The sequence below is a fragment of the Pungitius pungitius genome, chromosome 20, assembly GCF_949316345.1.
Source record: "Pungitius pungitius chromosome 20, fPunPun2.1, whole genome shotgun sequence".
NCBI lineage: Eukaryota > Metazoa > Chordata > Actinopteri > Perciformes > Gasterosteidae > Pungitius > Pungitius pungitius.
Genome location: NC_084919.1, coordinates 10,832,987 through 10,974,236, shown reverse-complemented (window position 1 = coordinate 10,974,236; position 141,250 = coordinate 10,832,987). Strand labels below are relative to the sequence as shown.

At 43.1% G+C, this 141,250-nt stretch overlaps 9 protein-coding genes across 16 annotated transcripts; 2 read left to right on the top strand and 7 right to left on the bottom strand.

Moving 5' to 3' along the window:
* Positions 1–9,919: 9,919 nt before the first annotated feature.
* hlx1 (H2.0-like homeo box 1 (Drosophila)) lies at positions 9,920–13,926 on the bottom strand. Of its 2 annotated transcripts, XM_037449132.2 has the most exons (4): positions 13,288–13,926; positions 12,570–12,752; positions 12,242–12,426; positions 9,921–10,892 (listed from the first exon to the last, which is right to left on the bottom strand). In XM_037449132.2, the coding sequence occupies exons 1-4, from the start codon at positions 13,757–13,759 to the stop codon at positions 10,575–10,577; spliced, it is 1,158 nt and encodes a 385-aa protein (XP_037305029.2). In that variant the 5' UTR covers positions 13,760–13,926; the 3' UTR covers positions 9,921–10,574. The 2 variants fall into 2 exon arrangements, with proteins under 2 accessions (XP_037305030.2, XP_037305029.2); XM_037449133.2 differs by lacking the exon at positions 12,570–12,752 and having other exon boundaries at positions 9,920–10,892.
* A 6,210-nt stretch (positions 13,927–20,136) lies between these two features.
* slc35f6 (solute carrier family 35 member F6) lies at positions 20,137–25,282 on the bottom strand. The gene is made up of 6 exons (XM_037449134.2): positions 25,032–25,282; positions 23,045–23,117; positions 22,573–22,744; positions 22,165–22,380; positions 21,969–22,079; positions 20,137–21,686 (listed from the first exon to the last, which is right to left on the bottom strand). Exons 1-6 carry the CDS (start codon positions 25,106–25,108, stop codon positions 21,196–21,198), a joined length of 1,140 nt encoding a protein of 379 aa, XP_037305031.1. The 5' UTR covers positions 25,109–25,282; the 3' UTR covers positions 20,137–21,195.
* Positions 25,283–33,127: 7,845 nt separating this feature from the next.
* kcnk3a (potassium channel, subfamily K, member 3a) lies at positions 33,128–56,648 on the bottom strand. Its single transcript, XM_037449131.2, has 2 exons — positions 56,209–56,648; positions 33,128–35,633 (listed from the first exon to the last, which is right to left on the bottom strand). Exons 1-2 carry the CDS (start codon positions 56,489–56,491, stop codon positions 34,690–34,692), a joined length of 1,227 nt encoding a protein of 408 aa, XP_037305028.2. The 5' UTR covers positions 56,492–56,648; the 3' UTR covers positions 33,128–34,689.
* A 6,240-nt stretch (positions 56,649–62,888) lies between these two features.
* On the top strand, positions 62,889–78,573 carry enpp1 (ectonucleotide pyrophosphatase/phosphodiesterase 1). 2 transcript variants are annotated; one of them, XM_037449076.2, is made up of 23 exons: positions 62,889–63,259; positions 65,917–65,989; positions 67,676–67,733; positions 68,818–68,915; positions 68,998–69,077; positions 69,276–69,395; positions 69,992–70,101; positions 70,232–70,297; positions 70,388–70,460; positions 70,736–70,844; positions 71,186–71,317; positions 71,430–71,461; positions 71,599–71,726; positions 72,566–72,635; positions 73,099–73,186; positions 73,841–74,019; positions 74,647–74,686; positions 74,776–74,927; positions 75,834–75,969; positions 76,577–76,651; positions 77,265–77,397; positions 77,671–77,815; positions 77,979–78,573. In XM_037449076.2, exons 1-23 carry the CDS (start codon positions 63,125–63,127, stop codon positions 78,138–78,140), a joined length of 2,394 nt encoding a protein of 797 aa, XP_037304973.2. In that variant the 5' UTR covers positions 62,889–63,124; the 3' UTR covers positions 78,141–78,573. The 2 variants fall into 2 exon arrangements, with proteins under 2 accessions (XP_037304973.2, XP_037304972.2); XM_037449075.2 differs by having other exon boundaries at positions 67,673–67,733.
* Positions 78,574–79,175: 602 nt separating this feature from the next.
* On the top strand, positions 79,176–87,231 carry sytl3 (synaptotagmin-like 3). Its single transcript, XM_062559596.1, has 13 exons — positions 79,176–79,413; positions 81,391–81,651; positions 82,111–82,326; positions 82,809–82,876; positions 83,023–83,074; positions 83,160–83,226; positions 83,314–83,386; positions 83,794–83,921; positions 84,169–84,291; positions 84,944–85,134; positions 85,240–85,336; positions 85,445–85,615; positions 86,214–87,231. Exons 2-13 carry the CDS (start codon positions 81,554–81,556, stop codon positions 86,343–86,345), a joined length of 1,416 nt encoding a protein of 471 aa, XP_062415580.1. The 5' UTR covers positions 79,176–79,413; positions 81,391–81,553; the 3' UTR covers positions 86,346–87,231.
* Positions 87,232–89,348: 2,117 nt separating this feature from the next.
* On the bottom strand, positions 89,349–110,442 carry ezrb (ezrin b). Of its 3 annotated transcripts, XM_037449095.2 has the most exons (14): positions 110,219–110,442; positions 108,732–108,843; positions 103,942–104,025; positions 99,734–99,829; positions 98,309–98,583; positions 97,490–97,573; positions 97,258–97,404; positions 94,257–94,353; positions 93,658–93,821; positions 92,702–92,832; positions 91,880–92,040; positions 91,181–91,273; positions 90,729–90,983; positions 89,349–90,268 (listed from the first exon to the last, which is right to left on the bottom strand). In XM_037449095.2, the coding sequence occupies exons 2-14, from the start codon at positions 108,741–108,743 to the stop codon at positions 90,104–90,106; spliced, it is 1,764 nt and encodes a 587-aa protein (XP_037304992.2). In that variant the 5' UTR covers positions 108,744–108,843; positions 110,219–110,442; the 3' UTR covers positions 89,349–90,103. The 3 variants fall into 3 exon arrangements, with proteins under 3 accessions (XP_037304992.2, XP_037304993.1, XP_037304994.1); XM_037449096.2 differs by lacking the exon at positions 110,219–110,442 and having other exon boundaries at positions 108,732–108,942; XM_037449097.2 differs by lacking the exons at positions 98,309–98,583; positions 99,734–99,829; positions 108,732–108,843; positions 110,219–110,442 and having other exon boundaries at positions 103,942–104,000.
* Positions 110,443–111,792: 1,350 nt separating this feature from the next.
* Positions 111,793–115,179, bottom strand: rsph3 (radial spoke head 3). Of its 3 annotated transcripts, XM_037449145.2 has the most exons (9): positions 114,980–115,179; positions 114,233–114,314; positions 113,983–114,124; positions 113,711–113,856; positions 113,287–113,490; positions 112,854–113,016; positions 112,584–112,670; positions 112,020–112,077; positions 111,793–111,932 (listed from the first exon to the last, which is right to left on the bottom strand). In XM_037449145.2, the coding sequence occupies exons 1-8, from the start codon at positions 115,087–115,089 to the stop codon at positions 112,022–112,024; spliced, it is 990 nt and encodes a 329-aa protein (XP_037305042.2). In that variant the 5' UTR covers positions 115,090–115,179; the 3' UTR covers positions 111,793–111,932; positions 112,020–112,021. The 3 variants fall into 3 exon arrangements, with proteins under 3 accessions (XP_037305042.2, XP_037305041.2, XP_062415530.1); XM_037449144.2 differs by having other exon boundaries at positions 111,793–112,077; XM_062559546.1 differs by lacking the exon at positions 114,233–114,314 and having other exon boundaries at positions 111,793–112,077; positions 114,980–115,042.
* Positions 115,180–116,698: 1,519 nt separating this feature from the next.
* tagapb (T cell activation RhoGTPase activating protein b) lies at positions 116,699–134,017 on the bottom strand. Of its 2 annotated transcripts, none has more exons than XM_037449061.2 (14): positions 133,760–134,017; positions 131,106–131,191; positions 127,452–127,622; positions 125,117–125,281; positions 123,157–123,198; positions 122,631–122,715; positions 122,497–122,550; positions 122,071–122,134; positions 121,620–121,771; positions 121,171–121,332; positions 120,432–120,541; positions 119,948–120,134; positions 119,613–119,694; positions 116,699–119,337 (listed from the first exon to the last, which is right to left on the bottom strand). In XM_037449061.2, exons 1-14 carry the CDS (start codon positions 133,832–133,834, stop codon positions 118,226–118,228), a joined length of 2,547 nt encoding a protein of 848 aa, XP_037304958.2. In that variant the 5' UTR covers positions 133,835–134,017; the 3' UTR covers positions 116,699–118,225. The 2 variants fall into 2 exon arrangements, with proteins under 2 accessions (XP_037304958.2, XP_037304960.2); XM_037449063.2 differs by having other exon boundaries at positions 116,699–119,334.
* A 3,327-nt stretch (positions 134,018–137,344) lies between these two features.
* opn8c (opsin 8, group member c) lies at positions 137,345–141,046 on the bottom strand. The gene is made up of 4 exons (XM_037449121.2): positions 140,782–141,046; positions 139,630–139,923; positions 139,207–139,538; positions 137,345–138,711 (listed from the first exon to the last, which is right to left on the bottom strand). Exons 1-4 carry the CDS (start codon positions 140,978–140,980, stop codon positions 138,247–138,249), a joined length of 1,290 nt encoding a protein of 429 aa, XP_037305018.2. The 5' UTR covers positions 140,981–141,046; the 3' UTR covers positions 137,345–138,246.
* Between the last annotated feature and the right edge of the window lie 204 nt (positions 141,047–141,250).

Here is a 141,250-nt window from a genome sequence, read left to right as displayed (position 1 = left end):
TACTTCTCTTTGGCAGTTTGAGTTTTCTTATAGTAAAAACATCAGTGGGACCATGTGTTCTGTGTAATTAACCCTGAGGGGAAAATACCCTTGAAAGTACATTGCGGCAAATTGCGTTTTATGGTCACAGCAGACAACGTCAGGATTACCAAGTGGTTGTATGTCTGCAAAAATGTAAACTCTGTGTTGCAAGAGGAGTGCAACGGAGCAACCTAATGGCTGTTACTAAACAGAATGCAGACACTTTGGTTGAGTACACAATCGTGGTTAATGAGCACTAAAAGGGAAGTATTTCTACAAATACTTCACTCTTGGCCACAAGGGCCACGTGAAGAGACCCGTTAGAGATGTTTACTGCTTTTTTTTAAAAGGTTAACTAATCAAAATATAGACATGAATATTGAAATGACCACGAAGAGACCTGAGCACATTTATAATGAAGAAGAAGTCGGCTTTTGAACTTTTTACTGTGAATTCATTGTAAAATTAAAAACATTTTTGGATAAAGCCTGGCACATTCAATAAACACACCGAACCATAAACAAGAGATACCACCGGCAAAAGTCAGCTTCAGGGTCGTAGACGTGATTTTCTATTACCGAGGTCAAGAGTCCAAAGTCCCCCTGTGTAACCCTGCCCTCCCTAAGAGATTTTAGATCTATTTTACACACAGTTTTTACGGCTACATATTTTTCCAAAATAAATAAAAGCAGTTTTTGCATTATTTTGCAGAGAATTGAACTGTAATAAAATAAAACTATAATTGATTAATCGTTTGTAATAACCCCATAAATTATCTGCTTCACAAATGTCATTATTTCCTCATATAATTCATGATTTTGCACCATTCGTGACGTGAGCAGGGACGTTTGTTACTTTATTTTGACATTTTACCTGCCCACTATTTGATTTAAATAGGTCATTGATGAAAATACATTTTACTTATGGTCCAGCTCAAACATTTCACAGCCGTGTGTCAGAAACAACTTCACCAGCTGGACAGGTAAAGGTAAACTGAAGCAGCAAGTTCTTATGAATGATGGAAAATCCACACAAACCCCGTTTCAGGTTTAGGGACCATCCCGGTAATCACAGGCCACGTCGCATGTGTCTGTAAAGTCGTGCGGCCCGTGCTGCCGATGGCCGAGGATCCCTGGACCCCATCACGGGCCGCAATGGGAGCCAGATGCCTCGCTGGCTCTTAATCAATGGCCTCACTTAGAGCGGCTCTGACTTTCTCCCTCTCCTCTTCGACGGGGCATCTGTGAGGGAACGCCACAAGCAAGTGGAAGTGTGTCGAGAGTGACATCAACTTATTGGATCCCCCACATGAGTTTTTGTATGGAAGAGGAAGGAGGGGGGGGGGGGGGGGGGTCTCAATCCAAGATCTGGTGCCGAGGACACACTTTGGAGAGCATGACGTTGTGAACACAGCACGGGGTTACAGCAGGAAGAGGCAGGGGTGTGGTGACCGGAGTGTGCGGGTCGCGACCGCCAACTCTGTAATGACCACCTGATGGATGTTGTGAGCCTGAAGACGAGGGGAGAGGAACTGAGGAGGGGGGGGGAGGGAAGTAGAGAGCTGGTCAGTGACGTGTGGTCCGGTTATCTGCTCAGTACAGTTTCAACAAAACTGTATTTGCTGACTCATGTGACACCACCAAGGTTCATTTTATATGCACAAGTTTGTATGTTCTCTATTTTATCTGATATTTGTTTAAACCACGTAATAAGAACTAACGGGATGTACATCATCATTACCAAAAACCTAATGTCACCACAAGATACATGATGTACATGATGTAAAAGAGTTTGGTCTCTGTTGAAGGCTGATATGAGAGTATCTTAATTCAGATATTTTAGATATATTACCACTAGCATACATTTCCTTTTTTTTGCTTCCAGCTCAGTTTGGCTAAACAGGGTTTGTTATAAAAAAATGTCAAAGATCACCAAATGATCTTAATCAATCTTATCTGTCGTGTGAGTATGTCGTTGTTCTTTCTGTGGGAGCAAAGCTGTGAAAGCTTTTTACATTCATTCAATTTGCAAGACGAAAGCAGACATGCATTTTTAATATGATTCTATGTAATGCAACAGATGTCACACACATCATACATATCCTAAAACTGAGGCGAAACATTTTCGAGCCTCTCAATTGCCTATCAAAAATGTAAAACGTATATATATATTCTTGGCTAGAGTGAGTGCAGTTGAATTGAAGTGACCCTTTGTGCGTTTGTCCAGGGCCGGGTCCCTGACGAGGGCCTCCGGGAGGACGGGAGGCAGAACGCTGGGCTGAGGGCCGGAGTGGGAATAACTCCATTTCCACTGATAAAGGCAGCTGGCTCTGGTGACGCTCGGTAAAGTTTTATAGTCAGATATGCACAGATGATTAGGCCAGCTGTGCAGTGTCATATATTCCTAAACAACCCCCTCCCCCCCCCCCCCCCCGGCAGGAACTGAACTCTCACCCCTCGCACACACACGGGTTACAGGGCTCGCGCTCACACCCTTGTTTCACAAAGCTTACAACATGCGACCCCTGTGAAAGCGGCGTGAATCCTATTCTGTTAAAAAAAAAGCGTGTCTCTCTCCAAACACATGGATGTAAACGAGGAGCGTTGTTACGGTCTCTCGGGCCGCATCCGAATCTGTCTGCGACGTCACTTCACAGGACGCGGGAAGGATGTGACACTGAGCAGAGTTTTTGTTACAAATCACCTGTTCTCTCGCGTGTCTCCCCCTCCGGTTGCTGTGTCGATGAGTGTGTGCTGCGGCTTTCTCCATCCACATTGTTTTGATCAAAGGGACTGCATAACGCTCGGCGGCCCTTTCCAAAGCCCCCGCTGCGCTCTCTCTCCGACGCAGCTCTGTTTGTTTTGGAACAAGAACAAGATAAACCCAAGTGACGTCTTATTTATTTTCCCGCTGTTGCCCTCTCCTACCCTTAACAAGCTAAGTCGCGAAGAAGAATTCCCCCATAATCCATCAGCATCAGTCCGAAGTGTGTGTTCTCTGGAGTGTTGACACTACACACACACATGGATACATAATGGAGTGTGACCAGGTCTAATGGTACACCACAGAGTCAGATAATAAGTGGCACTATCAGATAAAGGGGGCATGAGCAATGAGCCAAGTGACATGCTTGATTGTGATTGGTCCCTCGGGGTGGTCCCGTGCAAACGTGTAGCCTCGCTCACACCAAACGGAAACAATCGTGCCTTAAATGTGGCATTTTGAAGAATTTTAATGATAAAAACAAAAGTTTTGTAGCCTGGTTTTAAAAATAAAGGTCATGGGGCATTAGTTTGTTTGTTTGCTATTTAGGAGTTTAAAAGGAAACATCTGAGCAATGTTTTTTTTTTTAATGGTGACTTTTCATTTACTGAATGAAAAGGTCTTTTGACAGCGAATGTTTCGTTTTAGCTGTTCTCGGCAAAACAGCATCTGTGAGCCACGATAAGCACCGAAAAAGGGGAAATGAGGAAACCTCAGACTATACTCGGCACACTTAAAAATGTATCTTACTTCAGAAAGGCCACACAGGTGACCCGGGTTGTTTCATGTGTCTGGTTCTGTGTGACTGTAACAGTTTGTTTTGTGATTTATCACCGTGAAAAACATCGGGCAGAATTTTAGTGGCATCCACTCATCTTTTACTATTCACTTAAGGCAAATATATACAACTTGCACCATAAAGTCTCAAGAATGGGTTCTATGAATATGACATGAAAGGTAGAAAAGAACGTTTTATTTTTGTGTTAATACGTCTCCATTAAGTCATGATTATGAGGAGAAACGGTGCGAACTAAAATAAAAACTAAACGTTGAATTGAAACCCTGCCACTCAAAATATTTATGTTAAAGGGGACATATCATGAAAGATGTCTTCCTTGCTTGTGCACATACTGTACATGTGGGTATCGGGAGTGTCTTCTCAAACCCCAAACTATAGAATATGTCAAAACCAAGAAGCTTAAGGACTGGAGCCTTCAGACAGAGAATGCAGATAACCAGACGGACCCAATGAGAAAAATAAAGTCTTCTTTGAACATAAAAGTATGTAAACATGTTCTACTGGAAACTCTAAAGACAGGCATCAAGCTGAAGGACATTTATGCAACTCATGGGAACGATTTGGCCAAGTTGTTTAATCTGAGATCATTTAACTCACATTTGTTTTAGTTGAACCAGCTTAAAACAATTCAGGCTAACCCCCACTTTGAAACTCATCCATAAATCCTCACATCTAACCTCACAACATGATGTTCTAATCACTGAGAGAAATAATAATAATGTCCTGCTCCTGAAGGCCAAGCGCTGAAGTTATAGAGGCAACTCTTATTAGCACGCACGTAAAGTCCCCTCCGTTGGATGCCCGGGCTCCAACACACGCTTACTTACAGAGCAGCTCGCCCCGGCTCCTCAGAGCAGAGTGAAAATTTGCTGCTGATGGCAGATCATCTGAAATGAAAGTGCTTTCCCTCTCGTGAGCTTTCTGCATCTCAGCGGGCGGCCCCACCCCACCCCACCCCCTCCGAGCCCGGGCCATAATCCCCCTCCCGGTGTGTGCATCACTCACTGAATCCGGCCTCTGCGGAAACGGGGCGGGCGGTCGGAGCGCTGCCATTTCACAGCCCTAATTAATACCAAACTCTGCACCCTTCACAAATTACAGCGCGCACCACACAGGGTTGGCTCGAGACGAGTCTGCAGGCACCAATAAAAAAGGCCACATTCATGGCCACATTAAAAAACAGGGCGGTAGGTCAGAGGACGTTTAGGTCGTAAATTGATTACTGTTGGCCATCGGCTCCGGGTGTGTGAGCAGTGTATTATTTGTATTAAAGGTCGGGAAGGAGAGCTCGGGATGATCCAAGGAGAATTCAGGAGAGCTTTTTGGGTGGAGGTTTGAAGTGGGGTGAGGAGGGGAGGGCACCTCCCCCCCCCCCCGGTTCCCCCCCGCTGGCTGCGGTGCGCAGCCAGTGCAGCCGTAGGTAACTCTGGAGCCAAGGTGGAGTGAGAAAGGAAGGGAGGAAACTCGGAGAGAAACCATGAAAAATGTGGAGCATGAAAATGTCTCCCTTGGTTTATGGCAGCGCAGCTTGGCTTCCAAGAGAAACACATCTTTAAATTTAACTTGAGATGTCTCTTTTTTTTCTCTCTCTCTCTCTCTCTCCTTCCACTCCCAACTGCTGGCAAGGGCCCGGTTCAGAAAGTGAGGCCAAGGCGCTTGGAAACTGCAGCCACGTTAAAAAAACACTCAATAATGTGGCTTTTTGGAAATGTGGCGACAGCTTCTGTACGAGAGGCTCAGTTTTCAACGTTGGTGAACATGTTTGGTTCATGTGCAGCTTCTGAACAGTCCTCAGTGTGAAGGCTCAGAAGAAAGCACTTACACGCTGAAGGTATTGAAGGTACTGGAGGGTTTATATGAAGCATACAGATTGTTTTGCTGCAGTACATTAAACGTGACCCCTGTTGGCACTGACGGTTTCTCCATTCCCGACTTCAGACCCACTCTCTTTGCAGGGAGAAACTCTTTTGAATAAAAGGCCATAAATAAAAGACTCGATACTGGTAATTCCAGGGAATGGGATTAAAATGATGGGGCGGATGGAACCAGCTATCAAATTAAAGCTTTGTACCATGTAATAATATTTTTGCGAGCCTCGGGAGGAAGTCCCCTCTCATGCCGATGATTCAGGGGTCATTTAGGAAAAGAGCATCCAGCCGATCTCATAAATCAGCATTTGATGGAACAAACATGCCTCCGAAGGAAACAGAGCTATCCGTGGAGTAACAAGGAAAGAGTAAAACGCTCCATTGATGACGGACGCAGTGTAAAGTGAGGTTAACACCTTTCAGGAGGTGCCGTGAAACATGGATCTGTGTTGGCAAACATCGCTGGGCGTGAGACGGAAATGTTTAAAAAAGACTAAGTGCATTCACTAAAAGAAAACATTTGGTCGGTGCTTGTACTGGATTTTTCGATTCGCTGCTACTTCACGCTACATTTCAGGGTACTTAAGGATAACGTTTAGTAAATGTCCTGTGAGGAATTTCAGGAGCAACATGATATTCATTGTTTTGGGTTCATGTGATCATCAGAAAGTAGATGTTGTTATGATACGTCTTAGTTTATATCTACAGAGGGAACGGCTCCTCGTTGCACCGCCATGTTTCTACAGTAGCTCGCAATGGACAAACCAAACCCTGGTCCTGGCATTGGTTTAATAGCTGAAGGCTACCGCAGTGCTCTGACATGCTTGATAAAGTACCGTATCATTAGCCCAAAAGGTTCCAAATCTTGCTGACACTAAGCTGCATCAATGGCCTCCCAGTTCGGTGGAAGGCGTTTCTACGGTTTTGTACCTGGAGGTGTGAGACAAAGAGGGGCTTCAGTTGGGTTGCAATCTACAAACCAGAGAGAATGACACAAATTCTTAAAGACTGTCCCTTAGGGACAATCGTTTTGCACTTTTACAGAAGTATTTTGTTAGCGTGACTTTTACCTCTAACTGACTATTTCTACATAATGTTAAAGTTACTTAAGTAAATGATACGCACTTTCTCCTCTGCATGAAAGTGAACTCACAATAATAGTCTTGCAATGCTCTTCACTATCGGCATCATCATGACAATTACTGGCGTTATCACCGCCGTCATCTTCCAAAAGAGGAAGGAGCAGAATTTCTTAACTCAACTTCCATCTTTTTGCACACCGCAGTTTCTCAAGCACTGGTTGAGTTATCTTGTAGCTGTCTCCCCCCCCCCCCCCCCCTGCCCCTTTTTTTTCTCCAGCGGGGCTGCAGACTCAAAGGTCTTTCCTCTGATGCATAATGCCAACGGCGGGGAGATCTCCATCAGCCTATCAAACAACCCGAGACGATGGCTCAAAGCGCTCAGTCCCGTTAATCCCTGCACCGCCGCAGGCAGGAACCCCCCCTCTGGGGCTCTCACAAGAGCTAATTTGTTTAACACAGTTACTTTTTCAAAGCGTTAAGCATTGGCCGAATCTGCGAGGCTGGTTTGTTTTATGGGTTGCCCGGTCCTGGGTTGCCAAGAGGGACATACAGGACAGCTTTTAAATGGAGGGGGGGGAAAGCTGACATTAAATACAGGCCAGATGGACTTTCTCCTATCCTGCCCATAAAGTTCTCAGGACAGTTCACAAATCAAGGCCTCAGTATTATGTTAAGCGCTTGGACTGTTATTGTTATTGTACATTTGCAAATACTAATGTAATTTATAGCTTTTCAAGCATAATTTGAGACTCGACCCACCCAGACCTTCAATACGTGAGCGTTAAACACTTAATATTGCGTTGATAAAGTGCCCAGTGCTTTTACTGCCTTCCATGGAAACTGGCTAATCGTAACTCTGACCACTTTTCATCTCATCCAGCGTGAACTAAAATTGAAGATTAAGACGAGTGCCCTCCACTTCATAACCGTCATGAGCTAGTTTATGAGAGGACTGTGATTGAGCGGGGAGGTAAAATAACTAAAAAAAAATAAAAAATAGGGAGCAGCCTCTTACCAGCAGGTATTACAGTACAGCCGGCAGAATGGGGAATATGAAAAGTGAAATTCAAGATGCGGAGCTAAAACGGAAAACTGGGGCTCTCTGGGGTCCGTCCTCTTTCCGGAGGAGAGGAAAGTGGACCCCATGGAGGAGAGGGTTCGTTGTGTTCCAGGTTTTTGGGTCACTCACTATGATGTTGCTGCTAACATGACAACAAGAAGGCTTTGGGTTTCCCGACGGAGATGAAATGCAATGAAAAGGAGCGGGGTTTTATGCATCGTCGTATTAAACTTGTTGTCAAGTTTCTTTCACGTCATTTAGCAGAAAGGTAAAGAGGAGAAATTACATTATTTCATAGTTGAATACCATTGTGTGCTGTATTCAAGTACAAGTTTGAGGCACTTATTTTGGGGTGGTAATGTTACCTATACAACAATGTTTAAGTAAAAGTACTTAAGTCAATCGATGATAATAATTACGATTTTATTAACTGTTTTTAAAATGATTATCTGAATATGCAGACAAACATTAAAATATAAAATAATTGCTGTTCTTTAAAAATACAAGTTTAGTGGAGTAAAACTAAAAGTAAAATGTACTTTGATGTACTGTGAAAAGTCAATTCAAATGATGTAAAAGTACTGCTTACCCAACGATTGAACACTTAAAGTCAGAACCGTAATTACCATCAACGAAGATAAAGTCACTTTATAGGTTTTTGTGCATCCGGCTTGGAGATCATTTTATATCAAAAACCTATCATATTTATTGACTCACATTTGTGCCAATTGTTTTTGGAGAATAACTCTTTGATCAGAACATTTGAAAGGTAAAGCACTTGAATTTTACTCCAAGTACAATTACATTAAATTAAACAACTTAAATAAAAAGGATTTAGTCAAAAATCTAATGATGCATTTTTGTCAGTTTGTGTTAGATATATTGTGACTTTTTATAAACCTTTGCCGACCCAATCAGCTCTGCATGATTGATTTCACTTTTAATCACATTTTGTTGCTTATTACACATAAAGTAAACATTTGAATGCAGCACCATCGCTTGTAAAAGTTCTCACGCTATATTTTATCTCTACTTTTAGTGAATCTGCAGACATCTTCACTGTGGTGTTTAAGATAGATTTTTGGTTGTTTATTTTAGGTCAACCCAATAAAACTTGAGTTAAAGCTGCACCCTATTTTTCTACAATAAACCTAATTTCTCCAAAGGCAGACTACAGATTGACCTGGAAACGATGCATAATATTCTCTAGAAGTTGTTGAAACTCTCAAATGACACACCTCTTATCTTACACAAACGTTATGTTGTCACTTCACTGCCGTGTTTGGAAATCACTCATTCAGGAGGTTCTTAAATGAAATGATCACACTATTGCAACAGAAATGCTACATTGGGACCTTTTTATAAGAATTCAAGAACATTGATCTAACATTAACATTAATCTCTGACGTCAGTAAGTCAGCTTTAAAACGCAGGCCTTAAAAAATGGTTTTAGTCTGACAGGTAGACTTTAATAGACACGTAAAGGGAGGCAGTGTGTCATGACATCACGCCATTAAAACATCGTTAAACGGGTCTGATTGAGCTGCGCATGTGCGAGGTTTGGACCTCTGTTGCGCCAGCAATGGGGATTTTCTCCTTATCTTATAGATCTCGACATTCACGATAAGACTGATCGGGAAATTAAATTTCCACACTAGACTGTCCTTCCACGTCAGTCTTTAGTGGTTCGTCACAATAAAAAGAAGCAGGTCGGAGGTGGACTCTGGTCAGTAGAAAGAGGGGGTTATGAGCAGCACTATAAATGGAGGAGATGTTTATCTGCGTCTGGATACATAAAATATTCTCACCCGGGTCGCCGCTGCTATCTGGAGCCAGTCAATGTATACAAACTGTAAATTATTCTCTCCTTCTGCCCTCGCTTTCTGTGCCGTCGCAGCAGCAACAAGCTCACAAGGAATTTAGTTCATTGAGTTAATGTGTTTATACAAGGAGAAGATGTTTACATTTATCATGGCAGAATGATTTGGTCCCCTCAACCTTTTAGAGTGTTTATCCGTTGGAACACTCCGGTTTTTCACGATTTAATTGTAATCAATTAACTGTTGGGATGGTCATTATTCCGTTGTTTTTATGTGTTTTTAATGTTATTAGACTCGTGTTTTTTTTTCTGGATTTATACACCACATGCTACAAGTATCCAGTTTTTTAAATGTATTTTGTTGCATATTGACGTGCATGCAACGGTGTTTTATTTTTCTTAGGCTTTGGATTTACCCAAAAAGCAAACAATAATTTAATCAATTAAACCAAAGGAAAACATTCTTAAGAATCCAAATTAAACTTAAAAGTCGGCTGAGAACAAATCATGATCTGTCCTCCGTTAATTCCCTCATCTAAATACTACAAATAAAACTAATAATTCGTAATCCGATTTTTAAAGTAAGAAACATTTTATTTACAATATTTTCAGTGCAAAATATTATTAACAAAATAGCACAACTATATATCCAGACAAAATAAGTAATACATGAACACTGCTGTTGGGTCCTGACATTTGATCTATCACGTGAAACGAGTGGTTCATAAGCTAAAAAAAAAAGTAATTCACAACCGCATTCTTTCCTTCGGATGAGGAAACATGACGCACACAAAGCTCCTGACAGGATAACGACAGCAAGGAGGCACCGGAGGTGGCCAGAAGTCCCAATTAGTATTTTTAAATAACTTGTCTTTTAATTGTTAGAACACTAGAATCCTTATAAAATGAACGTATTTATTTTGACCATCTTTTTTGTGTCTGAGTTTAAATAAACCCTACTGAGCAAATAGCTGGGCCTGCTGTCTGGTTGCTCCACTTGTTCCCAGGAATTAGACAGGTGCGGGACTGGTTCAACGTTGCAAACGTCGCATATTGTTACTTAATTGACGCTCCGGGTTGCATTTAAAACATCACCGTCGTTCTTCTATCAAAAAAAAGACTGAAAATAAACCCCCCCGCATTAGTTCTTTTCGTCCAGCCCTCATATCGCGACCGGAGGGGCCTCCGGGGCCGCGGCCGCCTCCTCCGCGCTGCTCCCGCCGCTCATGATCACGCTGGTTTGGTTTGTTTGCTCGCCGGTGTCCACGTGTCCGTCGGAGTGGTCCTCGGGAGCGTCGTCGGAGTCGCACTCGCTGCGTCCCTCGCTCTCACACTCGGACTCCTCCGCCGGCTCTTGGGGCTCCCTGCTGCCGGACTCCGGCGCGCTCTTGTCCGGCTGCTCCTTGTCCTTGTCCTTCTGAGCCTGCGCCTCTTTGGAGTGTCTCCACTTCATGCGTCTGTTCTGGAACCACACTTTCACCTGAAAACACACACGGACACACACACGGACACGTTGGGCCAGACTGTTCCAGTGTGCAGTTCGGTGATACACAACTGCAGTATGTTTGCACAGTACAATTATTTGCTTTCCTAATATTTTCCTTGAATTACCAGATTAAACTCGAAAAAAGGAGTCATTGTGGGGGATATATCATTTATGAAGTATACATTCATAAACACATTATTTTAAATATAGTATAAATAAACTATTTTCCAACTTCTTCCACTCCTTGCTGAGGAAAAATAAACCACATTTCCCCAATATGTGGCAGCATACAAAGTATAAAATATACAATGTATATTGTATGTGTCAAATGTTTCTACCCTGCGTATAATAATATATTTCAAATAAAATAATAAGCGCATCCAGTTTTCATTAAGGATAACATGTTGCTGGGTGAGTTTAAGTGTGATGAAATCCAAACACCAACTGTTTTAATCCAGATGACATTTCTCTGGCAAATTACTCTGCCAATCAAATTGCCAACTGTCTTTTGTCAATCATTTCTTAATTCCTTTTTAGATTGTAACATTATTTTGTGCTGAGTGGAACGTAAATTGCAAACATCACAATTTTCTTTCAATCCTTCAAGTTGATGCGTGACTGACTGTGACGCCGTCGCCCCGTCAAATATGGAAGCACGTATACATTTTAATTGGTTTGTCAGTGTCAGAGCCACAGGACACACAAGCCATTGTTCACCACAGTTTCTTGGGGAATTTGTAGCTTCGGCAACCTGTGGCTAACCTCACACATGGTGGGTGTGTTATGGGCCCTGCCAAGTATTTTTAAAACCTGTAAAAGTTGACACGGCAACATTTACATCTGGCATGTCGTGTGGGCAATTAAGAGTATGAAGAAAATATAGTTTATAAACAAAGGAATATTAAATACACCGCTCATATTTTACCACGGGGGGGGACTGATGGGGATCAAGACCTTTGCAGAAATGAATTAAACGAGTCAGACTTTGGCCATGTGGTCTCATTGTTTTACCCACAACTGCTTTTCGGGAAGAGCAAAGAAAATGCACGTAATCAAAATGTAGCGCTATCATACAGTAAAAAAACAGCAACAACATACGAAACCTTAAAATATACAAAACCTTAATTGAGTCCACAGGTAAAATGAAATAAAGATGTTGTATTATTTAATTTAAAGGGTGCTAAGTTATTTTGAAGGCCTATCTTCACCAACCTCTTTAGCGGTTTCTAGACACTTTTTTTTGTCTTGATTGTGCCAAAGATAGTAAACCTTGAATAAATCCTTAATAATAATCCAAACATAACCCAGGCCATAAACCTCCTCCTTGGTCAGCGGCTTCTTACCTGAGCGTCGGTCAGCCCAAGCATTGCAGCCAGTTGCTTTCTGTCCGGCTTGGTGACGTATTTCTGTATCTCAAATCTCTTCTCCAGTCCTTTCCTCTGCAAGTTTGAAAACACTGCCCTCGACCACGACCTTTTCCTCTTGTACGTCTGTGGCATCGTGTCTTTAGTGAGGACGGCATACGGCCCTATAAGACACAGCAGGGAGGACACCAGGTTGAAGACACCACAAACCGGCGGAGCGCTCGCTGCAGGTTGTTTCAACGCCTTCAAACACAAGAGCTGGACCATGTGTTGCCGTCTGTTACACGGTCCTACATGTGGTGGCTACCTGGGAAGGTGTCCTGAAACTGATGCTGGCCTGAATGCCTGCTGCTGCTGCTGCCTAGTGAACTCATCATGGAGGACGCGTCGCTCATCCCAGGGTCTACGCAGGAGAAGTACTGGCTGGCCGGAGGCTGATTGGGGACGTGGATCCCTGACTGACGGTTCGAGCTAACGATGGATGTGAGATCTGTTACAGAAGCGAGAGATGAGGGGCTTTCAGTCAGGAAAACAATGAGTCACACTGGCAACTTGGGGTGAGGGGGCAAGTATGGTCTAGTATTGAGAGAGACCATCGGACAAAGTGCAAGCGTCGGGTTCAGGTGTGACCGCTAAAGTGTTTGTGAGCAAACCTCTGCTTGTTTGTAGCTGATCGTGACCTCTGACCTCTCTGGCGAGGGGGCAGGAGAGAGCAGAGGGATCTCCCCACTGGGCTCTTAAAGTGCATGTTATGAGGCTATTTGGGCTCTAACTACTCCGTGAACAAGTCTGCCATTAAGTGGTTCTGGCTTTACAATGTGTGCTTCCAGTTGGCTGTTTCTACAGTGTGTTCATGATTTTGTCTCGTGGTACTTTAACGTGTCGTAGAAAACAAAACAAGAACAAAAACATTAAGGCCATGAAACAATCTCATTGTTTTCTTTAGCTGACATGACAGACATCATCGCTATAAATCCACATGAATATTCTGAATGTCGGCGCGTACTAAAAATCTCCCTCCTCACCTCTTAATGACGACTTCTCTTTTCCTCTCTGGTCAAAGTCTGTCGACAATATCCGATCGATTCCGAATTTGAGGTCCTTGCTTGCAGGCGGAGGGGCTGGCTGGGAGTTGAACGCGGTTCTGCCCACTGATGTTAGCTGTAGTCCGTGTCTGTTGTAAGGAGACGCCGGACTCAGCCTCGCGCCGTACGGCTCGGGCGCCACGGGAGAAGGGCGCAGTGGCGAGTTGCCGGAGTGGCCGTGCTGCGCGCGGTGCTGTTGGTGTTGGTGGTGTTGGTGTTGGTGGTGGTGGTGCCCCATGTGCACCATGAGCGCGGACGATCCCGGGACGTTCTCCGCATCCCCTGCTTGCAAAATGTCTGCGATGCAAAACGAGGGTTTCTTCATCGTATCCACAGCGAAGCCCCCCGCGCAGTACGCAGACCACAGGCTGAAGTTGGACGCGTAAAACGGGTTGAGCCCGGCCGTGTACATCCCGTAGCCTCTGGTGCGCCTTATTGTTTCTCACAAGAGGTTACAAACGGACAGGCATGTATAACAAAAATAAACAAACAAAAAAAGAAGAGAGAAAGAAAAAGAGGCAGGTACGGCGTTTTGGAGGTATATAGACGAAGGTCTTCGTTGTGTCAGTGTCAAAATTGCTTTCCCGACTCTGAAATCCAAACACTGCAGCTCCACGCTGTGAAGTTCCTCCGCCGATGCTGATTGGTCGCTTTCTGAGCCAATGGGTGCATGCAGCGGCTCACATCACGCCCTTCCAAACGAGAACGAACCAACACACACACACACACACACACACACACACACACACACACACACACACACTAGACCGGGGACAATTTTTTGTTTTGAAATCCTGAGATGATGGATTGATCACTTAAAAAGAGCCCCCACCCATCACCGCACCCCAAAACATTATACCGATTACCTCTCGTGTTCATTATATTTTCTCTTTTTTTCTTTGTGGAAATATATTTAACATTTCTCCCCGGAGCCAATGAACCCAGAGGGATGGAACTATTTTTAAGAAACGTTTTTTTATACACAAATCTTTTACTCTTCCCCTGAAAAATAGGACGAATGAATCCAATGGAGAGAAAAAAACATTCCACACGATTATAAATAATAATAATAATAATAATAATGGACTGCGTAAAGAAAAAAGGCGCAGTCGTTTGACCCCGAGTCCAGGAGAGGCTCTATTAGCGCCACGCATCCTGTTGTTGATGGGCTGTGATTCGTGTTAAATGAGCGGATATTCCTGCTAGATTTGCCCCCAAAATAGAACCTGTTTTAGTATTTTAGGATACAGCCGAAATCCTTATTTCTTCCGGAGCAGAGGAGAGGGGGGGGAGTACTTTTATATAACGACTGTTAGAACTTCCCCTTTTCAATATTTGTGCAACTTTATCTCGACCCGCAAGTTGCACGGTGACGCAAATCCGCCCCCATGCTCATAATAAACAGAGGAAACCGATTCTCCTCTAAAACCAAAACACAATTAACTTCAGAGGCGATACTTCATCCGCGAGGCCCCCTCAAGATTCACACGTTGGGTCCTGGCCAATGACGTGTTAGAAACTCAAATGGGATCGATGCTGTTTAATGATTTCCTCAACGTCAATTCATTTCTCCAAATAGGTCTCCCGTTTGCCGGTGACGACAATTTTAATAATAAAATACGTAATCCCAAAAATGTCTCAACACCTGTCGATTGAACTCTCCCTCGCTTTCTCCCCTCTGTGTGTACTGTCGTGCCTTGATCCCCCCCCCCCCTCCCCTCTTCCCCCCACCCCTCCTCCTCCTCTCCCCTCCATCCAAAATAACTCTGCGGCCGTCTGTTTCTCGTGCAAGTGTTGAAACAATGGCTTCTGAAGCCCCGCGTTCATTCAAGCCTCGGTTCGTGCGGGCGGAAGCGCCGATGACCCCGGCTGCCTCCTATCATGCTGTTTTCGAGTGACACTTTTCCGGGGTAAAATTAGAAAATAGAGATTTAACGCTTGCCCTCCATCATGCAGTCAAAACAATCCAGGGAAGAGGATGTAGCGGGCGCAGCACGCCTGCAGTTATTTCAGGTGCCGATGAGCTCTTCAGTGGGAAGCGTTCAAAAACGCCGGCCCCCAGATCAGCCTTCACGCTCGGGACCCAACGCATGGAGCCCTTCTGCTGCAGAGAGACAGGATTCATGCGAGGAGTGGAAATGATGAGCAGAAGACAAATATGCGGACATGTAATATTACTGTAATGAATTGTGAAAAGTTTGCCTTTTTTTTACAGAAAAGAACGACATGCACAGTAAAAAAAAAAAAAATAGGTGTTATATAACATCTTGGAAACAGCAGAGGAGCCCCTATGTTTTCCTTACACACTTCACCTTTTAGTGCAAAAAAGGGAAAGAAATACTTAAATACTTTTTGTATATCCATTCACACACACACACACACACCAATATGTATCTCCAAGAGGAGAGAGTCCAGACACAAAGGACTTGTGTAACGCACAAAAATGTGACATCTCAACGATTTGTAAGAAACACAACGTCTCTTAAGGCTGAGCCCGGCTGGATTCTATTATTCACCTTTATTTCCCTTTTCCAAGCCGGTCCTCAGTGCAGCTGTTTGAATGATGGCAGGTGGGATGCTGCCAGTGGCAGCGGCTCCTGACACAGGCCCTCCAGACCTGAATCATCAACAACATGACAACCCGGGTGGAAAAACCCAAATAAATAAATAATTGACTTTTCCCATAAAAGTAGTAGTTTCTTAAATAAATTGTTGTTCAGCTCATATTGCCATGTGTCTTTGCAGCCCTAAACACGGCCTCACACATATTACTAATTACGATACTATGATCCGTGAATCCAGGACTAAACAACCTGCAGTAAGTGTTATGAAAGAAGTCCACCTCAACAAGATCTATGAACCATGTCAAATATAATAATGTGAAAGAGGCCATTTTCCTGTAGAATTACCCATTTTACTTAGCTGATAATACATCTATACTTTTGAATGAAGTACTGTTATGTTGCCTTTCAATGCAAAAAAAACACTGTTTAATAGAGGGCACAACATATTTTTTGAGAAGATGTGAGCGACAGCTTCGCCTCGTTGTTAAAACACGAAGACAGCGAGCACAAATTCAGCTAAACGACTGATGGTTGATGTTAAGCTCTACGACTCACACAGACATCATGAGAATGAAGAGCCTAAGCTTTTAGGGGTCCCGACCCCCCTTCCCCCCCCCCGCGGTGTAAAACACAAAGCCGTGCCGCTGTGCACCGACGACTACCTGAAGTTCAGAGCCTCCCACGGAGCCCATTGTTGTCGGCTGATTGGTCGCCGTGTGTTTTTCAGGAAGCCTTCATCAGGAGGAGGAAGACTGAATGAGCAGCTCGGACCGAGGCCCCCGCTGGATCACAGGCCCGCAGGACGGAATGAAACGATCTCCATTATTACGCTGAGAATTATTGCTCCCCCTTCGTAAGACTCCAGCTCCAAGCCAAGATTACTATTTCTGGCAATGTTTGCCTCAGGAAGGAACTTTCGCAGATTTAATGGGACCTGGGCCATTGTACACAGCCTTCTGTATGGCAGCCTGCCATCTTCTCCACAGAGGAGGGAAAAAAGAAGTCAGGGATGTGTATCAAGTCAAAACAAGACTGTCCCCGTTTATGCCATCTCAAACACAGACATCATATTTCAGACAGTGAACTCTTTCTCAGGTGTAGAGGAACTCTAAATGATTTGAAATTAGCATGTACTGTGCAAGGGCATTTGACCGGTGTTATTTGGGTCTTTTGTATGAAACATATCTTCATGTTCTCATCAGTAAAATCCTATTAAAGCAGCAACATACTGTACTTTGTTCCTTTATCTCATATTCGCTCAGGAACAAGTATCTTCTTTCTCGAAGATGTAATGAAAATATTTAATCAGAAATTATAATACATTAGTGAGGTGACACTGAAAAAGCTGTATTGCAGTAAATACTATAATATATCAGTATGCAAATATCTGTTCAAAGTAAGTTCAGTCTTAGTATACAACAACTCTAAAAATAAACTAAAGCTGTGATATAGTGTGTTAAAAAGTACAATTTCCATCTGAAATGAGTATAAAGCCAGCTCTTGTTTCAGCTTCTGCCGTTTTAAATGCATGTTTTTCTCTCCATATATTGTGGATGTGAGTGATCCAGATCATAAAACACTAAAGGTGGCGTGAAGGCAGCACAGGCAGCTCCCCCCAGTGACAACGCGCTTCTTCTCGGCTTATTCCTTCTGATCGCAACAGACCACCTAATTTGATCTACAATTAACCAAAAAGTGATTTAATGTAATTTAACATGTGAAATTAAAACATATTTTGTGAGTTTGAAACTGTGACGTAGAGTTAAAAAGATAAATACACTTAATATTAGCTTCCAATCTGCAGAGACACAGACATGGATCACAGTATTTTACTGATTTCTCTCATTTTGGCTGTTTTATATGAAATGTGGGATGATTTTACACTCAAATTGTTCAATTTAAAAAATGTGAAAAGTCAAAGAGGCACACGTCAAAACAATAAAGCACTGCTTAAATCTTGAATTACAGACCTTACAAGATTTTATGTTTTAAAATGGGAGAATAAAAGCTCACAACTGTTACTTATATTTCCCCATTACTTTTGTTTCAGTTCATGTTGAATGACAGAAAAATACTCACAGCAGACGTTGAACAAATGCTTTTGTTTCAATATATGTCTTTATAACACATTGTTCAATTAAAGGTTTTAATTTGTGTTGTATTATTAAAATGACCTCGATTGGTGCTCATCAGTCTCCTGTAAATGAGATTCACTCATTGTGGATTTATAAAAACACAGGAGAGGATTTGAAACAGCTCAGTGGCACATTAGTGACCTTTAAGGACAATTTTAGGCGAGTATTGTGTGTATTTTCAGTGCGTCCGTTTCATTTTACTTCTACCCCAATGCAGTTTTTGGTGCAGTTACTCTGTATATTCAGATTAATATTACAACATATAATCAAATAATACATTAGTAACACGTAATCAAGGACTATTTGAACAAAAAATGGCCCATTCTGTGAAATGAGTACGGTTTGGCAGTCCCCTTTAAGCAACTCGACTACACAAATAGGTCCACTGAATAGACATATTGAAGAGATGACTGGGTTTCCTTTTGTGGTAGCGTGCTTTGGACTCTCATCTGTGCACAGTCGGCGTTTAAAGCATTAAGTGGTCATTAGCCGGACACTGGAGTGGTAGACTAATCACACTCACCCCGGCCTGCCCCCTGCCGTAAACAACCCCAAGCAGTGGCTTTAATGGAGGCTTTTAAATACCATGGTGACTCAGTGCCTTTGAGCAAACACCAGGTGTTTACATAAAAGCAGATTAAAATCACCTCTCTTATTTTTATAGAAGAAATATAATATATATATATATATATATATATATATACACACGTGAAAACAGACAGGCAGTGGAGGAGGAGAGAATGGAAACACAAAAGGTCAGAATAATATTAAACCATTAGTCCTGCATAAACCACTGCAACAACAAATAACGTGTATTTTGTCTAATAATGTTGATTTGAAACAATTTTCTAAATCAGAATAACGTTGAATGGAAATGTTTCAGGCGATGAATTAAGGATCCTCAGAGCTTCACATCTCGGGACAGATCAATCCGAGATATATATAAATATATATAAATATAAAATGTATGCATATTTCCTACAACAAAATGATTTTTCTATAAACACAAGTTTTCTCCGGTAACATAAAATTAAATGAAATGATTCATAGAAAAGGTTTTCTAAACATCTGCCGTGTCGTCGCAGACATTAAACTCACCAGTTATATACAAATTATTTCACATACTCACAGACCGTCTCAGACCAACGTGTGATGGCTTTACTGTGAAGTTCATTCAGAATGGCAAATGCTGCCATCTAGCGGCCACGTCATGTGCTGCTGTGCCAAACGATATGCGTGCGTTGCAGCACGCACGTTGATTATAAAGCGGAGTAAAAAAAACACAAAAAAACAATAAATATAAAATGAATCAACATTGACCCACAGCGGTTCTCTTCTATACAGCCAACAACCCACTCACAGTTCATTTTAAATGATTATTTGAACGTGCCACATGTATAAGACTTTGTAAAACCATTTCTTTTATTTTCATTCTAACCTTGTTGTTAATGTAGACAACTTGTACAAACATACAATATAAGAAAAGATTCATCTATTGTTAAGAGTAAAGTCACGTTATTTTCAGTTGCGTTTAGTTTTTCTGCAATGACATTACCTTCTAAATGCTGTGTTTGGTCAATTAACACATTTTCTTTCACTCTGCTCCGGGAGCTGGACAGAAGTTGTGTTTTTAGATCTCAGGGGATTCTTGTTTTCAACCTTTGACCTCCATTAAAGCACAAGACCGGTCTTCGGGGAGGAAGTTGGGTTGACTCAGGAAGTGAAGGCAGGTGTCAGCTGCTGGTGTTGGACTACTGACACTTGACCCTAAACTGGCTGCTCAAAACTGAACAACTGAAATCCTTCTTTTTATCAGAAGGCTGCTAAGAAAAGGAACCGGGTTATTTCAAGTTAGGAATAATGCATGTTTAACATGTGTACATTTAAAAAAAAAAAAGTTTCATTACTTTGTAGTGTCAAATAAAAGCAAAGAAAATCAGGAATTTGTCCCATTACAGAAGCTGGAAACCAAGAATATTAGCTTATATTTGCTTTGGGGCGACAACACATCATTCATTTCATTACTTAAAATCATTTATTTTCAGTGGATCAAATAATCCAGAAACTCAATATCGTAGCTAATTCTGCAGCACAAAAAAAAAATCTTTAGTCTTTGTGGCTTGTATTTTTTTAATCCCTCTTTTTGTCATTACATCCCATCCATCACGTCAGTGTAGTATTCTGAAGGCCAAAAACCGTAAAAATGCTAATGCACCATTTAATGTCATACATGTCATTTCATGACTTTCCCTTTTTTCTTAGTGCGCATGACAGCCCTAAACTACCAAAAAGAAAAGGATAATCAGCATTTACAGTAGCAGGTGTAAAATCACTTGGTTTAGGAGCTTTGATAAAGTCCGTCAGTAAAAACAAAAAAACTTTAAGATCAGCAAATATACACAAGTTCCTTTTTAAAAATGCATTTCTGTACACATTCTGTTTAACCACACTCAGATTGAGGAGATGACTCTGAAGCTTGATTAGAACGCATTAACTACTGCAAGACCGGTTTCTGTTGGCAAATACATCAACATTAGAATACCCATTGTTAAAAAAAAGCATCCCAAACAATGTGCCTTATCGATTCATGAAAATCAGAATAAATCTTCAAAAAAGGTGTCGTCAACTTGCAGTCATTTGCTTAAGTGAGTAAAAAGAAAAGTTCAAGGATAAACTGATTGAAGAGAGTATGAACTCTGCATAGATCAATGTGTGCGGATATCAATTTTGATCGGTTTAAAACTTTTTGATACGGTAACGTCCAGCACCCGAGGAAAGATCAAGCCGCGCTGGTTCTTCTGCATCGTGTTAAGGATTAAAAAGTAGAAGAGAGGGTCGGAAGCCTATTATAAAACAGACTCAAATTTCACTTGAATTAACTAAATAGAGAACCTGTATTATAATACGGAAGCTCCGTCAGACTGGCCTCTCTGTTCCTCCGAAAGAACATTTCAACAATTATGAGACTTTTTAGTCAAATATACATACAAGATACTACTGGTGTGCCAAACCATTCCTTTAAAAGAGCTTGCACACTCCCAAATATTAAAGTTTTGAGTGCGATGTGACCGTATTTAAAAAGAGACACACAATCCTTATGAAAGGCTCATTGTCTTTGTCGGCCTACCGGTCCCCGTCTTTCGGGCCCTTCAGCCCTCGTCGGTGCTCTGCACCCTGCCGTCGCCCAGCAGCCTCTCCCTTTCACCGGGGCCGTCCTCCGGCTCCTCGGCGCCCACCATCGCGGCGCACCACGGCACCCTGGCCAGCAGGGGGCGGTGCAGTCCGTTGTAGAGCGCCGTGCCCACCAGCAGCACCAGGAAGCCCAGCACCTGCAGGCCCTGGAACTGCTCCCAACCCAGCGCCAGGCTCACGGCCCAGATGACCAGCGTGCGCAGGCTGTCCAGCACCATGCGCGTGGTGGCGCTGATCTCTTTGGTGACGCTGATGCCGGCGAAGTTGAAGAAGGCGATGCTGACCGTGTTCCCCAGCAGCGCCAACAGGATGAGGGGCTCGTGCCCGATCTGGCAAAACGCGTCGAGCGCGTCCTCCAGCACCTGCCGCGGGTTCCCGCTGAAGGCGCCGGCGTGGATGAAGTACATCGGGATGAGAAGCAGCGACAGGACGAAGAACCCAAAGAAGCCTGGGAAGGAGAGGAGAGCGCCAAATGAAAACAAAGTCTGGCCCTTCACCTGCGCGTGGGACCAGTTGATTAACCTTTCAATATTCGAACATTTGAGCTGAAGAAATTTGTTTTTTTACTTTCTGCTCCTGTTTACATTGTTGCAATTACCAAAGATGTATTGCCGCTCCCCTTTGTTTGGGTCACAATCCAAAAACAACACACCAAGTGTGGCAAAAGCTGCAGACTTTAGGTGCTTCTAAAATAATGTTGCATGTAAATGCGGATGAAAAGCTTCTGTACCTTCTGTACCAACAGCCCGGAGAGGATGGACATCATGTTTGTAGACAAACTTTTCCTCCAGGACCATCTGCACTGAAACAATGACCTGAGCCAGGATGATCAGAAGGTCTCCTGCAGGGCACAGTGTAAAACAGTCAAAACACCCAACCCAGTGAGTCTGCTTTGCCGTTATCTTGAAGCCCAAAGTCCTCCTCGCCTGTGACGATGTCGCTGAGTTTGTGGGTGTCTTGACTGTGGCCGCTGAAGAAGTCGGCCAGGCCCACTATCACCAGGCCCAGGATGGTGGTGAGGATGCCGACCCACTGGCTGGGCGTCAGACGGCGTCCCAGGAACGCCACGGACAGCAGACCGGTGAAGATGATGACGGCGCCGCGCAGCATCTGGAAGCTGGACGCACTCGTCATGTTGAGGGCTGCGAACAAATAGGAGACGACGCGGGTTAATTCTCTCTTCGCAGACGCGCCGCCTCTTTTCGCGAAGGAGCGAAGCTGAAAGTTGCGGCAAGGCGACATCATCTTTTTAACTTTGACCTTTTGAATTAAGAGCGTGAATCAGGAATCGGAACGAATAAGCCTAAGAGGCAAAAAAAGTAAAAGTCACCCACCAACATACATGATGGAGGTGGCCGTCATGTCACACATGGCGGGGGGGAAGAAGAGGAGCGGGTTGAAGCTCTGGCCGGGGTTCATCCGGGGCTCGGGGCGTCGTCTGTCGTGGCACAGCAAGAGGTAGAAGACCGCGATACAGCTGAACTCGCCCAGAAACATGCCCACCGCCTGCGGGATGCAGGATGGGATCATTGGTTACTTTTTGGAAATATTTTACGGGGTTTATTTGAGACAACTGAACAATTCCAAATGAGTCATTTTAAAAGGAGGCAAACACATGCATGTGTGGTTAATGAGGACATTTTCTCCATACTTTCACTTGAGAATAATATGTTCATTTTTGCACTAAATTACTAAATAAAAAAACAATCAATGTTTTTTTTAGTTCACGGGCTTCACCATGTGGTTATTCCATAAAGACTACACATCCACAGGATAACCATGAAAACACACAGTTTATTACTTTACCTGTACGAACGGGTGAGTGAACGGATGGTCCGGGTCGTCGCGGCAACCCTTCGCAGAGAACATGTCGGCCCATCTGTCGAACAAGAAACCGCCATTGCAACTTCATTATTGATATTCTACACAACCGCATACAGTAGGAAACGGTTACAGCTGCAAAGACTAAAGTACAAGTCGATTCATCTGTGTCTATGTTCTTAAAGCTTCTCAAATGTGATGACTCTCTCTCGGTCATATGTAATATTACACTCTGACAAAAACAAGAATTTCTGAAAAAATCAGCTTAGTCTGTAGAACATTTCACCAATAACCTTCTGCCAACTTTGGATTTTTTTTTTTTATGTAACTGCTGCCTTTGACCGACAACCAACTCATAAAAAACGAGTGTGAACCAGAGTTCTGCAGAGAGAGAACATTTAGTTTCACATATTGCATATTGGACAGTGGTTGTAAAGTTAATGGGTGACTAAACCTACGCAACCCCCCCCCCTCCCCTCCCATGACTTCTGCAATCAGACCAGCAGAGGAAGTATGACCAGCGCGTGAGCGTCTGATTTAAAAAACGCAAGCCGTAGGAATACGCCGATGACGCAATTTCTTCAAACGGTTCATCTGCAACCACCGTGTTTGAGTCAGGTGTCTTAAGTGTGGTGCACATCAAAAGGAGACGGGGGAAATCTGCACCAAAACTATCAATCTAGGCGAGGTGCTTGAAACGCAGCGAGGCGACCAGGCCGGAGTCGGGTGACTGTAGTGAAACTCAAAACAGATAGTGGCCGATTCCCCTCAGAGCAACATGACTCGGCTTGCTTTCTCTGGCTGGTTGGAACTCAGACGGTGATTTTGTTTAGCTGGCCGAAAGCCCACAGAAGGACAGAGAAGTGTGTCAGAGAGGAGCTGACTTCACAGATTAATGGGGAAGTTAAAAAAAAAAAAAAAAAAAAAAGGTGTCTAGTTTGACTAAAATAGAAAATCTCTCCTTATCGTGACCATAACGGGAGAGGACTTGCGTGTATTAGCCATTAATCTTTCAAGCTATTTTTTGAAGAATAAATGTCAAATCTTCTCTACAGCTTCTCAAATGTGAAGATTTTTACAATTTAGCTTTAAACTGTAAATTGAACAGATTATGAGTAGTTGGAAAAAACATGTAATGCAAAGACGATAAATTGTCTCTCTCACTTTTATTCTGATGTTTTGATCAAAGGGTTATGAATCAGCTATAAGAAAATCTGCAACTTAATTGATAATTAAAGTATTTCTGAGCTGCAGGCTCATAAACATATGAGGAGTCCTTCTGGGACTGATCTGGTGGATTGAGTTCCCGCAGTCGAACAATCACTAGTATTGAGCATCAATTAGTTGTTATAAATCATCGTTAAATCCACTTTAAGCCTTTCAAGATCTAACTTAATTAGCACGTTTTCTTTTCAGCATTATCTGCCGTTGTGTCTGTCCAAATGAAAAACGAAAGGAAGGGTCAGTTGCAGCTAAATATATCCTCATTTGTCTTTACCTGTGTCCCACAAAGAAGCCCGAAGGAGGCCCCTGTGCAAGCTCCCAAAACACGAGTGCACGAGTCAGCAGGTCTCCGTTGAACACACACAGCTAATGAAAGATAGTAATGAAAGATGGGAATGTAAGACCGTAATGTAATGTGTAACAATCAGAGGTAATTTCCCTTTACTGCCACGCGTCACGAGCGGCCTCAAATCTTATTGCGACAAGAGTAGATTCAACTATCTCCGTCCTCTCGTCCACACTTTGGCTCCTTAACTCTCGATAAGGGTTTGTTTGTTTGTGTTAGCTGGTAGATGCTAACGTGTTGTTAGCATCTACCAGCTAAACTAAGAGTGGGAAACATGCGGACTATACTCGGCATTCAAACTAAACAAGCTAACCTGATTAATGAGCTAATTAGTGCTTTGTTTAATGTCGTGAAAACGACTTTAACTTATAAACACAAGGAAATACACGTAACGTTACTCACTTTGCGGACAGTGTGTTGAGGGAGCCGGTCGTGAGCATGAGTGCCGCCAGGAACAGCTGGTATTTAGTCCACGCCATGTCGGGACACGCTAACCCGGGACAGCCGAGTGGCTCTTTACCTGAAGACACACGCGGAATATTATTCCCACAAATGCGTTCTGTGGGATCTCCTCCGCCCGTGTGGGTCACGTGACAACTCGGAGTCAGCTGACCGCTCAGTGTCCCACGCGCTGCTTCCGAGTGCTGCCGGAAATGGCCCAATAGACCCAGAACGATAAAAGAATTCCCACTGATTGATCTAGTTAATGATTAATCAAACAGACACGCCTAACTAATGATACTCAATGATCAATTCCTCCTAAACAAACAATTAATGTATTTAACAACTCTCTACAACTTGCTGTATTTGTACTGTCATGCAATTTTGATATTGATGATAAAATAAACTATATATATATATATAAAAACTAATATATTGAAATTATATTGTATATATATATATATATATACAATTGTACAACAATTGTAAATATATATATACAATTGTAAAACAACATGTGGAATTGTTTGTTTTTGTTGTATGTAAAAAAAGCTCCAGTCAGTCCTATGTTCTTCCTAGTCCTATGTGTAGACTACATATTAAAAACAATGAGCTCTATTAAATGTTGTTGCTATGTGTAACATTGTTGTCATTATTTCCACTCTAATGTAGATCTACTTAAACACCCGTCTTACGAGAGCAATAAAATAAGAGTTTTACATAAAGGGGAGTGTTAAAGGATCCCAGGATGAACAGCAGAGGGCGTTAAAGACCGGACAGAACATCTAGATCCCAGAAAGTTGGACCAGAGTCCATTCTCCCTTACGTGGCCTCATAGTGCTTAAAATTAGAATATGCACTCCTTTTTCCACTAGAATGCATAGTGCATAGATGTCAATATTCAGCATTTCGAAACCTGCAATTTAAAATGGAAAAATGTGAATCACTAAATAGAATATAATAATTGACAATCATATTAAATAAATAGATAAATTGCTCAATACAAGTAAATGAAGAACTAGAGTCGTGTTGTATTCAGTAACTGATCTCAATAATTTAAAGAAGGGCTGGTGTCTGAGTTTTTGAATCTTATGACTTTAGTTCATTATTCATTCATTTAGTGCTGACTGTCCTCTTTTGCTGCAGACAGCTTTGGGAAAATAAGAAAGGAAGCCAGCAGAAACCAGATGTTGGTTCTGCTATAAACGCTGGGTCAATTTTCTGCAGCAGGGCAGAGGCTAACTCTATATCTACTTCATGTGTATACAATAAACTGTATATAAAGTTTGTATAAAGTATTAAGATTGTGACCTCTTCTGTGTGCAAAGTGGACATTTGTGACATGATGTTAGTGTAATTGCACAATTATCAACAATAAATGTCACGGCCATGTGTTCAGGAGATTATTTTTTTTAAAGACAAAAGGTACCCGTATCGGTGGGCAGCTTAATACAACTTTACATTGTTAAGTATTCATGCTAGTGTCAATAGGGCCGATACATCTCACGTTCAGGGTTTCCTTTGTTGCATACCATTAAAACTGTTCTAAAACTGTGTTTACATGTGTGATTGACAGAGAATGAGAAAAAGAAAAGCCACATTTTTGGCAATTAATTGTGTGGTAATGAAATTGTAATCAGATGTTTTCAGAATGTTTATGATGCAAGCATCACTATGTTTGTCTTTTATAGTTTTATTATTTTATTGTATTATTCATCCGGAATTTCAGCTACTCAATGCAAGAGTAATCACCACATCTGTGGCAGTCATGGAAAACATTGTGCCCATAAGCATTATCATTTTACGCTGAATGGCCCAGAAACACTTGATTGACAGCCAACCTCCAGAGGTGCGATGTTGGACCTGCGGGACTTTGTATGTACACGCAGCTCCTCTGAGGCCACTGGGACGTCACATGGGAGGGTCTGCTGAGGAGACGGAAGCTGCTCACGGCTTGTTGAAAAGCGTCATGGGGGAACTGTTCACCTCTCTGAACGCATAATAATTCATGATCACCACTCAGAAATGCTCACCTGTGCATGATTTGCATGGATATCACTAGAAAACCTGTGACATTGTGCTGTTACATGACATGTGCATAAGAGCACCAGCACAACTCTTCACCTGAAGACAAACGTAAGCTGCAATATGTTCACTGTGAGGCTTTAGATGATCTGCCATTGTCTATTTACCTTGTATTACTTCTAGTTCATTTAAAGTTGAGAGTATTTAGATATTTGTTCTTTATGGTAAGAAATGGTGTGACATAGTATCTGACTTGCAAGAGATCACGGTTGATGATGACCCGTCTTCTGTCTGTGTCTCGGCCCCAGGCATCATGGTGGACTGCCACAGAGTGGGAAATGACCATCAGTTACCTTCCCATAAGCTTCCTGTACCCGCTGATAAAGCTATTTGTTCTACTTTTTAGAGTGACTTTAAATATCCGCAGGTCAGTCACACCTGTCATACAAGAAAAAGAATATGTTCAGTACAGTTAAAAAATTAGGAATCACCTTTTGTGTACGTATTTCAAATACCACCTGATGAGACTCAGCTCAAGAAAAAAACTAAAATCTTTAAAGTTTAACAAAAAGCTTAAACTGAAGATAGGATTTATGAAATTGCAGCATGCACATAATCACTTTAATTTATCAATTTATTCACCTCAAATTGATATGTACCAGTTTCACCTGAAACTGTGGAGATTAATGCACCTGAAAGCATGAAGATGATCCATTAAAACAACCTAATAACAGCCTGCCCACTAAAACACTGAAGACATTGCAAAGTAATAAGAAAAAGAACCACCTGGGGGCTCACATGGACTTACTGGTTGTTTGTTTAGTTTGGTTAGAGATTTTGGAAATTCTTAAATGCAAGAAAAAGGGAAAAAATTAGGACTGCAAGTCTCAATCCAAACTATACATTGAAAAACATAGAATGTTAATATTCCAATAATTGAGATATTATCCATCCCATTTCCATGACAGATTGGAGCTCACAGCAACACAAGGTCAAGAGCTAGAGTTCATATTTGCCCAGAGTAGCACAAGGACAGATTCTCCCTGTGTAAGGGAGAGGTTTAACTGTGACAGCTGGACTGTGGATGCGCCGGGCCTTCCGAAAACCAAGTCCGGTTAGATTTAAATGCTCTTTTATTGACATGCAAGGATGGGCAACTTCTTCAATCTTCAACAACAACAAATCTTGAAGAGAAACTAGAATTAAAAGAAAACGAGATGAGATGAGAATCATTGTCAGTCTCCTTGGTAAGAAAACAAATTACACCTCTTATTTGCACAAAGAGATCTCCTCATGGGCCCATGTTTTAACTACAACTTTACTGTTTGCTTTGCAAAAGAAAAATTCATTCATTTAAATTTGCTGTGTACGTAAAAATCTGACAAATACTCTGACGTAAACACGCCTGACCTGCGACCCGCTGTCCCCCCTGTCCACTCGTCCTCCCTGTATTATCCACTGTATCAGCAACACGCCATGACAGTAATTGCCGCTGTCGTGATTCTGCATCAGCCTCCGAGGGCTGTCATTGGTTACGCAATCGCTCTCCAGCGGTGCCCAATGTTCTCGTGGCCAGAACCTGTTTGCTTAAATCCTTACTTGGCGAGTAGAAGCCATCAAACACACAGGGCTTTTGAGGAATTATTTAAAAGTTGTATTTATTTATTTGTATATATGCAGTAAAAACTTGTACCTCTAGTGAAAATAATTTGAGTGTCTATCCATCTCTCTCTCTCTCTCTCTGCCACATGCTCATGAATCAAACAGCAGCTTACCGAGAGCAGCAATCTCTCCTCTCATACATGAAGATCACGTTCTCCCAAAATGTTAATGTTGTAACAATGAATGTCGCATTAATAAGTCCATCATGTAAATGTGGTTGATTTATTTGTCTATTTTTGGTTGAGCTGGAACTATACCAGTAAATCTGCCATTGAGCTCATTTAATAATCACATTCATCTTTCAAAATGTCATTGTTGACTCATACACATGCCTCCTGTAAGTAAACAACACACTTAGAATAAATCTAATGTGTTAATGTATTGTTTTGAGGGAGGAGCGTGACTTTTGCAATTTGAGGCTGCTTTATTAAGGCTATTTTGAGATCGTATTAATGGAGCCTATAACACTTTATAATATTGTTTGGCTAAGACATTTGTGATTGTGTGTCTAAAAAAAAGAAGATGATTAGTAATAATAGCGTGATTAATGTGTCTACACTACATGGTGCAGACTGCCTCTTTGGTTTCTGGGTGAGGATTTCACAACATTTACTCCAGCTCTTATCTCATATAGCATTATCTAACCATTGAGGAGCTTAGCGACATTACAGGGTTGTGCGGGGCCACCGAGATCCTGGCACATTTTCCCGCAGATCTTCTTCTAGGACACCTAATCAAAAGTGACACAGGAGCAGTCCTGCAGATTTGACGCTAATCCATGTTGAAGTCAGAAACATTTATAAAGCTCTCGGCGGTTCTTCCTAGATAAAAGGGCCAATTGTGCCAAGGCGGCTGCGATGTGATGACTATTTCCATGATTTACTCACACCTTGGGCTGGGAGCAAGGAGCCAGAAACCTAGACAATGTGCTCCCAAGTGATTCAATGTCTAAGCTCTGAGATCTGCCACAACACACAGCAGACTGTATCTGTGGCTCAATGGATATCGCATTAATATCAATGTCACATCGTGCACTCTTCTGAATTTTCGAAAGTTGTATGCAAACAATGAAAACAAAAAAAAAGAATGCATCTCAAAAGCTATGACTTTATTTGGTCTTTATTTGGCTGTCAAAGGAGAGTTGAGCCTACGTGGTTAACGACGCATGAGGGAATCTTGACTACCTGTGATAGTGACCTCTGAACTCACACTTCACTCTGCAGGTGGTGCTACTGCGGGACGTGCAGGTGTTTTGATGTCTGAAGGCAGTGATGCTCTCTTTTGATGCTCCCTCTGCAGTGCAGCTCAATCGAATCAGCCTGGCCCAACGTCCTCATTAGTCGTCTATCGCTTCTGATCAGAGACAGACCCTCAGACCCAGCCGATCAAACACCAGACGAGCAGAGGCTTCACTTGATGACCTGTATGTGTGTTTTCCCAAAGCTTTTCTTTTGTACTGCCGAGGCAAATTATGTCCCAAATGGTAGAACATTTACAGATGGAAAAAGTAACAGCTTATAGATGAATGAGGAGGACTGAGGGCAGCAGCACACGCACTACTTTAACTATTAATTGGTTGTTGACGGGTAAGTACCCAGTCTTTGAAGATTTTTTAATAATTTGAAGTTGCACTCATATTGCAAAAAAAATCCGGGACTGCCTCGCTGACAATGTAGGCCGAGAATCTACCAAAAACAAAGTCATAAAAATATAGTTTAGATGAAGCGTTGCTGCGTTAAAACATTTGAGGCCAGATCTTTCTACAAAATATATATTGAATAAACTGCAGAAGGATATGTTTTTTTTTTTTGTAAGTAAAATGTGATTTTTTAAATTATCTGGTTCAGAGAAACTGACACTCATGAATTAAACAACAAAATGTACCACGCAGTACGTGGACCAACATCCGAAAACGGAAATCCTTCTAAACGACACCATCTTTGATGGTAGCCGGCGATCATTGCTCTCACAGCTTTCTCCGCAGTGAGTGCAGTGAAATCAACAACACGGCTTCTGACTCTGTGACTCTGCAGGATCTCGCCCGTGTTCCCGTTTGCCCTCGTGTGAGCTGACGGCATCGGGCGCTCAGAAGAACATCTCGCCGAGTGCCGACAGCCTGTTTGGCCACGGAGCCGGGTTTGTGTCTGGAGCCATGGAAGCAGAATAATTGTAGAGGAGATGGGAGGAGGTGGTGGTGTGTGGTGTGTGGGGGAGAGTTTTTGGCTGCAAAGACTGAGGTCACAGTTATGTAACAACACTAATGTCGCACGATGACATAAGACCCTCCCCAGTATCCCTGCTGCTTGATGCCTTTTTCTCTTTGCATTAGTTAAAATAATGAAGGACAGCCCATCTGAAACGTGGAGGCCACATCTCTGAAAAATAGATGTCCCGTCGATTCAGGTGTAAAATGATCCAGCACTTATTTCTGAATGATTGAAGCACGTGAAGCATCGGCATGCATTTATGTATCTTGTTACATTTTTTCTATTGATTGCCAATCATTTATTTTCCATTTACACAAACAGTTTTATTGACGACAGTCTGACGAGACGAGAAAGCGTAATTTATACATAGTGGTTGGTAATGCCCACTATCTTTTGACTAAAGAGAGTGGAGCAGTGTGAGATTGTGAGCTAGAGCTCCAGGCAGTATTTTCCGTATTGTTTGAATAATGAGTTGGCTTATAGCAAAGCAATGGGATTGAGGTGTCACAGGAACCGAATACTGGACGTTCGGAGAGGAAGGCTCTGGAAAGATTAGAGACCCATCATCCACTCAGCAACAACCATCATCCTCTCCCCTTTCATTTAATCCTGTTAAATATGGCCTGCTGACTCTGGGAATAATGACTGCATGTTCCACCAGTTGGGGAGACACAAGAGGGAAAGCTTGAAGGAAATGAAGGAGGAGGTGAACGATTGTTTCAAAACGTTGAAGCAAGAATGACGAAGGGGGATTTGCACATTTTCATAGATCTTTTGTCAGAAGAGTACTGTTTATTTTCAGTTGTTAAGTTACAAGCATTTGTGTGTCTTCTTCTCTCAAAAACAGCCTTGATTTGACAGCATCGTCATTACTCTGTTCTACAGGTAAACCTGGTTTCTTTGTGAAATGTTGCTATTTAGCAGCCATTGGGTTGCAGAAACTGCTCTATTATCTATACTTATTTTGTTTCTACTCATCTGTCATCTCGAGGGATCTTAACTTTGATGTGAAATACCTCTCATGAGAAAGGCAATATGTACATCTATTTTTAGAATGGATATATCTATGCATCTCTTGGAGCTCTAAAGTTGCTTACCTTAAGCACGACTTTAGAGAGAAACAATTCTCTGTTTACTTTGGAATGCTTGGTTGACCAAGCATGAGATACTGGTGCCTGTCAGAGGACATTTGTGTCCCAAAACTCATAGATCCATGCATCTGTACACAGCTCTAAAAACATGCTGAATAAACTCAGGACTGATTAAACAAAAACATGCATTCTAATGTTTTCAGTAAGGTTTTGGGGAATTTGATACAGACAAAGAAGCTTCCATTGAAATACACAAATCTATACGCATCATTAGTAATTTAGGACTAAATCTGTTTCCCTAGAATTCTGTGATGATTATTATGGTTATTTGTTAGCTATTAAAACGTATATATGGCTGCACTTAGGGACTTAAACCCTTTGACTTCTTAACCTCTTAAAGTATTTAGAAAACACCGAGAACTCTCCGCTTGATATGATCGATAAGAGAAATATCTCATACTGCAAAGTGCAGCCCTGTGACAACATACCACAACGTTGGGACTGATATCGAATAATGAACGCTATTACTAGATGACCTTTAGAAGGTGTCATGTATTTAGGTTTGATATCATAACATTTAAATCCCTCAAATCTTTGCTCATCAATCTGCAAATATTTCTTCTAATTTTACATTCCTCAGCAGAATTTGAAAAAGTTATGACCCCTTTCAATTAAGTATTTACTGTTTCAAATAAATGATTATCTTCTTCTGTAATTGATCATGTTGCCATCAGCAGACAGCTGTCGCTTAATGCTTTATCGTGTAGAGACAGAACACAACTGAGTCGTACCTCTACCTGACGGGAGAACTGGACAAGTCTAAAAGAATTACTTTTTTTACTTGATATACTTTTAAATAGGCATTGACTATCTCTACACTTATTGCTGTCAATCTCTCAACAAAGTGAATAATTGAACAATTAACAGCCCTTTACTAAGCCATGATGTGATAATTAGCACTAATGATATCAAATAACAATGATATCAATACCTCGCCGACAACAACAAAATAGGAGTAATTAGATCAGTAGACACCCAAATAAATAAACTGTTGTTTTAATTTAAACCATATTTTATTATGACTGAAGAAAAAAACAGATTAATGTATAACAACACAAAAAGCCAGCTGCAATATCTCTTGCAGTTCATAAGGGATGAATAACAATAACCATGTTGATAAGACTAAGAAAAGCTGAACATGTGACTGAAATGAATGTGATGTGAATTAAAATATTGAGACATTATTAAGTTAAGATACAAAATAATATTTATAATAATAATAACAATAGCCATGATAATGATAATGGTAATAATAAGGAAAATGATTATGCAAGAAATGGATAATAAAAGGACAAAAAGTATCACTGCATAAAGACCTCATTTGGCTGAATGAAGTTTCTGGAGCAAAGACATCCTAAGTGCATGAGACGCAAACTCGGAGGCCATTTATCAGTGAGGTTAACTGCTATTATTCTCAATCGCTAATAACACAGAATCCAGTCAAACATTGCAGACTGATAAGACACCTAAAGACTGAATTCTAGCGCATCATTTACATGACAAAACACAATGTCATTCCATTAAAAATCAAACGGAATAGTGCGCTAAATGCCCAAAAGCATATGCAACTGTCTTCTAAGGTGCAGCAGTGAATAAGATATGACTCCCTAAAAGTGAGCTTACATTATCTAAGTCAAGCTATCATAATATATTTGTGCTATATAAAACATGTGATGTGCAACAAGTACATTAAAACGGTCTTATGTGCAGGAAGAAACTATGAAAAAGCGATTCATAGTGAATGGGTCGGCGGGGGGGAGGCCAAAGTGGTAAAAGACATTGTCACAGGTTTGATTCCCACAACAGCTCCAATCCTCGCGCAAGACATGTAAGCCAAACGTGATCCATCCGTCTCCTTCAAACCGATCATTTAAATGTCCTCGAAAACCGTTTTCTCGTAGACGAAAAAAAACCAAGACAGAAGATAAAGTTGGGCTTGAACCTGAAATCAGTTATGGACACAGAGGATGTTTTTTTTATTTTTTATCTTTCACTGAAAAAATAAGCTTTGCCTTAATAACACCTACAGAACTTGTGAAGTTTCCAAACATATACATTATTTATTTTCACTGCAGTGAGCACAATACTTACAACCAAAGACTACATTCGGAAAAAGTGTATTGGATGGATGAAGCTATAAACTAGTTCCTCATTTCAGGCCATAACGCACGATCCCTCGTTAAAACATGTCTCACAGTGTTATTTGTCCCCTTTACAAGAAATTCTATCTAATGAACAAAGAAATGACAGAATTCAATAATATGATAGTATGAGAATTCTGAGCTGCAGAGTAAGCTGCACTTTGTTCCCCTGGCTCCACCGTTTGTGCAACGAATGCTTCTCCATCAACCATTAGCGTTATTTCTCTGTAACATCCGTAGGGATGTTAGTCCTAAATGGTTTGTGCTGGAGGTTAAACACACACATGGGGGGCCAGAAAGAAGAAACCATCTCTTTTTGGTACTGAAGTCCCTCCCCCCCTCCCCCCTGATGTCCGCAGCTAATTCATCACCACGGTAGAAGGAGGGCGCCTCAGAGTTAGTGCTTGACCTTAAAGCATGAAATCCTCCAGGTTCAGATGGAGCTCCTGCGTTTATTGAGTCTTCTGTAGTTCATGCTGTGCAGACCAGTGGAAACCGAGCTGATGCCCGAGTTGCGCTGCATGCTGCACACGCAGCCGTTGGAGTGCAGCGGGTTAGAAAACGCCTCCCCCTGCTCCATGTAGGTGTCGGAGCTGGAGAGGTCACGCGGGATGATCATGGGTATGGAGTACTGCAGCTTCTCTCGACTCTTGTACCAGAGGCACGAGCACATGGACTGGAAGTGCAGCACTTCGGCGTAAACGTTGCGCAGACCTCGGCTGGCCGCTCCTCCCCCGCTGCCTCCGACCGCACTTCCTCCTCCTCCTCCCCCTCCTCCTCCTCTTCCGCCGCACGCCGACGGCGTGGAGGAGCAGGAGGCCCGGTCCGCCGAGCAGTGGACGTGTCCGCCCGCCTGGCCGTTGTGGCCGAGGAGGGCCCGCTGCTCGGCGTCCCGCTTCTCGTCCTCCGAGTTCATGGTCATGAACCGCAGCACGGCCAGGTTGAGGAAGGCTCCGATCACCGCCAGGCCCGTCAGGATGTAGATGAAGCTGAAGGCCACGTACTCAGGCTTGTTCTGCAGCGCTTGCTCGCTCTGCAGCGCCACGTAGTCCCCGAAGCCGATGGTGGTGAGCGTGATGAAGCAGTAGTAGTAAGCGTGAAAGAAGCTCCAGCCCTCGAAGTGCGAGAAGGCCAGCGCCCCGACGCACAGCGTGCTCATGCAGGATATGGAGCCGATGATCACCATGTTGACCATGGAGACCTCGGTGCGCCTCATGCCGAGGCACTTCTTCAGCCGGTGGAGCAGGTACCTGACGAAGGTGTTGATCCTCTCGCCAACGCTTTGGAACATGACCAAGGTGAGAGGGATGCCCAGGAGGGCATAAAGCATGCAGAACACCTTCCCGCCATCTGTGCTGGGGGCTGCATGGCCGTATCCTGAGGGGGAGAAGGAGGAAGGAGCAGGGTTACCAGGGCAAAACTAATTAAATCTGGAGAGCAGCGGAGAGGGGTCGGAACGAGGAAGGCTGGAGGCTTGGAAAGCCAAACCCCGGGTGGACGGATACAAACCATTTGTATTCTTTGAGCCCTGCGTCTCATAAATTGTAAGACTCTTCATTTCACAGAGGCCGGACGCAACTGAAGATGAGAATGAACAGCAGCGCGGCGGGAAGTATTGATGTCTCGTATGCGAGTGAGGGCCTGAATAATTTATTCACAATTGGTCTCTGCAGAGTGACTTCAGCTAATGACTACATTTGCAACTAATTAGGCCTCCATATTTTTCCAGATCAAAAAAACAAAAAAGGACATTATTATTATTATTATTATTAGGACAATTATTGGATGCCCTTTTGTTTGTAAGATGACTCTTTGTCCTGACTCTGTGGATTATAACGGCCCTGTGGCGGAGTAGAATGAGTCATCAGTGTGGTGTGTGTGCGCTCCACTGAGTCTTCAGACCCCCCCCCCCAAAAAAACACCTTCAAATTCAGAGTTAGTTAAGCAGCTTTATGGAGACCATGCCGAAGTTTGAAGAAGGAGCTTTTCAGTTTCCCATTAAACCGTGACTGGCTAACAAACCATTTATTATATCTCCGTCTATTGTGCTGTCGGGGACTGAAATGGCCGGGTGGAGAATAATGTCGAGTGCTCCACCGCCAGCCAGTTTCCGCCACGGAGTGACTCACTGACTGAGTGATCCTCCTTGAACTCAAACTGCAGAGCTCATGAATTTCCGGATGGATTCGTGCTTCCTTCTGGCACATTTCGGGTGAACCGCCAACCTTTTGTCTCATGGCGCCATTGTCTCACTCCTACTGTTCGACGGGACACGTAATCCTTGCATGCAACGTCTCCCCCCCCCACCACAGGTGGACCTGTTGCACACAGGAGCCGACAGGTGATGTCCCTGATAACAATGGGATGAGCAAATGGAAAAGGTTGAGCAGCAGTTTGAATGTAATTACTCCAGGGGTTGATTTAATTCTTTGGGCTCTGGTGTTATTGTCACGCTGATCCATGCGAGCTGAGCCATCCGTCCGCCTGGTTCCAAATCGGTTTAAAGCTGTCCCAGTCGGGCCACCGAATGAAGTCATTACAGCTGATGTGTGTCCGTATGGAAAGACAAACCTGAACCGAGCAAAAAGACCATTTGCTTCTTACAAGCATTTCTCAGTTAAACTTCTTTCTGTTCGTATAAGTAGTTGCAGATTTGGTTGGAGACATTTTACGAAGGAGCCTAATTCTCTGATGATATTTCAACAATCATCATCTAGTTATTTATCTAACAACGTCAAATTATTATTCAGTACTAAACTAACCCGTATATATTTCAAGTATTCATCATTTAATAAATGTCGACCGTGTTAGCTGCATCCATTGATTTGTTACTTTTAGCAAGCGGGCCATATATACATTACTGAAACAACAGGGAATTGATTTCTTCTAAATACGTATTGGCAGCATTCATTTGACCAAACTGTTACTGTGATCCATCCATTCACTGTAAATAAATACAACAACATTTTTACAGTAGTTTTTCTGTCTTTTTAAAACTATATACAAAACTCTTTAAATTACATTTAACTGTAAATTCTAATTTACAGACCATAATAACAAATAGCATTTTTTTATATACATGAAAATGACTTTCATGCTGTTATTATTTACATGGTATTTTACTGCTTTCTTTCAAATTTATGTAAAATAAGAACAATTATCTGAAAATGTATATCTAAACAGAACGTATCCTATGCGTTAACGTTTTGTCTTCGTCGCAGTAGTTCCAGACGCTACGGAGTCTGAGACCTCGCAGCAGGCAAGAACTCGCATGTGTCATTTCAAATACATCATTTGGAGACTGAGAAGTAGACCCACGTCTTTGTATGTATTTTCAACTCTGCTTCTACAATTACTTTTAATAAATGTCCTATTTAACAATCAAGTATGATTTTATTACATAATTGTATAATTCTTCTAACAGTTGACAAGCAACCAAAGGTATCCAGAAGTCTCTGAAGTACTACATATTACATAGTTTTCCCATCATAAAAGTCACATTTATCCATAAGAGAAGAACCATACTTTTCACGCTATAACCATGCAATATTACAGTCCTGTTTAGTTAATATTTGGGCTTTTCAGATTAGTTTATGTTAGAATAGTTGCGATATGGTTACGATATTTTAATATAACGGCTTCTATTGTATATGTCAGTTCAAAAACACCCACCCATCACTTTCTGGTTTGTCTTTATGAAATTTGCAAGAAGAAAAAACATATAAATGGCGTTTTGTTCAGTTAATGCTCAAAGTGCTTAAACGCTTCATGTCATTCACCCATTCATACGCCTGCTCATCCGTAACTAGCATTCACACACAGCAGTCTCAGCCACAGGAGCAATGTTGGGGTAAAGTGTCTTGCCCAAGGACACATCGACACTTGGGTTAGCAAGACCTGGGATCGGACCACCAACCTTCTGATAGGAGGACACATGGCTGACTTTTCAAATGACAGATGGAAAACTGATTCCTCAATACCGGCTTCACAATCACGTCATTGGTTAATCGTGGTTGCCTTAAACCGACTGGTCATGTCAGACAAATTGATTGTTTCAATCTCCTATTTAAAATGTGCTCTTACGCAAAGAAGTACAGTATGTCCAAGACAAATCCACTTGTTGACCATACATTCACTCATTTTTTAAGGAAGGCAGGCCGTGGGGGGGGGGACTGGAGAGCCGGAGACGAAGCAACTCCGGCGCTCTTCTCCTCCTCGTGAGAGGCCCGAGACAACGAGCTCTTCTCTCCCCCCCCCCCCCCCCAGCAGCAGTGACCACGTTATCACGGGACAAGAAGGTCTCTGCCCGGGCTGGTCGCCGGCACGCAGGGGAGCGTCAGCAGCGCCGCCGGCCGTGTTAACACGGATCACAGTCATTGCCACCGGCAGAGGAAAAGTGCAGCGTCACCGCTCTGGAAGGTGAAAAAAAAAACTGGATCTGGAGATCCAAAGACTCCAAAGCATTCATTCATACTATGTGTGGGCTTTAAATATTTGCACGTATTTCGATGAATAGACTGGGGGGGAAAAAACAACAAAGAGGCATCTGGGAAATTACAGGCCATAACGTTTTTCCTGAGGAAAGTTCATGCGAGAAATGTTGCAACATATTAAAGGAAAATGAAAGACTTTGCCTCAACCTGAGGCTGATCGTCTCATAACCCAATTCCTGTAATTATCACGTGAAAAGAAATATCGCGATATGGAAATTGAAAGGCAAAACAGAAAAACAGGTGATGCTCAGGCTTCTACGTGTCAGCGGGACACAGGTGCACCTTACTTAAAACTCTAATTCCCCCCTCGCTGCTGCCTCGTATTACAGCGCCATCATTTACAGCAAATCCCTCCGGTTAAAGCCTCGAGCAACAGACTATATTAAATTCTTCCAGACAAATCATTTCACACAGAGTGGACATATTCTCGTGCGATAGCTTTGTCATTCTAAAACACTCCTAATACAATTTCAAATATACATGTTAAAAATGTATTTTTGCCTCTAACTTCTAACACTCGTTTTGAATTTTCTAAACAATCTGAGCTGATTTAATCAGAGATACGCCTCATTCGACGTTATTCAGATTTTCTAATTAAATGTTATCTTCCAGCATTCTCTTCACTCTTCTGCAGCAGTGGGAATAACATAATTGAGGTTGGCTTTTGTTTCACCTTTTGCTGAAGCCATTGCTCAAAAGACGATGCCTCAAAAGATGACATCTCAGGGTGAACAATTCTTTCCCCCCCGTGGTATCTACCTCTAAAACAAAGCGTCACCCACTTCATCCATAGTCTTATTCCGATGAACGGGGCAGGCTTTGAAAATGCGTCAAAGAAGGGCATGAATGGCGAGTCGGGGTTCCAGCTCTCTGTCACTCAATTACATTTACATTGATTACCAGGGACAATATGTTCTCGCCGCTGCTGAGGAAAACACACCATTCATCAAGCACATCACCTCAGCTAATGGGGCGGGACGTTGAAAGAGGCGGCACATCGAACAGGGCTGGTTTATCAGGACTTTGTTACAAAGGAGAACACATAAGAAACATCAGGGTACGAACAAAAAACACAGAAATATGTGTTTTCAAATGCGCACACCAGAGACTTGACAAATCTGTATTTCAAATTTACGTAACAGCATGGCGCATTATACACACATCAAACAAAAGGTCTGGGTGATGGAGACTAGTTTATGCTTGGCGATGGTGGCTTATGGGGTAGTGCAGTGTGCTGGGGGCCGCAAGGTTGGTGGTTCGGATCCCGGCTGCCCTATGTGTGCCAAGTCGAAGTGTCCCAGAGCAAGACACCTAACCCCTAATTGCTCCCCAGGCAATAATGCAATGAACGGGTTATAATGCAATGTAAGTCGCTTTGGATAAAAGCGTCAGCTAAATAACATGTAATGTAAAGCTTCTGCGTCCTTCTTGTGTGAAACAAAGATTTCTTACATACAACCCGTCATTGGCGGACTACAGGGACGCGCGGATGGCCTCCAATTCATGGAGGCAGATCTCGAGGGGTCGAGGGGTGAAGTTGAGGGGAAAATATGGGACAAATATGTCCGTGAAAAAAGGCGCCGAAAAGCAGCAGCAAAAAAGTCAAATAGATGAACAAACCAACGACTTCCACACACAAAGACGTCACTCTCTAGGTCGTCTTCGACAAAAACCGTTACTCCACCTGGTGTTCTGGAGGAATTCTGTTATTAATAAAGATGAAATCAGAATTCGAATGTATTATTCACAAGGGTTTTAATAGCTGCATTTTCAGCATATCAACTTCTAGCATATATGAAACTTTCCACGTCAGCAGATAGTTGGAAACCACTGTTGAGGCTGGGGGAGGGCGGCCGTTACTCTGCAGCTGCACTGAGAGGACCTGGCCGCCGTGTCGCCGGTAAACAAATTCCTCTGAGTGTGCTCACGAGGTGTCACGAGGAATCTAAATACTCAGCCCTACATGGCCATTCTCGATCTTCACCCCCCCCCCCGCACAGGTGGCCCGAGCAGCGACCCCCCCTTCGGTCTGAAGCGCACACGCCACCCAGGAAACGAGGAATGTCCTGTGCAACCTTGCAAATAAACAGCCGGCGCCGTCATGTGACTGGCACACGCGGTGTGAGGATTTCCACGGAGAAAAAAGTCGAGTACGATCCTTTGTTTCCCACGAATCGTGTCCAATCTTCGTCTACAACGTGACCCCCACCCCCCCCAATCCCCCCCCCCCCCATCAATCTTCAGTCACAGACACCTCAAACTCCAGACGACCCCGCGATTGTTTATTCAGGCACTCAAACAGAAACTCCAGTCCTCCCGCCTGCGTCCATTACGCCGTCCAGCTTTTGACCCCGCGGGGTCGTGGCTGACAGCTGCTGCCTAACGTCTGTGAGAACTCGAGGAATATGCTTTATTGTGAAAGCATAAATAATATTTAAAGTCAACGATTGCAATTAGGAGCCATGAAAAAAAAAGAGACACAGCTGCCATAATTGTTTAGAGTGGATTACAAAGAGACCTTTTGGGATATTTCAATCATTTAAATGCGGCAAAGGCCCAAAGATGAATCGTAAGATATGGTAGCCTTTGTGTAAGTGCCATTAGTCATTCAAGTTTATTTGTTCTAAAACAACAAAAACAATTCTTTAGTTTAACATTAGGCCTCAGTGCGTCAAACACACATCGATCATGAATGACAAAACTGGTTCTCAGCCCCGGCTGATCATTGATATGACCTGTTCTGTTCTGGTTACGTTTTTACAAATAAAACCCGTTGACTAGAAGTAATCAGAGTTAAAAGAAACACTTGTTAACACTTTACTTTCCCCTCATCTTCTCCCCGACCACCTTTGTACGTCCCTTCCCAACAGGGTTGGGGCCATGAACAAGAACAACGTCGCACAAATCCATTCTCTTCACGTAGTTTTTGATGCGGAAAAACAACAACATCATGCTACCTTCAGTTTTACTGCCGAAAGACATTAGTCATTATTAGCAACAACCTTTCGGGGCATGGACCGGTTTGGAGCTGAGTGATTGCTTGGCTGGGGGTTTAGGGTTTGGGGTCCAAAACCACATCAAAGCTTAATTGTTCTTGGCCAATGTGGGTGTTTGTGTGTGTGTGTGTGTGTGTGTGTGTGTGTGTGTGTGTGTGTGTGTGTGTGTGTGTGTGTGTGTGAAGAAGGCAAGAGGCTCGTTAAATGCAGTTTATTCATCATGTTCACTATCGAAATACTTAAATTAATAAGACGTTTTGAACTTAGATCAGAATACGGGCCGAGATGCACTTTTGTTATATTTAGTATTTGCACAATGTCAGCTGTGTCAACATGACATCACTCTGTCGTTGCTTTCAGCAGTGTGTAAAACAGTAAGAATAATCTCTCTAATCAAACCTTCATTATAAGCGCCGACAGTGAGCAACGAGCGCAAGGGAGAGAACAAGTTGGGGATATGGAAAGTATTCATCTCAAGCAATCCAATGTAACGCCAGAGGAGACGGCGCGTTGGCCCAGCGCCTGTCCGGGTTCGCTTTTAACTCGGTTACCCTCTGTGTGCGGGCTCCAAATCGGGCCTGGGAGCATGTGCTCCCCGTCCAGCTCACAGCTGAGGCCCAAAACATTAAAGCATCGCAAGCCTGAAGACCAAAGCGACGGTGCCGCCAGAGAGCTCTAACCGCGTCCCCACAATGCACCTGTGCAGCAATACAACCCCTCTAATCGCACGAAATTCCCCCGCAACATTTATTCACACGCTATCTGACAATCAAAGGCAACAATCCGTCTGTGTGTGTGAGTGTGCGCGTGTGCGTGTGTGTGTGTCAGACCATCTTAGTCCATCTGAGTGTTTTGCTTGTACTTCGAAGAAAAAAAAAAGAAACTTGCTATCGGGGTCTTTTTCCAAAAGTACTCCTTGGGTTCCTTTTTAGGGGATATGAGAGGAAACCTTGGCAGGCGCAGTTTTCCATGAGGTCACTCGGCGAGGCATTCCACCCCGAGTGTGAGATCCTGGGTGGGGGGGGGTAGCTAATTAAATAAATCGCATGATTTATGTACCTGATACACAGTTGGTATGGACCTGTTTTAAAACTCACAACACAGCTGGACTAAAATGGGGTTCACATACACAAATACTGTACAGTACACAACCGGGGAGTCGAGGGAGGAGGAGGAGGAGGAGGAGGAGGAGGAGGAGAGGACAGCGAGGATGAAACGTAAAACAGAAATAAAGGGAAACCATTTTCGGATACATAACCCGTGCTCTACCCTGTGGAAAATCACTAAAAATATCCATTATAGAAGGCACATTTTAAAACCTAATTTAGACGGTAGGAAGTCTTTAATTTGTAGTCATCGCTAATGTAGGAACTCCAATTTCTTTCCAGCCTATTAAGAAGTCAACTCAAATAACAGATGTATCCGTGTGTGCTCCGTTCGCTCTATCTGCTTTAAAGTGTGCCTGTGTGGGCACGAAGAGAAAGACAAAGACAGAGAGGGAAAGTGAGACCATGTTCTGTAACACAGTGCTGGAAACTGTTTCTTGGAAATGATGGAGAAAAAAAAGATATGTCTTAAACAGCTAGCAAATGGGAAACAATAAATTCCTGTCCTATGACTGCCAAGAATCATAACAGGAAGTCAACAAGCGGATTTCACAGAATAACAACATTATTGCTGAGCCGATGGGCCCTATTAACTGACGACTGACTCCATAATGAGCCTGTAGAGTGATTTACACCCAGCACTTATGTAGAGAGATTGTGGAGTAACTCCACTTTTCCAACAAATGGAGGATAAAATTACCATTCAGACAGAAATGGCTCCACAATAGTGGAATTTAACACCTCAACACACTGCCGCAATTAGAACGTTAGTTGGCAATAGAGCAGAGAAATTGAAATAGTCATCCTTAAATGGTTTGAATAGACAGCAAAAGGTTGTTTATAGATAATTGAAATACATATTTAAAAGTAAAGTATAAACCTTTGCCGTGGTTCAGGCTGTTCTCCATCTTTTCACATTTCAATGTTTGTGTTATCAACAAAAACTAATGCGCTGGAATTGGAGAAAGCTTATAACCCACATGACAGTGTAACGGTGGGACGTGCAGGTCAGCTGACTTATTGTAAGATGGGAAAAGTCTGTGTTGGGAGGTGCTTAGGACGCACCATAGACTGTATTTAAGGACTGGACGTAGTAACCAATTCTAACCATTCTACATTTTAACCTTCAACACATTTTTGAGGCTTCCTTAGTGTTACAATTTACTGTTATGAACTAGAAATACCCGGTGAAAAGGTAACTCTGTCAGAAGAAAACACACCCCGGTAAGAACCTGTCAATCACAAGGCAGCGACCCCCTAAAATATGATGGGTAAAGTTTCAAAATAGCTAACGTTGTACCTTGCAAAATGGGATGGATACATGGTATAATGCAATAAACCAATGCAAACCTGAACTAAACAATACTACTGTGTATTTGATTGAAAGCAATTAATCAGTTTAAAATCAGTCATGAACAAATGAGCGTCTTATGAAAGATTTAACGCGACGGGACGGTCAGAGCACGTCAGACAAAGACATTTGGGAAGCATTCGCCCAGACGACAGTGGGCATAATTAGTCACAGATGCCACTGCTGCTGCTGATGCTGCTGCTGCTGCTGCTGATGATGATGATGATGATGGCGATGATGATGGTGAGGATCATTTTCAGTGGATTATAAAAAAGAGCAGAGGCACGCTTACATCAAGGCCAAGAACCGGGCCAAAAGCGTTTCACACACTGTTATCAGCCTCTGATCCATCTGTGTTTTGTTGTTTTTTTTCACACACGAGGCGGTGAAGAGACAGCTGACACCGCAGAGCATAAACACGGCGTTTTGCTCGTTATTCCTGACACACTGGAGGGGTTCCTTGCAATCCAGCGTTTGGGAAATGGCACGGGGGAAATAGTCCAGCTCGGTGTCATTAAAAAATAAAGCGAGAGTGAAAAGCCACTGTAGTTTTACACGCTCATTCCACGCCTGCTTAGTGATTTCTGGTAATTTGGACAGCAGCCCCATAATGTTTTATTCAGTTGAATGCTGTTTTTAAAAATAGATGCTGCTTTACTATCCCTGCCGTTTCTTCTTCTCTCTCTCTCTCTCACCCACTTTCCCATTCCTCTGTATATTCCTCGGCACCATCAGTCTAAAAGAGATATCTGCCCCGTCTCTGCAGCCTGTGCAGCGTAGTCACCTGCCTGTGACACCTGATTCCTCTGATATTCGAAACACGCTGTGGGGCCCGGTTCAGCTTGTTCAGCTGCTCTCAGGGAGCAGATGCTGTCCTAAACGGACATGTGTTGGCTAAAGGAGAGGAAACACATAAACACACACCGATCAGTTTACAGAGCATCAAACGGAGGGAAAATGGAAAAGAAAACTCGAAAAGGATTTCAACGAGAGGAACACACATAAGCACAATGACAAGCGTCAGGGGTGGTCAACACAAAGGAAAAATGACACCCTGTAAATATCACCGGATATGGATTAACTTTGTATTGGATGAAGGTATCTTTTGGTTTCTTTGTCTGTTAAAACATCCTTAAAGAAATCCTAAAAGCTAGTGTGCATTGTTGCATTACTGACCGGGCAAAAAGTCCTGAAGTGTTTTCAAGCTGCCAAACATTAAAACTGCGGTCGCAGGCAATAAAACATGAGGCAGCAGCAGGAGAAAAGTGAAAACCATAATTCTAACATCTAATGTGCCTAAAAAAGCGTACAAGCATTTCGTCAGAATCTCAGTTTTAAGCTATTTAAATACCACTTGTATTACAGTGAAATGCATCAATGGTAGAGATATGGTGCTAAAACAACCATCCAGAAGGCTGAAATCTGCTGTTTTTGGCTGCCAGCATGTTGTTTCAGGCTTGGTTGTGATCCACCGGGTTTCACCCTTCAGTCCGCATGCTTTTCATTAATTGCCCAATTTAAGCATTGTCAATTAAGCATTGAAGCAGAAATCATTATCAAAGAAATCTTCACCTATGGGATTCATTTGCAATAAATAGGGACATATTTATGACCCATGAGTGATCACATCCAACAGTACTGAAACATTTTGGGAAATTTCTTCGAGGCAGTGTGTCTGTGTGTGTGTGTTTGTGCGTGTGTGCGTGTGTGTGTGTGGTGACAACGGCTCTCTACTAGTGACATGGGTACCCATCGCTGTCCTGGCTGAGCTGCCCGGCTGGGCTTGATGCCACGTAGTACACATATCACATGTCACGCATGAGGCTAATGCTGCCACCTGGCTTACTGACCCAAAGCAATGGAATCAAGTAATGGATCCTCCCAACGTGTTACATGAACCTCCTCACCACACCGCTGACCCTCCTTTGTGCCGCAACGTGTAGTTCTGTTGTGGAATCGCAAATAATGAACGTCAGTTCACCGAATTCAGCCGCTGTCTTTCAAAGCACGGATTTAATCCCTGGATTGAACCTGGATTGAGTTTTGCTTGGTTTTAATTATGTCAGAGCCCAACAAACATAAACCCACCGATGGCTAACATAAACTAAGCACGTGTTAAGACAAAGAGCATCTACTTTATTTTATGTTAGCGGGGCTTTTTGCATATTCTCACCCTGCTCTTACTTTACTTTTTTCATAACCATGTACTGAAATCTACATTCTATGGGCACAATATTGGGATGCAATGCCGCTTGCTTTGAGCTGCATTTCGCCAGAAATGGCGAGAAGCCGAGCGTTTGACTCGTTGACTCGTTCAATCATCGTTGACATTGACCTTGAAGCCCTGGCTGCTGTTTCTTGTGAACGTGTCATTTAGCATGATAACATCTGCCTGCACATGTAGACAAACTCCCAATCGAACCAGGTAGACCGTTATATATTTAACTTTGTCAAAACTGGATGACCATCAGCTTTTCGCTGTGCGTCGGGTCTCCTCGTCACCTTGGATGAGGGAACCAGCGCTTCAGGCTCCCCATATGGCAGCTTCAGCTCCACCTCGCTCCATCTGCAGCTTCACCTTCCGTCCCTTGCATTTGTTCTTACCAACTTGGAGATGGGGGGGCGGATGAGGTTTATTACACCTGTGCCGTTGTTATTTTAATTTATTTCACTTAAATACCAAGTAGATCAAGTAACGTCCGGAATCTTGATTCTTGTGCTTTTTTTTAAACAAAATTATTGAAATTAGCACCTTTTGTTTCAAAAGGTGTCTTAACTTGCAGGAATTTGGTGATATTTCATTTGTGGCAAACTCAGACTGTCTGGAGGATAAAACCACTATAATAAGGACACGCAAATGTCACTTCTCTCAATATTCCAGTCTGTTGTTAATTAGGTGGCCAAAGCAGCCAGACTGTCCCAATGATTCATTAGTTCATGACACAATTACAACGAATTAAAAAAAACGATGCTGAAGCCCACGCTGTAGCAGACAGCCCTTATCATTTGCTTATTTCATTTTCTAAGAGGCAAAAACACGATCGTGTGTGGCATCCTACTCTATGTAAATGAAGGCTTCACCCGGTTACATTTCATTTGTTGGCTTCTCTACATTTACGGTTTGGTTTTCTTACTAAGAGAGTAACACGGGGTGCAGTAACCAAATGCCATGAATATCATTACTCTTTAATGCTGCATAAACACATGATAGCCAGTAGGATTAGTGGCAAGCTACAGTATAGTAAATGTCTCTTTGTTCCAACAACAAAGAAGGAATTCAAACGCTTCTTGCTTTGTGTTTGGATTACTCAAGAGTGAGAGGCGCTGCCTTATAATTATTAATTAATTATTATTATAATTATAAAAAGTAGTAAAAACACATGCACAAGGTTACTATCAATTGAATAGGACCAAATAAAATTTTCTTTAATAGTTTTCATGATGAAAAAGCCCCGCTGGGGTCCCGAGAGAAACCAAAGGTTTGACTTATGTTCATTCATATTAGTCATTTAAACTTGACAAACCATGATTTTCGACAAATTCACGTTTGTAGATGACCATGATGCAATTTCAGCCCACTGCATGAAACTCGAATGCACCCAACCCCCGCCTCCACACCCTTCGTGTTCAGTCCAGTTTATAACACGTGTTATCCAACCACAGCAGAAGGCAAACGCGGCTTATGGATGTTCTGATTGGCTCAAAGGCGAGCTGGAGAGCCATCCTTCTTCCACAGAGGGGGGAGACGCAGTAACACAGCCCATGTTTTCTTTTTCCTAACATTGCTTCACTGGTTCGTCTAAAAAATGACAGAAATAGTCGTGAAACAAGTTAAGAATGTGAGCTGAGATGGAAGTTCTTCATTACCCACTGGAGGAACTTACCATGAGCAATAAATACATGAACTCAACCAGCAGTGAATGAGTAGCAGACACATCCTACTGACAGCTGCGATATCAGGATTATTCCTCAGAAAATAGGTTAGCAGCCTGTCTTTTCAGCCCGCGGTTGTTACAGGGCGCTTGCTTTTTTTTTCTTCTTCCTCCGTACAGCTATTAAATGTGAACTCATAAGCTTCTGCTCCGATTGCCGCCCTCGGGGATAAACACAACTCACCTATCACTGTTATTGTTATTATCATTAGGCCCCAGTGTGTGACAGTGCACTTCATCCAGGTTGGCTTGTTGAGAGATTAAGCAGATGCTGGAAACAAATTGGAAAAAAAAATCCCCTGAGAGACAATATGTACATATATATATATACATATAAATATATATATATATACATATATATAATTCATCGTGGCTTGGAACTGTCTCCCCGGCAGTTGGAGCAGTGCAATGCTGACACACACAACACCCAGGTCGCCGTGAGCCGCTGAGTTGTGAGAAAATCACTTCAGGTTGTTATGGTTAGAACGGCAATGAAAAGCGCTCCGTTTGGTGCGTGGACCACGAACGGCGCAGCGATAACTCCTCGCCTCTCGCCTCAGTGTTGTGTTTGGACGCCGAGGAACCTGCATGTTTTGATGTGGAAAGGTCTGCCTTTTGGCCCATCTACGTGGCGAGGCAGAACAGGGCCGCCGAGGCTCCTGCAGCCATCTCTGCGTGCTGGGGGGGAGGGGAGTGAGGAGAGGGGGGGGGGAGAGAGAGGGGGCAGCTCGCTGCTCTGGGCACACAGTCAAAACTGGAATAAACCACCCTCCTGTCTGAGGCAAATGTGTGCGCGAGCTGTGTTCCATGACATTGTGGGTTCCTCAGGGAGGATTTATCTGGTGTGGCTGTGTGACTCGATTTGGAATGTCTTTTTATAGCGGCGGTGGCTAGTTATTTCATTGTTTGGTTAATCCTAAAAGAAAAATATTTTTTTAAAGAAAAAAAAGGTGTCATTATTGTTGTGTTTGTTGGTTTGGGGTCAGATTAACACGGACTAGTGGAGTAAACAGACTTCATTTAAAAGAAAAGAAGTGCTTGACTCAGCCTGCTAAAGTAAACGAAAAGCAAGCCATTCTGGTGGAAAACGGACTTAAAGGTTTGTTTAGACTGAACTTTCCCCATCTCTCTCTCTCTCTCTCTCTCTCTCTCTGCTGCAGAAGCAAAAAAGGCACAATAAGTTCTCACCAGCATTGTTCCTGGAATCCCAGCTCAGCTGAGCTGAACCGTCTGAACAGTGAACGGGCTTCTAATACCTTTCCTTTTCAGGTCAAGAGAAGGAACACAATGACACAGACTAAACCAAGAGACAGCCCTGTGACACTTTAACAGCCGGTCGGCCTCACACTGCCCAGGAACACATTTTCCTTTGTGTTTAATCAGGATCATGGAAAAAAAAAAAACATTTAGATTGAGCACAAAAATGATATATCATGCACACAAATATAGACCATGAAATTACCTCAGCATATGATTACATGGAGCCTCAATTAAACATGAGTGACTTTCCTGTGCACATCGGCACTCTACTTTAATTTGAGTTGATCACTCAGCCTCCTGCTGATGCAAATTGCTCAGCTGAGCGCCAAATGTGTCTTAATCTGCGGCTAAAAATAGTCCCAAAACAAAAAGCACTGTACTGTAAGTGAGGTTTTGTGATACACTTAGAAAGATGTACACATCCATGTGAAAGGAATGAGACTTGAACAAAGCATAGAATGGTTTTCTGGGCTGTAGAGGTCCACATCATTAGATATTACAGGGTGTGAGACTAGGTAATAGAGACAAATAGACAATGGGGTTTTCTTTTCTGACAAAATAAACTTCACAGTAGTGAGTTTGCCACAATACAGCATAGATTTTACATGTCACCCCTTGTGTATTTATTCTTTGTCAGATCAGTAGGAAACTTCAAGTGAAAACGCTTCAGATCTCACTACTGTGTACTATTTTATTTGGTTAAACTCCAGTCGGCCCCCAACTGGATTATGAAGTCTAACAAATACAAAGCCGTGTTTTGTTTAGTGAGTCAGGCGAGCGTTCAACTTTCCATTGAGGCAGCGGAGTACTAAGCAGACGTACAATAGGTAAACATTGGCTGGTCATGTGAACGGAGCAGCAGCAGCAATAAGAGTCCCCTCTGTCAACTTTCTCAGACGTTTGCTCCTTTCAGATCCAGAACAGAAACAAGTGAGTGCCCTCTGTGAGCATGCACTTTGGACTTATTTCTCAGGAACATTTCTGCCTTTGATGCTAAAATCCAAGCAATATGGATTTTTTAGTTTTTCGATCAAAGAGACCTGAATGTTGCAAGGCCTGGAAATAACATGCAATCCATTAAACACTATCTCACACAGGGATTTGTTTGCTTTTTAATCTAATCATCTGACACCGATGGAGGTGTCGCTGTGTTTCACTTCCCCCCGGTCGCTCTGTAATATTTATCCTATTGAATAACTCGGGTGCATTAAACATGATAACGAAAACAAAGATCCCATTAGAATACACTTTACTGGAGCGGCGCCGTCTTCATTTAAGTTGGCAGCTCATTTCGGTGGCCTTTGTGCACTCAGAGACCTTTGTGGTCCAAGTTGAACAAATCAACAAAGTTAAAAGTTAACCTCCTTAATAGTTCTTGTCAGGTTCCAGGTGTCGTCCCGTGGTATCGGATGGTGGTCGGGGTGGTAAACCTTTTCACCGCTAAACGGTGAGAGGACATTTAATCGAGAGGGTCGAATCAGTCCGATCGGATCTCACCGACATACGTGAACGGACCGTGACGTGCTAACTGCCAATTGCATGGAGGCGGCACGGAATGTCGTGCCGCCTCCATGGAAACAACGCCAATGGAAAATCAATCAGGGTGCTTCTTCACAGTGTGAATTCTCAGCTTTAACCGAAATACATTTTTAATCAAAGCCCATTAAAGGAGGGTGAATGTGTGTGTGTGTGTGTGTGTGTGTGTGTGTGTGTGTGTGTGTGTGTGTGTGTGGGCAGGTCAAGCACATTCTGTGTTATTCTTCTAAGTTAGAATGTTGAGACGTTTTATATCCATATTGCAGCTGCTTGCAGGGGTCTGAGTTGGCCCTTCAGACCGGATCAGATGGCACAAAGCTTTGGTTAGTCAGCCTTAAAACCTACAGTATCCAGTGGAGTCCTTTGTTAGTTACGATTAAATACACACAGGCCACTTACATATTCCCATTAAACATATAAGGCCGGATGCAAACTATTCATTTTCTTCATTTTGCGAAATAAAGATCCCATCTAAACTAGTTTCAATGAGGAAAAATGAAGCTAATGAGTCCTTTTGTCATTTCCTGGCCTAATCCACTGTTTGCGTGTCATCCGGAGAGAAGCAAAGTAAAACTTGCTCAGCACTGTTTCAAATTACGTCAGAACCGTGACCAGTGTGTCTAACTCAACTGCACGCTAATAGCCGTCTTTATTTTTAACTCGGGATCTTCTTGTAACCTTGGTGACACAAACTCTCAAATCACACAAAGAGTCAATCACACATTAGTCATCTTATCAGCTTGAGGCAGCGCTGCCTCGATGACTCTCCACTGTTCTTTCTTAATTAACATGTTGCCAACATGCACATGAACGTCATGTACCGTGTCCCGTGTGATCCTAAAATCTGGTAAAGCCTGTAAAAACAAAATTAAAAAACAGAGCTTGTTTGTTTGCTTTATGTCCCATTACATCTCAGTGTGTCTGCGTGAGGACGGCTTGGACGGCGGTTCATTGGTCAACGCGAGGTCAGTTTACGGCTCCTGTGAGCAGCCACCAGAGAGAGTTTCAGTTACCCGACCGACCAAATCAGGTAAAACACAGCGGGCCTCACATCAGGAGCCCGATTCAATTCAAGTGTAAACCGACACAGTTCTGGTTGATTATTTACCATTACTTCTCAATTGATCCACTAAGGATTGTATCGAGATCGTATTGTATTTAATAGTTTGGGCAATTTCTGTATATGAAATCAATCCTCAAGAAAATGTTTCATTACATTTTCAAATATTTAATTTCAGTGTAAGTGCAAATATCGGCTACAGCAAAGGTTGCTCTGAAGTTATCGCTATGGACCCCTCGTGTCTACAGAGTAGAGTAATTGACTGTTGCCTTCTGGAAACAAAACAAGTTGACGAGAGCAATAAGGGGAAAAGGTTGCTAATTTTGAACTGTGCATTTCTGTCCGCTGTTGGCCGAATTGCATTCAATAGAGAACATAACATGAGAAAATATACGAAGAAGCGGCTGAGCCGTCGCATAAGTTTACTACCTCCCCTTCAGCCAAACACATCAACCTTCCAGCATTTCTATTGCAACATTTCAAAATGCACATGAAAATAATTAAAAGACTAGTGATATTAAAGATGTTCCATGAATTTCTTTGGTCATAAGGCACTTCTCTCTGAACCACAACCTCATGGTGGCACCATGAGAAAAGGGATGGGCAGCGTCTCACAGTGCTCCTCCTGTGTGCTCCTTTGTATTGTCACCTGTGGGAAGAGCTGAAGTAGCCCCCCCTCCCCCCCCCCCACCTCCACCCCTCACTCGACGATAGGAGTCCTTGTGGAATAAAGCTGGGGAGATGAATATTCTTTGTGCCCTCAACCACTTACTTAAACTGACTGAATAATGATGATACAAATGTAACGAATCCCCATTAAAAATTCTGGATCAGACCTCCAATTATTCCATGTGTTTTATCCATGGCATGTCGACATATAGAAAAGTCAGATGCGCTGACTTGGCGAGGATCCGCTGCGTGTTTTCCAGCGACAGCCTGCTGCACATTCACACACTAATGTGCTTCCACGTTTGGTGGCTTTCCAGCACATCAGCAACCGATGCGCCGCTGGTGACAGAGCAACTAAACCAGGGCTGTGAGGGCTTCAGCTCTCTGCAAAACCAACAAGGAGATTCAACAGTGACTGTGACGGGGTTATAGCAACTGGTATGGAGTGCATGGCTGAATGCATTTATGCTTACTTCTCTATCTGCAATTCTCACAGATGATAAACGATGAGCTCTTCTACGGGAAAACACTGAGGTCATGTCTACCGAATCTGCAAGATGCCAATTGATCTTTGAGCATATTTAACAGGAGGCGATTCACAATAATAAAAATGCAGAAGGTTTTTTTTTTCTAACCACAAACATATGGTGACTTGGAAAAAAATGTTTTGTTTATGAGCCAACGAGGAAGGATAATGACTTCAAGAGATTAGATATTAGCCATGAGGTCATGACTCAAAAAGGAATATTTTGCCAGATTTATTCTCCTCAACTTTAAAGAACTAGACCTTGTTAATCTGGATAATCAAAAAAGAATGTGGGTTTTTTTAACCTAGAAAGTACCCTTCCAAAATTCTTCAGAAAGATCATTCAGAAATCGCAGAGATGGTTATCTAAAATGTCTAAAAAGCTGTGTGGCTTTTTATTTTAAATTTGTGGAATTGTCCTTTGATGTTAACAAAATACAAAATGTGTCTGTGTGTCAACATGAGTTAAAAAAACACAAAAGCATTAAGCCCGGACAATTTGATTTTTGGATTGAACATCAGAAGGATTGTGGTTCGATAAAAAGGTACAGCAGGGAACGGCTGCTCAAGAAAAGTTAAAGAACTAAACTAAACCTAGTTTTTCCAACTGTGTGTGTGTAATTAGATTTACATAAGTTTTAGTAAACATGCTGTCACATGATATTGTTTTATTTTAAATGGCATCTAGAGGAAAAATGCTGCTAAACAACGCGATCCTGCCCTCATCAGATGTCATACAGGACGTCCCGCAACACAAACAAGACACGAGCCGGGTCTTATTTGTAAGACAGCGTGTCATTCGTCCGCCACGGGGTCCGTGGCGCGGGGCAGAGAGTTCGATGTGTCAACACAGCAATGCCGAGATATCAACCCAGGAGGAGACTCTTGTGAATCCCCGGACTTATCCACTCCTTCCATCTGGAAAGGGGAATGCGCTTTCTCATTTATCCCCCCCCCCCCCAGCTTAGTAGAGCATGTTTGGTATAGTTCTTGTGGTGTGTCGGTTTAGAAAAGTGTGCATTCAGCATTCACAGGAAATGATGTGGTCTCATATGGAAACCCAATGTGCTGTTTACAATAGGCACTTAGCAAATAGTCAGCAACCTGCTTTACTTTCATTCAGAGAACCTCATGTTTTCACATCATCTCCAGCACTTTGTTGGATCTGAAGGTCAAACGATAGGCTCACCCCCCATATTGTGGCTCAGCCTTTGCGTCTTACTGCTACTCATGGCTGCACGACGTTGAGCGCAGAGAACAGTACCTGAAGTGTTAATGTGGTGTGCGAGGGTCTGGTGTTGTCATTAATACGTAATGGCAGGCTGGAACGCCGATCCCCGCGTTAGCAGTAGCCTCCGGGCTCACAATCACAGAACGCGGTTACAGACACCCGGGCTCGGGTCAGTGAACAATTAGTCGCCTCCATCTGATAGGGTTACAAGTCAAAGGTCACTACTGACAACTGTCCCGGGCCACCAAACACAGGTGGAAGGCTTAGAGGCGATAACAGAGGATGCAAGAGAGGAAAGGGAGAAGGTGTTACTTAATACGGTTAAAAACACCTCAGCGAGTCTCGAGCCCACAAATAAATAGTTGAAGTGTTTTGCCCCTCCAGTCTTACTTTGTCCGGTTGCGACAATGAGTTCATGAGGTCCCACGCAAGCATAGATGCCTACATGCTGACTTCATGGCCCTTTTGTGCTCCTTGTACCCTGCGTTTCAGCACGCCACAGAGAGACACGATGTCTGACAAGCTACTCATCACAGATAAATTATGGTTCTGCTTGTATTTGCCCGTTCTGTGGTCAAACATATGGAAGGAAACATGATGAATGATCAGGCAAAGGTAATCAATGCATCCTTTTTTTTTTTTTGCTTGATCTCGTCTTCCAATATTTACGGGCAGAGTGTTATGCAAAGAGCAAAAGGGAAGTTGAAATTAAATAACAAAGATGAAAGGCGGAGTACAGAGCTGGGAGCCTCGTGGCGGTGCTGGAGCTTTGAGGGCAGCAATAATGAGTAAGAGCAAAAGAGAAGAGGCAAATCAATGTCTCATTACTTAGTTTCCTTGAGCATCTTCCCCCAAAATAATCTTTAGTAATGAACATTAGAATGCAAACCCTTTCAAAACTACAAGTCGATGAAATGCTGAGGTGTGAAGGGCTGTCGACGGCTTGTTTGTCTGGCTTTAATTTAAACTAAGGTGTCATATCTGCAGAGTCTGCATGTCATACCGACCGTGTTTACACTGCAAAGGGTTTTAAAACCTCATACTGATGTGAAAAAGTAAAAAATATGTTTTTTTTTGCTGTCGCTAATTCTAATCAGATAAGTAATTAAAATAAAGACATTTGATCGCCTTGTGATTAGACTGTTTTATCGTTTTTGGTATATTATGTATTGTAGGGGATATAGTGCACCTGTTGATTTTATGAATAAAATGACATTTAAGGTATTTCCTCTATCTAGCTCTACAAGCATGTCTCATGTTTTATCAGTCGCACGTTCCCTAAAGTATTTGTTATATTTTTCTCTACTTATATAGATTTCGAAACATTTGTCTGACAGCTGCAGATGCCCTTGAAGGTTCAGATTTTACAAAAACGTTATAAAATAAGATCCACTGTTATTGAATACACAACAGAGGGATTATTAAAACAATATAAGCTGTAATATAAAATATAAAACACTTGCTGCTGGCATTTTTGGCATTATGTGTACGTTTATTTATTATCAATGCTCTTTCAATGCAGGGTATAAAATGGGAATTGGTAACACTCTTCACCTTTTGGGGTCTTCTTCGTACTGGGTTTATGAATATCCTCAATCTAGTACCCATAGAAATGCAGTCACACGTATTAATGTTGAATGTGCTTCGTGTCCCCTTTGGCATGTGGTCTTGATGTTGTTGGCTCACAGCTTACTTCACGTGGTCTTCCGGCTCAAATGAATCAGACCCCGATGCTCGAACCGATACACCAACTTTGTTCCGCTGAGGCACAATAAAGAGCCCAAGTTCTTACCTATTGTGGTGATCACAGTGATGGCGAAGTAAAACGAGCCGGCGAACTTCCACTGCACGCCGGCTTTGTGCGGCTTCAGCTCCAACACCACCTGCTCCAGGTCGTCGAAGTCCTCCGTGGACAGGTTGAAGGTCTTGAGCAGCTCCTCCTTCCGCAGGTCCAGGTCTCCCCTCTGGCTCGTCTCCTTGCGGGATTCCAGCGCGTCGAAGATCGCGGCGCCGACTATCAGGTAGGTGAAGGTGCAGATGATGAGGGCGAGGGTCCTCACGTTTTGCCGCTTCATGGTGGCCGCGGTGCGCGTCAGGGGGACGGGCGGAGTGTCGGCGCGGGTCTGGAGGACGGGGAGCTCGGCTGGCTCATGGCTGGGTGCTCCTCTCACGGAGCTCACAAGCCCTCTGGTTACTTTATGAGACCGCGGAGCTGTTCGTTCAGCACCACGCCTCCCCCTTCCTCACCCCCCGCCACCCCAACCCCCTCTCCCTTACGTCACCACGTCCCTGTGTGCCCCCCTCCCTCCGAGAGAAGACACCGTTTGAACCCTCATTGTGAAAGAATACTCATTGGAGCAGCTTTGGGTTGTTAGGAAGAACATTTAATTCAAGTATTTCTGCCCCTTTTTGTCATCTTTTAATACATAAATTATAAACCACAAACTACATCAACAAATATTACTTCCTCTTCCTTTTCTTACCCTTTGATTGCTTGTGTATATGATCAAACGTCAATGAATCAACTCATTTTTCAGGTCAAACACTGAAATGTGAGGATTTACTTTTATCCATTGTCATATGTCCTTATTAATTGATGTATTTCACATTTTTTAAGGTATTCCCTTCAGGGATGCAAAGCATATTTCCATATTTATTGTCAAAAGAGGCTTAATCTATATGATAACCCTGTACATCACATGGCAGGGGGCGTCCCTTCTCAGTGGCCACAGCATTGACTTGAATGCTTTTTGATATAAAAAATCCGTCCGATATGTGATGTCACAATAGCAGACCAGCTGGTGGTAAAAAGCCCCTGATATTCACTCACATTCACTAACCTCGGAAGTTTTTTTTTATTTTTTCGAATAATAAAATAAAAACATCTCCATCTATGAGGGATGCTCTCAGCATGACTCCCCACTCAATTTATTCTGAACTTAAAGCTACACTCAATAACTGCTCCTTGAACTTATCTTTCCCCTCTGCATCAAAGCAATGTTTTAAACCTGACGGATACAAAGTGTATGTTTATCTGTGTTGTGTGTGCGCAGCGAATAGAATGTGTGCCTAGGCCTGAAGAAGCACATATTTTAATGATGTTTGACACAGATAGACAAAATGTCAAGGGAAAGTTTGATCAAATTTCAAGAGTGTCACTGGTTTCCAGTCAACGGTGCCCTGATGCCACAATGAGGAGGCTACTTTTTGAATCTAGTATTACACGCTTACTACCTAAAACCAATCCATTACCACAGTTCTGCCGTATTGTTCAGTGACAGGCGGTGACATCACTGCACCTCACCTGCTCTGTCTTTGACCCATTGATCCTTTCCAATCGTTGCACACTGTGAGACCCAAAATAGCTCTAGCTTCAATACCACGGTCAGTCAAGTCAACTGTGACTGAGTCGGCACAAATCCCACCTCCACTAACGGGAGTGCTGCCTCGGACAGACCAATACATCAATTGATCCATGGCGCTTTGATAAAAAAATGTGGCCTTTCATAAAATGCTCTTTGGAAGGTAAAGAGGGCCTTATAAATTCCATCAATTCACCTTCTCATGTCTACAAAGTCTTTTCATGGTATGGAGCATATATGTATATGTATATGTATATGTATATATATATATATATATATATATATATGTATATAGTTTATGTAGATATATATATTCCCTGGATGCTATAGTTTCAAATCAAATGTTACTCAAACAGACACATGCTCTGAGTACTTTCCACTGTCTGAGTAATCACCAATACTTCCTCACTAGCACGATCACTTCCTGCAGCCACTGGCCCACTGCACAGGATCTGACCCCCCAGTTGAGCCGAGGATTTGTCTTTGACCCTCATTACTGCAATTTTGGGAGAGAGCCTGGTAAGTCTGCACTGAACCCAGAGTTGTGATGTTCTTTGAAACTAGTGGGTGGTTAGATTGAAAAAAGCAAAAACACAGCCCGGAATAACTAAAGGTCCTAATTGTTAATATCTAATAAAGTAGTTTCGATATAGATAGTGTTGCTGTTTTGTTCGTGCTCGGTAGCTTTGAAATTGACATTCACACTGTGAATAATAAATCACTGCAAAGTTGGGTTTACCTGTTAAAGTAAGTTCCTTTGTATTCATTATTTGGGATGTTCATCTGGGACTAAATGAGTCAAGATGACAGGAAAACCCAGGAGACATAGTGAGTGTCATTGTGTATTAGTTACGCATCTCCAAACTGTGATCTTTGCTGTGACTCATCACTTCTCATGTGAACAGGCGTTAGGTCTTTTTGACGCACTCTTCTGAAATGTGTCCTCCGTGACATGCACAGACATTGAGGTAATAGGAAGAAAGAAACAATGGATACTGGCACGTCACTGAGCACCACATGTGACTCTAACTGAGCTGGAAGATTAATGGGAAAATACGCAACAAGGCTGTTTTCAATAATTCAGCACCTCTCCACATTTCGGGTACAATTGATCAGTCCTCTCGTGGCATCCCCCGTTGTGAATGTCCTGTTTACCGGTTCCCAGCTCACTTTCCTGTGTGGAAAATTGAAAGTATAATCCATATCTTCAGTAGAAAAGACATCCACGCAAAAATAGCCCAAACAAATACAGTACGTATACGCACACACAGACACTACAGACACTACAAAGTGCACACACACAGTTCCACGTCATGTTTTGCGTTGATGGCAGGGCCCACGACTAAACTTTACTGCCACGTTGCATAACGCCATAATAAGAGGACATCATTAAGGCAATTCCAGGGAGACCGGTTCTAACCCCCCGCCCCCCCACACACACCCATTCTCCACCCTTCTCTGCGTCCGGAGAGGGCGTGCCCTTCAGCTCCCTACATTTCACTGCACCAGCTTCAGTGTGGCCTGCAGAATCACGCTGACATTCTATTAAAGTCTTTTCATTTTCACGGGTTTTTTTGCCGCTGCTCCTGCTGCGATTTGATAATTATTCCAAACATCGCTCCAATTAGTGGTGAATCTTCCGTTGCTTCGCCCCCCCCCCAGTGAGTGCAATAAAGCTGCTCTCCAGGATGGCAGGCAGTGAAGTACTGTCACATAGAAGCTACTGGGAAAGTAGGAGAGCAGTGAGAGTTCTAACCTCAAACCTTTTCAAATGTAGAGAAATCAACGCCCACTTTTTGAGTAAAACCAGGTCGTAGTAAAAAGAGAAAGAGTTACATGAACAAACTATTTAACAACAGTTAAAAAAAAACAAAAGGAGAGAAAATCCGACATGACTGGTAATCAAAATCATTGCCCTCTGCTGCTCCAAGGAAACATTTGCTTCATACAGTTAGAAGAATACATCTGCTCAGGATCTGCTCTGCTGCCATTAATAACACCATCCTCTCTAAGGACCACTGTCACATGGCTGTTGTGATATTACATAACGCTTGTCTCGCTACATGAATACAGCAGCAGTGATTAGTCACCAGCTCTCATTCCCATACGTCTGCAATCAACGTCGACCTTCATTTAACCGAAAGTTAGAGAGGTCACGGATGGACTCCATTGTGGATCAATGGGACAAAAAAAACGCAAATGTATGAATCACGGGTAAATTAGGACACATTCAAGAGGTAAAAAAATGTGGGTGTAAAGAAAATACAAAAACATGGCGTACCTCGTTATGCAATTTTATTAAATTATTGACAATGCCAATTACAGTGCTTATTATTAATTCCTACACTGTGTGCATGTTAGCATATAGCCAGTGCATAGTGACAGCCTCACATGGATGGATCAATAGATTGATAGACACTTTGTTGTTATAATATGTATATAAGGATACAAACACAAACATTATTTCAGCACCACACGGTTCACTTTCCAAATAAACAGAGAAACAAGAAAAATTTGAGGTGGATTTTCTATTCATAAAACATAAACTTTGGCAAAATCCACAGCTCTGTCTTTTTTTAACTGTCAAACGCCGCCTCAGCACCTTCACAGCAGCATTACAAGAAAAAAATTCTAGAATTCCCTCCCCCATTATGTTCTTCAACAGACTGATGTAGGCGTGAATGAGCTTTTTTGGGACGTCTGGTCCCATTGTACAGAACAGTTTGTGTATAAAATATATTCATAAAAAATGCAAGTCAGATTTGTGCAGTTCTTAACAAATATATATATATATATATTTTTATTTTATTTTATTTTTTAACATGAATGTTTCACTGTCACACAGATGTTTAAATCAAGATCTCAATGAGCAAATCAAATCAACACATACACAACACAGTTTTTTCTTCCCGTTGTGGGTGATTGTGTCTAAATCTGAAAGGTGTGCTCATTTTTTTTCAGGGCAAAAGCCAAAGCAACCAGACCAAAGACATTCAGCGTCACTGTCTGACTGCTGATAGACAGATAGTCGATGGCAGATAGTCGATGGCAGATAGTCGATGGCAGATAGTCGATGGCAGATAGTCGATGGCAGATAGTCGATGGCAGATATGTCCGAGACGTTGAGTGCAATGTGCTGTGGATTGTGACCCGCTGAATGAATAATTCATGGCAGATTGACAGGCACCTACAGTAAATCTCAAGGGGGAAGACTGTCACCGGATGAATTCATTATTCATAAGTTGTGGCTTCTTTCTGGGTTCGAGCCACTGTACCTCATTTCAAATGTTGCTTTGGGTGCTTTTACTTTCCAATTCATCTCAGGCCACCAAACAGAAGATTATACAACAGCAAGGTTTACAGTGAAACTCCTCAGGGGAAACTGATTAGGGTCTTTGTGAGGATCCTTTCCTTCCCTGTGTATATATTTTGAACATACTTGTTCTGGCGATTGTTTGTCACTTGCCGTGAACGCACACACATGGCAGTGTGTGTTGTGACGAAGTCGGCAGGAGCTTTGTGTGTATTTGACCATCAAAGGTCACATTGTAAAGCCCAGCTGTGTTTGGGACAGCTGTAGGGAGACATTCTGCCCCAGATGCATGCTGGTCACTGAGCAGCACACACACACACACACACACACACACACAGGTTCCCACAGACACTATAGCCATAACTCAAGGGAAAAACCACACACAGACATGCACGGACACCCACGTAGCGTAAGTTAACAACACAAAAACCAGGTGGATTTACATGTTCAGGCCTACAAACTCTCTCTCTCTCTCTCCCAAACACTCTCACACATTAATAATACAGACGGCTGGGCAGACACATTCACAGGGAAGGAAAGAGAGGTTAACCCTGGGCTGTTTACGAGCTGAGGACAGAGCAGAGGTCAGAGCTCAGGAGTTGCAGCCACATGTGATTTCCATTATCACACCACATGACACAACTGGATGAGAAGGGAACCTCGACCCCACAGAGCTGAAACATGCCCGTGTTAAAGCTGTCAGGGACCAGGAGCTGTGTAATGTTGTATTAATATAACATCAAGCCTCATGAAGATATCTTTACAGGGAAGGACATTTTTTGTCACTTTAAGTGTCACAACATTACCATCTTGTGGAGGGTTTTATACTGAAGCTGACTGGATGAACTCACACAAATACATGAAATAATTAAGATTTTGCAAGTTTTGTGACCCAATATGGGTGAGAGAGTGACTGCCAGAGATACTAAGAAAAGTAAAAGGAACAAAAAAACGAAGGGAAGTCAAAGCACTGCTGGTGCTTCTCGTTGCGGCATCAAGGAACGAGGCATCAAGCGACGAGGCATCAAGGAACGAGGCATCATGAACGAGGCAGCTCGAGAGGCTCCAAAGAGCAGCAACTCAGTTTGGGAGAACTGGTAAGGAAGCAGATATCATTCTAATCAGCTGGTTCAGTGTGTGGGGCATGACAACGTTTTTTTTCTAGTGTCCGGTTCAACGGACTATGAAGCTTTTACATGAAGCTCTACAGCAAAGCTTTACGCAGAACTGAGAAACATGAAATGGAGCTCAAACTCGATGTGTAAATAACTCGTTTGTTTTCCAAATGCATCGGGAATGTAAAGGTACCGTGTAGCTCCCAAATTAGCCATATTAGAGGGCTTAACAAACCCTCTCATTGATCTGTCGTTGTGCTTCATTAGTTTATAAATGTGTCGTCCGAGAAGTAGCGATGACCAAAAACGACCAGGACACAAAGCGCACTGCTCCAGTCTGACCACCAGGGGGCAGCAGCACTCGGTCACTCCACGCCGGCGTGAAAGCTCCTTAAACTCTACGCACGCTGCTTGAAATACAAACGCTGCTTGAAACGCACTTTTGAGAAATACACAAACAGAAACCAGTTGGTCTGCGATTTTTTGTTTTGTTTAATTCTCTCTCTTTTTTATTGTAGCTTCACTCTCTTCTAAAGGGGGTCGGAGAACAACATTCCCTGGAAAGATGAAACTTGCGCCAAAATAGCAGAGCGCTGAGGTCGGCTGAGCTCTCTCTCTCTCTCTCTCTCTCTCTCTCTCTCTCTCTCTCTTTCTCTTTCTCTGTCTCTGCCTTTATCTGTCTCTCTGCCTTTATCTCTCTCTAATCAATTAATCACTTCCGGTTGTCCTGTTGCTTTGTAAACTGGGGAGAAGTTCAGAAACGAAGGCGGCGCTCCACACTCGCGGAGGGGTTTCCTGACCCAGTCATTTGCGCCTCGACCGGCGGTGACGCTCAGCCTCCCTCCCTCCCTCCCTCCCTCCCTCGCTCCCTCAGGCGCTCCTGGAACACACCGGCGGGGGTCGGAGGCGCTCAGCAGCATGGAAGTGACCAAAGGAGAGGAACCCTCGGCCGAACAGGCCGCGTCTTTGCTGATGGCGCCGGAGGTGGAGAGTCAAACGAGGGCCGCCGGCCGGGGGAGGGAGCGCAGCACCCGCTGCAGAGTCATCCCTGTGGTAGGTCCAAAGTCCCACCGACTCGTCTCTGACTGCTGCATCACGAATGTGTGCCCTGCTGTACCTTTTTTACCTAAAAAAAACAATAACAACAACAAGGTCTAAGTGCTGTTTGTATCTTTAAAAAAAGGCGTTATAGTGGCTGGAAATGTGTGTTTCAGTCATTTTTCCATTCTCGGTCGAACATGACCGTACACAGCCAAAGCTCTGGTTTTAGACGGGTGGTATTTTTTCCACATGTGTTGTACATTTTACAAAACTGAATGAGTTGTTAATCCCCAGGAATGAAAAAACGTTGGTCTACGTCATTTACTCTTTGTGTGATCCACATCTGTCAAAGGGTCGAGAGGGTCAGGGCTGCCAGTGACAGTGTGCCAACCCAAAAGCTTGCAACCAAAAAAAGACACAGCAGCCACAAATGTGTCTGCAGGTGGAGAAGATCCACAGATGTTACTGTTCAACAGGAACTGAGCTTTACAGCACAGCCTGGGATGCAAAATAGTGACGTTTAAAGCTTGCAGTTGGAGAGCGATGCTAATAGTTCATTATTCCATATGCTGAAATATAACCGTAGAGTCGTCTGGCAGTTAACAAACCTTTTAAACTATTTACTCGCAAAGTCGAGCTAAACCCAAAGGCACTGGTGTTTTTAGCAGCAGTTCGGCTTGGTACCAATTAAAGACACATGTGGCAAAGTCTAGACCGAAATATACTGCTTCCTGTTGTGCAGCCCACGACACAGCTGTTTGCAATTGTCACATTTCTACTTTCTTTTTACTATTTTTCTTCCTAATGTTTGTCTTTCCGACTTGTCAAAGGTATTCTTTGCGGGGTTTTGCGTTTTTTTACCCTCATGAGGACTTTGTTGTGGTGTCGCAGTCCAACCAAGGCCTTCACTGTGTAGACGACAGAGAGAGAAGTTTCCACCAGACCGTCTCACAGAGTGTTTACTCTCACAAGCCACCAACACCACGTCTTTCTCAAGAGCCTCGTCGGATGCACGCCTCTCCCTTCCTCCCTTTCTCCCTCTCCATTTGGAGGAGGAGGAGGAGGAGGAAGCAAGTGCACATATCCGGGCTGTCCCAGCAAATATTGCATCATATTATCCGACCCGAATTCTTTTATATGAATCTCACTAAAAGCATTACTCATGAGTGACGGTTCCCACAAACCCGCTTGTAACACAGACTGCTCACTACTACAGATTTTTGAATGATTGAAGGGCAAATATTAGTTGTATCTTGTTTGTATTAATACAAAAACAGATGTAATGTTTTAACACCCTTCCTCACCCGAGTCCCTACTTTTTAAAGTATTTTAAGTCTAATATTTAAGATATACTAAGACAATTCTTTATTAGTCCCACTGTGGAGAATTTAATTTTATATTTCAAATTGAAACAGTTATACATTAATACTGTTGAGAAGATGAGGATAAAAAAATTATAAATAAGCTTCACAAATAATACACTTTCATTTGGAGTGAGGGGTAATTTAAAATGATGATTTAGCATCTTTCTGAAAACAGAAAAAATCCTAAATAATATGCAATTTTTGTGTGAAGGGAGCGAGAGGAGGGAGGAACGGTCGTGTGATGTGATGAGGAAGCATTGACCTCTCCAGCGAGTGGTGCCTGGATGCTTCTCAGGGTTCACGAGATGCTTAGAATGAAGAAGAACTTTTTTAAAATAACTTCTTTTAAACTCCACACTGATGTTACCCGCTGCAGGCCTGCTGTGGGTGTCTGCAGGGGGCTGCAAAGAGAGTGGCCACTAAACACCCCCCCTCTCTAAATAAACAGATACAGACTTCTTTGAACCCCCCCCCCCCCCCCCCCCCTCAGATTAGAGACCCCTCGTCTCTGACCAGACGTGAGTCGAGCTGATAAAGTCCTTTCTTTCACTTTGCAGATTCCATTTGAACCGTTGCAGATGGTGAATGCATGACGTACATGCTTGGGATAAATAACAGTCCCAGCCTCGGGGCCCGCTGACTAGAAAAAAAGAAGAAAAAAATGATACCAAAAAGTTATTATTCCCATCTGTGTGAGGCTGTGAGCCGAATGCTAACACCAGCATGCTAAAATGGTCACAATTCTCAGATCAGCATTTTAAGCCGTGGTGAAGTCACACACACCAAAATAATTGACCAAATGGAATTTAGACTTGAAGATGGGACCAGATGAAAAGTGAGCAGCACTCAGAAGCTCAAAGCCTGATGAAAACATGAAAGTAGGAGTTTCTGGCCACGGTCTTAAAGGTTAAGGCAAATCTTCCAATTGCTGCTGAGATGAAAGCATTAATTGTTGTTGTTTATAATTCCTCAACATGTGCTGATCTGTTAAGGAGCCAGAAGTCGGTTAGGACATGTCTATATGAGGCACTAACATGGTATAATGCACGATATCATGTTTTCACTAACATCACGTTGGAAGGTTACTAACAGCCATCAGGAAAAACGTTGGTTGGTGATCACTTTACTTTAAGAACATTGCTGATTGTAATTCAACACAAAGTACTTGACTTTGTGGAGTTTTATTACATTTCAATCCAAACATCCTTGGTCATGTTTGTTGATAGTTTAGCTACATGTTATTTAGGAACTTTGGGATATTTCTGTCTTCAACCAGCATCCTGACATTTGTTCTGTGGGTTTTAGGTGCTGCTGCTGTGCTTACTGGCCGTCATTCTGGCTGTGGTGTTTTCACTGAGAAAGAGCAGCGATGTCAAAGGTAAACACTGTCTTGATTTTACATCTACTGCACGATTTTTATTACTTTTTGAAAACAAGTGGTTTACAAAATGTTGTCCAATGCGATGAACCCATTCTTATGAACCTACATGTTACACTGTTATTTATGTGTAAATAATCAGTAGATGTTTTACAGTTCAGTAAAGTGAATTGAACACAAATATAATATTTCATAGAGATCTCAAAAGGTCCGTGACCGATAGCGTATTTTATTTTGTGTGAGCCTTGTGAGTCTTCACTCCACATCGCTGAGGAAACCAAGCTGCTTTGGCTTCGGACCGAAATAGCTGACTCAGGTTACATTTTGGAAGCTCAGTGAAGTCTGGTGAAGATACCAGTCGTAAGTATGTCCCGTCACTGTGAGCCTCGCATTGATGGCAGTCCGACATGTAGGTCTGATGTTTTAGGTTTAATCTCAACACCACTGTTAAGAACGGAGACCACGTAAAACACATTTCATTTGTTTTAGTTTGCTTTTAAAACGCTTCTGCTACCAGAACCTGCCGCAGATCCCTCTCAGGCTGAACGTTGGAAGTATCTAGAGATCCAGAGGTGAAGGTTTGCTCACAGGAAGTGTTTGGGGCCGTGGAGGTGCGTTCCCGGCTCGCAGACACACATTTGAGCGAGGCGGGAACGTTCCCCCCTCGCGGTCGGCACGTATCCTGCCGCTAGGAGGTTCCCTCGTGGTCGCTCTTTGTTGAAACGCGTCTCTTCCACTGCGGGGGGGCAGCGGAGGCGACTGTTGAGCAACGGTTGAGCAGGCCTCGGCGTGGGTCTACTGTCTGCCGTGACCTTCCCCTGAACTTTCCATGCCTCCCACCCTGCTAACATCAAAGCCACATGGGAAGAACACGTTCTTGCCTCTGCTCCTATTTGGAGGCCTTTTGGATGCCTATTAGAAGAGGTGCAGATATCCCTGGAGCCTTCTTGTTCCTCGAGGCTCACGGTATCTAGACTGGAAGGCAGAGAGCGGGGATTCCCCCCCCCCCCCACCCCCGAAACGTCACCAGACCACAGCGAGTCGGAGCATCTCCGCGTTCCCTCCAGACCGCACTGCTGGACCGGAGGGGCGGCGAGGAGGGGCTTTCTCACCCGCATGCTACGACTCCCCCCCCCCCCCCCCCCCCCCCCCTCAAACGTCCAGTGAGCAGCAGACATGACAAATTGTTTTGGGGGGGAGGGTGTTTTTTTTGGGATGTTGAAATAGGTTCCTGCGTACAAACATATTTCTTATACAATGGGAATCTCCTTGAGAGAGACGCATAAAATAAAAGAGGATGTATTCCGCTTTCATTCGATTTGTTTTACAAGTGGTTGACAAATACGTTTATTGGTGTAACTTTATCGTAACACCAAGATGGGAAACACAGGTCTCATTTATGTGGCTCTTCCCATTTCTTCCCTCACCAGCGTCATGCTTACATCACATATTTTTTTGTTTCATTTGTCTTAAACCATGTGGTTGAAGGATAGAGTTAAAAGTCTGGTTAAGACCAAAAGTTTTTTTAATGTTAGCTATGATCTAACAACATTTAGAATGAAATGAAATCACACATTTATCTTTGCATTCATGTATCCATTAAAGTTGAGTCACCTTTTGTGTGTTACTCCAGCTAATACTCTATAATAAATATGACATAACCTTTTTTTTTCTTCTCTGCAGCAGAAGGTGAGCTGTGGCTGCAAGCGGGTGAGGAAACCCAGCAGCCCCGGTGTCCTCCCGGGTAATACGACACTCTTGTTTCGGTGTTGTGAGATCCGATGTTTGGTTGTGTTGACAATGAAGCTTTTGATTTTTGTAACTCCCACCATTTTCCCACATGGCATTTCTTATTGGAAATGTAACTGCGACCACAGATAAAAATAGAAAGAGACTGTTTAAACAAGAGGGAACACGTGACTCTCTTTTCATGGATGTGTTATAAAATCTGTTTCTACGGAAACCAGCTTTAAGACTTAGGCGTGTGTTGGTGAGTGTACGGGTGTGGTGTGTATGAGTGTGTGTGTGTGTTGTTGCGTTGGTAAGAAAGTAAGTCTGACAGAGAAAAATAATAAAAAGAACACTATTTTTAGGTTAGAAAATACCTTTAAGCAAATTCATGTTTAATGTACAGTACTTCTCTCTGAAAGTCTGTATTATTCTCTTGGGTTTGTTTTTTTATTTTATGGAAACTTTACAGTCAAAAAGAGAAACTCATCTCAAAACTGCTGATAAAAACAAAGTATACATGTTCATCTTTTAAAAATACAATTATTGTGGTTATTATTATGGTAAAATTCATTCATTTGTCCAACCTGTAATTCCTGATTTGATGGTTGAATTATTGGAATGGTTTTAGTCAGTTACATGACTTGACTTGTCCATTTTATACAACAGAATATTTAGAGAATGGATGAATGACAGCGTGTAACACGACACATCATTTAACACCATACTGCACTACTTGACCCGATTCAGTACTTATTATTATTACTTATATTCAGTAGCCCCATGAGGCTGCACAATTTTCATATCTGCCACACACTTTGATCCAGTAACTGAATAGTCCTGCTCCCAATAAAAAGGGCCCAACGTCTCTTAGTCTTTGCTTCACGATCCGTGGTCCCATTTCTCTTCCTGTGTGTTCACTCCCCCCCCCCCCCCTTTGCCTGTCCGGTCAAAGAGCCGCTTTGTTCTCCCTACACAGAGCTACTGTACACCACTGCTGCTCCACATCCACGTCTCCCTCGCGAGGAGATCATTCTGTTTCCGGCTCGCGAAAGCACGTCAGCTAAAAGCATCCTTCTTGCTCTTCCTCACCAAAACAGTTTCGTCAGACCTCCTCTCATCCTGGTGTCCTTGGACGGTTTCCGGGCGGAGTACCTGAAAGATCACGGCGGCCACCTTCCCGCCATCAGCAAGTTACGTAAGTCCACGACATGGTTGGCTCCTCCGCAGCTCCTTCGCGGCTCATCCCCTGTGCGACTGAACCTTTGTGTTGTTTGCAGGAAACGAGGGAACGAGCATGCCGTACATGAGGCCTGTTTATCCCACAAAGACCTTTCCCAACCACTACAGCATCGTCACTGTAAGTCAGGGGTTGACTTACTGGACATGGTTGTCTTGACTTTTTTGTCAAAGCTGGATGAAAAGACTCATGAACGTCTGTCTAATAATAATAAGAATAAACAGCTGTTGTTATGGGTTATACAGTATGTCGAAGAGAGGCCATATCACTTCCTCCATAGAACAGCTTACCGTGACTGTTTTTTTTTTCTTTCCACAGGGTCTTTATCCTGAGTCTCATGGAATTGTGGACAACAAGATGTACGATGTGACCCAAAACACTTCGTTCAGCTTGAAAAGTGAAGAGAAATTCAACGCTAAATGGTACCAAGGCGAGCCAGTAAGTGAATATGTGCACCCTTGATATGGTGTAATACAACTTACAACTTAATAACCAACTCTTTGAACAGTGCACTCCATTGAGAGTCAGACAGGAGTTGTCTGTATCGTATAAAAGGTTAACACAGATATGTTTCTGGGTCAACCTGACATGAGTCTCGAGGAAGCACCTGTCTTGTATCGGACATATGAAGCACTTTGCTGAGATGTTCATAGCTGAGACCTCGCTCCCCCGCATGCAGTGAGTGTCTTGATTTAATTATGGATTCTGGCGGGGCAGAGTGGCGGCTCGTGGAGTTGTGCTTGTTTAGACGCTTTGCGGTTCACGTTTAAATGGGAGGTCTCTTAAATCTCATTCCTCCAGAAAAGATTCCGTACAGCAGCCGCGTGGCTTTCCATGAGAGAAGAAGAAATATCGAAATGAACCACAATGAACCAATATAACTAAGTGGATCAGCCAGAGCACATTTACAAGTCTGCTGCATAAGGTTCTACCTGCAGATCAGTCTAATAGGTTTTGATTTAACATCAAAATATGCAGTTAGATTTCTTCTCTCCTCATCTCTTCTCCTCTTCTTTCCCCTCTCCTCCCCTCAGGTCTGGATCAGTGCCATGCGTCAGAAGCTGAAAGCAGGAACCTTCTTCTGGCCTGGCTCAGATGTTAGAATCAATGGCACTTTCCCAAACATCTACAAGACGTATAACAAGTAAGAGCTATGCCATTTTTTCTTTTCAAAATGCCCGACACTTCTAAATGGGTGTATAGAACAGGAATGGCTCACTGTAGTTGTGTTTTAGTGTTCAGAGATAATATGATGTTTCATTTTTTGTGAACAGGAGCATCACGTTCGAGCAGCGGGTGCTGACACTGTTTGAATGGCTCGGTTTACCTGAGGGAGAAAGGTACCACATGTTCTTCATTCATCATTAAACACTATTATGTTGTGAGTCGCCTCTGAATAGCTCACTTAGTCGTTGCCTTTGTCCTTTTAGACCTGACCTTTACACTTTGTACTTGGAGGAACCTGACTCATCAGGACATAAGTTTGGACCAGCGAGCAGCCAGGTAAGTCCGTCGCTAAGTCTGCAACCTGCAGTTCTAATGCAAATGTTCATTACATTATCCATTGATGGCCCAGACTGAACAAGTACATTCTTTATCTTTGGAAACAATAACAGGGCAAAACCACGTCATTTCTGACAAAGCCTTTTTAGGCCCGTTGAGTTTGCTTAATTATTTGCTGAAGTAAGTTGTTCTTGAAGTGTTTAGATGATGAACTTAGTTAATTAGTGATAACGCGTGACATGTGTGAAAGCCTTAAATGCCGTTTCAACCTTCAGGTCCTGCAGGCTTTGGAAGGTGTGGACCGGATTGTGGGCATGCTGATGGATGGCCTGATACAGAGAGACCTGCACCACTGTGTGAACATCATGGTCGTATCAGACCACGGTGAGATGCCTGCACACGGCTGTGATGAAGTGTATTCGGTCATTTTTGGCTAATTCCAATCAACAATTTTAGAGGATTTTGCGTCCTTTTTTGTCTTTCTCTTTGCTCAAATGTTGAGCAACTCCAGTTCATCCCTCCTGAATATCTGTGGTTGCACAGTAGTACGACTTCGGCAGTGGTCTGTTAGCAGAACATTTTTGTGACATGATGTTTTTCTGCACATCTGGAGACCATGTGTTTAGTCTTGTAATAATTACTAATTACTAACATGTGACCAAACTCAAACACACATCTCCACCAAATATGAAGAAAAACAGACTCCCCCCGTCATTTCTCCTCAGGCATGGAGGAGGCTTCGTGTGAGAAAGCAGCTTTCGTGTCCACCTACTTGACACAAACGGAGGACTTTGCTGTCATCCAAGGGCCAGCTGCTCGCATCAGACCCAGTCGCCTCCCAGAGGATTACTTTTCCTGTGAGTTCCTGTTGATCAAAATGAACTTTCCCCTTTCTTCCCACCATCACTCAGTGTCTTTTTGTCTGTACCCGGGGCGTGGCTGACCTTGTCCCTTTGTTTCCCTCCTCAGTTGACTTTGAGAGTCTGATAAAGAACCTGTCGGTATGCAAAGTATTTCAAATGTGACCTTTGTGTTCATAAGAAGAATGGAAAATTATCTGCTTGCTCGGCCTCACGTCAAACATTCCCACTCTGCCTGTGCTGTGTGTTGATTCTCCTCTGCTGTGTCCGATCTGAAGTGCAAGACTGCTGACCAGCCAATGAGGCCGTACCTCAAAGAAAACCTCCCCAAAAGAATGCACTTTGCTAACAACAAGCGTATAGAGAGAGGACACCTCTACATGAAGCAGGGGTGGCAGGCCGCTCTGTAAGTTACCAGTCAAACTCCTTTCAAGTGTGTCAGTATGAGCTTGGAAATGTATTCTTAAACTCCATGACCTTCTACCAATGCACCGTGTCACAACATGGTGTCCCTCCCTTCAGTGATCATCTGATATAATCATTTTGCCACAAACCCACAAAAAGCATGCTCCAGCCCAAAGTGTTCAGTCCGCCTCTTTTCCTTCAAAGAGACAGGAACATTCCCAAAACCGCTAACTGTAGCATGAAAATAACCAAAGAGGCAGCCCCAGCTGATGTGGTTTTTTTTCGAGTACCGTGTTCCTTTATTGCTCCAAGAAAGAAAATCCAGTGCTCGTCGGTGGCTGGAAGTTTTCCGCATGACTGGCAGGAGAAATTCAAATTAACCACTTCTGGCTAGTTCTACTTATGCTTGCAACACTGTGTGACAAAAAAGCCTTTTGTAATCATTTACAAACGCGGTGGAAGTTACCAGAGTGAGTTAATAAATGTAAATTTTTGGAGATTTGGAATAAAAAGCTTTCTTGTGCCCCACAGAAGTTGAAGCATCTACCGTAAGTAGTGTAATGAATGAGGCACATAATGCTGGAGGAGGGTTGCACAGCTCCTTTGATGCATGGCAACCATGTCATTATGGCAAATTGTTTCAGGCTGAGGAATTCAGTCCACTTTAATATAGTTGCATTGCGAAATGGCTCCTTCTTTCAAAATTGAAATGTAATATAAGATAAACCCGCATACTATTACTATCAGTTCTTTCTTTTTTTGATGCTTCCTCCCGTTATATCTCTTTCCTTTGGGTTTTTTTTAGACATCGGATAAAATGTCTATATTCTAACCCAACAGGAACAAACAAGAACTCAAGTACTGCCTCGGTGGATTCCACGGCTCAGATAATCTCTTCACCAACATGCAGGTCAGAGGAAGGACAAGTTCATCCCTCATGATGAATGTTTAACACCATACCCACTTGTAGGATGTTTTTATAAATGAAAAGGAATGAAGAATGAATTTTACTTCATTCAGAGAAACAGTTGCGGTTTAAATTTTAAATGTGTTTGTGTCTGCCCACCTTCACGTTAGTCATCACAAGGCACCAGGGGATCTGGTATGGTTTCATTTAGCCGACTGACTTTATACAAATATTTACACACAAAAGTATGCTGAAAATAGAGTTTACTCACCTACAAATATCCCCAAACCCACCCACCCGACATGTTTGCTGCAAGGATTTTCAAGGTTGTTTTTCGTTGTGTTATTTACAGTTTAAATTAAACCTCCCTTTGCGGTTTTGATAACTCACGGCACTCTCTCATTTTTAAATCTCTCCAAATAAACGCAATAATCCTAATATGTTAATGTTTATCCATGCTTTTCAGGCAATCTTCATTGGTTACGGTCCAGGATTTAAAAAAAAGACGGTTGTGCCTCCATTTGAAAACATTGAACTCTACAACCTGATGTGCGGTAAGGAAAGTGTACTTTATCCTCCTTTACTGTAGCTTCTTCGTTGGCCTTTCATTACTTTGACTGAGCATGTGAATGACGATTGGGCTCTAAGCATCTTAAGTTCTTAAGGTAGTTATATTACCAAACACAATGTTTGGTAATATAACTACAGTTTCTGAAGGTGAATGTGTTGACATCCAATTGCTGTAAAATACAGTTCTTGCAGAATAATCTCTGAGAGGAAACCTTTGCCCTGCACCACATTACCGTTTGTTTAGTGCCTCCCTAAAAAGAGCAACAGGAAATAAAAAGCAGCCACATCAAACAGAAAAAAGAGGAACCAATCCAGGTGTTTAAAAGCAAAGAGTAACACACAATACATGTAAGACGTTGACAAACTGTATTTGCTCACAACTGCACTAAAGTAGGACACTTTAGACTCTTTCAAAACTATACTTCATCTTACTGGGGTCAGCAAATCCTTGTATACACACTGTATTTTAAAATATTAATTAGGTGAATGATATTCATGAGATCAATGTATCAAAAAAATGTATCAAAATGATGCTGACATGCACGGTTACGTCCACTCTGAGTGTGTGTGTGTGTGTGTGTGTGTGTGTGTGTGTGTGTGATACAGAATTAACTTGTCTATCCTCCCTTCTCCTGTAGATCTTCTCGGCATTCGTCCCGCTCCGAACAACGGCACTCATGGCAGTCTGAACCATCTTCTGACCAGTCCCGTCCACCTGCCGGTCCACCCAGCACAGCTCTCCCATGACACCCCCTGTGTGGCCAGTGACCCCGCTGACGACCTGCAATGCACCTGTGATTTGCACAACAAGCCCGAGGTTTGTGCCAAACAAGTTATTGAGGTCATGACAGCGCTCGTCGGTTGGATTAGTCCACTTCTCTCAAAAGCCATTGGGTGGATTACCATGAAACTATATCAAGATGTTGATCTTCCCAGAGGCACTTGTGTTAATATCTCAACTTCTATCAGTATGAATACACAGGTACACACATTCATTATTCCCTCAGAATGAATTGTATTTTTTAAGTACTTTAGCAGTTTAATATTTTTCATATCCTCAATAACTAAAAAGCCGATGAAATTCCCATCGACCTCACCTAGGTTGTGTGTCGGGTTTTGATTTGCAAAAATTAGCACGCAAACATACTTGATGAAAGCAGCTCAACATGTTTAACGTTGCCCTCTAAACATCAGCACCTTAGCATGCCCATTTTGGGGATTTTATTAAAGGACTTCAATCTGTATTCAAGAGGGAATACAGGTTTTGCATTGCTGTTTGAAAGTGGCCTTTAATGTGCTTCCTAGGACTAATAAAGGTTAGCATGTTAGTATTTAGTTTATCCACCACGCATGACCTCACAGAGGCGGTAACATGGGCCCAGACTTGTGTTTTGTGATGCTTTTGGTGCTACGGTTCATGTTTCTCTCTCTGTGTTGTTTTTAGGTCACTGCTATAACCAGAAATCTCACGATAATGAATCCCAGTGAGTATTGTTTGATTTTTCTATTTATCTTTTTTTGGAGAAAATATGTGTGTGCTGATTATCAATTTTTCCCTTATTAATTGACAAAGGCAGTTTCCGTCACCTCCACCATCCCTTTGGTACCCCTGGAGTCGTCCAACCAGGCGCCACCTTTTGTCTTCTCCACCACTCCAACTACCTCAACGGATACAGCAAAGACCGCCTCATGGCCCTGTGGGTGTCGTACACCGTCCAGCCTCCGGTGAGGCCTGCTGCCTGGAGACGGCTTTTGTCTATAAACATAGCTTGCCCCTTTGAGTGGTCCCTGCTGTATTTCATCTGTGGTTGCTGCGTGGCCCGGAGATTGTTTTTTCGAATGTCGGAATCCCTTCTCTAAGCAGCTGTTACTCATCTCCTGCGCTCTCGTTGGCTCAAACACTTACTTTTTGTCTTTCTCATTCTGCGGGTTGAGGTTTTGTGTAAATCATGACTTTAGGCAGAGGGATACAGTCCCGGGAGAGTTTACACTGTTGTGCTATTCCGTCTGAATGATGATGCTAGTGAGGATTTATCTGCATCAAGCTTCACCGAAACGCAGTGCAAGCTGAATATGGTTGTACTTTTATCCTCTTTGATCATTTTGACTTGATGGGTTTCCAGTTTGGTTTGGTTTTAATTCATCTGTATTTCTGTTAACCCTTTCCCTGCTTGACAAAGTCAACACATCTATTGGACGCTAGCTTAGAGCTAATTTGCACATAGAAAATCTATTATTCAGTGAAAGTGGGCTCCCCTGCAAACAGATTGGTGGCCTATTTAGTCAGTATAGCAGCACAACTCCATGAATGGTAATATTGTACCAGTCCAGATTTAAATTCCTCAACAACAATTGGATTAATTGACATAAAGAAATATTGGCGAATTAGGTGAACGTGAGCACTTTCATCAATTGGTTAATCCATACGATATCTGGGTTCACGACCAAGCCCCTGCAGGACTTGGAAATTGGAAATTAAGATGGCGAAGGTGCAAGATAAAGTGAGCCGAGAATGCCGTGCATGCAGAGGCGGAGCAGTGTCCTCGCTGACACCGACCAATTAAAACCGAGCCGGCTGATCTTGTGCAACCGGCGAGTGTCCCGCTCAAAGCGACTGACCTTCTCTCCCAGACCAGGGTGCGACCCCTGGCACCAGGGTTGGCGGAGTGCGTTCACGCCGACATCCGCATCCCACCGGCCTCCAGCCAGAGCTGTCAGCGCTACAGAAACGACCCCGCTCTGACCTTCGGCCTGCTGCATCCCCCAGGTGAGTGTGTGTGTGTGTGTACGTGTGTAACCGCTGGAGGAGGGGGTCATAAGCACGCCGTCCCGTCCCAGGTGTTCGAATTCGAGGTGACGTGTTTCAGGGCTACATTCTCATGCTATAATGCACCTAAGCCTTTTGTCTGCAACGGTAACGAGCGTCCCACCCCCCCCCCCCCCCCCCCTTTAATGAGACACGGTGGATTCGTATCCGTATTTTTAATAAAGTGTAGGTTTCAGGTAGCTGCACAAAAGGAAGTGACTCTGTGAAAGTGTGAAGTTAAAGTTCTGCAGCAGCTGAACCCCCCCCCCCCCCCATTGGCTCTGGGTTGTGCTGTGAGATTCAATTTGAGCTGTAAAGGTTACTTGCTTAATTGATTAGTCCACTGACCGGAATTGAATGGGACATTTTTTCAATGTTGTTTGCCTGTTTAGAGAAAATCTATTTAACAATGAATTGATCATTTGCTGTGAAATGCTTTAGTCCTTTGTGATCAACACCAACGTGTGAAGCTTTTGCCTCAAACCAGTTCTTCATTGCTGCGTTTCACAGTATACGTCAGACCTTTACAAGTAAAGTTTGTGTTTGTGTTTCCCACTTCTATCTTTAGGTTTGAGTACCAACGGACGCGAGACAGACTCTCTACTGACCAGCAACATGGTGCCAATGTTCCCTGCATTTAAAGGTGAGTCAGTTTTCCGAATATCTATCTGCATCCGGTTGTCTAGCTGCACCCAAAGCTGTAGGTGGGAAGCCTGGTGATTCACAAATGGTAAACACTCTCGTTTTCCAAGTGCAGGTATTGTGGTTTTTCTGTTCTCTGCAGCCATTTCATTTGCGCAATATTATACATTTTCTATTAAAACCAGGCTGTGATTTTGGTTCTTAAATACACACAACAGGAGTCCAAAGATCTAACCGCTGTGATTATGTTGGACTTCTGTAGTTTAATTTGGCACATCAAAGGATTTGTTGGAGGAACATTTCAAGAGTTAATCCTTGTCAAGTTTCCTTTACAATAAGAGTCACTTTTAAGTTGGTCGGATTTACCAGACTTGAAACGTGTAGGTTCCCACCGGGGCCCCCTGACTCTCTCTCTCTCTCTCTCTCTCTCTCTCTCTCTCTCTCTCTCTCTCTCTCTCGCGGTGGGTCCCGTTGGAAAGAAAACCCCCCTCCACACAGTGTTGTTTGGGAATGTTTGAGGCCTGTGAATGAGCTGCCACATGCTGCCCCCTGGCGGCACGACCCTGTGCCCTCACTCATACCGTTGTATTTTCCTCCCCCCCCCCCCCCCGCAGATGTTTGGCTTCATGTCCACGATGTCCTTCTTCCAAAATATTCACAACAGCTGAACGGAGTTAACGTCATGAGTGGGCCGATTTTTGATGAGGACTATGATGGAAACGTTGATGCGCTCAAAGCAATCTCAGGGTAGGTTAGCGATAATTCAGGCCATCAATTTGGTCTGCGACCAACTATGTCTGGGTTTCTTTCATTAAAAAAAAATAATTAAAGTGGAAAACATGCCAAAGGTTATCTCGCCAAAGTCCAAAGTGACATGCACATTTGTTCCGTTTTTTTCTGTCGTATCTGAAATACTTTAATATTACTGGCAAACATCTGCATGAGACCTGGAGTTTAGTCCACCTCATCAAATAAATCAAGCCCACTGGTTGATAAACCTGAGATCTGGTGTTTCTCCAGGAACCAGGCTCCCATCCCGACACATTTCTTCATGATCCTCACCAGCTGTGGGAACTCGTCCTTCGGCCCCCTTAACTGCGAGGGTCCCCTGCAGGCCAGGTCCTTCGTCCTGCCCCACAGACCCGACCACACGGAGAGCTGTGCTGTGAGTGACACCACTGACACCCCCCCCCCCCCACACACACACAACACTTGACCTCTGTAGAGACCTGCTGACAGATTCCACGATGGAAAAAAAAACACCACGTTGCTGCATTTTCTCATTTCTTCTATTTTCTTTTCTTCTTTTGTCTACCTTCCACCCTCAGAACGGGTCGGACTTGGCGTGGGTGGAGGATTGGCTGCAGTTTCACGCGGCGCGCGTCCGAGACGTCGAGCTCCTGGCAGGACTCAGCTTCTACCACGACCGGTTATCAGTGGAGGAGACGCTACGGCTCAAGACGGCGCTGCAGACGGAAATGAAGCTTTAGTTTCCAGTGGAAGCCTCGTCGGCCCGCACCACGCGCCTCGGCCCGAACGCACACTTCACCAGATTTCTGTGCCCCAAACCAAATTGAGTTCCATCTGGGGTTTTTTTTGTGATACGTCTGAATCCCCACAAAGTGTATAATTAGTCAATTTGTGATGGATGTATATGTGTTTTTTGAAGGACGTTTTTTTTAATGGATGATTTTATAGCTTTTGACATCCGCAGCTCTGAACCAAAGACGGGGCTTCCTTGGATGGAGACAAAATAAAATGGAAAAGGGGTTACATTTAGGAACAAGGAATCTATTTATACTACTGTTTATGTGTTTAATGGCCGGGGCACACACACGATCATCTGGAAACAATCTTGTCTGCTGACACACAACTGGACAGCCGCCTGAAACACACCAGAGAACTAGAGAAATAAGTATTGTTGCTCAAAAAGATGCCGTCCAGATTTTATGTTCAAGATTTTTATTTTTGTATTTTCTTTATATACGGCAGTAGCGTTGATTTAATTTGGTTAATTAGAGGTCATTTGTGTGGCAGCTGTATGCGTGGATGGGTGAACCTCCTACAAAGAGACAAAACGACTGCAAGCACCGTGACTTGTTTTCGGGTGTTTCTCTTAATTCAGTTTTCACTTCCAAGCTCTCTTGGGTCACCGCGGCCATTTATGTCTTAATTCTGGTAACGTTGCATCCCTCCAGGGTTCAGTTTAGTTTCGTGACATTCTGCCATTGAAGCAGCAGATCTTTCAGCTTGGTTATTTTAGTTTATGCTGAAGATGAGAATCAATCATTCGGCCAATTAGTGTTTTTTTGTTTGTGTTTTGTTGGCCTGCTGAACTTTTTCCTGGGATCAACACAATTCCTCTTCCTATGTTTTAATCTTTTGCTCATTACAGCGTACAGTCTGGATTGGCACATAAGAACAATTTGTTTAGTCATTTCCATCATGTATTCCAGTGGGGGGGGGGGTATTGTCAGAAATTCAACTTCTTATATAAACTCTTCTACACTGACCTTGTGACCTGAATCCTTTATTCCTCCGCCCATCACACAAAGAGATCAGAGCTGCAGGGGCAGGCGGAAAAAAAAAAGTCTCCGACCAAACGTGAGAAATAACCAACCAGCAGGTTCTCGGTTGGCCCTCCCCCAACATTGCAGTGAACTAAAAAAAAAATAAAAAAGGAAACCGAGGTGCAGACGGTTTCCTCCGAGCACGCAACCTGCTACTTCCTCGGGCTGACCACTCCGCCCTGCAGCCTGGGAGGTAAGTTCTTGCAGCGTTCTGCTCTGCAGCGCCTTATCTCCGCCCGTGACCTACTTCTCGTGTCACGCAGCGACTTCTCGTCCGTCGTGGAGTTGTGCCTCCGTTTATTATTGTGTGACGCCGTTGTCAAAGCGGTGTCGCTTCGGTCGAGATTCGGCAACAACGTGATTGTGTTGAGCAAATGTTTCGCAACCGCGGCTGACAGTTGAGTCACCGTGAAAGGAGAAATCCGAAAGGGTGTAATGAGCACGCGGTGTCTCAGTGGAGGAACCTGCCTGAGGCGTCTACATCTGCATCATCAGATGTAGTGGAACAACATGAGGTCTTTGTAGTCCTTTAAATTTTTACTTTCTGGGCGATAATAATCTTATCTTCGCTCAATACAACTAATAGAGCTGGCTTAATTAGAAGCATTTTCAATATTGATTTAATATTTGACCTCTCCTTTTAACGACTGTACACACAAAAAAAAGAGTTTCCCCCTTGACAATAAATGAATCCCTTTTTGTTTGTGTGACCTCGTGCAGCTTTCAGCGGAACGGGTCATTGTCTTCTACAATAAAGGACCCTGCGGCGTGTGTGTGTGTGTGTGTGTGTGACAGTGGTCGGGCTTCTTATTTGGAAGCGCGGCAGTGAACGTTCACACGCTGCGCGGGCCCGTTTCGAGGTAAGCGGTGGCTCGCGCAGGTCTGCCTGGAAGCGGCCCGCCAGAGACCCCGTGACCGCCTTCTTTCAGACTCCATATTTGGGGAACGGTGTCAACCTGTTCCGGTGTCCTCCGCGCGGCTCGATGCGCCCACCCGTCTATTCTCACACACGCCTCTGTGTCACCGCGACACTGAGGCGTGTGTGAGAAATGACTGGTGAAGGTGATCTGTTTAAAAAAAAAAAAAAACGAGCCATTGATGCCTCAAATGTGCAATGAAATCCAAAAGGTTCACTGCATCGCGACCCCTGCTCTGCTCTTGCTCGTTTTTCTATTTACGGCTGGACAGCGAGTCCCTTCAGCAGAGGACAGATAACGACCGTGTCCCTCCGCGAGAGGCCTAATTACAGCGGACACTGATTGTTTTCTCCAGGCTCCCGGCAGCTCTTATCTGTCACGTCAAGCTGGCATCCAGCTATTCAACTGACCTCCGCCGCCTTCCACCGGTCCTGCTGCTGCTGAAATGCGGTCCAAATTGAGATGTTTAAAAAAACAGAGTCCCTCTTGTGACGTCAATTGAAGGAATGGTTTGTCATTTTTGGGGGGGTGATGGCACGCTGAGAGCAATCTCCATTTTCTATTCTAATTCCTGGTTTAAAAAAAAAGCAATTTAGCAAATCTCCCAAACACCTCAAACTATACCTCTAAAATAAGTATTAAACAGAACTCTATTCCTATTAAGCTGAACAAGAATTGAAGTGTACTGACCTGCAGGAAAAAAAGAGGAAAGAACGAAGCTGGAACGCTGACGCACGTCAGCCATCAATAATGCAACAGTTGGCATTTGATTTGTTTTGGGGGTTTTTTTCAGCTCTGCCATCAGTGAAGCATCACTGGCCCTCCTGCAGCTGGGGAATGGGTGGTGGTTTGCCAGGAGAAGGGTTGAATAATGGAGGGGGAAGGGAGAGGGGGGGGGGGGGTTACTTGTGACACTGACAAGGCCAGATGAGGACATGCATAGCTTCAGAAAATCAGGACTTTATGTCCAAAAGGGGTGTGTGGAATGATTCAAATATCACCAGAACTAGCGTCTGAGGTTACACAAACCCACCGTTGGCGTCATGAAGTTGCAACTGTAGTTCTTAACTCCGCTCTAGATCAAAGAATATCAAAGAAGGTTTTTTTTTTTTAGTTTCATCCACTATCTGCTCCGGACGCCTATATATCCGGCTCTGACGTGGATGGGGTCTTGGTGGAGATCACAATCAGGAAAAGGGGGATTTTCTACAGCACTAGTTTCATTATCTATTTATTTTCCTTTACTCTTTCAGCTCCAGAGGACTAAAGAGGAGGCGCTGGTACGGTAAGGGGAAGGTTAGACAGCAAAGGGGGCGGAGACGGGAACAAAAACAACCGAGGGTGAAGCAGAGCGAGGCAGAGCGAAGAGGACCGCTGAGAGATCCAGATGTTCAGACTGAGGCTGCTGTTTTAGAGATGGATTTGAGTACGCTTCAAGTTCTGGAGAGAGAAAGAGTCTTGGATGTTCTTCGGAGGGACAAACAGCTGCGTGCTATTGAAGAGGCCAGGATCCGGTGAGTCAGGAGATCAGACATGGTCAACAAAAAGAATTGAATTTCTGTAAAAACATGTTTCAAAAAAATAAAAAATGAACAGAATTTGGGTACCAAAGTCGTTTTTGGTTTCTGCTGTGTCATTCAGTATATTCTTTCATCTCGACTTTAAACTCTAATGATGACTCACCGAAAGTACGTTTCATTTTACTCGGTGACGTGAGGTTTGTGGCCGCTGAGGCAATGACTCTTTCAGTCAGATTTGATGTTTTTATGTTGGCTCATCTCACCGCTGCTCGCTACCTTTCATTAGAAAAATGCTTGAACTGATTGGAATCATAGTAAATAGTGCAATTCAAAGCACAGGTCAGTGGTGAAATATGAATATTTATCTTGTTTATTTTGCACGACTCGCCTGCCTGGTTTTGAGTCTTTACTTCATGGAAACGCTTGTCTTCACCCCCCCCCCCCCCCCCCCAGGAGGATGAAGTGCGAGCTCCAGGAGCTCCGACGGAGAGGAGCCAAGAGCTTCGGCCGGCAGTACGGCGAGCGGACCTGCGCCCGCTGCCAGAGGCCCCTGGGAAAGTTCTGGAACTCGGGCGCAGTCTGCCGCGGCTGCAGCCACCGCATCTGCAGAAAGTGCCGCGTGGGCGTGGGAGCGGCGGGCTGGAAGTGCACGGTCTGCCACGCCTACAGGTGCAGTAAAGAGACCCCCCCCCCCCCACACACGCACACACACACACACACTCCAAAATGACTGTTGTCTCGGGTTGACTTTTGCACGTCCATGTCTGGCTTTAGTCGATGCTTTATGAGGAAACAGTGCATCACATGTGAAACCCTCACAGAATCCACCCTTTAGCTGCAACCTCAAATGTTTGAAATTACACCTTGTTTCTCATTGCAGTAAACAGCTGACTTGGGCAGCAACAAAAAAAAAGTGAGAAAATGCAACTGTACGCTGGCTCCAAACCTAGTTGAGCGTTTAGCAGCTAAAGAGACGTTTTTTTGCCATCATCTTTCTCAAATGACCGAATGACTCTAATAGAGGGAGAACTCAATTAAAAGGAAGCAGAAATGAGGCCGTAACTTTAAAATGATAATGTAGACCGGTTCGAGTCGTCCTCTTCTCGGTGTAGATATCAAATGTGTAATCATTAGTGCTTTTTTCTTCATAGGGACGTGAAGTTCAGGTCTGGAGAGTGGTTCTTAGAGCAGAGGGCCAAGAAATTTCCAGTCACCACAGGTTTGTGGCCTGAGTATGATCCCGTTTAACCACGTAGAATATGGATGATCCGCTCTGTGTTTCTTTAAGCCACTTGCTATATATTTTGGGTCCACAAGAAGTCTACAACTTCCGTGTTTTATCCATTTTATTCCTGTTCTTCACAGACAAATACAAGATGGTTGGGGATAAAATATTGGAGAGCTACAGCGTGCTGAGGTACGAGGAATCTTGTTTTTGAATGAATGAGGTACATAGACGTAAAACACACAAGGTAACCATTTATTTTCCAACTTTCTTTCAGTCATATATCAATTGTGCCTCCCACTCCTCCACCTTACCTGGATATGCAGGGTCCCAGCAGATCTGGGGTAAAATACTATTGTGTGTCGAGCCTCATTTTACAGTAAAATGTTCTACGAACTGAGCTCTAATTAATGCTGTGTTTTAATCTGCAGGATCTGAAAAACTCCAAACCTTTTACCAAATCCATGGAAGATTTGATGGTGTCCTTCACCAGTCATATTAAAAGTAAGTGATTCAACGTGGTCTTTTTGTTTTTGTTTTTTGCAGTTGTGATGAACTTTTTTTCTGAATTTCTCAACAATAAAAAAAGTTTCCCAGTATTGCCTGCGAGCTTCTTGGTGAGACATTTTCAGAACTGACGTCATCACTTCCTTTTTGGAGATGTAATCACTTCCTACTTGATGAACTGATCGGTGACTGATGAACAGTCACTGTAATAACGGAAATGGCTGAGAAGTATAATAATGCAACATGTAGCAACCACTTATTGCGTGCACTGCAATAAAAAATGAACTTACTGAAATGGCCCAGACACTTTTTTTTTTGTCTTTCTCTCAAGTACATTTTTTTGATTTTTTTTTTTACTTGCTTTATTTGCTGTGGTTAAATCAATTGTTCTTGTCTCAATGCAGAGATCTCCACTTCTCCCAGCGACGTGCGAGGAGACCTGCTGAGAGTTGGCGACCACCGCCGAGGGTCTGTCTTCAACTACAGCACCCAGAAGAGCCTCTCCGACACGGACATCAGCAAATCTCGCAACGTACGTCCGCTGCGTCGCGAATAATTCATCCAGCACCAGGGCCTCAACGATGCCTTTCCACCTTTCTTTTGTAAATTGCAAGCTAATCTTGTTTAACACATGCACTTGCAACAGCCAGATCCTAATCCTTCTGCTTTTGCCAGGGTAGAGATGTACTTTTTCGTAGTCCAAGCCGTCCGATCAGACCGCTGAACAAGGTAACTGTCAGTAAAGGAATGATCCTTTTTTTTTCTTTGTTTTTTTTTAGCTTTTTAAAGGACCCAGTCTCCCAAACCTGTTCAAGAAAAGCAAAGACGTTGACCACGAAGCCTACACAACTGCGGCGGAAGAAGAGACCTCTTACGGTTCTGAGTATTCTGGAGGAAATAGAGTAAGTGCTGAGCTGATTAGATTTCATCTTTTTTTTGTAAAGTCCCCCATCAACATCCTGTGTACCTCCACTGGACTAAAAGTCTAGTTTATTAGAAGTCTCAGTATGTCTTTTAAAAGTGAAAAAAGGTCTGCGTTTAGGAGTCATTAGTATTCATGTATTTCACTAAAAGTAAAAAAGACACCTTATTAGAAGTATTCCTCCTGAACCATCATTTCTTTTAACCCCCTAACAACTACAGGTGAAACTCGAAAAATTAGAATATCCTGCAAAAGTTCATTTATTTCAGTAATTCAACTTAAAAGGTGAAACTAATATATTATATAGACTCGTTACAAGCAAAGTAAGATATTTTAAGCCTTTATTTGATATAATTTTGGATGATTATGGCATACAGCTTATGAAAACCCCAAATTCAAAATCTCAGAAAGTCCTGCTGGAAAATAAAGTCTCATCTCCATAAAGCTTGTCTGCTGAAGGAAGCATGACGTGCTCTAAAAGGTCCTGGTAGACGGTTAAGTTGAATTACTGAAACAAATGAACTTTTGCACAATATTCAAATTTTTCGAGTTTCACCTGTATGTCATGGAATCGTTTTATTTATCAGGGCAAACCCCAATATATCCATGACGTTGAAACCTTGCGTCTCCAGGGCAGCGGCAGCAACAGCAGCGGCAGCAGCAGCAGCATCAGCATCAGCACCGACCTGGCACTCGCTGAGAGCACAGCAGGAGAGCTGGAACTGGCCCTGGCCTTCAACACCAACACCTCCTGTCTGGAAATCACCGTTGGTGCCTGCAGAAACCTCCGCTACGGCGACACCAGGAGGAAGAAGTGTCATCCGTGAGGATAATATTGTTTACTCTCTGCAACTTGTTCACAGTGACCCTTTTTTCTGGGGGGGGGGGGAAGAGTTGAGTGGTTCTCAGCGTCACTTTGTTTGTGCAGATATGTCAAACTCTACATGCTGCCGGGAAATGGCGGAAAAATGAAGACGTCGTACAAGAAAAACACGACTCATCCGGTTTATAATGAAGTTTTAAAGGTAAAGGGTTTTTTTTGTTGTTGTTTTTTTTACTTCAGCTTTTGTAAAAATCAATTTGTGTTGTTTTCATGACCAAATTAAGCAAAGGTCTTTCCTGGTTCTTGCCAGTATCCTATAGAGCGCCACCTGCTGTTTGGCAAGAGACTGCAGGTGACCGTGTGGCATTCAGGAACCCTGAAGAGGAAAGTGTCTCTCGGTGAAGTCCTCGTCCCTCTGGACGGATGGAGATTCGAGGACAAGGACTCCCAGCTCTTTAACTGGTACCCACTCTGTCCAAAGGTAATAACGATGCTGATGTTGTACCTGGGGGGGGGAGGGGGGTGGTTTAAAGCAACGTGTTCGGTACTAAAGGAACAGTGAGATCAGAAACTGTAAATTGTTGCAATGAACCAAACAACAACTTGTGGCATTTACTGCGATCCTAAAGTTCTGCAGAAACGATTTGTGTCCTTTTGGGAATCGGCTTCCACGCGTTTCCAGCTTCACATTTAACGTATCGGATTGGTATCAATCAGACTCTCTCGACTAAAGACAATTAAAACATTTTTTTTAATGTTGAGCTAATCGTTTTGAATGATTAAACGATGACTCTCTTCCGAATTGTATTTTGTTCCCACGATGTGTTTATTTTGAATTACCGTCTTCGTCGATGAAGACAAATCACTCAACTGTCTGCTAATTCAAAACAACAACAAAAAAAGGCAGGAAAATGAACTACAAATGACCTGCAAAAGATGTTCTATATTTGTTTTTGTATTCTATTGTTATCCTATTGAATACAGAAGGTTCCCATTGATGGACTACATTTCGAATCATTCTAATAACCGAGTCATTGAGTTTATTTCCTTCTCATCTCTTGTATGTCTGTGTTCACCAGGCGGAGAGTCTCGAGGGAGACTCTGTGGACCGAGATGTCGGCGATCTGCTGGTCGGAGACCAGTTCAGCTCCAACAACCAGGGCGACCTCCTGCTGCTCAGCCACTTTCAGAGAAAGACTGTCGCCAGATAATTGATTCCTAATTCATTGATCTGATAACGTGCTTTTCACTTTTTAAATGGATGACGGCGTAGTCGATGGTACGCACAAAAACACTACGTGATGTCTGCTCTTTTGAAAGAATGATGTTGTGTTTTGATTGCTTTTAATATTTATTTATTTGCATTTTTTTTCAAGCTCCACAATTAATTTTTTTGGGCTCTACAAATAAAATTGATTAAACATGACTTTTTTTAAAGATTAATATCCTCAGTATTTTTAGCTCTTAAGAAGACCGCAGCTCAAAGCACACACCCATACTTATGGTAGATTATAATGTACTCTATGGCGAGGTTTCATGTGCTTTAACGTGTGATAGCCAACAATTAGAGACATTCAGCACTTTTGACAAAGCTAAAATTTTACAGAACTGTAAAATAGTCAATAAATTCATTTTCATACTTGTGTTATACTAGTACGGTATCATGTTTAATAAATGTGTTTTGTGTATAAAAACAATATCTCCCCCGTAAAAAGTAAGATTTAGCTGTAGCATAACATTTAAGTACTATACGAAAATGCGCTTACTCGCCACTTGGGTCACAAACGGCGTGGGAAAGGGAAGAAAATGGCATCACGTTTCAGCACTAGAGGTCAGAAGAAGACATCTTTTTGGAACTCTCATGACAATCATGCAGTGAACCACTCTGCCAGCAAGCAGAAAGCAATGATCAACTAAGTGTCCTTATCCCATTAATGCAAACACGGGTCGGAACACATGCGTCAGCGTGTAAACACACCTCAGAGGCCGTGTGTGTGTGTGAGAGAGAGAGTGTGTTTCAGTCTCAGCGGGACCGCAAGGTGTGTTCTGGTGCATGTATAAGAATGCATGATAAAGTGGACATGTGCAATAAACGTGAGGGTGTGTTTTATGTAGGTGTGTGTGTGTGTGTGTGTGTGTGTGTTGTATAACCTCATCTATCTCACCTTGACAACTATGGCTCGTTAATCCCAGCTCGTTAGGGACCTTTTTGAGTGACTGTCAATGTATCTGCTCACAATATTTTTAAAGCGTTCGAAGCGCTTAATGAAGGGTTTGCTAATAAAGGCCAGGACATGTCACTAGAAGCTGTGGGACCAATCGACTAACTGGATCTCTGAGTTGAGGATTTTTTGTTAGACTTTGTATCACTCAAAGACTCAGGTGGACCTCTAGTGGTGCTCAAGCACCTGCTCTTTTGCCCTGGATGTGAAAAGTGCACCTTCTGCTGGAGCACAATTTTTTCTTCATTCATCAATATTTAAGAATAAATATTACTCTCTGACATCAATTCCCGCCCAAATGTGTTTTGACGGGGCATTTATTTGTGTTCTTGTGAGAATTTTGGCCCCACATGCTCACACGTCCCGCCCCTCCTTCCTCCCGATAAAGTACTGCCTCGCCTCGAGTACCTAACTGCTTAAGTACAATATGGCCTTGTTTTGTCAGTTATTCATTTAGATGAATTGACAGAACATGACATCTCTAACCAACGACGACTCAGCACTTTCACATGTTCACAGTGCAGTGTTTACATTGTACGAGGTGTGAGCCACCATTCCTTCATTGAACATTATGCATTGCACATGTATTTTATATAGGGCCGGGACTCGATTAAAAATATTAATCTAATTAATTAGAGGCTTTGTAATTAATTGATCAAAATTAATCGCATTTTAATTGCATAAATATTTGACCTGAGAACAGTGAGAAGTAATTATTTTCACATGGATTTTTATTTTTGTTCAACCAATTCCAGCAGACAAGTGTAGAAATAGCATATTTAGAAATATAGTATAATATTTTATTTGTCTGGAACTTTATGATCTCTGTTCTTAAACTAACAAAGTGGTTATAATTTATGCATCATTTTTTATTCTATTTACAATTCTTTTTGAAGTAATAATAAACTATTTTCATGTAAAAAAGGTCCAAACAAAGTGCTTTACAATGTATCAGCAAAAGCACAATGGGCTGGGAACAGAAGATGTGTTTGAGATTTCCTTTAAAACTTTCAACTTAAACATTTAATGAAATTTTAGAATTAAACCAAGTTTTGAAAAAATATTTTAGTTTTCAGAAATTGCCTCATTTTTAACTTAGGATTATGAAAAAGCATTTGACAAGTCCAACATAAACTAGCATAAAAAGTCATAATATATCGCAATATATTAATACGTTTTGCAGTTAATTTTGCATTCATTTAAATTTGTCCACCTTTACGGTTCATCTATCGATGATATTCTGCGCCCCTAATCGCCACAGTTAGGAAAACTTTTAAAAAAAGCACCGTCAAACGTCGTGGGAATATGACATACATCCTGTCAGCAGGTTTTATCTTCTGGGAACCATGATCAGTGTACAGGAAATTGCTAATTCGCTGAGTAAATGCTGAGAAAGGCCAAAAACAACAGCCTGTGGACAAAGGTGTTTTGGTCATACAGAGTACAAACTTAGTCATAGATTTGTCCTTATTGCCGATATGCTGAACACCTCATTATAAAATCCCGTTGATAGACAAAGGCCAGCCTAGCTGAGACTTTCCATTACAGTGTCAGTAGATGCTGCTCGAGTCCGTGTGCAGCGAGGAGAGCGAGATGCTGCTGTGACACCGGCAGGGTGACGCCATTGTGGCCCCCCCCTCACCACACTAAAGTTAAGTAAAGCAGGGGTGTCCAACATACGGCATAGGGGACTAGGACCAGCCCGTCAAAGGGTCCAATGCAGCCCACATCTTTTTTTTTTTATACAGCTAAATGACCATTGTGCTTGGTGTCCAAAAGGGTGGTGTGTGTGGAACATGAGCTAAAATGAGTTTGACACCACCCTTGACTGTCTGGCAGGGATTCCTACAGAGAATCAGAAGGCTTCAAGCACAGAACATGTGGCACATCAGTTACTGACGGCACACAGAGAAAGAAGACTTCTCCAAACTAAGTCCCAGCTGACACACAGATTTGTGTGTGTGAACAAAAGCTAATCAGAAGTACCCGGAATCTCGTAAATCTCTTTAATTTGGCATTCTAAGGGAAAACGTGTACAACAGAAGACAGCTATTATTTTGGTGAATATATAAAATCTTTGAAACATTAAATGTTTTTATTATCATTAGTAGATAGTAAAAATATACAAACCAAGATAAAACACCCCTTTCAATAACCCATATACAGCATAAATATCAAACTATGGATGATTTTCAACTACGGTGTAGCAATATTAAACATAAATGGAAGAGTTCAAATATAATGTCAAACAAAACTAACATTGTTTCCAGCTCATAGTTTTCCAGCTTTCTGAGTGGTCGCTATGAACGACAAACTGTCTTTTTCTTCTTACACAATGAATGATGGTCATCAAAAAGAAGCGAGGCTTTGATTACATGTCATATGTGCACATTGTGTAATAATAATAGAATTTGGCTAGTCCCACTACATCATCACACCTCTGGATAAAAACAATAACGACGGCCTGTATTTGATCAAATGACACACAACGAAATACACAAAAAAAAGGATGTGAAACGCTACGAAGAGAAGAGGAGGTTTTGGCACTAAGTTTTCTTCGAGGGATTCGCAAACCTCTGCACGTTCAAAACAGGAGTGTCTCTCTTTGTAAGTGATGCTTGTACGGCTCCAGTTAAGTCTGCGTATGCTGTGTGTTATACGGGAGTTTTAGCGTGCTTGTGTGTGCGTCCACGTGTGACGGCCCATGTGTAGTGACCATTCAGAAATGGTTTCTTTTTTCATTTTTATTATAAGGCCTCAAACTCATCGATCCTCTGCTTGGTGTTGCCCTGCCGGATCTGTCGCAGGGTTTTGTATTTGTCTCGGCCGACCCGGACGTTCTCACTGTGGAGAAGGTCGTTCTGGGTATTCTTGGATTCATCGCGCGCCTGAGCCAGCTCTGAGGTCAGGGCCTGGGGGGGGGGATAAGAGAGGGGGAGGAGGGGGAGATGAAACCTCCAACAAACAAATAGATTTCTAGCATAAAATCACACCTTCGTGCACTAGGCCCTGTGCAACAAGCACTCTGTATTCCACTCATTGAGGAGCCATTTTGGACACTTGTCAATCGATCTTTTTGTAAAATCATTCGAAGACACATTAAACAAAAGTGACTACAAATAATATGACGCTGCAACAATTGTTTTTTTGAAATAGCCAGACAAAATCATGCGGTGTGTGTGGTAACATGTAAAGCTGTCAGCAGTACAAGTACACAACACTACTAAAGCAATACAAGGAGAAAATAATGTGTAAAAGAGGTGGTCTGTTAGAACTGCTCCACCTATTTTAGACACTAATGAAACGGGGTCATAACTAGATGGACGTGTGAGGTGTGGATTTAATCATCTCTGCGGATGGCACGGTCCTCACCTTCAGCTGCTTCTGGACGCGCTCGTTCTTCTGGGCCTCGGTCAGGCGGTCCTCCTCGTTGCGGTGGTTGTTGAAGCCTTCAGACTGCAGCTCGGCGCTTTGGTAGCTGCTGTTCTCCTCGCTGACGTTCTCTTCGCTGTCGCTGTTGTCGTCCATGGGTTCGAACATTGGGGGAGGGGGAGGCGGCGGGGGCGCCGTCATCACCATGTGCAGCTCCTCCTTGGTCTTTATCAGATCGTTCTGGGCCTCAGTGGCCTGCAAAGAAGAGTTTGTCAAAACACACAGGGTCAGTCAGTGGGCTCTTCTTTGTCTGTTTCACAAGTTTCACATTTAACTAAACATATCAAGTACATGAACGGACTTTCCCTTCATGACAAAGAGTCCTTGTGGGTAGAATGTACCGAGCCGCTCTGCTGCTAATGTGTACGTTGCACCTCAGTTTAAGCGCTCACCCTCAGCTGCCATGAGTTGGCCTCCTCCTCCTTGCGTCTCTTGGCCTCCTCCAGCAGGTTGATCTTGGCCGAGTGCTGTGCCAGCTCTGCAGCCTGATGGGAAACAACAGCAGACACACTCATTTCAGAGGTAATATGTGTATAAAGGGAATATAATCTTTATCTAAACAAGGTAATCTCGTTTAGATCAAGCTCTTGATTGGGTGTAGAGATGTCAGCAAAAAGAAAGAAAACGAATGTATGAAACAAAAAGCAACTAATGTATCCTTTCAGATAATTATCAATTTGAATGGTCTTCATTTCAGAATTTAAAACGGCTTAGTTGTCCAGGCTGACGGAGTGAAAGAGGGAGCACACAGTCCTGTGGGTGGTCCACAGACTGGCCTTGAGGGGGCGGGTTAGTCTGAAGTAACGGGGTGTGGTCCAGCTGGGCGCTACAGAGCGCTGTGGTGTGGAGCTACAGTAGCCAGGCACGGCTGGACGCACAGCAAAGTGCCGCCTGGTACAGACCCGAACAGTAATAGTAATAGCGGAGTATAGTAGGATTTGTTTCTGTTGATCCCCAAATTTCAAGATCTGGACAATTTAAGAGAAAAAAAGGACCAAATAGCTTTTCTTCTTAAAAGCGATTGTTCAACAAGCTAAAACAATAAGCACTACTTGCATCCTGGTGGAGGGACATTTGTCTAAACTACTGACCAGCTGCTCCTGACTCTTCTGCTGGTCCTCAGCATGGCGAGCCAGCTCTTCTTTGGCCAGCAGGGCGGCCTGGCGCTCGGCCTCCAGGCGGGCGGCCTCCTCCTCGGCTTTCCTCCGCTCCGCCTCCAGCATCATGGCTCTCTGGAGCTGTTCCTGCAGATCTGCCGTGAAGAAACGAAACAGCTATGACACCAAGCCCACAGCTACAGACACAGCTCCCCACGACAAGGAAAGCCAAACAACATACGCGGCTTTAAACAAGAACAATGTTCTTTTTCAACAGCAAACGGTGATGTGAAGGTGCCAGGGTCCAAACCAATTGTGAGTAAACCTTTACAGGTTATTACAAAAGCTAAATGACACCTACACCATCTGAGCATAGTGGCTTTCCTTTCAGTGAAACCGGAGGGTTTCTAAAAAACAGATGAAACGTCTCTGAGCCCAACTTCTACAGAGGTATGTTGCTAGTGTTAAAACGAAGATACTGATGCTGACAGACAACAGTCCATAAACCTGCCAGTTTCTGTTACCGTTCAGGCTGTGAAACCACAATCAGATGGAATTCAAAATATCTAAAAAACAAACACCGCAAGTCCTTTGGCAATAATTCATGAGCAGGACACTTGTAAATTATTACTAAAAAGGAAGCCCCAGATGGATCTTCATGATCTTATAAGCCTTACCGCTTACTGTGTAGCATCCGATTGTATGTTGACGCTGAGGTACATGCGTGATGACTACACACCCATCCCCACTAAAGGGTTATGGGATGTATGGCCATTGTCACACAACCCCCCCCCTCCCTCTCTTCACCCTCCTCACCTTTCTCCGCCTTCTTGGTCTTCTCCTCAAACTGATAAAGCCTCATCACCAGATCCTGCTTCTCTTGCTCCATCTGCTCCTTCTCCCTCTCAATGGCCTCTCTCCTCTTCTTCTCCTTCTCCAGGTGGGCCCTGCAGATAAGACGTGGCCATCATGAGCGGACGTGATTGACTGTTGTTTGTCAGCCGTTACTAGGCAGCAGTTGCTGTCCAAAGCATGGAGAAATCTCATGCATGGGTCATTGGCCCCATACAGTGTACCAGACTGTCATTTGCAGGCGCGTTTCTTCAGAGCTGTAACTAGCACCTGTTTAAATAATCTATTAAATATGTAAAACGGGAAAAAAAAACAAGAACTTAATGAATCTCAAACAACGTGACCTCTCCCTGAGAGTTCAATTATGTTTAAATCAGCCATCTTAAGGAACTAGTATCTAGTAAACTGTGTCTGGACATCCTCAGTTTGTACTGTGAGCCCCAACTCGGTCTTGCGGTGACCTCGTGGTTCACCCTCTGGTATTCACTGTGTCGTCTGCCGGTGTTACATCACCCCGTCTGCACAGCTGTATCGGACAGACAGCGCGCCGACAGCTGTAGCCGAGACCGGGGTCAACGTCCATCCACTTTCAGTTCAACCAATTACACTCGAAAAGGGGAAGGTTTCCCTTTATACGTTGAACAGCATGAATTGTGCGCAGCATATGCCGCGAGTAAAAGCTGGTTCAGACAGAAGAACTGCTCTCGAGGGGACAGCTGTTCCACATCTGGTCCATTCTCTGAGATTATGAACCGGATATATCAAATGAAATGAATCAATAATGAACATAACTGTTGATGCGGCCTTAAACTCTAGGAGCCGTACCCATTTTGGAAATCATTCATTTGGGATAAATCACCTCTGTATCACCACACACACACACACACATATTTAATAAACATTTCCAGCTGCCCGGGCACCTCTCCAGCTGTTTCTGCTGCTTCTCCTCTCTGGCCTGGGCCTTCATCTGCTGCACCTCGATCGTGTCCGGCTTGCGGCGACGCATGTACAGCTCGTGGTTGCCCATGCACAGCTGCAGGATGCGCTTGTTTATCCTCAGTCTCGCTGCATAGAACACAAAGTCCTGGAGAAGGGGAAACAGACCAGAGGAATAAGAGGTTAAAAACTAAAGCACCAGGCAGAATGTGTTCAGCCGTCTGTTCATTGTGCTTCACTGATAAAAAAAGAAAAAGGACTCGAGCAGATGCAGGGAAACTTCCAATCCAGATTACCGCTGCAAACATGAAGAGAGCGCTCCAGCAACAGCAAAATACCCTGAGCTACAGAGATAAGGTGTTTAACACACTAATAGCTTTGCCTGGAAAGCAGGGCCTGGCTAGTCGGCTTACTAGAACAGACTGAGGATTTAACGGTTTCTACGGAGAAACGATATAACACAGGTAAAGAAATATAGAGTATACACACTGTCCCACTTAAAGCGGCCAAAAGCTTCATTTTATCTGAGGAGAAAACAAGAATTCCTAAACTGGGTCGCTAAAGTTGCTGAAGTTTGACTCACCGGAGATTTCTTGTCAATGGGTTTGATGATGAACTTTTTATCGTTGAAGGAAATGTTTCTGATCTCACTCCAGGGGAAGCCGATCTTTGGGGTCAATCTGTGGGAGTGAGGAATGGAGCACAAACGTTATGTCTCTGTAGGGCGCGAGTGCAATATTCCTAGATGGGCATTTATAATGTGAATTGAATGGTAAATTCAGTTAAGGACTGCAGAGGCTGTGTGCTGCTACGTCACCTATATAAATCAAAGCATCAATTATGAATTAAAGCTTTGGTTTGATTGCAGACAAATTTAAAACCGTCATTTTTCCACTTATGGACAAATATTTGGAAAACAGTTCACGGTTTTAAATGAGAAGAAATGTATTGGTCAATTTATTTTTCATATAGGATAAAGGTTATAATATCTTTGGGTTTTCAACTGCTTTGAAAGAAGCCAATTTTTTCATGTTTTTGTTTTTTTTGACATTTAAAAAACTGAAATATTTACTGATTCACAGAGAAATGTTGCCTCAGCCTGATCCCTTATGAAAATAGTAGTTAGTCGAAGCTTTGTTTATTTCTTTATAATGAACTCAAGCCAGTTGACTCCTCTAGACCTCTCGTCTCAGAAGGGCCGAGGGCAACAGTGGTGACCCTTGATCAGAAGTTGAGATCTCCATGGTAACACACACGGTGAAGTGCTGTGCACCAGACCATTTGAGACAAATCATCCCGTTGATTCATGAACCCACTGATGGAGTGCGAGGGATGAATCTGGGGTGTGGCCTTCCGTTCAACTGTGCCAGAATAACTGAACCGAGGCCAATTTCATAGCGCACAATGCAAGGCAGCACAGTAAACATTGACACGCCGATAGTGTCGTAATCTAGAAACGCAGCGATCCATCTCGTAGCGAAACTCCGCTGTGAAACCGCACTGCCTAAACAGGAATTTCACCCAATTACTGCCCCTGACACATGCTTACGGAACTGACAGGACAATGTGGAAGTTATCCTAGCGATGAAATATTTCTGCCAGTTATTGGGCTGGGCTTTACCATCGATTCGTTTTCTGTAGAAATCAATGTTGTTGTGATGTGGTTTGTAAAACTGTGCAGTGATTCAGGAAAGGAAAGACGCTGTGGAGGGCAACACATGAGCTGGATTTCATCGGTAAACCTCGCACCAATGTGTGAGGATTCACCATGGAAGAAATATTAGCATTTGATAGCAGCAGTTCAGGAAGAGCCGATGATTACAACGGAGGGAATATAAATAAACTAAATCTTAATCCATTTCATAACTAGAACACATTAAGTATAAACTAAAAACTATGCTAAGTTTAGTAAAAAAATATTCAGTTATAGTACAGGACAAGGAAGGCAAACAGTCCTCTCAGAGAAGCTTGAATATGTGAATGTTTTCCAGCTACAAAAACTAAAAAGTCAATTATGGAAATGGTTTCAACAACCCAACTGTAAAACTTGCAGTCTGATAACGGTCAAAAAGCTACTACTGATTAGGTGAAACATGAAAAAGAAAAATACGTGTTTGAGTAGGATGGTTGCCAAGGGAAAAGCTCTCAGGCTCCATCCTACAAAATGAGCGGCGCCGGCGGTTCGCGGAGCAGGAGAGCGCGAGGAGTTAAACCGGCACCGGGCTGCGCCTGAGAAAAGCCGACTGCCCTCGTTGGAGAGACAGTGTCGTAGGTCCGCCTCACATTCCTAAGTGCCACACAGCTTGAAAAACCAGTCGGCGTAGCCGTGGTTACAGCAGAGGGCACCGTGGAGGGGAGGCTTTTCTTTGCTGATCCCAGGGAGCACAGAAAGAGAGACTCCCACAGGGACACCAGGACCCAGTGGAGTCTTTAACTATGTGTTTCCTGCCCTCGTTTAGGCACAATTAGTATCTAAATGAGAGACTGGGTGAGCTTTAACACAATAGCAGTTACAGTAACTACATTTTTTACCTTTTGAGCTGATACAAGACACAGAAAAGGTTCAATTAGACCCCTGACCTTCCTAAACTTTATCCTCACCGCGTCCCCAACTGCCTCCATTTCTGTCACTAGCACAAACCAAGTAGACCGGACTGCTTTCAATAAACGCTTGCATGAAAGCACAACGCACACAGTGTAATGCAGGAAAAAGCTACAACTGGTAGTGAATATAAAAAATGAAAAAGTTTTTGAAAGGCACCTTGGATGAAGCGCTCCTTTAACACACTTCACTCCAATAACTCCATGCACAAGGCCACCAGCCACAGGAGATCTCACTACTCATTTCCCCAAACCGCTTCGCCCTGTAAACCAGAGCGTGGCACCACCGTCACACATTGCAAAGAGTACGTTTACCTTGAAGCAACAACAAAAAAGAGCCACCAAAACCAACAGAAAACATTTTGCCTTACTGCCTGAGGGTAAACAAACGGGCCGGGACATGTCAAAGGTCAGAGGTCAGAGTTAACCGTGAGTCAACGGAGATAATGAAATAAATAATAATAAATAGGATGAGGTTTGTGAATGGCTAGATAGGATTTCATATAAATGATTGCCAGTAGAAATGGAACAAAGAGTTTACTTTGTGCTACAAAAAGGTACGTTTTTATCCCCAAGTCGTACGTAATTGTACCTCCATCAACAGGTGGGAAACAAATATCAAATATTCATGAGAATACACATAATTATATGCATCATGACACAAATTCTGTCATGTCTTTTGGGTCCAGAAACCTCAAGATAAAAACGCATTTCAGGTCAAATCTGCGAAACTTGGCTATTCAAGACAAAAAAAAAAAAAGCAAACCGCTCCATTTTCACTTAAAAAAAAAAAATGTCCTAAGAGATACTCCTCCAAGGCCTTCCTGATACTCCTGTCATACTGTCTGAAGAAGAACAGGAAGCTGATTGAGTACACACATGGAGCTGGCTCAGCCAGTTTAGCAGTGTCTCACATTCACTGCGGCAGGCAGAAACAGGACAGGCACCGCCAGCAGCCGGGCCGCGTCACATTCACTGCTTACTTGTCGTCCTTCTCATAAATGTTGAGTCCCAGGGCGTCCACTCCCAGCCACAGCTCTGTTCCCTTCTTGTTCTTGATGTCAAAGTAGTTCACTCCGTACATCTCCAGGTCTTGGGCGATCTTCAGGTACTCCAGCATAGCGTCCTCCCTGCAGAAATCCACAGAGGACAACGGTAAGATTTTCATTCCAGGTATTTGTTTTAATAAAAATTAAAAAACAAACACCCACTCACTTCAACATGCCACTGTGCTCTTCATGCCACACCTGGATCCTCTCCTCCCACTGCTCTCTGGATAACTTGTGCTGCTCCTGAACTCTGCAGAAAGACAAAGCGACAGTCGCAAAGATCAGCTGCAGACCACCAACATCGGACATCTTTGGCTTTCGCTTTGATGAACATCAAGGGCCTCGTTGTCATAGAAGCAATGAATTGTGCAAAGTCCAACATTGTGTTGTTTAAGAATGTGCTTTTCCCCGCTTTCCCTTGCAGTGGCTCAGCCTGAGAGGAAAGGCGGGGGGGGGGGGCATGTTTAAGCTGATGTTTTTTTTTTTTATTTACCCTTCAAAACCTTGTCACGTCTGACCTTTTCTGGCATTGCTAGGAACAAACATAATTGTCCACACTTAAAACCCGACAGTGACACACCCTCTCAAATCATCATCACCTGCCTCTACAAACAAAAAACAAAAGAAACCCGTCTCCACACGTAGCATTTGCCTTTAGTAATGATCTGACAAAACCTTTATCTTAAATTCTTGAGCGGAGCAACCACTGACAAATTCTGTTATCGCAAATTCCAGCAACTCTGTGCTGATGAGCACGCCATGGACGCTTAATTATCAAAGCAATGCACTGTCAGAAGAGGAGGACGACACACACCCACACAAATAATTCAAATGTTTTAAACTGATACACATCAGTTTTTTGGCTTTCAGAGTGAAGCCTTTTAGTTCCGTCTTACTTTAATGATAAGCCAAGAGTACACGGCTACATACAAAGTCTTGGCCGACTTCCCCCCCCCCCCCCCTCCTCGTTGTGAACACAACTCACCTCTGTGGCAGCAGGCGCTCGGACACCAGGTATCCAGGCCGGTGGACGTCTTTGCTGTAGTCCCCAAACTTGGCCTGGACAGAGTAGGAGGCGAGCAGCACGGCCGTCTCTGGCGGACAGTAAACCTCGTCGCTCAGGATGCCCTCCTTCACCTGCAGGAAGAAGAGCTTCTGGGTGACGTCCTGGATCAGCTCCTCGGACACATCCTCTGGGAAGAACTTGGCCCGGAACTTGAACTGCATCGGGTTCTCCTTCTTCACGTCCTGGGACGAAACCTGGAGAACAATCACAACGGGGTTGACCCAGAGTGTTGCGTAGAGAAATAGTTCTACGATCTGATCATCAAGGAATGTGATCGCTTTGAAGTCAGTTTTAATAGTATGATTTACGTATTTTAAACCTGAGGGCTGGTATTTGCCACAGTTTATTGTTTCATAGATAAACAAAACCGTTCACAGTTCAGTTCAGTTTCAGGGCTGCACTATTCTGACAGAAAGGGGATCTACCAAATTACAAATTACACTACATATTTACACAATTCGCCTCTTCCTCTAATTTCAAAACGGGAACCAGGCGGTCTTGATGGAAAGAATAGGGCCCGGAATATTCCTGTTTCAGCGAGGCATTGTGCTGATGAGCTGCGTCATCACAATGTACAGTTTACTGGAGCCAAACTCTTTCCGTCTCTCTCTCTCAGTGACTCTTATTCATGATTATGAAAATGAAAGAGCAGCTTGTGAAAACCCCTGGATATGTTAGTTTTGTTTCTATGGGGAAACCATTGATCAGATTACATCTTAATGTATCTGTTATATATTGTAACAACGGAAGTGCTTCACACTATTTAAGCATAGGAGATCTTCTCACTATGTAATTAGGCATGTCCACGCCTGTCACATACTCAAACGTACAATGGACAGTTTAATGGAAAACACCTCAAAAGATGGATCACAGCCTCCAACGCAGAAAGCAGTTCCGGTTCACAGAGTTCACGCTCAAATAATCCACCTTTGGTCGACTTCATGAGGCGCTCTAACCCCGGAGAAGATCTGAACCACACAATACAATCTGCCACCTCAGAAGTGGAGCATTGTGAATGTGTGGGTAAGCAAACGAAGGTGGCTACTGTTGGACTGAAAAGTAAACCCTGGAGCTTAGAGAAAGAATGCGCTATTTCTCTATTGTTCATACAATTTTTAGTTCATACAAGAGACGGACGGATGCTGAGTCAAAGGACTATACGTGTGCGTATGTATGCATGTATCACGACCTTTAAGAAAATACACATCTTGTTTTGGGAAATAACTATGCCAATAAAAAGGACAGTTTGGTCATATTCTTTATAAAAGTCGCAATTATGAACTTTTTTCCGCCAACCCTTAAATTGACCAATTAAAAAAAAAAGGCATTTAAGATGGTTCTTACCTTTTTGTCCAGTTTTAGCCAAGTGTAGTAACCTTTGCCATCCATGTACTGAAGTCCAAAGTACCAGACTTCACGTAAGCCAACTGTTTTCACCACCTGCACAGAAGAAAGGGAGGACAAGTCTTAAAACATAGTAGGAATAGTGTTGACTAAAAAGGAGTATGCTTTTTTCTTTTTTCGTGTTGATGAATCCATGAACCTTTTAGTCGATGAAATGTAAACAAATTATCATCACAACGTCCCCATTTTCTTGTTTTACCTCAACAAAAACCTCAGCTTAATAACTTGTGAAAAAGAGTTGCAGTCTGCTGTCAGAGTTTATCGGCTGAAAATTCAAGCACATTTTCTTTAAGAATTAAATAATTAAAACCTTTAATGGAGTAGTTCTTGATTATTTTTCCGTCAATCAACTAATCATATCGTCTCTAAAACACACACATTGCTTAGTGATTGTTTTCCACCTGGATACAAAGACTATTTTAAAAAGTCAACGCACATATTCCAGATGACATTATCTTGATTAAACGCAAGAACATTTGGATGGAAACAGAGTTGCACTTTGTCTCGGCAAACACGTGTTATCGTGACATAATGTGAACCAAAATAGGTGCAGACATTTTAACAAATTAGGACCAGACCTGGAGATGACTATATATTCGTAGCACGACACGAAGACCGAAGTGAGACTGAATTACAGGACTCTGTCCAGCACAGCGAGGACTCATGAAAAGGCCTTTGAAGGCTTCACAGAGACGCTGGCGAGGCCTGACGAATCTAACCTTAAAGTGACATACTCAGGTACCGGACTAATCTGCAGAACAGCCCCTCATAGTGTTACACATTCCCAGGCTTGAGTGTGGACTTGGCCACGGTAACGAAATAGTCAGCTACTAACAGGCAAACAGAGTACACTCTGAATCCATTAGCCACTACGCGTTTGTGGTCTGAACCAACTTTGTAAAAGCAGACGGGCTCAACCAATCCTTGTGATATTGTTTTTCCTTTTTATTATTACGCAAGAGAGAAAATAAGAAAATCCTCACAGCTGTATCTTCAATAAGCAATAATAATAATAATCGGTGATCACTTCTGATCCAGGGCCGGGTCTAGACAGGCATGTATGAGGGGGCAGCCACAAATCTTGAGGAGGCATTGTGCTTAGTTTATGTGCTTAGTAGATTTAGTTTGAGGGGGCACAACATTTATTTGAGGGGGCCAGGCCCCCTCTTGCCCCTGCCTAGACCCGGCCCTGTTCTGATCTCACTCGAACCAATGATACGTAGATCAAAACATGCATTAGGCTAAAGAGACGCGTTTCTTAAGAGTTGCGTCTTGAAGGAACACATCTCCCCGGCTGTGGCCCAATGCTGCAGGAAGAACAGGTACCGGCCTCTCAGAGTGTGTGAGTGGTCATATTGTTCCACTGGTGAAGAGGAGGGAGGCTGTATAACCAGGGCGTGCTGCATGACCAACATCCTCCCTCTGACTCAACGGATCAAACTCATTACTAACTTCTAAAAAGAAGAAGAAAAAAAAAAAAGGCACATTACGATCATGGTTTTATTTTCAACCCCACTGAAAAGGAATGTTTCCAGATAAGCCATTAGTATATTATTTATAATTGCGAAGCTGAGGCAAAACGTGAAAAACAGTTCTGGAAAGATCCCTTGTATTGCAGAAAGCGTTTACCTTACTCTTTTCCAGACGGCTTGTCAGGGACGGAAAAAAACCCCTTCCCAACAGCACGTGTAGAGCGTTTTTTTTGTGTGTGTGCGATCTTATGTGTGGACTAACACTGTGTCGGGCCCTATTTTTAATTCATCACTGCCAAATTCCCCACCCAGTCACCTGGTGAGGTGCCAGGTTGCCGTGGTGAAGTTTGAATCAACACGCCGCCACTCGACAATAAGTTCGAAATTAAAAGCCAACTGCCATCATTTAGAAGCAGACGTGAAACACGGGGCGAGCTGACCTGTAGGGGTATAAATGGACGTCTTTCACGCCGAGGACTTTTCTGACGGATTGCTTTTAGTGAAACAACAACAACCTGAAATGAATCTCACAAGGCCTCTGAACAACAATCGGCCCTTTCATGGTGGTTAGGCTTCGGAGACACGGAGCGGGCTACCGTTCAGACGCCTGAATGAAGCCCTCTCTCTCAGTCGAGGAGGAGGAGGAACGGTGCAGCGGCTCGGTACAACCTTTGCACTATCATCCTCCTCCCCCCCCCCCTTTAACCACGTTGTGTTTCACTCGACTAGCAGATAAACTCGCTTTAATAACATGCTTTAATCGTTAAGAACACCTGCTGGCAAAGGATGCCGAAAATAGTACACTTCATTAGAAGAGGATTAAGTGTGAATTTGGGGGACGTAGGTTTAAAAAACTGACACAACAGCTGCCTCGACAAAACACAGCGCTGGGACACGTTAATGTCGAGCCCGAAGGTGATCAACTAAAAAGAATTCAGACTAAGAGGGCAGTTGTTTGAAAACCCGTAGAAAGATGAATGCCCATTGGAAATGGTTGCACGCCAGCAGGCCCCAAACAGAGACCGGCACAGAGGAGTCCACCAATAGTTCTGCAGTAAGGCCACCGCACAGAAGAAAAGCCATCATGTTTGTTAGAACAGCGTGGGACACACCCTCACCATGCGGTTTAGGGTGTAAAAGTGAACCAGTTGCATTATTTGCCTGCGGCTCCTTTCAGTCAAATTAGTCTTCAAAGCCAGACATGGTTGAAGGGTTTAAAATGTTGCAATGTATCAAGACGTTTCAAATTTGCATCTTTGTTCGCTTTCAGCCGACGCCGAGCTCCTTTGAAAACACAAATGACAAGAGGGGGGGGGGGGCCTGCAGATTAGATCGTATCGTGCCAAGAGACTGCTGCGACTCTTTCCCCACAGAGGCTCAAGTCAGAATGAAAAACCAGCCGCAGCTAACAGTCACAGGGACGTGAAGCCGTGCGAGGGTGTGGAGGGGAGTGGTGGTGTGGAGGTTTCTCTTTAAGAGCAGGGCGACAGGGGACTTTGAGGCTGGGATCAGCGCGGGCCAACGGCAAGCTAATGAGCTCACCGCCATCGCTCAGCGTTTCCACCCAACCTGTCTGAAACGATGTGGCCGTACTGGTTCCTTCTGCAGAAACCCCCGTTCAAATAAATAAATAAATAGGTCAGCCCGCTAACGGAATAGCATCTCCGGGACTGAAACGGTGTACCGAAGTGATTCGGAAAGGATCTCAGGGGGGAGGGGAGCGAGTGTCCCGTGGCGCACACACACACACACCCCACTAACAGCCACCCTAACATGTGGGCGGGAGAATGCACCAACACCTGCGACGGGGAGCCTTCCGATGACAAAACATTGAGAGGTATTTCTGGTTTATTCGTGTCATAAGTGCGGTCAAAACCATTGAAAAGGCGCGTCGAGGCGGGGGACATCAAAGTGACACATTGATATCGGAATGGTGGCGGTTATTCTAGCCGAACTCTTGGGTGTTTTATACTATACGTGACCTATTCAGATGTGTTTGTTTTTATTACTAAAAAGCGCAGACATGCTGCCGCAATAGACACAGTCGGCTACACTTGCTATTGATAAACGGGTTATACAGGAAGTGGCTAAAACAATGCCTTTCCCTCCCCGGTGCGGTCATAAAGCCTCACAGGAGCTCACCTTAATGACATGTCGTCTACATTTGGGTACTGAGCTTCACAATAGAGAGGAAACATGCAAAGCAGCTAGCGTGAGGGTCACAATTAAATATGAACCCTTTGGATCCCTTTTATTACATAACCACGTTGAGGGTAATGGACAGAAAAATGTTATGTTAAATGTTAATGTTAAAAAAAATAGTCAGTTTGTATTTGTAGGGATCAAACAAATGAGGTGTTAATTACTGAGCCAGTAAGCGGATACAAAGCGGATATATTTAACCCTGCACTCTTTACCCGTTTCCGGTCTTTGTGCCAAGCTAACAAGATTCCACCCTCGGTTTCATATTTACCACACAGACATGAGGGATATGAACCTTCTCATCTATTGCTCAATAAAGGAAATATGCAGTAAACAAAAAAGGTATAACTGCTTTTTATAAAATACAACCGTTAGCCTCCTAAACATTAGTTAAATACAAGCATTTTTAATTATTTTCACATTGTTTCGTTCCCAAAAAGCGATATTGACAAAGGTATGGCATGGTCACTGTACCTGGTCAAACAGCTGCTTGCCGGTGGTGCTCGGCTGGATGGCAAACTCCAGCTCAGCATCCACGGTGGTGACTCGAACGTTGACCTGTGGGAGAACATGAGCAAACGGGAGTTCAAAAGCAGACCAACAGGGAGGTTCTCATAGGGCTTGTGCATGGTCCAGAAGGCCCCACTGCTGCAGTGTGTGTGTGTGTGTGTGTGTTTGGTAGGGTGGTGTATTTACAGAGTAAACAATGGGCTCTGTGTTTCTCAGAGACAGAGTCATTGAATGGGAATTTTGCTTGTCGTTTTTTTTTTTTTTTTGAAGCAACATTCAGTGCACCACATCTAACGCCAACTTCCTTTAGAAGTTATCAAGGTCAGATTCAGGATAGCTGGACTGACGAGAGGAAGGCTCAAATAAGGCAAGCCGGTCACTCCCCTTCACAGGATAAAAGGCCCGTCTTTCAACCTTCTGGTTAATGATCAATTAGTGTGGCCTGTGTATACAAAAAAAAAAAAAAGAGGTGGTCCATCTCACTGAAACGTGCTTCATGAGCAGAGAATTGAATGTCCACTTAGAGGGATCCACCCCAATGATTGATGTGCCATTTCAAACCCATTACAAAAGAACGGAATAATAAGAACTGACGTCAACTGTGAGCCGTAAAGAAAGGGAAAGAATAATCTGTATTGTAAGTTTGATTAGTAATCAGCAAAAGAGCACTTCTATTCCACACAAAGGCCGCGCTACAACACAGTATTCACAAATTAGCTGCGCTGAGCTAACGGACACGCTGACTCTCACCTGTGTGGGCAAAGTGTCAAACGTCTCTGGTATTTGCGGAGGGGGGTGGGGTGGTGCGGGGGGAGTTATGAAAAGACCCAGCGAGAGTACTGAGTGAAATCATTGACGCCGAGGAGAGAGAAATGACATCTTTCATCTCCTGACCATTGTGATCAAATTCAATGACGCCCACCACTGAAAAAGGGAAGTCTGACCCGGTGTGAGAGACACACACACACACACACACACACACACACGCACGCACGCACGCACACGCACACACACACGCCGAGAAAGCCACGCGGAGCGACTCGCCGACAGGCTTAAAGCCAACGGAGGAGACAAATCCAATCACAGCCTGGGATGGAAAGCTGCTCACCACAGTGCTGTCCAGGTTATTGTAGGAACACTGTAGTCTAGACAGAGGATTTTCCAGGATGCCGCTTGTGGTTTTTACCCATGAGTCTCCTGCTTTCCAGAATACGGTCAGCTGACTCACAACACAGTTTTAGCAACAAAAAGCCCCAAAGCCATATTGAGTTGGTAGCTCTGTGCCTCAGTGACGTATCAAAATAAAAAAAGAGTCCAACAGGGAAACCAATACCAGCGCCAAGTCACAGCTAAAAAGAAGGGGAGGGGGGGGGGGGCTGGGGGGGAAGCCCTGCATTTACTTTAGGCAGCAAAACAAAGATTCCCTTTGAGCTGCGGTTCCCCCAGCAGTGCCTCGCTATCATCCTCCTCATCTACAGCCGAGTGGGGCCAGATTACCAAAGACTGAATGAAGAAGTGATCAGAAAGTGCTCCAACTGATCTCCTTCCTGTTTATTGGGGATTCATTTCATTTAGGGTTCTCTCAGCATCATATATTTACTGCAGCTGGGGAGAGACTTAAAAAAAAAAAACACAGCCTACCCAGCAGAGAGCTGGGTATGAGTATGTGAATATGTGGAGCCAAGAAGCCAACAGAAACCACAGAGTGAGTGATATGTGATCTGAAAGCAAATCCTCCAGTGGTAACTCTCAATAAACTGAAGGCTCTTCAGAGCGAGAAAGAAAACATGACACATACGTTAAAAATATACCGGGCAAAGAGTTCCACGACGTGAGACTTCAGTCAGAGGAAAGTACAGCCGTCCATAATAACTGTATCAGCCACTGCTTCACAAGTTATAACAGTATTAACACAGCAGTCATGACCTTTATTGTAGAAAAATTCAAAAAAAGCCTGTCGACATGTTAAAGCTAGACTAACAATCTCCGATATCGATCTGCTAAACTCTATAAAAATGAAATCCATAGTGTTCCATGTAAAAGATGATAACGCAATCACGTTAACCTTTTCCCCTTTAGCTTCAGAACGCAAGGATGGAAAGTAAAACAAATAAAAGACTTCTCCCAGATCCACCTTCCCGAGATGATTCACAGAGGAACTATACATTCAGGGAACACGTCACCCGACAGAAAGGTTACCGACTGATTAAAAGGTTCAAGAATGCCAAATATGTGCCAGTTCTAACCTGGCCATTCCTGTTCCATAAGATCAAGACTTGGATATCCCTCCGTCACGCTCTCCAGTTAAGGAGCTGCTGTGGGTCACGTTAAAGAAATGAGGAGGTGATCACCTGGGTAGTTAAACTTTGAATGAATAGGACCCACTGCATTGTTCAGGGAGGACCATTCAGCATCCAACCCTCTGCCCCTTGAAACAGGAGCCCCCATGGAGACTCCAAAAAGCAGAAACAAGGGCTCCTGTTGCGTAGTTGTAGCATTTTCAGTATTAAAGATCCGCTGTGTGAGTGGTATGGAACTTCATGCCATGTTGGGATTTGTGAATCACATCTTGAGGGCGTTCCAGGCATGATTGAGTTATCAATTATTAAAAAAAAGAAGAAAAAAAAAGGAACAAATACCAACAATGGGACTGGACATGAAAGGGAAACACCCGTCCATGTTGATCGTGGCAACGCCTGGTACGGCTTGTGTCGTTGGGCCGAGGAGAACGCGGCTCTTTACCTCTCGCAACGTGTCATTCAGGTGAAGCGTGAGTCACACAGACGCCGTAGTTACACGACAACTAATCAATTCTGCTCAAACATCCTGATCTCTCATAAAGTGGTTTCGCCCCCAACATAGTTGGAATTTTTGATTCCATGCCTCATCTCCTAAACATCTCTGTAATGATTTCAAAACTCACCCTTAAATTAAGTTGTGTAATAATGTTCGAGGGCAGTGCAGACTAGTTAGTAGTTGAAAGGTCAGATGATAATAAATCCCAACGGGTTTTCAAATGCAGTACAGCATGTACAATAAGGCAGGTATCTCACACCCAAAAACAGATGACTCAAATTTTCTGGTCAATTAACACAAGGAGCCTGGTGTCAGGTGCCATTAAATACAAACATTACCAGGATATTGGGAGTACAAGATAAACCAGTGCACAGAAAGTCTTGAGGAACTCATTTGAGAGGATGATGCTTTTTGTGTGAACGGAATCAATGGATCAACTTCATTTAACTTTTGTGGCTGCTGCCATCAGACAAATAGATATATAGATATAAATAGATATAAAGATGGATGGATTTTCATAGGAGAGACGCTCGTGACAACCATGAGGTCATTCTAAACAAACTAACAACTCCCTTTGTTGACACTGACCGGGGCTTTATTCACCGTCATCACAACAAGCCACTGTGATCCACCCGAGCACAAACTATTACTTACCATCACCTTTCCTTTCTACTGTTGTTACTTATCAAAAGTATTAACTGTGCGAGTTGGCCAGCTCAGTACGTTCCAGTCTACTTTTTACATAATTAACAGGAAATGGATTGGAATTTTTCTCTTCTTTAAAAAAAAAAAAAGGGGCAATACACTGGTATCCAAGTATAATCTTCTAGACACGTTAAAACAGTGAGGAGGGCGAGGGATGTGCTCCATTGCGTTCTGTACGTAGCAGCCGGGGTGGGGCAACAGATGAGTCAAGAGGGCAAACGCTGTGCAAATATACAGCAACAAAAGGATGTTTCTCTTTGTCTTTTGTGTTAGTGACGTAAAGGCATTGATGCGGTCGATAATGTAATTATTTACAATAACCAGCTTTAACCAAGACTACAAGAGGACTATGAGACGCCTACATTTCGGGTAGGAGGCCACTCCAGATATCCGCCTGGAAAATGACTGAGAGAGAGAGAGAGAGAGACCCCTGTATTCATCCCAAACTAAATAAACAAGCTATTTTCCAGCCCCCTTGATTATAATGTCGCACAAGTGTACAACGTTACAGGCAATGATGTCAAAGACACAAAACCTGTGACTTTGACCACGAGCATATTTAAACGGCGTTTCCCTGCCCATGTCTAGAGTATAAAGGCTCAACGTTCCACGCTACATGGATGATGTTCACTGAAACCTGATGGGAGACCCCAGGGATATGTGAAGAGCGTGTGATTTGAGTGGCCTTCTCCTTTAAACACCGAGCCCACTGTTACTGTAACCTTATTCCTTTATACGTCCAAACTACATATTCAGACCAAGGAAACACTGCGGTTTGAATTAAAAGGCCGTCGTTTTGTTTCTGGATCATTGACTGGGAGCTTATGAAAAAAAAGTGATGAATGAAATACATGGCATTACATTTACAGATGTTTCAGTGATCGCTTCACTATGGAAGTTCTAAATGGAGCTACTATAATAGCATCGACTTATTGTCTGACACTACCGGTTTGGGGATTTAAAATTTCTGGCTCAAAATGAGAAAGAAAAAAAAAAAAGAAATATTCAGATTATTACAACACCAATCAGAAAAAGAAAAAAAAAGTCGCTCAGCATCAGTTCTACCGGATAAATTGAAGTGACGTTACTATTTTAATTTGCTAGACTTGGCTGATTATTGTGTGAGAGAAAAGAGAACTGGACTGAAAACTGAGTTCAGGAACACCTCCCATTGACGTTACCTCTCTTGATTCCGTTTAAACTTCATAAATAATGGTTATAAATTATATGAAAAAAATCGAGGGACTACTTACCGCTTTGGGCATTTTGTTTCTGTTGTTTTCCCTCGCGCTGTGCGAGCAGACTGTTGGATTAAAATAAATAAAAAGTGTTTCCAAAGACGAGAAGATTTGTCCGTGTGTCCTCCTGCGGAGAGAGAATGAAGAGAAACGAGTTTGAGCCTCTTCGGCGTTACTTAAAGCCGCGTGAGGGCGGCTCGGCACTCCTGCTGCTGACAGCCATCCGGGTGAATCACCGCAGAGAGCCGACCAGCCGCAGGTGGCTACCGGAAGCTACTCGGTCCACTTCAAAATAAGAGTCCACCGCCTTCTGAGCAGATGTGTCGCTAACCAACCCCATGGATGTTTTTTTACCCCCCCCCCCCCCCCCCCCATTTTCACGTGTAAAATCAATATCATTGCGATAAAAACATGTGCCTGATACCTAAAACCGATTAACGTAGCAGGTGAATCAGACAATTAAACTTTGAATGTTGATTAATGCCTCAACGGTGTCTATTATTTATCTTGCCTATAAACTGTCCGACCGTGGTGAAACACATTCATCACACATCACTTGAATTGCTGACGGTGCCCAGTCCAAACCCAAAAGATATTACATATTATAAAAAACAGGAAAGTGGTTTCACAAACGATTTTATATATATGTCAAATATATTCTATTAATCAAATACTCATTTAGAGTACAATGTTTGACTTTAGTTAAGAATACACTTTGACAAATGCTCGTACCCCATGATGACATTCAAACGTTGGGTTTTGTACAACCAGAAGTCCGAAATAAAAATAAATTTAATAGAGAGATACATTTAAAAAGCTACACACTATTATTATATAGTATAAAATACATTATATGCATCAATCTCATAAGACTATATCCATAACGTATAATTGATTAACCCATATCTGGTTTCATGGTGTATATTCCAGCCCCAGCACTATATGCCTACACTGAACTATTGTATTCTGTGATTTCAGACCGGAAGTCCCACAGTTGTATTTTTCCTTGACACATTCGCATCACCTACACCCCGTAGAGGTTAAATATGGTACTCAACGTGCCTCACCCACTAGCTATGATAAAAAGTTATGCCCCACCCCATCCTAAAGTCATGCTTTCCCGGGTATATTTCCGCGTGAGGGTTACGTACATAATAATAGGTCCACACCCACAGCGACAGGGAAGCGATCGACGCTCAGCAAACGAGAAATTCCACCTCTGTGATCGGACATTTATTTCACAATTTAAAAAAAAAACTGTTTGCACATTTAACTCCAGGCCGTAATTATACTAATGGTGCCATTTTGTGCAGGCGCTTCCTCTACGGCGCAGTCATCCTCGCTGTAATCCTACAGACACCTGTTGTGAGATTTTTGTCGGCGTAAAGTGCGCAGGGAAAAAGTTTCGGGGAAGAAAAAAAAAAGTATGTTCCCACACAGCTGCGAGCTGGTTGTAGTGCAAGCTGCAGTCAGCCAAAGACACAAGTAGTTGATTGTCTTACCTGAAGTGATGAGGCGCGGAGGCGAGGCGACTTGTGTGCAGCGCACAGCGGGCAGGTTTCCACTTCCTCGGTTAAGCCCAGCGCAATATGGCGCTCATCGCTCCCGCTGCGGAGATCCTGCTGCGCCTGTCCCCGCTCGTCGTGAGGAGCGCAGATTTATTGCCGGGGGAAATAGGTCAGGGGTTTCGGGACGTTTTCATTTGGCCTTTCCCCTCACAGGACGGGGTGTTTTTGTAGTTTTGAATCCAGAACCACATCAGTCAGAGCATTATCATGTTTGTGGGTCGTTGGCATGGAAACCAAAAGTCCGAAACTCAAAGAGGTCAATATTGCGACCTAAATTGATTTCATACATTGTACAATTACTTTAAATCAATAAAGACTTAGGCTCTGTGGTATTACTTAACCTCATTATAGTATACATATTTGCTTGTATAGTTTTATATCGACAATGCATCAAATGATAATATATTTATTACATTATTAATTTTTTGACTCAAAATAATGTATTGTTTGATTCACGCTTTTGTTTTTTTAGACAAATATGTGACTGACTAGGACATACATAACATTTAAGTCATTCTAGTCCCATAGTCCATATAATTGTTCATAAATCAAATCCTATTACATACTGATTTCTATGTCTACAAATCACACTTTTAATTAAGTCAGACCAGTATATTTCAATGGTTTGTTTAAAGAAATGACTTGTTTTGTTTGTCTGTTTAGCTGAGATAACTTCATGAATTTCAATACCATTGTTGCAATGGCAACAGTTAATACAATTCATGAGTCTAGTTAAATACATTGAAACCTCGTGTGTCACCCACGTAAAGACCGACGTGGCACCTGTCCTAACCAATGATGCAACCCTGAACAAACTTCATTTGTTTCAGAGTTGCTCACTGGGGAAATGTTCGTCATCCGCCCTGGAGAGAAACCGAGCAAGTGCTGCCAAGGGAGAGGGGTGGAGCCATAGGTGAGCTGGCCAATGAGGTGACTGGATTAAAATAGAGCAGTATATAGCGCAGTTCAGACCTACTTTTCCCTCACAACACGAAACCCGAGTGATGTGACAGCCCTGCCCTCCACTTTGTAGTAAATAGACGTCCATCATCATTAGCAGCCCTTCCTTAAGGATACAGGTTGTTTATTTATTCAAAACGAATGTTAGATTTTAGCCAATGTCCGTGTTGCATCAGTTATTTTACAAAATATAAGCTAATATTCCAGTCATTTAAAACATGAGAAACATAAAACTGCCTTAAACTTTAATGACCTTGTTTTGTTTCTTTGGTGAGTGAAATTTAGCAGACTAGGCAGTCTGTCAGAGCAATGCAAAACATTGTTGAATTTGCCTGTCACAGCGTCTCAATGAGCTATTTGCAGGGCGATACCTCATGTAAATAGATAACATTCACGGGAAGGCACTTTGAATGGCCCTCTAAATATTTGGAGTTTAATTGAACTTATTGCTAACTTCCTGTGTGACTAATCTTTTATTGATTCATTCTTTTTTCAGAACTTCGGAGGCAGCAAATTGTTACAACAAATCTGTGCATGCAATGCATTCGTCCAATATTTTCGTCCAACTTTAATTGGTTTTGCAATGATTGAAATTTCACCATGCTATGAGATCTAATTAAATAGAATACGAAAATGAATAGAATACGAAAGTAAAAGGTGACTTAAAAGATGAATCTCTTGGAATGTTCTGTGAGAGGAAACTCAAGTTAGTTTAGTCAGTCACATTTTAGTTTTGAGAATACGTTTATGGCCTTAACCTCGCTCAGAAAGTCACCATTACTGCGTCTCTGTGAACATCTCCAGTCTCTTCTGGGCAACATCTTGGATGATAGCTGAAAGAAAGAGAGAGACAAGATGAGGACTTTTCTGTGTGCTATAATGTTTGACATTAATTACTTCTGTTGTATTTAAAAAGAACCACTAGGTGGCACTCCAACAATGTTCTATGACCTGATGACCCCTGGAGGAAGTTTTGCAAAATACCTTTCAGCAGTGAGAGATATTGACAAATCTTGCGTTTCTGACCATTTATAACTTTTATCCTAAACCATAATAGGAGCAGGTAAGATTTTTATTTGTCTATATTCAATCAAATGAGGCGTGTTGTTGTATCATACATTGCAGCTTTTTGGGATAGTAAAAAAATTCTGGCTTGGCACTAGTGAAAAGTGCTGGTTCCTCCTTCAAATTGTTTGTACTACTTTGTTTGAAAATCAAACTTGGTGAAAATGTATGAATACAGCATTATGAATAAAGCAGGTTTTTAAATAAGGGGATTGCACAGTTGAAACAAAACACAGTGCAATGTCAGCAGAACAAATACACCGTAATCTCTTACTGTCCAGCAGATTTCTTGCGGCGTATCTCCGTTCCAAACTGTTGTTAACTTCAGCCATCAGCCATGGGATGAAATTAGTCTCAATATCTAGAAATTAGCAACCACAAATACAATAAAAAAGATTAAACACTGATATCAAAACCAATAAGCTTATCTATTACTGGTCAGCCTACAGATTTGATTAAATGTAAGCAGTGGGGTGCAGTAATGCCCTCATGTGTCAGGATGCTGAGTTTGAATGTAAGATGATGCTGGAGAGCTGAGGCTGACCATTCTGCACGGGGTCATAAAAGTAGCCTTGGCTTGTCAGTGAGGTAAAGACCGCAGGAAGGAGGCCAGACAAGTACTGCTGCGTGTACGCCCGGACGGCAATCTTCTCTGCAACCTCCTTTTCTTTCTTCAGCACCTCCTTCTGTTGGGCCATTCTACGTTCCTGAGGGGAGAAGACTTTAATTTTTAAAAAAGCACACATTGTGTTTCACATTCTCCACTCTTTAGCAAAACTTCCATATCCGCTGTCCCAAAACATTTGGTGTGTGTTTGTTGTCAAACAACCAATCCTAAATTATTAGGATTATATCTCAAAAGGTCATTTGAGGTTAGGAAAAAGCTCCATCAAATTACACGACACAGTGGCCATGTAGTACGGGACAGACTTATACTGATACGCTAATCTGAAAGGAATTTTTCCAAGGTAACCTACTTTCTCCTCCCTGTGGCGTCGCTCCTGCTCCTGAAGCCTCATCACCTCTGCCAGCTCATTATTCCTGAGCTCTTCGAAGACCCTCTGCTGGGTCCTCAGACAGGCCAGCTCCTCCTCCTCCATCACCTCCCAGAGAGACTGTTCTAGTATCTTACCGACCAGGACCTCCAACACCGGCTGCACCTCTGTGTTGAAGTCAAACAACTGCAGAGGAGAGTACAACACGTGGCTTGACTTTGTGAAACTAAAAACTTAAGGTTGGATGTCACCAGAAGACCATTTAGAACAATGACATGGGCTTTATGTATTGTACCTCAGGGGTTTCCCATTTTAATAAAACTGGTCTAATATGTTTTAGTAGAACTATATAAATCTTATCATCAGTGTCTAAAATGTGGCCAGACCTCCCACTTGGATTACCTACCTCTCCCTCCTCTATCTGAGTTTCAACATCTTTGCCAGATTTGGCCGGAATGAAGAGTGGGGATGCTGGTCTGTCCAGGAAAGAATCGGTCTGGCACTCAATATCTTTGGCCACTATAACGTCACTCAGTTCTTCCAGGTAACGCTCTGAAGGGGAAAATAAAATAGTTTATAAAAATAAAAAGGTTGTTTCCAACAGCATGTTTGACAAACCCATAATCGTTTGAACATAGTAAAGATGTTTTGTAGCTCTGAAGAGACATAGTACTTTACCTGTTTGTACATCGACGTGTTTTCTGCCCTGCAGGGCCTCTGGCGTCCTGGTTCTTGACTGTTCCCTGCCTCTTTTTCGAGCAATATTTCTCCTCCTGATTTCCTGTTGTCGTTGTACCTCATCAGGGTCTGATTGAGCCATCTGTCGAGATGGGCAAAGTGTGCGTTTTAAGATAAAATGGCAGAAAGAAAGGCAAGCCCACGAGGCATTAAAACACATGAAGATGAAGGATTGTTACTTCATACTTACAACTGGAAGGATGTGTTGGGCATAAGTGTTTCCCCTGACAACACGACGGTCATACATAATGTTTCCATACGTAATGTGTGTCCTACGTTGTAAAAAACACAGCACAGTCCAACAGTCAGCTCATCCAGTGGCTCAGCGTCTTTGCTCCAGAGGGGGCCTGATGATTTGTGTTGTGCTGGTATCAAATTGTTTAATAAAGGGTCATCGACGATATTTTTGGGGGAGTTTTCTTTTTGTCTATTATGTGTTGGAAGCAGTACAGACAATACCTAAAAAGTAATGATAGTGCTGTATGCATAAGCTAAATTACAAAATGATCAAAAAGTGTTTTTGGCAAAATGTCACGTAGTACACATTGGGCCCTTTTCCTTTTGTTAAGAAATCATCATCTAAATACTACTAATAAAATATTATTTGAGTTCATGTTTACCTATCATACATTCACACAAGTATTAATGTTAAATACTTTATTATCATTATGCAACAGTGGGACTTATTGTTGTATGCTAGCTTTAGTTAAGTTTAACCTTAATTTCACTATTAGCTACGCAGATTCTAAAAATCTATTTGGTTCATTTACTCTTGTCAAAAACAACTGTCACAGTAAAGAGATAACTTTACAATATTTCCCTCGAAACTGTAGCTCATATTTTAAATTAGACCAGATTGTGATGTTGCTAGGTCACGTTAGCTATGGCAGATGACGTGAACTGTTAGCACCGAGCTAAAGATGAGCAGCCAACGTACTGTTCAGGCGGAGGCTCCCTGTATTTGGGGCGGTTCTCCACAGGCCGGGGCCGACTTGAGAAGATGTAGTTTCCGTTTGGAGCTCTTTGGCCTTGTGAAACAAAAGCCATTTTAAACCAGGTGCTTTAACGTAATTTAACGTAACATTTAGCAAGTTGACGGACTAAACGAAAAAACACGGCTGACTGTTGTTGTAGCAACCGTCTCCAGGAAGTGTACGGCTAACATAGCAACGTCACTTCCTTTAAGAATAAACGCGCTAAAGGTTGGCATTTCCGCCATAGAAACCAAAATATAAATATAAATATATGAGTGAGAAAAAGGGGAAATACCAACCTAGTAGTATGTATTTTAAGTAGTATATCAACATTTACATATATATTCTACATATAAATATATACATATAGATTCTACATATAAATATATACATATAGATTCTACATATAAATATAAATATATATATATATATAAAACACTTTTGCCTTTTTGTCAACGGATTACTGAAATGTGTGCTGTACAAGGTATTTAGTAACAGAAAGCAGGAACTCGACTGTGGATGATGTTAACCACAAAGAGAAGTTCCGCTCTGCGAAAAGTCTAATAGGACACCACATGTGTCGAAACCAGACTGTATTTGTGCGTACAAAGGTTAGAGCTTGTGTTCAAAGAGACGACAGACCAAGCACATTTGTCGAGAGTTTTCATGACAGATATCCCTTTACACTCAGTTTTGCATGTTTGATTTGAGACACAGAAGATCACAACGGAACGCAAATATGATTATAAATTCAAAACCCACAACCCATACAGCCACTGCTACTAATATCAATATAGTAGGGTTAGGGTTAGGGGTTACTACTTCTACAACTAAATATATCACTGCTACCTCAACCCCCACCACTACCACTACATTAATACTACTAGGATTGTGCCACTACCAGGAGCACCACTAATACCTCTACCGCTATTCCCAATACTACTGCATTACCAGTACTACTACTAATTCAACTATCACCAATATCTCTGTCATTATCGCCTCAACCGTTACTACTAGTGCTACTATGACAATTGTGCCATTAAATGACACAGCCAAATATACCAGTGCTATTTTTACTTCTACAACTATTGTAGCAGTAGCATACTATTGTTAGTACAGTAGAGTATATTGTGTATATGATATAGTCTTATTACAATGCCGCTGTGTAAAACATTTTATATCTAAGTGAAGCATCATTATGTAACAAATCCAGAAAATTGATATTATGATCACAACAGAAACAGCTAAATATAGAAGAAGACCAAGTTGTTTTTTAAAAAGAATAATGGAAGTCTGTTCAGACCAGTGTGCAGGTTTCTATGCCGTGAAGGTTTGGGATTTGCTCTCCTTGATGCATGCTTTATTCTTTGTCCTTCAGCTGTCACAAATAATTAAGCACCATTAAAAGGATAGACTGGTCAGCCTGCTACTGTGTTACCCTCCTCTCATTAGTGTTGAATGGAAGCCACGCGATTGCACAACAAGCAGGGCACACATTCACATCTTTTCAGTCCAGAAGTGCACTCAAAACCTCCTCTTCTTCTTTTTTTTCCCACACATTTATTCATTTCATTTCCACAAACTTAAATAGAGTCTTTCTAGCATTTGTCATTAAACATAGGAAGAAGCAGTAATGGAAGCACTAAATTAGAAGTGAGGTTAACACGGATTGGTATACACAAAAGTATTTATTTTAAAATGTGATGGACGGGCAAAATCCAATACAATCCGATGCACTTTCCCTAAATAACTACGATGCAATGCAGATGCAACCTTTTCTATAATATTTATGGAAACTAACATGGTTTTAGTATAACAGTTTTACAAAAGAAACAACACACTTTTTTTTACACAGTTACCATTACAATATGGACAGTCCATATAATATGGAAAAATACAAGTGATTAAAGTGTAGCTAATGTTACAACTGTCCATTAGTTGATTTGTTGTTTTTTGTCTAACTTGAGTATACATTAATATACATTTTGGAGCCTAACAAGCTTTTTGTTTTTGAGTTGTAAAGCCCTCTAAAGCACATTTGTGGCTATGCAAATTAAAGTTACTTTTACAAAATCCTTTTGGATGGAAGTTAAAAAAAACCATTATTCTGCACAAATGTAGTTGTTCCTGCAGTTGGTCCACTAAAACTTACATTTTAAACTGACACGGAAGAAGTAGCATTATCAGAGATTATTTTCTTTATCCTAAATTCCAATATGAAAGATTTACATTTGCAATCTTACTGCAATTTTTGTATGAACTTGACTTGTCGAGGAAGGGCACAGTGTGGTAAAACACCAAAGACAGGAAGGGAGAGATAAGTGTGCGTAGAACAGCAATTCAGAGAAAAACCCAATCCACCCATGTGACCACGACTAGTTTCCTCCAGTTACATATGTGCAAGAACATGCTGTTCTCTCAATGAGCGTTAGAGCTTCTGTTTCACAACACATCAAAAGAGCAGTTGGGCCCAACGAGTCACCCTCCTCCATTTTCTCATTATTTCAGCCTTCAGCTTTTCAGGAACACAACATGCAAGCTTTTTTAAAAGTAACAGTGAAAGCAAATTATTTTACTTTGTTATTTATTTTATTTTTATTTTCATTCCATTTTACCCCCAATTGACATTATTGAGGAACGGCAGGACTCTTGAAGAGCACAAAGATTTGGACAAAGATTACACATCTATCTATCTTTATCTGATATTATGTACAAAGCATAGTCGATCACAAGAAAAGTGCTTTCATGTAGTGGAAGAAAAAACACATGCAGGATGTACAAAAAGCAGTAACACATCAAACTCATAGCATATTGTATAGCTTTTTCATAGCTTCATTGTGGTAGATATCTCTCACGTTGACTATATATTTTAAATGCTGTACTCTAAACAGTACTACTGAAAAAAATGCAACCGCAGAGGCGGCACATAGCTGACATACATTCAAAGTGAAACAGTGACGGATTTACAGAGTGGACAGTATAAGTACGTATACAAGTGTTTCTGCTCCGTGGGCACAGCTTTAAAAACACAGCTTCAAAGGGGAAGGAGCAATTATGGAGCCCAACAGTTCAAAGAAAACATATGAATGCTGTGTCTCTGAATGAAGGAAAACAAAAGAACTGGTAATCAGGCTTTGCCCACGACATTTAACTGAAAACAACTGTTTGTGTATTTCAAAATCTGATCTGGGAAAAAGTTTCAAAGCGGATCAGACGTAAGACTCCTTGGCGTAAGACAGATCCTCGAACACGGGCTGGCTGCATCTGCGCGACACGCCCTCGTGAGGCCGCCCGCACACCGACTCCGACATGGCTCTCTGGCGGAAGGCCTGCCGCTGCTCAACCACGTTGGCTTTGGCCCGCGCTGCTTCGGCGAAACAGTCCGCGTACTGGTTGACTGGACACGTCGGTGGGAAGTCGTAGTTCAAAGAGGCCGGACGGGTCCTCCGCCCCAGCTGCACGGCGTCGTGCACCGTCATGGTTCCGTACTGCGGCGGCGGGCCCGTGCTCTGCACCGCCTGCTCGTACGACGGAGGCCTGCAGGGCAGCCTGCTGTCCGCCTGCTTGAACACCTCAATGGCCGACAGGGGGCGGGGTCTGTGCAAGGACTCTGCTGGTGGATCGGCTTCGCTCTGAGAGTCCTCCTGGAGGGTTTCACAGGGGAAGGAGTTCTCCTTCTGAGAGTCTCTCTTCCCGCTGTTCCTGCTGAAGGTCCCCAGGCTCCTCGTCCTCATCAGGACTCTAGTGGCGACTCTCATGGACTGCGAGCGCTTCTTCTCCTCTGAATTTGGCCCGCCCGTGTCCTGCTGAGGCTTTGCAGCCACCGAAGGTTTCCTGGGGCAGGCCGGCGACCCCACGGGGGAGCTTGTGAAAACAGAGCCTTCGGACTGGTTAGAGGCGGCACTCTCGAGGGAAGAGCACGAGAGGTTGCCCGCCATGTAGGGCAGAGGATCCATGTTGGAGTTGCTGCCCAGTTTTGGAAAAGACAAGTCTTTTCTTGCTCCGTCTCGTCCTTTGAGCAAGAAGGAGTCGTCTGAGATCTGCTTCTTCAGAGGCTGCTCCTCGAAGTCTCTCCTCTCCAGCGAGCAGTCGTCGTGGCTCCTGGAGTGGCTGCACAGGCTCTCCAGGTCCGCAGAGAGGAGGATGATGGGCTCAGAGCAGCGACGGTTCGGCCAATACGAGGCGGTGAAACTGGGGCTGAGAGAGGAGTACGATCCACCCTCTCCGTGTGTGGAGCCGGTACTCTCCGCTGCCTCTCCGTCTCCATCCGGGTCGGTGCTGTCGTAGGCAGAGTCGTGATGCTGGGAGGACAGTGAGTCTGCTGAGTGGGAAAACAAAGACGGGATTGAGTGACAATTATAGGGTCAGAGAATGAGAAGGATCATATATTGTTTATTTACTTAATGATTTGCTAAAGGGAAGGTGTTCAGCAAAAGAGCTGATACCCATTATACTTTATCACTGACTAACATGGAAAAGATACTTCACAATCGTTGAGAGAAAAACATGCATCGCAACTCTTTTTTAATAAATAGAACCTACTAGTCCCCCCCCACCACAATAATAGAGTGATGACAAAGTGATGTGCAAATGTACCTTCATCAGTATCCAGCAGATTTGGGATATTCTCTCCAAGTATCTCACAATGCTCGATCAGGAACTGTGTCAGCTCTGTGACCTGCCAAACATTTAAGAAAAATAAGCCAAAATGACATGAAAGTAATATAAACAACTCAAAGCTCTTGTTCCAAACGGATACAGTCAGTGACCGAGATAGTGTGTTGTTTGTTTGTTTACCAACTCCACAAACAGCCAAGCAAAGCACTGCCAGTGTAACTTAGCGAAACCTTTTGAGGTTTTCTGCACCGAGAAACCGCAAAGTTTCAAAGAAGCAAAACCGAGAACAAATATTCGCGGCAAATGTCGCTCACCTTCTTCATCTTTTCCTTCTGCTCGTCCAGCAGGGTGCATTCCAGCTGCAGCAGTGTGGGGGCGATACACACCGCCAGGTTGTAGGCATCCATCTTGTTGGTCTCAGCGTTTTGGAGGATGTGATGGAGGACGCAGACTAGATGCTGCAGGAGGAGCTTGTTGGCTGGCGGGAGGTCGTCTGCCACCCTGTACGCGGGTAGCAAAAGGAGGAAGGACAGAAAAAAGAGAACAGGAAAGAAGACGTTAGATTGGCGCTCGTTTTTTTTTTCTTCTTTTTTTCAGACAGACTAAAAAATGAGAAGTAGTTTTTGCTCATCACGACAGATGGAGCACAGTGGAAAACTCAAAATGTCCCTCTGATTACTTTTGACCACATAAGAAGTCATGACAACAGATTTCCCTTGCATGTATAACATTCTCATATGAATACATTTACACTGTAATAGATAAAACCAGTTGCCGGTAAAGGTATTGATTGCATACTTTTTCATTCCCAGAGCTCTCTGCTGGATGTCTTCTTTGTCCAGAGCTGCCATCCACTTGTCATAAAGGTCAGACACCAGCAGGCTGCTGGGAAGTTCCTTCAGAAAACTCTGCAACAAACAAGAAGCGGAGACGATGAGACACAGGAATTAACAACTTATCGTGGTGCTTGTCTCTAAGGTTGGATTTGGGGGAGAAAAATACAACATAAAGTCATCGAGAAGGGACCTCATATTGCACATACTTTTAATTATACTATGCCCAAATGAATATTAAAAAATACTGTTACTGTGGCGGTGTTGACGCAGTGATTGATAGTAAGTATTTTCATTTCATACAACTTTAGACTTCATTACATATTACATTACAAAATATCTCTTCACCCTGGTGAAACATTTGAGAACTTCTGAGTGTTTCCCCCGCCATTGAATAAAGACTTAAATACACGAGCGTCACTTCCGCTGTGACACGTGCGCGGCTCTCGCCAGCGGACCGAGAGGCGCGCGTCGCCCCACGATCACTGCTATCGCCCCCGCGAGGTTGTAAACAGCGCTTCCCCCCCACCACAGCATTGGTTGTATCGTGGCATTAGCTGCGTCGTGGTCACATGGGCGGTAGCATTAGGTGAAATGTAGTTTGATTATTGATAATGGTGTAGCAGGTACTGATGCAGTGGTGTTTCTCCATGGCAGTGACATTATTTATTACGGTATGATATAAAATAGAAATGTGAGTTTACTTTGAGCAGCCCGACGAGCAGAACCACCGGCTGGCCCCCCAAGTCCACCTCCAGGCCGCCGTTCAGCTGCTCTCGGATGTCCCGCATGTTCCTGTTGTTGCAAGGTTTCCGAAACACTCCCTCTGTGGACGGGCCTCTCTTCCTCAGAAGCACCATCACCTCCTGGTGAAAAGACGGGGGCCGCAGGGGGGGGGGGAAGACGAGACGTGAGATTATGAAGACAACGAGCTGGGTCTGATGGACGCTCCATAGCTGGCAGGGTGCCGCCTTATTAGTCATGACTAATGTTCCGCTTTGTTTGGGTCTATTGCTTAAAACAACAATCCGTCCTCTTTGGAAACCAAGAATCGAATGTTTTCTAGATGCATCAGTTTGGCTCTTTGTCTTTGAGACAAACTCTACTGGCAGGAGGAAGTAATGAGATGTGGCATTTAAGGTCTTGAACTCACCATGACTGGTTTGGGAAGTGAATGCTCATCTGTGCATATGTTACAGAGGGGCCGTCCAAACAGCTGAGTCTTGGTATCGGTATCTGATCGGCTCGCTTTGTTGATGAAACTCGAGCCCTTCCTGAGCCTCCTCACCAGGTTCCACTTGGTTTCTGCAGGAAGCGGAAATATTTTTATTCAACATTTGATAACACACGCGCAGATTGAAGCATTTGAGTCTTCTGTTGACAACAATTCAAAAAGTAGTGCAACGTGGCAACAAAACCAGACCTTGCAAGACTTTGAGGAGGATGGCAAACAGTTCTCTGCACTTGCTCACTCATATCAGTAGTTTGATTTCCCTTTTCTACCTTTGTGGTTGTGCCTCTGAGGTCCGCTCTCTACCCGTGTGGCACAATTCACGAGGCCCTCCCCCCACCCCCCGCATCGAATCTGCCACTTTCAAACTCACCAATGGCATGCTTGTCCTCCTGGTTCTTCATCTGCTTTGACGCCGGGCAGATCTTTGCATCGCCCTGGTAACAAAATACATTTGGTGTAAGTGAGGTGGCGATGAGCATGCAAGAGGAACAGCGTGCAAATAGGACGGAGGGGGGGGGGGGGGGGGGGGCGGAAGGGTGTTGTGTTTTCTACCATCACCCAGCAACACACACCCTTCCTATTCATAACTACTAATACATGAACTAGAGTTAGAGTGAATAAATCCTGCGACACAAGACGGCCATCGATCCGCAGGAAATATTATTTGATCACCCTTGAAGTGTGATTCAGAGGCATTTTCTTTGCCGTATGTGCATTACAGACGGATCTCAGCATGTTGAGCTTGGATGTACATTATTTATTCTCAAGAAGCCAGTAAAATAGGGGTTTTACTCACATCAAGTGGAAACTCAATGAATTGTTCCATCCCACCTCCTGTTAGAGTTTTAGTCTAAAAGGGGGAAAAAAAGAGATTATTTGCCAGAAAGTACTTTTTGAATTATATTTTGGAGGTGGCAGTGAGAAACTTACCGTGATGCTGCCACTCAAAACCTTCATGAGGACGTCTGGTTGGGAAGAAGTACAGCCGGCCTTTGCTTTCGCCTCTTTAATTTTTCTGTGAAAAGATACTCATAAATTCACAATCCGCACAGAACTCTTCTAGTGTTCACAGTATTCGTTGCTTATATTTCAACTTAATCTAACCTCTCAAAAATCAGTTTTACTCAATGTTTTTGTGTATAAATACCAATAATAGTTCATTATAATCCAATCATCTAGTTCTTTATTGATTGTTTTTTTTTTAATTTAGGTCAAAATGAACACTTGTCTTGTTATCTTGCTTGAGGTGACGCTACATTATCTGAAAATAATTATTGAAACATTTCTCTAAACTTAAATGAAGCAGTACTTCTATATCAATTAGATTATTAAATATAAATTGATGCCTGCAGCAATACTCAAAATGGTAGCTTGATCAAACATCTTCGAAAAGGCTATCAAGTTAAAAATATTTAGATATTTGAATGCATGATATGCAAATAATGTTTTTCCTTACCGGTGAAGAATATCTAACCAGCGTTCTTTCACCTCAGGCGAGCTGTGGGCAAAATAACAGCATGGTACGAGTTACTCATCCACAGAGAGAATCAAAGGAGCAGCAGATACGGTGGGAGGAATGAGGCGCTGCGTGCACCCACGGCCTCTTTTAACAACTCTGGTGGAAACTGTAACACAGTCATGGGGACAGGAAGCAGCGTCACGGCGGCTCCCGACCAGACACCTTCCACTTCCTCCTAGACCCTCTTTTTACTGCGGTTCGCTCTACACGAGTGGAAACGTGATGGCGATACGCGGCTACATGTGCACGCTGGCAACATGAATGTCCATGGGGCTTCATTGCATGTGCACGTGGTGTCAAATGTCTGCTGTCTCTCAGAAGGAGAGAGAGAGAGAGAGAGAGGGAAAATTTCACACACTGAATCATTATGAGAGACAAAACCAAACATTCGGTAAAGAGATGATGGGGTTAATCAACTTCTTGGAATACGTAGCTTTTGTCAAACACAAAAAAGTATTGTGTTTTGATTCATTACTTTAACAGGAAATGTGGGAGTCAACGAAAAACACAAACAACTTCTCTACAAGGGCCATTTGGTGCCTTCACGAGACAGATTACTTTGATTAAGAAACGTGTCTATTATGTACTTCATGACGTTAAGCCTACTATTTAGGTAAATGAATCATTTTTCATAAGGTTTCGTTTTATTATTTGCAGGTCATCTGATGTAAATCCCCTCTTTGGCTGGGCAACTCTTCACTTCCCATTTTGCAACCTCTTGTCTTGTGATGCTGCAAGGACGACTTTCTCTTGGTCACTTCCCTGTTTCCGTTAAGGCCACAGATCATATGACCTTTTTACTATATGTGCCAAAATTCCATGAACTGCCTCAGATTTTATTTATTTAATATAATGAAGAAGGACTGCAGGAAACAGGAAGCCTGTGTTTAAGGTCTTTTCTAACACATGTGAAAAAAGCTAAAGAAATAGTTCACCTCGGAGAAACAGCTTTCTTGCCACGAGTATCATGATTTGAGACTAATGTCTCATATTTGAGACTAATGTCTCTAACAAAATACAGGGGAACCAGTTAGCCTGCCTTTAACTGAGGGTCACATAATCCAGCACCTCTAAAGATCACATGTTCCATCTAGTTTGTTGGGTCTGTACAACACTCAAAGACGACAAAGTTAAGAGGTAATGTTTGCTATACAACTCATTTTCATTTAATCCATTTTGGGGGTTTTGACAATTGTGTAAAAGGTAAAATCAAAATATAATAACAATATCTTGACATTTTTCACAATAGACATTGTTAAAGAAGAGAAAGCTAACATTTCAACATGCCAAAAAAAAGACTGCACATATTGTCACTCTTGTTCGATATTTGTAGAAGAGATTTTATCTCTGGTCATGTGATGCAAAGTCACAAGTGGTGTATATCTGCATTGCACAATAAGCAAGGTGCCTGATCTACCAACCATGTTTCAGTGAAAAAATAACCATGACCGTGTCCAATAGTAACAAAAATCAAGACTAGATTGATAACTCACTTTTGAAGTGAAGAATTCCACAATTCGGGTGCAAGAGTGTTAACATATAGGAGTATATGCCCTCCATTGTGACAATCTATTGTACTTACTTTTCTATGCAATGTTATGTGTTAGCGGCAGCCAATAGGATGCCCCTGAATAGACATGTGACCTAGGAGAGGTCAAGTGAACCTGCGTTTTCAATAAAGACGACTCAGTTCAAGTCAACCAGCCATGATGCGCCACTTTGTGTTATTTGTTTAATAATGATATTCGGTCTAGCATTGGGTATGGACGCCGGGACCGTTGAGGGAACCATCTCTGCTAACAAAGAGGAAGTCAACCAAAGAACTGAAGATCCTCACAGCCAAACACATGTGATTCACACCACTCGACACAATGAATGCAAGTCAATGTCCGCTCACCCAAAACACACCAGAGAAACAGTGAGATCCCAGGCCAAGACGAGGGTCACCCCGAGGTCGATGTCCCCCGTTGTTCCCTCCTCTTCCACCGCTTCATCTTCGAACCCGTAAAGCCAGACGTCCTCAAGGCTCACCCTGTGCTTCAGGCGGTAGCTGCTGGTCGACCTGCTCAAACAGAAGCACAAAGCTTGAGTGTTTCTCAAGGTCTGGATGCAGGTTTCAGTTCCATTCGTTTTTCAGGAACTCGTTGAGGATTTATGGAGAACCTTAACCTTAGGGGATTCCATTTATTCTTTTCTTTTCTTTCTTTCTGGGCGTTTTTAAGTTGTGCTTTTTGTGGATATTTAGTCAGTGCATTTAAAATCACTACCAGGAATGCTCGATCATATTTTTGAATGGTAAAGCTTTGACAGCTCCCGAACAGGTGGGGAAACTAGAACTGAACAGCATGTTTGAAACATCAAATAGGTCCAGCTGAAGCCTCAATTGAAAGCGCAGCAGTCTTTGTGAGAGGCAACGATAGAATCCAAATGGGAAGCTTAAAACAGGTGGCTTAAAAACAGCCTCCACAAATGATTACAGGGGAATCGATCCCGGTGTTTACAGCATTTGGTCGGTGACCCCGCTGACCTCAGCGTGTGTGTAGCGGAGCCGTGCTGAATGGATCGTGGAGCGCCAATATATTGAAGGGAAAAACAGAAGAGTCTGTAAATGTATGAAGAGAAAGCGCTTAAGGAGCTGGGAGGTGGTATGGCATAGAAATAAAGAGAGAGAGAATGTAGAGGTAATGTAGGAAGGTTGATGTTAGAACAGACGATCCCCAGCGACACTTGCCTGATTGTCTGAATGTTTCCTCTCCCAATCCCCCCCGAGCGATACGCCAATCCAACCACAACCATCCGTCAACCATCTGACCCACTTTGCATTGTTTATCGCCCGCAAGAGCATCCTTCACAGAGCACACAGCAGGTTGAAGATGGACCTGTTTTGTTTCCACGGTGTGTTTGGAATTACCTGCTGTGTGATTACCACCAGCGGTATCCATGACTAGCAGACAGAGTGACAGGGCAGAGACGGGCCACCTGTCGCTACTTGGTTGCAGTCTTCGTGCAAAGTTGAACTAAGGTAACTGGCCCTTTCCATTGGACAGTCACAGGAACGGTGTAAGTAGTAAAAATAAGTAGAATATTTGTAAAACTATTAACTATTCGTTCATTGGTGAGGCTTATTCCCAAATCCCTTTTTACTTGAAATTATCAACTGACACAAAGAGAACCAAGGTTTTTTTTTTGGTGGTTTCAGGAGGTCTGGTTGATAATTCGGCCGTGGGGGGAAAATATAATTAAATAATCAAGGTTATTTTTTCAGGCATGCCACATGGCATTATGTTATCAAAGAGGCTCCTCGTGAAAATTCAACTGAACAATGTAGCATACACAGCCTCTCTCTAAGCAATGCGCTACATATGTAATACTGTAAATGTACATATTCATATATGTCTATTTATAGTTGAAAAGCCCCCAACCACTGTTTACGATATCTTACTGTAGTCTCAGCTGTGCTTAACTACTGGAACAGAAGGCAGGTTGTGGTACACAGATGAGGGCGGTTGTCCTCCCCCATGAAGCTGCAAAACTTCCACCGGCTCAGACAAACATCTCCAAGTGGAGTGAGATGAGCAACAATTGAAAACGTATTTATCTTAATTCTTTTCAATTCAATCGTCTAGAGATGAGATTATGTTGGTTTCCTCCAACGGGAGCAGAGTTCAGTGGAGTTTTATAATCATCTTAATAACAGTAACAAAGACGTGATTCAAATCTTTACTTTCCTGAATGTATTTAGGGATTCACCTCCCGTAAAGATTAATATTGAAGGGTAGGAATTGCTTTGCTCATATTTTATGTCACTCAGAACTTCAGCGCAATACATGTTGAAATTATTTTTGGAGAAGAACGAATGTAATCCCCCCTCACGTGACTCTACTAATAGGGAACCACCGTGTTTTTGTCCTTAATTTATCTCAAGCCAGAATGAGTAAACACAAAGAGGTTCTGTGTGCTGGGAGATACCCCAACAGTCCGAGTATTCACGCCAAAAATACACCTTCTTGCTTTTACTTCCTCTTTTGCTCTCCCATTCCAACTGTGAGAAAAAAACGTGACCACAGAAAGTTTTTCAAATACCACATGAACTGTATTTCCTACGTTTTTTTCTTTTTATTTCAGTCAGTCTGAGTCGGTAGTTTCCCAGTACGGACTTTGGTTTTTGTGGAAACTCGTTTGATTTTCTTTCAAACCTTTCTGGGAGGTATTGCCATATCTTCACTTCTTACTTGGATTTAGAGAAGACGAGGACATCGCTGAAGAGGAACAGGTGTCTCTCCTTGATCTTCGAGCCCTCGGTGACCTGAACGTCCTCATCCAGCAGCAGCTCTCCGTTTTCACTCGTGAGGCCGAGGACGAATGGACTCTGCTCCACTGAGACCCAACAGGAAGCCTCCTCTCTGGGGGGGAAGAGGAACGCGTAGAGGTGGACAACAACACAAACAGCCAGACCAGTCGGGAATCTGGTAATTGAGGAGGTGGTGCGTGTATCTGACATTTATCTTTGACTGCAGAGGGTTTTTTTAAAATCCAAAAAGATGTTGACGTTCTGGCATCACAGTAAATGTTATTTAATGGAAAACAACGGCACAAACGTGCTAGAAGTCTGCATTTGATGGGAAACCACTGCCTTTGTGTATAAGAGTCAGTGGATGTATGACAGTCGGACTCAATGAGACTAACTTTTTAGACATAGTGGAAATTCTGAGTAGTTCAACATTTGGGGTTTTGTTCATTTGCTTTATTGCAAAGAGTCAGATTAGAAGATTTATGCAGCTCAGGTATGTGTCCAGGCAACTGTTATCTTAAACATATCAGTATAAACACTCAAAACACCAGCTAGTCTTGCTCTGGTTTCTGTTATTTGTAATGTTTACCAGCCACAACAGCATGTGTGTTTGTGTGTCGGTTTGTTGTGTTTGTTTATGTGTGTATAGCTCCACAGGTTTTTCTTTGTGGCTACCATGAAAAAAACATTGATATCGCTAACTCTAATCAAGAGGCTGCTGCATCTCCGAAAACCCCAGAGAGCCCGGGTTTAAGTTTTAATTTAATGAAAAATGTCAGATCTGTGTGGGAAGGATTTGCCCCATTTAAGAGATCAAGAGCATGTCAATAACCTGATAACATTTCATTGTAGACTTCTTAGAATACAACACTTTTTTATTAACTCACTGATTTGCCTTCCACAGCAAAACAAAAGTCCAGAATCTTGCTGCAGGTCTTCATCTTCAAAGGGATTACTTCTAATCCCACATGATATTTCAAACTGCTGTTTGGCGTGACTATGTTATTTTATCTAGCAATAAAATAATGAACTAAACAACGTTTTGGACCAAATTTACAAAATAAAGTCAGGGTGGGCAAATTCAAGAAGTGAAAGTGGCTTGTTGTAAATGTTTGTGAAACACATTTGGTCAGCACCTCCCACAGAGTCTGGGGTTCAGCGCACAATTCAAATAGCTGCAGCAGAGGTACTTTCCCCAACTGGCCCACTGAAGATGACACATAAAACACAGACGAAAAATGCCCTAATAACAACTGCTGCGTATCGGATGCTACTCATGTAGGCAATAGTTTAGCACAAACTGACACCAAAACACCAAAGTTCATGTGCTAAAAAAATAAGGGTGTTTAAGCTTCATGTAATTTGTCCCCAAATCCCCCTAAAAAAAACTAAACAGTTGTAAACTTTTAATTTCCTTCTTACAGACAGAGCAAAGCTATCTGCTAAGCTAACGAGCATGTGCTCATATTCAACGTACAGATATGAGGCCGGTATCTATCTTTATATCCAACTATCTGCAAGAAAATAAACTAAGTGTCAAAATATTCAATGAATTCCCAAACGTCTCGTTCTAATTGCAAGGCGTCAATGTCTAAAATGTAAAATAAAATGACATTTTAAATATTGCCCAGCTTGGTTTTCTCTTATCGCTGAAACATATATTTTTTCCTTTTTCCTTCACAACTCACTTGCCAAGATTTAAAATGTATTATATATATATGTGTGTGTTCACGAATAGATTCTAGTTCTAGTCTTGTCACTTCTTATTTTAAAGTGTTGGATGTATTATATCTTTGTAATATTTGTGTTTAGTTCAACGTTGTGTTTCATGTTGGTTTGTATCTTGGGACAAAAAGCCAAAAGAACCAAATCAAATTGAACTGAACACCTAGCAGATTTTCTTCCACGTGTTTTTCTGACGGTGTTATCTACGTCAGAGGTGGAGTCCTGCTGCAGTGAGAATACCACCCACAACGTCCCCCGTCTCCAGGAAATGCACAACGTGTGACTTTGTGTTGAAAGTGGGACGTGTCTGACATTTGTCATATTAACTCGCCCACTGGTCGGCTCTGGGGGTCTTTTTTATCACTCCTGTGAGAAAAAAAACTCCAAAAGGTTAAAGAGATAAACTTTAGACACTGAGGAGGCGGGCAACATTTGCACAAAGTCTTTATACTGGACGGAATCTGACTTGACTAAACACAAAAACAACAACAAGTACTGCCCTTTCAGGGGCGCAGTTTTCTTGATCAGACCACTAAGGCAGTGCTCAGTCCCTGAAAATACAAATTGGACTTTAGAAATGCAAAGGTCATCAGTCCGAGACCCCTCAACCCACACGCCCTACCTGCTGGTGAAATAACTGCACGGCAGATGTGAATCATTTAGACATTTAGACTCTAAATACCATTGAAGATGATTTAAATCTCAACAATGCTAGAAACTCAATTCTGAAGTGCTGATTATTTTACCGTATCATTGTGATAAAATGCGCGTTAACACAGGAAACAGCTCTTCATAAACAGATCCTGAAAAACCTCTTGGTTATAAAAGCCCCGGTTTACGACCTCAGTATATTTAATGGCTACAGGACTAAATTAAAATGTCAGACATAATTGAGTTTTTAGAAGCAGTTCAGATACCCTTTTAAATTACTTCATCAATCAGTAATACACAAACACCTTCCTTTGTGCCACAGAAAGAAAGTCTCGTTGGTCAAAACTAACCTCAGAGGGTGAAATTGTGACAAATTATTTGCGTAGATGCAACTACTGTACATTTTAGTTCAGTGTCACATGATTGTTACTCCTTACAACTTCCTTCTTTTTCGTGATCTTTAGATAACGATTTGAAATAGTCGGCGGATTGCTTTCAGATAGGAGCAGGTTGCGCAGTGGTGTTTGTTCCCTCTGCTGTTTCAAACCCTCGCCCCGTAAATCCCCCGGAGGGATGTCTCTGTTTGTGGCCTGACGCGAGTGGGCTGTGACACAGGTGTCATCATGACTGTATCTGTTCCACGCGTGGTGGGCACTTGAATGGGAGGGGGGGAAAAAGTTTGTCTGTACTGTGTGTCATGAGGAGACATTTGAGATTGTATTCCTATGTGCTGCCACCTGTGGGCCGCTCAGATTGTTGTACACTACACACTTTTAAGTCGTGTGATATTTTCTTTTGACACCTCATGACTGTCGATTCGACCGGGCGTCGCACACTACAAGAGCGGCGAAATTTGTCCGTGTCAAATAAAGGACATTGGCAAATTTCAAACAGTCTGAAGCAGATGTTTGTGAAACTTTGAAGCAGACCTGACGGCCCTTTACAAAGCAAACGTATCTCTATGAGCTCTAGAGGCAGGGCGTGAGCTCCTTCCATCTTGGATTCATATTTTGAATCGGCCTGCAGAGAGAAAACTGCCCCGTGTCTTAGGAGTTAATGGAAAAATAGCAAAGACAAGTAAACGTGTGGAGATCACTTACATCCATCCAGGCTTTTCTGAAGTTAGAAAGTTTCTAAATTTAGAGCAGGTTACATTGGATCAAAGCATAAGAAAAACAAGCCTCCGTTAGATAGAAAACGGTTCAAAGCGATGAAGCACCTGATAGGAGACCACGGCATCCCCAACGCCTTCCCGAAGACCAATGACGGGGCCGAGCGTCGTCTCTGAGCCAAGTGTCTGAGGTGCTGCAAAGAAACAGAGCAGTCATGGACGTTACAATTGACATAGTTATGCATGTGTGGATCCATCTATTTCCTTTGTTTCATTCATGTAAAACACTACGTACAACATGTATCCTGTTTACACTCCTACAGTAGATGAGTACGAGTATGTTTTTCCAGACGTAATAACTAACGCAATCCAGGAGCTGAAAGCATCCCATTATTTCCATGTTTACTTTGGAGAACCCTACCTACTGCATGCTGCACGAATGGCTCATTTTGGAGCAATGTGGCTCCACAGTTGATGTTTTTGATTTAAAAAACTCGCACGACAAATCAATCAATAGGTTGGTTTGAACTGCAGGAAGGAAAAGTTATGGGAAACGTAACCAGAAACGCAATCATTAAAACAAAAAAAATAGTCTTCACCCAAGAGGTGTTGTCTCTTTTTAAATGGAAAAATAATAAATCCTCTATCTTAGGCACGTCATTATGCTACTATATAAACATTTACGCTTTTTTTTGCCCACTCATCAAGAAACTAATTTCTCTTTATTATCAAGTACTCAATTCAGACCACACTTAGAATAAAACAAAGCAATGTTGAGGATATTACCATCATCCATATTATCTATGAAGAAAAAACGTAAAGAAAGCAACATATTGTAACATATGAGGAGACCATTTGTCAAAGTTCTTCCGCAATAACAGTCTTCTAGAGGCAAACTCTGCAGGGAGCATCATTGTGCACAGAAAGGTCAGACATACAGTGAAGTAAACGTAAGAAAAACACATGTTGACACGTTTCCGAAAGTAGAATCCCCCCCCCCCGTGCATGAAATACATTTCCCTTTGAAGATTGATTCCAGGAGGAAGCACGTTGCTTTGAATGCAGTGGAAACTAATCACGCTGTCAGTGGTGAATGTACATCACAGCGATCAATAAAAGCTGAGCTCAAGAAGTCGTTTCGGCTCCATCTGTTGATTGAACCGAGACAACACCATCCCACTGAACATGTTTGAATCTCGCTGAAGCCACCCACTACATGACAATGACACATGCGGTCCCATCAGCACGCTATCTTGACTTCCTGAAGGTATCGGCACCAAAAAAAGAGCCGTTCGTCATAGCAATGCTGTACAGGTTTTATCGAATGTCAGTTAGGTCAATAAGATATTGCGATATTGCAGCTTTTGTGAGCATAGTTAAAGCCAAATGATTTATTTTTTTCAACATTTCTAACATTTTATTCATTGTAAAAATGTTCCCAGTCTTCCACGCACATGAACACAGTTTGGTTGATTTTCTGTGAAAGAACACAAGTCGATTTTTCCCCTTGTTGTCGCTGCTCCTCTGCTCTAATTGCTGATCAAACTGATACAATTGGATTAAGCAGCGCCGAAAACAAAGAGAAAAACAGCAAAGAACAAAACAAACGAAAGCAGTGAGACTTGACAAAGCATCTCCTCCTGGCCTCTCTCTCTGCAGCCGGTTCCATGTTGGCACACAGAGGCCGACTCATGATGGACCAACAAAACCAATGGCCAGGTTGACCCGTCCCGGGGGAGGGGCATGCACTCCAAAGCTGGGTTCAACCGGCGCACACACACACTCAAACGGTATCAAAGACGTGTGTTTGCAACAGAGATTATATACGCAATAATCAAAGATCCAAGGAACCAGTGCAATGGTAACTCCCGATGTTGGCTTACTAAAGTGCCTCATCCCTGCCCCTCCATCGTTTTGCACATTTCATTCTCCGCGGTAGCATTACTGTCGATGCACTGCAGCCTCCACCGAGTCCGTGAAAGCTTTCTGCACCGTGCACAAACTCAATATCACCTTCTTGGCATTAAATCAAGAGCAAGTACAATATTTCTCAGCAGCAGGAACAAATGTTTCATGTTTCCATGTACGTATCATGACATAGATGAACGTTTTACTCAATTAGCTGATCCTGCATGCAGGAATGTGCACATGTCCATGATTGGAAAATTACTGAAGGGATACTCTGTGAATATCGGTCATGGTGACTTTAATGCAGTGGTCTGGGCTTTTTAAACCTCATTACTCCTCAACACAAACACTTATTAAATTCTAAAATGCCACAAAACGAGTCAGCGTACCTCTGAGGCAAATTTGTAATTGGTTATTTTTCCCCATACGAAATGAATTTAGACTGAAATTGAAAAATGATGAGTCCTACAGTTCACTCAAGTTAGGTAACAAAGAATTAATAATTAAGGTTATTCAAAAGATGGCATGATAGAAGCTGCAGTCCTTACCGGGTCAGAGACTTTGTGCACCAAACCCTTTCTTCCTGACTCCTCATTTTAAACGGAGACACATTAACAGCCTCATCCTATTCACTTCATTCTAAGCCCACTATGATAAATACTTCCTGTCATGACACATTTAAAGTAATTCAAGGCAATTATAAATAAACTTTAGACAGAACTTTCAATTTCACATATTTTGTAAGTTAACGGTTTGTATCTACGCCCTGTGAACCACCAACAACCCTAGCAGGACCTCATCATCATCATCATCATCATCATCGACCGACCCAGCTTTTCCTCGTCGGTACTCACGGGACGTAGAGACGCCGCACAATCACCGTAGCTTCCTCTCCTCATTGCTGCAACTTCACAACCCGGGGAGTCCATTTGGGCGTCTCTGAGCGAGCCCCCGACCGGCCGCCTGTCCCCGTGGTTCCGTGTGTGTCCTCGAGCAGAGGCGGAGGCAGTTTGAGGGCCCCTTGTCCTGCCGCTAATGAGTGTTCACAACAAAGGAGGCTTGGCTGGCACACGGAATACGTGAGAGGGGGGGCTGTTGTTCCCGACCTGGACCATCCGAGCCACAACAACCCCCCCCCCCCCCCCCCCCCCCAGTTGCCCCCGCACACAAAAAAGACTGCATACATCCGTCCCCTTCGTGGCTCCGTTCCGGGCCCGTCCTGTTCCGCTCCAGTGGGGCGGTTTCCTCCAATAATGAGATGGCCGTGCCTCCCATCAGGACCTGCCACCGCGTCCCCATTTCAGGGCCAAAACGAGGGGGGGGGGGGGGGGGGGGGGATGACGTGACCGGCGGGGGCCTAGGAAATAAAAAGGGTGTCACGAATTCTCCCTGCTCGTCCATGAATAGCTGCACACATGCAGATGCTCCTTTAGGGTTTACTTTGTTATGGCTATTTTCATTTCACACAAAGGCAGAAAATACGCACGTACACGGACACACATGTCCGGAAATAAAGTCGAATACAGTGTTGCCTGCACAGAGTTCAAGGGCGTGACTGAAAGTGCAACGATAAACTGAGCATAAATGTGCAATAAAAGGGTGTTTTATACAACTGAGCTGCTGTGGTGTTCTGGTGTTTTGTGTGTGTTGATCATTGGACAGTTCAATTTTGTCTCTTGATGATTTGTGGTTATCAGAAATACATTTCACAGTTTGTCAAAAAGAAGTAGAGCAAACTGCAGAGTGTGACGCAGCATGACCAACCACAGCCTGCTGGACCTCCTGATCCACTCCCACAGCATGAAAGCATGCGCATAATTCACTTGATTCAAAGAACAATTTAAAACCTGTCGGGATTTAAGGTTTTAATGTTTCCGATGTTTTGGCGATACTGATACAGCAACCATTAGCATCCAATTAAAAGCACGGATACAACGATGCAAGTATACTCCATCACAAGGAGGGGATCGGGGAAAGTTTATTCATGCAGCATATTTCAACCAAAAAAAACACAGAGAAAAGCAACAAAACATAAAATGAAAAGGAAATGAAAAAACACTATGTACACTCCACCTGCACAAAGTGAATCCCTAATATACACCATGGCATTTTTTAAAATCTGATTTACTTTTTTAAAGTAAGCCATTTACAACAACTCAATGGGAACCCGCCGTTTTCGTGACTGCCACTATAATTATGAATGGCCCATTGAGCAGTGACATGTCCAATTCTCACCTTATTCCACACAGAGGGGGGGCTGCTTCCATCTATTGTCCACACGTAGACATGCAGGTATTGGACCCCAGACTCAGAAAAGATCAAGCAACTGTATTTAAAAGAGATTCATTTTACTCCAAAGCTCACAGCTCACAAGCTCACAGCTGCAGCTATATATTATTTCAAAAGTATTATACGTCACCACATGGAGTGTGAGGGGAGCTCAGTGTTGACTTCCACTGAGCTCCCCTCCCCTCCCCTCACATCTAGCTCCCCAAGCTAGATGTGAGATGTGGACTCTTCTGGAAATTGAGACCGCAGCACCAAAAGTGAATTTTTTTCTTTTCTTCCAGCTGTCAAAAGCTCAGCATGGATCCACTTCTGAAAATGTCGCTTGGGCCTTATTTTCAATCACTGTCACTCCTGCAATTTGTGCAATTTCACTTTTCTTCTTTTTCCATTTTGTCGAGGAGGGTGTGCGGTATGAGTGTTAGCGAGATCTATTGAAGGTGACCTAGATTGATGTGCCTTTTTTGGAAAATGGCCTCATACCCACACTAGGTCCTCGGCATTTTGTCAGCGCAAGTAAAGCAGAAGACAATCGAAGCGAAGGCTAAAAATATAGCTTGCACCCAATAATCAATTGACTTTCAGCTCTGCTTTTGGAGTCCCAACCATTCTTGAAACATCTGGCTCTTAATGAACACAGGTTAGTCACTAACTCAGTCACTAACAGTCGAGTCGAGAGAGATGGAGCCTCCTGAGCGCAGTGGAACAGGAGAGCAACTTCCTTCTTGGGTTCATGTATCTGCAATATTGTTTCAAAGCAAAAAGATAAAGTCCTTTAAAGTGCAGCGATTGGGGAAAGAAAGTGGACGTGGCAGCTTTGCATAAGTTTTTCTCATTTAGATTTTTTCTTCTTCCTTCCACATAAAAACTTTGTGAAAGTCTAATTGCCGCCAGGACAGACTGAAGGGAGCCCATTAAACGGGGAGAGAGGGAGACATGTTAATCGGTCTTCCACATAACGCACGAAGCCGTTTAAATACCCAAATGGGTTCTAACATGAGATGAAAGCAATTCATATTCTTTCTCTCCATTTATACAGCAATTGATTTCCAAAATAAAGCGGGTGAAATAAGTATTAAGCACGTCACCATTTCTCTCAGTAAATAGATTTCTAAACGTGCTGTTGACGTGTCATTTTCACAAGTTGTAGCTAACAACCAAACTACTTCATACATGTGAAGAAATCTAAATGAGTTCAGAAATGTGTAAAACGTGGAATGTAAATAAGTAAAAGGAGAAACTAGGCGCATGCTTTGCTCAGGTGGGATTCGGGCCCATTCTTCTCTTTGGGCTTCTATGACCAGCTTTTTGAGTTCTTTCCATAGATTTTCATTTGGATTCAAGTCAGGTGTCTTGGGCCGTTCCCGCCGCTTTTTCTTTCTTTCTCTGAAACCAATTATGAGTTCCCTTGGCTGAGTGTTTGGAACCATTGTCTTTGAAAATCCACACACGTTTCATCGTCATCATCCTGGCGGCAGATTTGTCTCGTCACATTTTTCCATTCACTCTTTGTTCAATAATATGTTAAGTTATAATAAGTTTGACTGTGTTGTTTTGCTGAAAAACAGCCCCCCCACCATGACGTTCCCACCTCCGAGCCTGGTGTTTTGGGGGTGATGTTCAGTGCAATTTGACCTCCACGGTGTGTATTATGGCATCAGAAGAGTTCTGCTCTCATCGGACCGGACCGGATTGAAACCTTTCTGCCCTTGGTTTGCTTTGCCACAATAAGGTTGCCATGGTCTTGAGACAGATCTTTGCCTTTGCCAATCGTAAGATGTTTCTTGTGAGACACCTCGGTAATGAGACACCTTTTTATAGGAACCAGCTGATATTCATTTGCTTTCTTATCACTACCTTGCATTCCTTTTTGCACCTCTCTTTCTTTATGACTTCAATACTATTTCCCTGTGTCTCATTCAATTTTACCTAATACTTGATATCTGAAATGTTTTCTTTGGGTTTCTTTTACCTTATGAATTACTTTGGTTATCACTCACATCTGGTGAAAGTTTTCTTTCTAAAGTACGTTTAGTAATATATTTACAGAGAAAAATGGTGACGTGTGAAATACTTTTAATAATTTAATCATTTTACTGGCTGTATTCAATATAAAATCAGAAAAGATTTGAATAGTTTATTATTGTGTTGTAATGTATTTGATTTCATTCTGCAGTTTTTTTTATCAATTTTCTATATATATACTTTGATATGTTTCCAATTCTTTGCATTGTAGAAATACATTTTTGATATGATTTCAACATCACAAGAGACATGGGAAAGGACATCAAGTGCTGCAGAGAGAAAAAACATTGCAATAAGAAATGCACAAGTGAGACTACTCTGTTAATATCTCAAAGCTAAAAGCTTACAGTGAGTTTGTGCTCAAATTAACATTGAAATGCTGCATTAGACACGTAACATTCTGGAAAAATACATCAAAACTTACATGGAAACATTCAAAGAAGAATATAGTAAGAAGATTAAGGGAATGCTTATCCTGCAATATATATTTGGCAACAAAACATTACAGATAAAACTATAGAAGCCGACACTAACATGGTTGAAATGCACTTATTGTAAGTCGCCTTGGATTAAAGCGTCAGCTAAATGAAATGTAATGTAATGTAAAAATCTATTGGAGGGAAAAGGACTGAATGATATTTGCTTGGTATTTGAAGACTGAGCAGAACGTTCCAACAGTAATTGAATAAACTGAATGAAAAAACATATTTCAGGCTGAAATGCTGAAATGAAAAGAAAAAAAATGAGCTGATATTTCAAAACATTATTATTACATGAACTCAGAAGGCACAGCACGTTTTCAGTGAAATCTAATAACGGAATGCAAAGTTATACAATAAATTACACCATTACATTTGCATTTAGCGAGTAGGGATTACAGTTGGATCCGTTGGTTTCCATGTTGGACGTGAATGTCTAACACTGAAACTACAGGAGGGATGCAGCTACCAATTTTAATCAACATTCTTGTTTCAACAGAATAACCGAGGTTTGATTCATATCCAAGACTCGGAGAGAGCCTTCGGAGACTTCATTGTCCAAGATGGCGGGGGCTTCTTTCGGCGGGCGAGCCCCAGCAGGTGTACACCGGCCTGCCCGGGACGCGGCCGCTGTCGCTCTGCGCCGCTCGGCCTTTCCTCCTCCCCTTCCCCCCGTCCTGGGACAGACCAAAGGTCCTCTTCTGGACGGCGGCTCTGTCCTGCAGCTGAATGTGGATGGGGTACTGGAGCTCCGCAGGGGTGTGGACGCGCACTCGGTTCCACCCCGGCACGGGCCACCACCAGGGGAGCAGGTGGCGAAGCTCCCGCCGGAAGGTCTTGTTGTAGTAGAAGTAGATGAAAGGGTTGTAGACGTGGGAGCTTTTGGCAAAGAGGGCGGGGAACACGAAGCCCCCAGGAGCCATGTACAGGCGCTCCTTGTGGAAAATGAAGAGAAAGGAGACCACGGCGTACGGCGCCCAGGCGACCACAAAGCCCAGGCTGATGCAGAAAAACATCTGGAAGAAGCAGTAGCAGAAGTTACAGAAGATTCACACTCTGGATGTACTTCAGTGCAGAAAATACAGTAAGTTCAAAGTCCTCCTGGGACTGAACAGAACGCACTGATCATGTGGTCAAGCAGTGGCCGTGACGTGTCCCATCCGAAAGTGTCCCTGAGCAAGACATCGTACCACACCTGCTGCTCCCAATTACGTGTTAGAGCTAAAAAAATGGAGAAGATTATACATTTCCCCATTGTGGGACTAATAAAGGAGTGATTATGGTATGAAATCCAGGTCTATGAGGAAATACCCTGCAGAGAACCTCATGTCTCAAGGCCTGATCGAGGGGAGGCCGAATGCTAAACCCCGGTTGCAATATTACAATATTTCATTTTCATTAGATTCACATGTTTCAACTTCATGTCTGTGAGCGCGAGGAAACACAGTTCGACTTAAGTTGCAGTGAGCGGAGTATAAAGCATTTGAGGAGGTCTCCTCTGGTCGGCTCACCACAGAGAGGCGCCTTTCGGCGCGCCTCAGGTTGTTGCGGATGCCCCGCGCAGACAGCGAGCCGGAGAAGCGGGACACCTTGCGGAGGATCTGACACTGGGACGCCACGATGAGGAGGACGGGAACCATCGTGAAGCAGGCGAAGGAGCAGAGGACGTAGAAGGTGTCCTTGGCCGAGGCGTGGTAGGCCCGCCAGGCGATGGTGCAGGACAGTCCGTACGGCTCGGGGACGTACTCGCCCCAGCCGAACAGAGGGAAGCTGGACCACACGGCAGCCACCAGCCACAGGGCACAGCAGCCGATTTGGATGTTGGCTCCTTCCAACCACGCGCCTGGGAGGAACAAAAACAAAAAAAAGACCAGGTTTAGCCACGTCTCGAATGCATGATTTGAAATGGCCTTTCATTGGACCGTTTTGCTCACCGTACGCCAGGCTGCGGCAGGTCTGCAGGTAGCGGACGACGCTGATGGCGGCGACGGTGAACATGCCGCACAGGCCAAAGATGTAGCAGCCGAGGCCGTAGTAGACGCACGTGACGTCTCCTCCCAGCCACGCGTGGCGGAAGGAGGACGTGACGGACAGCGGGTAGAAGCAGACGCAGCAGAGGAAGTCGACCACGGCCAGGTTGACGCACAGCAGCTCCGAGGCCACCATCTTCTTCCTCCTGCGGTAGCAGATCACCAGAACCAGCCCGTTGCCCAGGACGGAGAGCACAACTGTGGGCAGAAGGACCGGGACATTCTTTGGGATTAGTTGAGCTTGGTGGAAAACAAGCACAAGCGCTGTGATTGATTGGAGACGATCAAGTGGATCAAGGATACATGCAGCGGTGGGAGTGTCCAAACCACACGAGACGCCCAAAGAACCTTTGAATTACTCAAATTGGTTTATTGAGCCAGATCTTATACAAACAGACCTAATTAACCTGTGTGCTTTTGTGTGCACCTGTGTGTTTTGTAATTTCTCAATAATTGTGACTGTGTCAATGCAGATGTCAAACCTTTTGGGATTGAGGTCAGCATTTTTTCAGTCCCTATGAGGTCTAAAATATTCATAATTGAATTTGATAAAATACATAAATGTCACCACGGAATTCTTGACCCAAGGTCAATTAAAGCGTCAAATGCTTTCTATCGTATCAACCTTTCATGAATAAAACAAAACGAATGTTGTTGCTAATCATTGACATATCAAGTATACATATATCAATTAACAGCCGTATTATGCAAACTATGTTTAAAGATTTTCTAAAGGCAGTTTTATGAATGAGACATATTGCTCTTTTTGGGTAATACAAGTTTAATCATCAGACATTAAAGTACATTACGATGGTTGTAATATAGCATCAGTTATGACAATAAAACAGACCAACTGATGATTAAAATTAAACAAACAAAACATTGTTTTTATCCAGTTTTCTTAATTTTACATATTTTAATCCCGACTGTGTTGTTTTTCGATTGAATTTCAAATTGAAAAGAAAAATGAAATGCACACATCTTTCTGTGCGTTTGTATACGTGCAGCAAACCAAAGGCACCATGAGCCACAAAGTTGAGCCGATCGGACACGTACCCACGGAGAGGATGGCCAGTCCCAAACAGATGTCACCAGCTGGGCTCAGTTTGGAGGTGAAGGCGGAGACGGTCCGGTTCTCAAAGGAGTCCAGAGTCATCGGCTGAATCGGTTCGCTTTCTTCTTCTTCTTGTTGTTTTGGGGGTAAAAGATCCGGACGGGTGAAGCGAGATGCATGCACGGAGAACCACTTCTTCATTCGGGCCGGTGTGTCACCATGGCAACTTACCTGCTGAGTGGAAAGCACGCGGGGAGGTGATCCAGAGGAACGGTGACGGTCGCGAGGAAATTGTCGCGCTCCACTCCAGGAAACTAGGCGCGTGCACGTGAGCGAAAATAAATAGTCAAGGGAGCATTTTGCGTGAGAAAATGTCATGTTGGAAACCCTAATCTTTATATTCTGAGGTGCCCAGTGACGTAAGCGTTGACCAAACAGTGCCCAACCCACACACACACGTGCAGATACACA

Excerpts from the sequence above, each read along its gene's own strand:
- hlx1 (XM_037449132.2), bottom strand. The coding sequence starts at position 13,759 with ATGTACACGGCCGGGCTCAACCCGTTTTACGCGTCCAACTTCAGCCTG. Across the intron at positions 12,753-13,287 it reads AGAGAAGTCGTCATTAAGAG|ATCTCACATCCATCGTTAGC; the intron begins GTGAGGAGGGAG and ends CTTCTGTAACAG. Across the intron at positions 12,427-12,569 it reads GTTTCAGGACACCTTCCCAG|GGCCGTATGCCGTCCTCACT; the intron begins GTAGCCACCACA and ends TGTGTCTTATAG.
- slc35f6 (XM_037449134.2), bottom strand. The coding sequence starts at position 25,108 with ATGGCGTGGACTAAATACCAGCTGTTCCTGGCGGCACTCATGCTCACG. Across the intron at positions 22,381-22,572 it reads CACCTCCATCATGTATGTTG|CCCTCAACATGACGAGTGCG; the intron begins GTGGGTGACTTT and ends ATTTGTTCGCAG. Across the intron at positions 22,080-22,164 it reads ACTCAGCGACATCGTCACAG|GAGACCTTCTGATCATCCTG; the intron begins GCGAGGAGGACT and ends TGTGCCCTGCAG.
- kcnk3a (XM_037449131.2), bottom strand. The coding sequence starts at position 56,491 with ATGAAGCGGCAAAACGTGAGGACCCTCGCCCTCATCATCTGCACCTTC. Across the intron at positions 35,634-56,208 it reads CACTGTGATCACCACAATAG|GATACGGCCATGCAGCCCCC; the intron begins GTAAGAACTTGG and ends TCTCCCCCTCAG.
- enpp1 (XM_037449075.2), top strand. The coding sequence starts at position 63,125 with ATGGAAGTGACCAAAGGAGAGGAACCCTCGGCCGAACAGGCCGCGTCT. Across the intron at positions 65,990-67,672 it reads AAAGAGCAGCGATGTCAAAG|CAGAAGGTGAGCTGTGGCTG; the intron begins GTAAACACTGTC and ends TCTTCTCTGCAG. Across the intron at positions 70,102-70,231 it reads ATCTACAAGACGTATAACAA|GAGCATCACGTTCGAGCAGC; the intron begins GTAAGAGCTATG and ends TTTTGTGAACAG.
- sytl3 (XM_062559596.1), top strand. The coding sequence starts at position 81,554 with ATGGATTTGAGTACGCTTCAAGTTCTGGAGAGAGAAAGAGTCTTGGAT. Across the intron at positions 81,652-82,110 it reads ATTGAAGAGGCCAGGATCCG|GAGGATGAAGTGCGAGCTCC; the intron begins GTGAGTCAGGAG and ends CCCCCCCCCCAG. Across the intron at positions 84,292-84,943 it reads AGTATTCTGGAGGAAATAGA|GGCAGCGGCAGCAACAGCAG; the intron begins GTAAGTGCTGAG and ends TTGCGTCTCCAG.
- ezrb (XM_037449095.2), bottom strand. Across the intron at positions 97,574-98,308 it reads GAGCGCCTGCTGCCACAGAG|AGTTCAGGAGCAGCACAAGT; the intron begins GTGAGTTGTGTT and ends GTCTTTCTGCAG. Across the intron at positions 92,833-93,657 it reads CAGCAGAAACAGCTGGAGAG|GGCCCACCTGGAGAAGGAGA; the intron begins GTGCCCGGGCAG and ends TCTTATCTGCAG.
- rsph3 (XM_037449144.2), bottom strand. The coding sequence starts at position 115,089 with ATGGCTTTTGTTTCACAAGGCCAAAGAGCTCCAAACGGAAACTACATC. Across the intron at positions 113,491-113,710 it reads CTCAGATAGAGGAGGGAGAG|TTGTTTGACTTCAACACAGA; the intron begins GTAGGTAATCCA and ends TCTCCTCTGCAG. Across the intron at positions 112,671-112,853 it reads TTATGACCCCGTGCAGAATG|ATATTGAGACTAATTTCATC; the intron begins GTCAGCCTCAGC and ends GCTAATTTCTAG.
- tagapb (XM_037449061.2), bottom strand. The coding sequence starts at position 133,834 with ATGGACTCCCCGGGTTGTGAAGTTGCAGCAATGAGGAGAGGAAGCTAC. Across the intron at positions 121,772-122,070 it reads GGAGGACAAGCATGCCATTG|AAACCAAGTGGAACCTGGTG; the intron begins GTGAGTTTGAAA and ends CGCTTCCTGCAG. Across the intron at positions 120,135-120,431 it reads AGAGCTCTGGGAATGAAAAA|GGTGGCAGACGACCTCCCGC; the intron begins GTATGCAATCAA and ends ACCCGCGTACAG.
- opn8c (XM_037449121.2), bottom strand. The coding sequence starts at position 140,980 with ATGAAGAAGTGGTTCTCCGTGCATGCATCTCGCTTCACCCGTCCGGAT. Across the intron at positions 139,924-140,781 it reads ACTGGCCATCCTCTCCGTGG|TTGTGCTCTCCGTCCTGGGC; the intron begins GTACGTGTCCGA and ends TTCTGCCCACAG. Across the intron at positions 138,712-139,206 it reads CCGAAAGGCGCCTCTCTGTG|ATGTTTTTCTGCATCAGCCT; the intron begins GTGAGCCGACCA and ends TGCTTCTTCCAG.